The sequence below is a fragment of the Motacilla alba genome, chromosome 1 (assembly GCF_015832195.1).
Source record: "Motacilla alba alba isolate MOTALB_02 chromosome 1, Motacilla_alba_V1.0_pri, whole genome shotgun sequence".
In the NCBI taxonomy this organism is placed as follows: Eukaryota; Metazoa; Chordata; class Aves; order Passeriformes; family Motacillidae; genus Motacilla; species Motacilla alba.
The window spans coordinates 56,532,191-56,664,244 of record NC_052016.1 but is presented as its reverse complement, the minus strand read 5'-3'; the positions used below and the strand labels follow the sequence as shown (position 1 = coordinate 56,664,244).

Sequence of the window (132,054 nt, the reverse complement as noted above, 5' to 3'; positions counted from 1 at the left end):
TTTCTTGCAAGTAATGCAGCAAGTTCCTGTAAAAACAGCTGGTGGGAATACTGTTAGGAAAGATTTGTTCAACCCATTCACTGAAATTCATAAAAATCAAAATACTTGCAAAAGTATTCACCGGCATTTTGTTGCAAAATAAAAATGAATCCCCTGATTTTAGTACTGTTTTGTTTGGGTTTTTTTTAATAAGGATCAGTTTTCAACATTTCATAGCTGTAGAGAAATGGTGGGAATGGGACAAAACAGTCTTGATACATAGAATCACCTTAAGTCTGTATCTAAACTCAACACTTTGTATCGTAAAACCATGGCCTGAAACTGCTGCCTGTCATATCAGATAATATTATCACTGATTTATTATGTTACTTCATCTTACCTGCTTTTTGTAACCTTTTGGCAGGGATTTTTTTCTGTGTTTTGGGTGTCTTCTTTTGGTTTGGGGTTGGGTTTTTTTGCCAGCACCTAACAGAGCCTGATCCATGATTTGGCTTCCAGGTACTAGGAAAATACAAGTACTAATCATGCCTGCTGCTAAAAATTTTCTACATTACTTCAGTTGCATTTGTTTGCCTTCAGCTTCTAGTCATTGATTCTTGTTATGCCTTCTCTGATGTATTAAAGAGCTCTTTAGGAGTCACTATTTTCTCCCCAGGAAGGTGCTTTTACCCTGTGATCAAGTTACTTCTCAATATTATTTTTGTGTTTGTTTGTTTGTTTTAAGAAAAAGCTAAACAGATTGTGCTTTTTAGGGTTCTCATTTTTTCACATTCCTGGATGATTTTTGTGGCTCTTTTCTATCCATAAAACTGTGTGTTACTAGTCACATGCACAGGAGTAAAATTACTTCTCTAGTTCCTCTTGTGTTAGTATGGTTAGAAATTGATGTTATTGCAAGATGAGATAAAAAAAACCCTACCTAATATGACTTCTACACACCTGAGTGTAGTTATTAGAGGACAGAAAATGATGAATGACTTTAAAAACATTTAAATATTTTTAAGTGATCCACAAATCAGCAAGAGTGGGTGTGCAGGAGGGATGGCAAAAGTATTTATGTTGAGGTTTTTGAGGAGCTAGAAGAGAAAATAAAAAAAATAATTGTAATTGTAAAGCAATAATAATACATCAAAACTTAAATGCTGTGTTTAGCATAGTAATACATGGTTGCAGAAATTTTGTAAGACTGAATGAAAAATGTTTGTTATTAACACACTGTTGTGGGTCACTGGAAATAGAGACTGTAAGTGGATGTGAATATACATATCCCTTACATCCATTTAATCCTATAAGCAGCCACTTGCTTATATTTGGAAACCCAAGAACAGTTATGTGATCTGTTATGCTGCAATAGAAGAAATAACATAGTATTAAGGATTCTGTTTTTTATAAAGATTGTTTGAACTTCTATATGACTTAATAATGACAATCAAAATCCAGAGCTTCAAAGAGGCTCTTTAAAGTTTCACTGCTTCAGTATTTCTTTCCAAAGGGCTGGCTATTTATTTTGATTTGCATCCATACTTTAGGACAAGGTTAAGTTAAATTTACACAAATGAGACTAATCAGATACCTGTCTAGTCAAAACATCTCAGCCTACCCAATGACTTTCATACATATCATGCATATAACCATTTCAATTGGATCTGCACTCCCAGCCCTATACTTATCCCTCCTGGAAACCATCAGATTTTCATTAAATTCAACTTCAGACTGTTTAAATTCTCAGTGCTGCACATTAGTATGATGCAAGTTTGTCTAATGTTGTGTCAACAAAACTTTGAGGTCCCCACATTGACTTTCTGTCCAAACTGACTTGAGTTTGACTTTCCAAAGAATGCATCTTTCCCTTGTGGCAGCATTCCCTCCGAAATTCGGAGCATATTCCACAAGGGCCTTTATTTGTTTCAGCAAAATGAAAGTTCATGGAAACATGATAAATTAGGAAAGAATGAGATTTAAAGTAATGCAAAAGACTTAGAATCCTCTAAAACTCATGGAAAAGAAGTAAAGGCGAACAAGAACTGAATAGCAAAATGGCCTCTAGTTAAGAAAGTACTAAGCTAAACAGATTTAGACTAAAATTCGTGTGTGTTAATGGAAAAGTTATTACTAAGATTTTGGTAACACTGGATGACTTGGGGTAGAAGTTGTCCCCCTGCAATGATGAGCTCACAGAGCCCTTTTCAAAACAACCTTCTGCTGTTGGAAAAGGCAAGAGAAGTGGTCATTCCCTTCAATGCTTTTTGGTATCACAGGCTTAGTCAGTGTAAAGTATGTGATTTCTTACATCCAAGGTTGCCTCAGTTTCTTCTCCTGGGTCTCAGAAATCTTGGAATAGAACCATTAAATAGAAGGAGATGACATCCCTGGGAAAGAAGATGGTAGAAGAAACAAGATGATTATGATAGATGCTGGAGACAGTCTCCATGAGAATACTAGCATTACTTCTTGCTCTGAACAGCCAGTTAAAAGGTGACCCTCCTGTCTGAACCAGTAATAAATTGCTATGGCTGCATGTAATGGTGGGTGTTTGACCAATGCAGCACCCAGTGCAGTGAGGTACATACTGGAAAACCATTTTGGAATTTGGGGGGGGGGGGGGGTGTCTGGCTAGAAAATTGCTTTCCCATTAAATAATGCTATTGGTGACTATTTGGTGAGCAGATACAGCTGTCAGAATGCATTTTTCAGTTTATCTTTGCACAGGAGTGTGGACAAAAGAAGAGAAGAAAAAGGAGACAGAAAGGAGAGAGATGGAGAAAGGATGAGAGTTTTTTGAGGCTGCTTCCGCTCTTCCAGGATATGTTCTTTGCCCTCCCTAGTGAGCGGTATATGCTGATAACTTGTAGTACTTGTCATCTTCCCTGAGCACCAAATCTCCATGGGAAGTTAGCAGTTTTATGAAGTTCCTGAGGATATGGACAACTCCTTGAATGAATGAGAAACATTCCATTGCATTGTAAGGGATGAGACGGACACTACGCAGTGACATCCATGTATACTTGGCTATATTCAGCAAAAGGGTGAGACTGTCCTGTCAAACGATGCAAGTTCCCCTTTTGAAGCTGTGAGCAAATGGTTGTTTCCTCCAGCAGTTCCTGTAACTGCTTGTATGCAGTCAACATTCACAGTAGGTCCTGAGTAGTTACTAGATATAGTGATGTGTGCTGCATCCTGGTTTTTTGGATATCAGCATCCCATAAATTTGCATGAGACTGTGCTAGGATTTCTAATATCAGGGACCGTGTTGGCATTAAGGTGGTACCTTCATATCCAGAAGCAGATGGTTTAGTCTGTGTTGCAATCCTGTATAAAGGACCAGAGTATGGTCAGTTGATGTTTATATATTGTGTATTTTCAGAAAACATGTAGATAAGGAAACAGTAGCTCTGTCCCAGTACTATACCTAGCTCTAGGAATCCTTCCAGTTTGACATGGAGCATGGAGATCTGTCTAAAGGAGTCCTGGCTGTGAGACAGCATGTCCTGTTGAATCTTCTGGGCTAGATAAAATAGGAAGTATTTTAAAGTACCTTTTTGAAGGTATTTTTCATCACCTTAGGCCTGGTTGGATTCTGCCTGTTCAGATTTAGAATTCTAACAGTGGTGTCAGCATCAGAAGATTACCTGCCTCTAGACTGGAGTGAGGGAGATGGAGTACTAACACCTTTAGAGCAGTGTCTATGACGATGGACAGCAGCATTTTGGGTTTATTAGAAGCAGCTGATAACTCTTATCTCAGTGGTAGGCTTGTGTGTACAATACATAAATGATTTGGAGATTTTGGAGGGGTCTGAATATTTGATGCCATGTTTCCAGAAAGTTGGAAAGATAAGTGGATATTGCACTGCATGTTGTGTTCTCAGCAAAGCAAGCATCTCAGCAGGTCAGCGATTTCAGAAATAGTGCAGTCCTGAAAGAACGTTTTTTGAACTCTTTTTTGCTGTTGAAGCTGAACACAGTTCCATCTGTCTGAAACTGTACATTGAGAGCTTCACAGAAGCACTTAAAGAAGTTATGTACTTATGCATAAGGAATAAGATGCTGAAGGAATCATATTTCATAAATCTATTAATCTTACCATAAAATGGTTACTTTCTATATACATATTCACTTTAAAAAATGTTCATGGTATACTGATCATCTGAGGAAAAGTTCATAGTGATGTATCTTCACCATCTTTCTGAGCTGAACAGTGTGAGTATATGCTTTTGCTATGAAAATCTGTTTACTTGGATACTTTGCCATGCATCTGCTAATTCCACAAAAAGTGTACAAATTTTCATGTTACCCATTTTATGGAAAAAAGCACTATGTAAGTACTGACCCTGATTTAAGAGTGTATCAGCTCTAGAAATGATGGAATTTTCTTCAGGGCTCACATGTCAACAAAGATCAGCCGGTTCACACGTGAAGCTTGGCGAGGAAAACCCTGCAGCGGCACCGGTGCCATCCCTGCTCCCTTCCTGCCTCTCCCAGACCACTGCCTTGCCTGTCTGCCACTGCTCCACTGTTACCACTACACACCTGGGTCAGCCAGCCGCTCATCCATGGGGAGTGGACAAAAAGCCACTTGAAACCCTGCTCACTGATAGAAGAGGGGCAGCAGCCTACACAGATGACTTGACACAATGTGAACAAATCCAGAGAGAAAGGTAAAGCAAATCAGGTTCCATGCATTGGTAGTGTTTGCAGACATGCTGATTCTTATTCCTTTGAACCGAGTCTTTCTCTTCCAGAAATGATTTTAAGGAAATATATTAAGTGTATCCCCTGAAGATTTCAAATAATACACCAGAGGAAAATACTGACTGCAAGTGTGCATCTAGTAAGCAACTGAGAATTGTGTTCATCTGGGCTGTGCACAGGCTGGCACTGCAGCCTCAGGAAAAAGGCAAATATGGCCAGGGCTTTTTTTCAAATACACAGCGAAAACCCTGCCTGCTGTAGGGATGGAAGTATTCAAAAGCAAGAGTGAAAAATCTACATTACCAGCAGCTCCATCAGAAGTACATGTGCCCAGGTGCCCTGTCTCCACAGATCTTTTGTTCTCATTTTGAGCTTTTTTGTTGAAAAAGGCTTTCACATCTTGTTAAAAATAGCCTAATAGTAGCTTTGGATTTGACTGACAAGCTAGTTGTTACTGTGCCATTTTCACTGTAACAGTCTATAGTAATTTTGACCCAAAGAAACAATGATCTCATTCCTTGGGAGGGAGGACAGAGTGACAAAATCTGGAGGTCCCGTGACGACACTGAATCTCTTTGTTGTCAAAGCAAGCTATGAAATCATCTGCTTTCCTGCCAAACCCCACTGGGGAGTGAGCAGTGTCCTTCACAGAACACGCATTTTGCAGGAGAACATGAGGGCACGGAAGAACCAAGTGTGCTACCCCACACCCTGTGACTTCTGGAATTGATGCAAGTGTGTTTTCCCACCTCTGTCAACAACCACAGCCCTAAAGTGGGCAGAAGCTTTCTTAAGGTTCTTTATATACTGTGACTTCATCAAAAATTCTGCTGGCATAGTGTCACCAATGTGTTTCGTAGTTATTTTGGGAATGGGGGAGAATGAGATCTCTGCATCTCTTTCTCAGTCAGGCTCCACTGCCAACCAGGTAGTCTTTACTTGTTGGAATTCTCCATCCTTGTTCGTGTTTGCTAGCAGTCTTTGGTTGTGAGCTACATGGGGGATGATAGGAAGTGAGAGGAAAATTTTAATAGAACTTTTTTCGTCATTCATTTGGAACTTTTCTGTTCCTACTCAATACTACATTGCGAAGAAAAACAGTTCTATCTTTGGAGAGGCCTCTAAAGAAAACTGGAGAACAAAAGGATGCTTTAAAAAAAAGGTTGATAATGTATAGCTGGTGTTTCCATTCAAGTTCAGCTTGCCTTACGTGGAAAAGGAGTTGAACCAAAAGACTTCTGACAACCATTTCTGCAGGTTTCCAAATAAGTAGCTACAATAGGTATCCTAAAAACTGAAGTATTCTATTTTCTGATTGAAATCCTAGTTTTAGTCTTGCTTTGCAATATAATGACCAATCTGTCTGTTCCCAAAGTATACCCTAGTTTGCAAAACATCAAAATTACTAAACAGGGGTTTTGAAACTTCCTCTGCAGCTACATACTTTTTTGTCCTGGAGCAGTCATACTGGGCTGTCGTGACCCGAATGTTCTGTGGGTAAAGCTTATGTGCAAGAAGTCAAAGGTGTTTCATGTTATCCAAGTGATCTCAGTGACTGACTGCACCTGTCTGGTGGAGTGTAATTTAAAACAGATTTGAACTTCAATGAGGTTTGCAGAAGAAGGCATGTGTGTGAAGTATCAGAAGGGATGTGGCACAGCATGAACAAGAGAAAAAACATATATTGCTTCCGTAAAAAATGCTACTGTCTGCAACTGATGAGTAAATTCTTGTGTATTTCTGTCATCAAGGATTGCAGAAGAAACCCATTGGAATATGAAAACCTGTACAGGCCTGAGCATATAACTGAGAGAGATGAAGGAAAAACCTTACAGGAGTATGTCACGTAATCAAATTCTCCTCACTTGCCTTTTACTGAAGGTTCAGCGATGGACAAGAGCAAGAGAGAAAAGCATTACTTTGCTTCCCTTTCAGGTCTGGTTTTCATAGAATAAACCTTCAAGTCCTGTACGTGTAAAGCTATCAGCTTCTGCACAGTACACCGCATAAATAGTAGTGATTTTTACAGTTTTCTTCTGTTCCATATAAGGGTTTTAACTTTAAATGCAAATCAGGAAAAAAAAAACCCTCAAACCACCAACAAAATCTTTCCTTGAGACAGAAACACTAGTGTTCTGTAATTCACATATTTTTGCATGATTTCAGGTAGCAGAATCAACTGTCTTTGTACATCAACTAGCACTTCTTCACAAATGAGGCAATTTTAGAATTAGGGTCGTTGTTCAGAAGGATCTTTGCCTTCCATGAAGCACCATGCCTTCCCAAACAATTGCTATCCCTTGTGTGTCAGACCACAAACCCTTCCAACACTCCATGGATAGATTTTGAGAGAGCATGATAATGAAGCAATTATTGAAATCAGCTATTTACGCTCGAGTATTTTTGAGCAATGTACACCTCTCTTCACTCAAGTTTGTGTTACTACAGCAAGTGCGCTGACCCTGCCTTTCGGGGCAGAGCAGTGGTTTTGGATTTTTCTCAGCAGCGCTCCTCCCAGCGTTGTTTGCACTAATAAAGTAAATAGCGAAGCTGCTGTTAAGGGGTATTTCTCCCGTTCGCTAGTCCTGTACAGCAGCCTCGTGCGGTGCAAATGTCAGTAAAAAATCAGAGGGAGGAGCAGCAGCGAAGGACAGGTGAGGTGTGGCTCAGCGCGCCCCTGCAGCGGGATGCCCGGGACGGCGCCGCCCCACTGCTGAGAATTTGGGGGAAGCTGCCCGACCACTGCGGACTGCTCCTTGTCACCCGGGAGGTTATGAAGAAAGCCAGTATCTTCCGCCTGTTGCTCATACAGGTGATAAAGCCCTTTCTGGAAAAAGAAAGGAAAAAAAACCCAAAAAACCACGAACAACAAACCAAAACAAACGTCCCCCAACCTCAGGGAGGGGGCAAAGCCGCGCACACCGCCGCGGCAGCGGAGGGAGCCCCGCGCTCCGGCTGGAGAGGGGCAGGAGGAGGCGAAACACGCGGGCTCGGCTCGGCTCCCCGCTGAGCTCCGGCTTCCGCGCCTGGGCGGCGGGGCGGCGCGGCCGCAGGGGCGGGGGGCCGCAGCGCCCTGCTCCTCACTGCGGGGCGGCCGCGGCGGTCCCCCCAGGGCGGCGGGGGCGGCGGCGGGGGCGGCGGGGCCCGCGCCCCTGGCAGGCGGCGGCGCGGCGGCGGGCGGGCACGGCCGCTCTCCGGGCCCCGCCGCCGCCCGGCTCCCTGCGCTCACTTTTATATTTGCGCGCCCTTTCCCTGCTCGGTGACGTGTCCCGCCGCGCGCCCAACCCGCGGCGCGCTCTGGTCAGGACAATGGGAGCGCCTGGGCCAATCGGCGCGGCGCTCGGCTTGGCGGCGGCCAATGGGCGCGGGGCTGTGCAGAGAGTAATGTTACCAGCGCCGCGAGTGTGAGGAGGCTGCGTATCGATCCCGCGCTCAGCCATTGCGGTGCACCGGGCTGCACAGCGACCCAGCCAGCGCTGGGGCCGGGCGGGCGGCCGTGGGAGCGTCTCTGGGGCTCGGGGCCGAGCGAGGGCTGCGTGCCGACTCTGTCTGACACGGGTGAGTACGCGCCGGGGGCCGCTGGGCCGGCCGGGCGCGCTCGCCCGCCCGCTCGCAGCCGGGCGGTGAGCCTGTGGTGGCCGTCGTGCCGCCGCCGCTGCATGACCGCGGAGCGCGGGGCAGCGCCGGCTCGGACGTCCGTACACAAAGGCGAGCGGGGCTGTGCCCGGGAGACCCTTTCCCGGGCGGCGAGCCCCTCGGCCGGGGCGGGGCGGGGGCGGCGGGCGACTTCGGGAGAGCGGGGCGGCGGGAGGCAAGGAGCCGAGCTGGGGAGACAGAGGCGGGCGATGGGAGCCGGGCGAGCGGCCGGGGGTCGCTCGCCGCGGGGGGCGAGGGCCGCGCCGTGCCCCGCCGTAAGCTGCTTACACGCTGCCTCCGTCGTAGCCATCGCCGCGGCGGCGGGGCAGGCGGCGGGGCGGCAGGAGCTCCGGGCGGGCCGCGCCGCGCCGCCGGGGCGGTGGGGAGCGCGGGGAAGCGGGGCGCGGGCCGGGGCGCCGCTGGCCCCGCGGCCGCCCGGCTGTAACATGGCTGACGGCAGCCGCGAGCGAGAAAACAAGGCGAGCGGCGCGGAGCAGCAGAGGAGGCGCTCGGGCGGGCGGGGGCGCAGTTCGGGGGAACTTTTTTCTCCAGCAGCCGCCGCTCGCCCGGGCGCGGGGCCGGCAGCCCCGGGGCCGCACAGCTCGGCGGGGCGATGGAGCGAGCGGGGCGTCCCCGCCGGGGCTTCTACCGCGCCGCCGGGGCTCGGGCAGGCACTGAAAGCGCGCTGGTCTCCCCCATCTTCTTCCCCCCCGCTCCCACCCACCTCCCCCCGTCTCCCGCCCGCCCTCCCTCGGCTGCAATGGCTGAGCGTGTGCGCCAGGGTAGCGGCGCGCTCACACAAAGGGAAGGGAAGGGAGGAAGGAGCCATGTTCTCTGCGCGGCGGCGGCAGCGGGCGACGCCACAGCGGCCATTCCGCGCCGCCCGGGCTGCGCTGCCACCGCCGCCCCCGCGGGCGGGGGTCGCCGCCCGGCCCCGCCGCGGCCCCTCTCGGCGGGGGTCCCGCCGCCCGGGCTCGCCGCCCCGCCCGGCCGCGGGGGGTGTGGTGGCGGCGGGGGGGTGGGGAGCGGCCGGCTCTGCTCCTCGGCGCACAAAATGGAAGGAGGCTCGGCGGCGGGTGACCTCCTCCGCCAGGAGCCTGCGCCATGGCGGCCGCTCCCGCCGACACCGCCGCTGCGGCGGCGCGGCCGGCAGGGAGGGAGCGAGCGCAGGCCGGGGCTGCCTCGCCTCATGGCGGCCGGAGCGGGCAGGGCTGGGCGCGGGGACGCTCCCCCCGCCGCGGGGGGACGGGGGCGGCGGCGGGAGAACGCTTTGTCCCGCCGGGGCCGGGGGTCGCCGCCGGCGGGCAGCTGCACCCCGGTGGGTGTCCGGCTGCTGGGCATGTGCTCGCCGCTGCGAGCCCTCGCCTGAACGCGGAATAAAACTTACACATGTTCTCCCTAATAACGGGACTAGTTTTTTCTTTTTTTTTTTTTTCTTTTCTTTATTTTCTTTTTTTTTTTCCCCTTCCACCCCCTAGCAGGTCTCTTGAGGGACTTCAGAAGTTTCCCTCTGCCCCCCTCATAGGGGAAGCGTCCAAAATGGCGGGAAGGAGGAGGCTTTTAAACGGCAGCCCGGGGTCGCGGTGCCGAGCCCTGGCCGCGGCCGCCCCGGGTCCCCGCTGCCGCCTGCCCCCGCGGCTGCCTCGGCCCGGCCGAGCCCCGCGCCCGCCTGCGCTCGCAGCGTCTCCATGGCAGGCAGGAGCGGCTCCTGCTTCTTCAGCCCTCTTGTTTACTTGGTAGAAACTTCAAACCGGACGTGTTTAGTCACAGAGCAGAAATCTGTTTCTGTCTATCCGCCAAACCGATAGGAAATACAGCTTCTGTGGCAATACGGACAGGCGCCGCCTGCCCTTTTTTTTTTTTCCACGCTTTTTTTTTTTTCCTATCCTTCTTTTAATTCGTGCTGAAAAGCTGAGCTTGTCAGGGTGCAAGTGACTTTTTCAGGGAGCTATGAAGAAATACTCCAAATGTCTGACTTGGGTGTGAAAGTCCCAGGAAGGTATTTTTCAGTCCCTGAAAGTGTGAGATAGTGCTCCTGCTGAGCATTGCTCTGCTGGCTGTATATAAATGTTGTGTTTTTCCCTGTGTAGTATATAACATATTTGAGCAAGTGAGCTGTTTCATTCCCATATTTCAAGGCATACCTGCAAATAGTAGGCTTTTGCAGTACACATAAAGATTGGTCGTAACATATGTTATAGAAAATAATAAAAAACATATTTTGTAAATAAACACCCAGGGCCTACAGGGAAGAGGTAGAAACATGGGCTGTGTAAAGAAAGAAATCAGTAATCCAGAAGGCCACTGAGACAGGATACTTGGGTACTTGTTCCCTCCTTTCAATAGCGTTTATTCTTCCCAAGCATATGATTAATATACCCGTAATAATTGTGGTATGCAGTCTCCACTGCAGTACTTGCCTTCAGATTGTTTGGAAGGACAGTTCTTGTTTGCAGGAGACCGTAACTGCACGTTCTGAAGGCCCTTTGAGATTTCAGGTTGCTTACATCCAGGTTACCTCAGACAGGGATGACAGAAATCTTCAGTAAATTTTCCAGAAGGGAATCTTTTTCTCATTGTATGATTTCAGAATACTGCTCCAGCAGGTCCTGTTTGGCATGACCCTTGGTTGTGACGGTTGTGACTTACTTCCTGCCTTGGTTTGTTGAAAATACAAGTTTTAAAGCTGTCTCATTTGCTTCTTTACAGAAAATCAGCAAAAATGGGTAAAGGTGATCCTAAGAAGCCGAGAGGTAAAATGTCTTCATACGCCTTCTTTGTGCAAACCTGTCGGGAGGAGCACAAGAAGAAACATCCAGATGCATCAGTGAACTTCTCAGAGTTCTCAAAAAAATGCTCAGAACGATGGAAGGTAGGAATAGCTGCTTAAAAAATAAAAAAGCCACAAGACCTTAAATGACTGGTTTTTTCAAATACCATTCAAGATTGTAAGTTATTTCTTTGGAAGCTCAGGTTTTGGGTAAGTATGAAGTGTAGTTGTAAAGGGATTGGTAACTATCCATTGTCCTCGTCTTACCTTTAGCTCCCCCAGCTGAAATTTTGGAATGGGCTTTGGTATGTTTTTGAATCTTAAAATACTGTTTTGATCCTTACGTGCCCCTTCTAAGGTATTCTGTGATTCTAATTGCCTTCCAGACTATGTCTTCTAAGGAGAAAGGGAAGTTTGAAGATATGGCAAAGGCTGACAAGCTTCGTTATGAAAAAGAAATGAAAAACTATGTACCACCTAAAGGGGAAACAAAAAAGAAGTTCAAGGATCCAAATGCACCGAAGAGGCCTCCGTAAGTAGATTCCTAGCTTCAGGTTGTCTTGTTTGGGAGCATCACACTGGTGTGTATCTATAAAATGGTAATTTTATCCAGGAGGTTCAGAAATACAAGAGTATATGATCTTCCTCACCAGTGGTGTAAAGATAGGTTGAAATTTTAGTTATGAATGCTAAGCTTTTATTTTTAGGTAGGCGGTCCCACTATCCAAGTTGAAGTAATGGCAGCCTTTAAAAGTAGATGGAAAAATAGACTATGTGTGATTCTGACTGATTTTTTAATTTCTGTTAAGAGAGCAATTCCAGTGTGATATGGCAGTAAAGTACTGCTGGCCCTGCTCTCATCAGCTGTTGGCTTGAGCAGAATTTTTGATTGGCAGTCAGTTTAAAATTTGAGGCTTTTGCACAGAACAGGTTTGAGGGGTGATCTTCCTCAAAACCAACTTGGAGAATTAAAACTTCAGCCACAACATAATGACAACTGGCTTCAAATTGATCTACTAGACACCAGTACTTTATCGTGTGCGTATATCTGTATTTTAAACTGAGTTAATGCTGAAAGGAGCAGGGAAGTTCCTTTACAAGCTAATGTTCTTACTTGGGCTGGTTCTGTGGTCTGGAAATTCTACTTTTCTAACAAATATTGCAGCCTCCCACCTCTGACAGTTTTGACATAGCATTTGCTGCCCTAGTATCATTGACTTAGTTTAATTTCTAAAGCTTTTTTCTGGGTCTGGTGTATAAAATCTGCCTATCTGTGGATCCTGCCAAAAATGGGACCAGATGTGCAGCATTACTTAAGAGAAAAGGGTGCATTGAATTTGCAAAGTGGCTCGTTCAGTTGTGATACCTTCCGTTGTAATCAATGTCTGTCTCACTTTTAGGTGCTTTTTCAAAAATGCTCTTAAGGAACAGTAGCAAAGGTCCCAAAAAGTTGCTGCTGTAGCGAAGTCTAAAATTTAAATAACCTTCTCTCATTTTTCCTCTGTAGTTCGGCTTTTTTCTTGTTTTGCTCTGAGTTTCGTCCAAAAATCAAAGGAGAACATCCCGGTCTGTCCATTGGAGATGTGGCAAAGAAACTGGGAGAGATGTGGAACAACACCGCTGCAGACGATAAACAGCCTTATGAAAAGAAGGCTGCTAAGCTGAAGGAGAAATACGAAAAGGTAACACTGACATTTAGGGACATGCTTTGGGCAGGTCAAGCCTCAGTTTAGACACTTTTTTTTCCTTATTGTGTGCCCTGATACCTGATGTTGCAAATTATATTATGCTGGTGACATAATTCATTAGATTTGTTGCAAAGGGTTGTACGCAGGGGCAAATGATTCATTGGCATAACCCTTAAATTGGAGTTCTTTACCTTGAACTATTTGCATTTGTCTGTAACTTTGAGCTGTCACTGGTGCTTGAATAAATACCATGGGTTCTGTATTGTTACTAAATCCATAGGTCACAGCAGAATGTGAGTTGGGTTGGTAGCAGTAGAAATGCTGGTAAGGAATGAATTGGTTCTCCCTAATTTTGGAGATACTGGTGAGCATCCTTGAATGTTAGGGTAATTGATGCACATAGCTGATTTTTAAAGGATACTCCTGGGAAAATGACAAAACATGGAGATGCTAGTTTTAGGCATGTGTTTTTCCTGGACCTACTTTGTGTCCATGTCCTTTCTAGTAATGAATTTAGTTAATTATACATATGAAGCACCTTGTCATACAATTTTTTAAATTATTAAGGTTAAACACTGCCATCATAATTGGAGTTGTAGAATTGTGTTGTGCACACGGGACTGTGCTACGCATGGTTTTATTTCTGGAAGCAGATTCCCACCCCAATGTGTGGAAGCCAAGGGAAGAGGAGGGATGCTCTTTGGCATCCCCTGATGATGCTTCACAAGGGGTCAGCGACCACTGTGCTGGCACACAGCACCTGTGTCCACTGTGTGCTGTCATCTTCCTCTGGGTATTTCTCCTGCTGGCAGACAAATCCCAAGTTCCAAATTTTTGCACTATAGTGTGCACGGTGGAACCTTGGAGCCCTGTTGATGTGCCAGAGAGGAGTTGCAGATCTAGGAGCTTTCCCACGTGATGCTTTCTGTACAGCTTCATAGTAATTGCTTGTACACACAGCCAAGGCAACTCAGACATTTTCTAAATGATAGAATTATTAGTCTTTATTTGCAGATATTATTTTAATTTTCAGTAGTAATTTCTTTATTTCTTAGACTTACATGTGGGGTTTTAAGGGGTAGTAGTCTTCACTATTTCACTGCTTGGCCTTTGACTTAGTGGGTATCAGATCTTCTCAAAATTTCCTGCTAAGTTTAAGAGAGTCCAAGAGAACAGTAAGATTAGTGGTGTAGTGTTTATTAGGTGGGGAATATTTGAAGATTTGAACCATCTGTGTGAATGTGTTGATGTTTCTCTGTAGCTGGTGTGTGTGAGCTTTGTGGGTCAATTCTCCTACCTAATGGTTTTACTATTTTGGCATAAAGTTGGGATCTGCTTTTAGGACTGTGCTTCCAGGTAGGGTTTTAACTTCCCTGTAGCAGGAACTGAATTTTGTGTGTTTCAAATGACTGGAATAAATTTATTGCATGCAGAAGGTGGCAGTGTCTACCCTTTAATCAAGTTCTTGTACCTTTTATTTTGTAAACTTCTGTTAGGCAGAGTTCAGTCTAGCTGCTCTTTGCTGAGGCATAACATTGCAGCTGTTAGGCTGGGTCATTCTGGTGTCGTCTGGGTGGCTAATCCCAGGTTTGTGCCTCAAACGAGGGTTTCCTGTGTGTTTCTTTAGGCATTGTAGACGGTAGGGCTAGAAAGGGAAGTTAAGAGGTCTCCCTACTTCATTTCCTTGTGGGATAGTGGGCTCAGCTGTGCCTTTACCATCAGAGGTAGCAGCTTTTCCAGCCGTTCCCAGAAGCCCAGCAATGGAGATTCCTTAGCAGCCATACACAGTGTGCAGCAGCATGCCAGTGTCATTTCTGTGTTAGAGGGTTCCTGTGTCTTTGGCTTCAGTTCACCTCGGAGCTGAAGCCACTGCTCCCTCCTGGTCCTGCCCCAGGGGATGTGCACAAGGGGCAGGTACCTGGGTGGCTGCTTTCACAAGTGCTCTGTGGAAGTTGCTCAGACCTCTTGGCCGGTTAAATCTTTGAGAGATTGTTCCTGCTTTTCTTTTCCAAGGATATCGCTGCATACCGGGCCAAAGGGAAGGTTGATGGAGGCAAAAAAGTAGTTGCCAAGGCTGAGAAGAGCAAGAAGAAGAAGGAAGAGGAGGAGGATGAGGATGAAGATGAAGAGGATGAAGATGATGAAGAGGAGGAAGAAGAGGAGGATGAAGATGATGATGATGATGAATAAGTCTCTTTTAGAGCAATTTCTTTCTTGTCTATAAAGCATTTAACCCCCCTGTACACAACTCACTCCTTTTAAAGAAAAAAAAAATTGAAATGTAAGGCTGTGTAAGATTTGTTTTTAAACTGTACAGTGTCTCTTTTTTTGTATAGTTAACACACTACCGAATGTGTCTTTAGATAGCCCTGTCCTTAGTGGTATTTCAATGGCCACTAACCTTGCCTGGTACAGTGTGGGGGTTGTAAATTGGCATGGGAGTTATAAAGCAGGTTCTTGTTGGTGCACAGCACAAATTTAGTTATATTTGGGGATGTAGTTCATTTCTCATCTTCAGTTGTCTCTGATGCATCATAAAAAATAATTGTTGTTCTGTTAACTGAATACCACTCTGTAATTGCAAAAAGGAAGAAAAAAAATTGCAGCTGTTTTGTTGACATTCTGAATGCTTCTAAGTAAATACAATTTTTTTTATTAGTATTGTTGTCCTTTTAATAGGTGCCCTTGAGAATCATACTTTTTATTTTCTCTCTTTTTTTTTTTTTTTTTTTTTTTTTTTTCTTTTGAGGGGAACTCATCTTTTGCTTTATTGAATGCCCGTATGGGATCACGGGAATATTACAGTTTTCATCTTTCATATAACCAGCTGATAAACAAAGCTTTGATCTGCATACCCTGCATTATCATGATAGGGTAAGAAAAGAGATATATAGGCATATGATGAAAATCTTCCATAACTGGAAACAACAAAAATTCAATCTCGGCAAACGGATACTTGTTCAGATTTTTGTGAAATGTAATATTCTATTGCGTTGCATGAGTTTACCAGTCTTGGAGAGTTGAGAAGTACAGAGTTCAATTTTACAGAAACTAAATACTTTGGGGGGTGGGGAGGGAGGGAATGTTAAATTTTGTCCTAGAAGGACCCATAGGAAGAGTGTATGTCCATGCGGTGTAGAGAAATTTACACGTGTGACTCTGTTACCATGTAATGGAAGTTATATTTGTAAATCTCTGAACACCTGGGAGCGATGAGCGTACCTAAAATGTGTAAAGTTAAAAGCATGAAATGACCATATTATTTTTTGGTGACAGGTCTGGTGATGGCCACGGGCTTTATACCATGAGACTCCTGGTAGCAAAGGGCCCACAAGAAATGATTTTTCTTTCTAAGATTTCTATAAATGGTACCATTATTATTTGTTAAATCTATGTAAATTCATATTTGTATTCTTGAAATTCTAGTTTTAGCCCTTTAAACAAAGTTGTATATTGTCTCAAATTGAAAATGAGATAAGATGTATTTTTCCTGTTAGGTTTTATACCGCACTCTTGATGTTTGCCCATTTTTAAGTTAAATATAGTTGTATGGAAAAGTACATTTTATTAAATTTTGCATTAAAAAGTTAAATGTTTATGGTATACCAACAATGTCTAATTTGGTCAAATACAGTTCTCTTCCAAAACCAAAGCTAAGGGGTTTTTTGCATATTTAGTAAAACTTCAAGTGCTGGCAGCTGTAACTATTTTCACATATACCTGCTTACCAGTTTGGGGGACAATTCGGCAATTTTGTGGTTACAAAATTATGGTTCTCTTAAGTGCCAGTGTTTAAAAACAAACAAACAAAAAAAGCATTCTTGTAATTTTACACGCTTTTGTGATGGAGTATTGTTTTGTTATACAATTTTGACTTTCAGATTCTTATTTCAATTTGCATTTATGTATAACTTCAGGAGAAATATTGAACATCTGAAATCCTGGATGATACTAATAAACTAATAATTGCAGAGGTTTTAAATACTTAGTTAAATGGCTCACTTAATACCTTAAGGATTTGGGGCTTTTTGTGTGTGTTGGTGTTCTCAGATATGTACATCCCTGCTTTCTGTTTCGAGCAGAAGAATGATGCTGTTTGCAAGGTCTCGATATAGAAAGGGTAGGACAGACAGACCTTTTTGTCTCCTTAAACTGGATATTACACATTCAAATGCTCATAACTGATGACAAATAAATTTTCTGTGCTGAAGGGTTTTTTTGTTTCCCCAGGTCATCAGAGGAAAGTAGACACATTTCTTGTTCTTGGAACAAGCATACTTAATGAGATCCCCATAATCTTGTGCCTTTGTTCTCGGTGCTTGATGTTGACAGAAGTAACCTAGAGGATTCAGCTGAACTTAAAAGATGAGTAGCGAGCGCTTCTCCGGCAGCCAGGCGCGGCCTTTGCCTTGCCTTTGACTTTAGCACATTGGTAACAAACAGAGCGTGCTGGAGGCTGAAGAGGGTAGGTAATGTAATTATCAGTGCTGCTTACTGAGGAAAAGATCCCCCTGTATCTCACTGCAGAGGCCAGTGTTGGGTGGGAGATGCTCCAAAGCTTCCCCGGCTCTCCAGAGTGGCTGTGGTTTTCTCAGGAGCACTCGGTAGGGTGCCTGTAATCCAGCTGAGCCAGCACATGGATATTGGGACTGAAGCCTTTGCTTGTGTCCGCTATAAAACTCTTCTGAAACAGTGGAAGTGTTCTTCGATGAAGAGGAATGCCATAGGGAGAATAATTGCCCTTTTTCAGGAAGAGCTGCTGCGGGTTGTTGCTGGAAAGGACTTCCCTGATCTGCAGCTGTGCTTCCCTGCAAGCTCCAGTGGTTAAATAATCCTCTTGGTCAAAACTGTCCGAGCCTCTTCGCTGATAGGTCAGACTTGGCCACTCCAAGATTGCTTGGTCGGAGGTCAGCTACTGCTGACACTTCACCTGCCTCCCGTTGATCTTTAGAAGTGGGTGCTTGCTGTAGGAGAGGGATAATGAGTGGTGAAATTGTGACTGTTTAGGTGGTGGTTCCCTACAGGGGAACTGACAGCCTTGACATCACTATCAAAAAGCATCTCCTAGGGCTTTAACCTTCACATAAATGCATGTTGCAGAGGTCAAGAAAAGGCTTTTCCTATTCTAAACAACAACAAAAAATTGGTCTGGAGAGAACTCGAATGTTAATATGTGGGAGTTATGATACCTTGAATGCCAAATGAAGCTAGCCTGATGTTTATGGTTGTTTTTATCTCGAGTTGGTCCTGAAAGGATCTGCAGTTGCAGCTATCTAGATATGCTAGATATGCTCTGTAATTTTAAGCTGGTTTAACTAAATCTATGGACACAGTGTTCATCCCTTCTGCCGAGCTTTCGGTGTTCACACCAGCTCCAGCAAAAAGCTGAGCTTATTTAACAAAATGTTTCTGTCCAGGCAAATGTGGCCCCGGAAACTCGAACTAAGGGGTGTGAAGTGGCTGATTTCTGCAGCTTAATTAGGGCACTGCTGACACAGCCTCTTTACAGCTGCTTTTATCGGTGTAACCAGCCCATCCTGGAAAGAAAAGGCTGAGTAACAGCTGGATCTAGGCTTGCTGGAAAGTGGGAAGATGGATTTGAGTGACTCCTCCAGAAGAGGAGCCAGGTGGACTGCAGCCACAGCATTAGGTTCTCTGGATGGGGCACAAGCCGAGCTTGGAAAAAACCTCTCCTAATTCTTGCTAGCCTAAGGGTTAGACCTGCTAGTTAGAATAAACATTCCCATTCTGCCTTCCCAGCTATGCCTGACAGGAGATTAAAGGAATAAAGGCAATGTGCTGCGTTGGGTTATAATGAGTTATTCAATACAGAGTCTGTAATGGAGACATGGCAAAATACAAAGATAGTGTTTAATACAGGAGACGATTAATTTTCACCATTTCCAGGCTGTGCCAGAGGCAGCTGACCAGCTACAGGCTTTCAGGTCTCAAATGTACCAATCATTTTATTAATAACAGTAAAATGCCAAATATTTTCAAGCATTCCTCCATTATATTTTTTAGTTTGCGAGTCTGTATTCGTCTGCAGATCACATCTTTTTGGGGCACTTTAGCAGAAAATAACTGTGTGACATTTTCTTTTGGCAGGCTGCAGTAGACATTATTTTAGCACCTGAAATACATTCGGAGACATTTTACAAACATGCTAAGTCCAATGGAGTGCCTAAATGTGGGTGTGTATCAATAAACTTTTCCCCAGACTTAGCTGCTGGATTGCATGCTACATCTGAAAACCACTTTGAGGTGGTCTTAATTTAGCCTAGTATAGATCCACTTTATATTAGCACCAGCCTTTATTTCAAAACAATGTACTTGCAGGCAAGCTGTCAGACTCTATTCCAGTGTTTGAGTAAGAAAAAGCAGGAAAAGCATATCCCTGAGTTTTTTATCATTTTGCTGAAGTTGTCTTGTATTTTTATTTTGTAAATGTTGTGTATGCCCTGGCTTTTCTTTTGACAGTACTTCAAGCTGAAAAACAAAGATGGATTTTTTTTTTCCCCAGTGAATTTATTATGAAGAATGAAGGTCAGATTCCTCTTACGGCTGCTTTGTGCTGTTGAAAAATACAGTGTGGCTTCTGCTTCAAGAGCACCTAATTTTGAAATCCATCTTGCTGAAGCAATTGCTATTAGAGGTGACCCACGAGAGAGACGAGCCTTCCCTTTTGCCACTCTGTGATGGAATAAAGGACTTGAGTGATAAATTAGCTTAGTCTACCTGTTTGCCACATCAGAAGCTCCTTCCCTGCAGCAGGAGTGCTCGAGATCAAGCTAGGCAGCAAGAGGCAGAGCAGCACGGAGCAAGGAGGACAGGCAAATGTGGGGGCTTTTTTTAACGACACCTTTTAAAATTTTGCCTCTATTGTTAAAAAGTGTTTGACTTAAATGACGGTCATTTGGCACAGAGGAAGTTTATCCACGTGCTTCCAGCGGCCTTTCACCTATTAAGGCAGCAAAAGCTCAATTCATGTATTTCTGACCTCCCAAAAGTTCCTCAGTAAAAACAGGAAGGACCAAGCACTACAGCTTGAATGCCTGGAAAGGACCCATCTCCCTGCACATCTTACAGCAGCAAGAGGTCACCATGTAAATGCTTTTTCCAAGAAGCCATTCAAAAAATCAGGCTTATGGAGGGGAAACCGAGGACGTGTGCTGCTGTGTTTGGCAGGGGCATTCGTTACCAAGGATAAAAACAGTTTTGAAGAAATGTCTGGGATGACATTCCTGACCCCTCCTGCTCCTTCCCAAACTGAAATGTAGGAAAACAATGAAAATAATATCTTTATGGGAAAAAGTCTCCCTTGCCAAAATGCTGAGGTTGACCACACTCTTCCTTCATCCCATCCCAGGGGAAAAATGTGCATCCCTGGAACACTGTGCAGCAGATGGCATGGGGGGCATTGATGGCAACTGGGGGGGGAATCAGTCCCAGCAGCCCTCTCCTTGCTGCCAGTTCACTCTAGTGTTGGGGAGACACTGAGTGTGAAAACTCCTGGGAAGAGCATCAGGAGGTCATGCCAGAGCTGGGTGCCTCACGCCTGGCTTTGAAACGCAGATGCAGAGGGGGCACGGGGCAATGGGCTGCAAGTAGGGATAGCAGGAACCAGCCCTCTGAAAACTCAGCCACGCAGTTAAAATTAAAATCAGGGTGCTCTTCAAAACAATTCTCAAATTTGTGTGGTGGTGATTCCTAGCAGAGAGAACTTTCTTGCAAGACGTGCGCTGGTAAATGATTGAATAACAGTGACTCATGTTTTATTATCAGACTTAACTGGAGCGGCGCTTACGCTCGCTTCAGATTTGTTGACACACATTTCTCCTGACGCCTGCCAATAAGGAAGATGCTGTGAAGCAGCACTGTAATGTAAAACTGCTACGGGAAAACGCAGGTGAGGGCTGATCACAGCCTGAGCACCTCGGCACCCGGAGCAGCTTTTGGGAAGAGAGGGATAGGTTTTGCAATACCAGCCACCGATGGAAAGTGCGGGTGGGTTTCTGCTCCAGGGCGCTGAGAGGCTCGGCACCCACGTGGGTTGTCGGGGCGTTTCGCAGGACTAATCCCTTAGAACCTGCCTGAGACTGATGTCTGGTCCCAGAGTCACACCCCGGAATGTATAAGTGGCTCCCAGTGGGAGGCTGATGGTGAACAAGACCCCACCTTGCGCCAGCCCTCCTGTATCTGAGTCTCCTTCCAACACTGTTTCCTTTGAGGTGGAAGAAGGAAGTGATCTATTTTTGGGGAGCATTCGCACCAGATGTTCGGTGATGGCAACACTGTCTCTATCACTGCATGCTCTGCTTCCGCACAGGAGCCCCCGGGCTCTGCCTGCCTGCCTCTGCCACCGGTGACCCTGTCCCTTCCTCCTGCCCTGCCTGACCTCCGCTGCTGGCAGCCCTGCTCCAGGAGGAAGGAGTGAGTTCACCTCCTCCCCCAGCTGCTGGGAGCTGCACCTGCGTCCTCCAGGTAGGACAGGAGGGTTTTCCTGCTACCCCCAGGCAATCGATGCCAGTCCCGTGGGGCCAGGGCTGCTCAGGGACACCCCCAATACAGGGAGCAGCACTTTTCTTCCACAGACCCTCGGCGCAGAGGGGTAAACCATAATGTTGCTGCTGTCACAGGGTGCAACATTCTCAGGATGTGCTGCCGCCTGGGATCCGTGTCCCTGGTCTGCTGGCCTCGACACTCGTCTTTGAATCCCCTGTTCCTTCTGACGTGGGTTTTTCTTTCCATCTGAATCATTCAGTATAACTTTGGAGCACAATGGAGCTGTGATTTTTTTCGAAGCCGCCAGCCTGCAGGAAACAGAAGGTCTCTGAATAAAAGGGAGGCTCTTGTTACAACTTCCCTCTTATTTACTGTTCCCAGTAGCAGAGAAGTAAAAAGACAATGAATGAAATGGAGGATTAATCACGCGTAGCACTGAAATATAAACAAGGAGAAGAGCATGTTCCAGAGCGCTGCTCCGAGCAGTGGCTCGTGCCCACAGCGTGCAGAAATCTCTCATCACTGAGACCTCCTGGATTTCATGAAAAAGGCCAAAAGGCCAGAGGAGTCTCCACAGGTGGTTTTTCAAAGGTAAACTTGCAAACTGGGTATTTTCCATGGACTTTTCTCTATTCAAAGCTCTCAAAACTTGACTTCAACTTGATATCCCCTGTGCTTAATCACCGATCCATGACTTTTGCAGAGGCAACTCCCTATTTTCCTATTTTTCTGCATTAATTTTAAAACAATAAAAGTTCAGGACAACTCCTTTGTCCTGCAGAAGACTTTCAAAAATGTTTCAGAGAGAACCTACTGTGCTGCACAGTGTGTAGCTCTGCTCCTAAAAGGGGTGTGTGGTCATTAGCCTTGCTCCCTTTTCCGCTTGCTTTGGTTGCCCAACACCAAAGGATTACTAATCATATTCCTTATTTTTTTTTTTTAATCAGAGATTTACCTGTATTTGATTTCCAGCTATAGATTTTGAGCAGCCTTTGCAAAGGTGTTGAGCTCCTCAAGTTAATTGGTTATAAATTAACCTTGGGAGGTTGTTTGCGTGAAGCAGATTACGTGCATGCAGCTTTGTGGAGGTTTTTAGTGAAGCAAAACGTAGGAAAGAAAGGTGGAAATGGGGATGCATGACACAATGAAGATTGCCTGAAATGCCTGTAATAAACAGTTGTTCTGTGCATCTGAATATCTGCATCTGTCAGGTAAGTACCGTTGATTTCTTTGGCATTGGGACGATGCATTTAATGTCAGGGTTGAGGCAGAGTGCATAATTGTAAAACTGATGGGGAAGCTGCTACCCATCCTTATTAAAAAGCTCCAACAAACCTCTTAACTGTTCATTTTACAGTTCTCTTTAGAAAACATACAAGAAAAATCTCGGTAAAGTTTATTTGGGCCACCTGCAATAATAAAATTGAAGTGACCCAAGCCTGAAAATAACGCCATGTGTCTCCAAGTGAGTATAAAAAGCTGTTATGGGATATATTTAAGCTAAAAACCAAAAACAACCCATGCTGCTTAACTAATCCTTGCTGTAACCTTCTGTCCAGGCTTTGCCTGGGACGGGGAGCCTGGGCCACTGGGCAGGCAGGAGCCCTGCCAAAGGCTCCTCCTGGCCTTGTCTCCCTGCCCTCCTGGGGGCTTTCCAGCTTGCACTTGTTTCACTTTCTCTTTCTTCTGTGCAGGGCTGTGCTGGAAGGGTTGCAACATCCTCTATCAATTATTTACACTATTTGCATGGAAATCATAACAAAATATATATTCTTTTTAATATTAGGGTTAATTTTTTTAAATACTACTGAAGCCACGCTGGTGCTGCATTAAACTAGTTGGTGATACTCTTTTAAATGCCCTTTCTAAATACTTTTTAAGAGGGGAATTGCATTAACCTCTCAGCAGCAGCTTCCCTGCTTACACACAGCAAAAGCCACTGCCAGCCTGAACCTGCCGGGTCAGGAGCAGAAGGGTGACCCCTGCAGCTCCCATCACCCTGATCCCCTGGCACCTGCAGCCTCCAGCTGACTTGATTTGCCAATGGTTCCCTGGTGGGGAAGATGAGTTGGGGAAGAGCTGCCTGGAGTGTTTGGTCATGGTATGAGTGCTTCCCAGACAGGTGCTTCTTTGCTTGCCTTTGGTTGTACCTATTTTAGGGTAATTAATAACAGAGAGCTCCTGAGCAACCCAAATTTAGACACTCTTTGGAAATCCAGATTAAAAAATTCTGGGAAGAGTTTGTGTTTTTGTGTTTTTTTTTTTTCCTTCTACCCACTACAGCAGAGGTTGCAGGATCTCAAGTCAGGATGGGGGTTTGCCACTGTGCCCTGCTTGGTCCCTGCTCTGGTTGCAACCTCCAGGTTTGGCAGCTTTACCACTTCCCTGGGAAGCCTGTCCCAATGCTTGATAAAATGTTAATTAATGTTTTACTGCATTTTTTTTCTCTTTCCCCATAACTTTAAGGTTTCAGCACACTACCAGCAGAAACTTGATGAATCTTCATGATAAGAAGATTCCCAAAATTTATAGGGCTCTGCTGGCTTTTGGTCTTAGTGTTGACTACTCCAGCAAGTCACTTGGAATTTTATAAAATAGTCATTCTACAACAGATTGAAAGAAATAGATTATATATTGTTACATGGTCTGAGGGTCTGTCCCTGCCAGGGTTCTCCCAGGCTTTAGTCTCTCTGCCAAGGCTTCTGGGTGCAGGACCCGTGGCCAGGAGCCTAAAACCTCAACCCTCAAAGTTAAGGGGAATTTCTAAAAGGGAAGGTGTGGGGTCCGTGTCTCACCCAGCCAGGGTGAGAGGGAGCACAGGGACAGGGATGTAGGTTCTGCCCTCTGACCCAGAACCCTCTGCCTCGCTCCTTCTGTGTCCCCTGGGGTGCTGCAAGTAATAGGAGCTGCACGAGGTGGTGACAAGTCCCCAGGATTCCGGATATTTGATCCAAGGAAATCACCAGTCGGCCAGGAAATGTCAAGATTACGTCACATGCATAATCTTTTAAAGCCCTGAAAAGGAACTTGTTAAAATCTGTGTCTCTGCAGTGTGATCCCAGTTCCTTTCATTTTTGCTTTGCTCTTCCACTTTACGGGAACAGGCAGGCAAATCCTCCTCCCAGATATCATTTTACTTTTCCCTCCCCTTGACTTACAGCACTGTTGTTTGCTACAGCCTTGCCACTCACTGAGCTGGAGGAGGAAGTCCTCACTTTGCTGGGCCACCAAAGGGAAGATTTGTGATGCCCAGGGCCTGTGGGGATACAGCTACAGCCCAGCCTGTCTGCTCTGGGAAAGAAGGGAGAGGAGGTGGGAGTGGAGTTGCCATCCCTTCCCCTTGTGCTTGCTCGTGTTCTGGGTGGGCAGCCCAACAGCACTGCAGGGAGGTGCCAAAACTTCACAGAGCAAAACTGCACCTCGTTATTCCACCGATCCTGCAAAACTATTAAGAAGAATCCAGCAGAGTATGTGACACACACATGTTTAATTTCTTTTACAGTTTCTGTTTTGATATATGCTCAATGTGTTTTCATAAAACAAAGATTTATTGGAACCTGGGATTTTATGACTTTAAGGTTTGCTTGAGTCCAGATTGTGAGTTTCTCCTTTTAAAAGAGGAGGGGAAGGTTTAAAAGAGCCCATCTGCCTATGGCACTTATGAAACCCTAGGCCAAGGATGACACCTTTTCCCTTAACTTCTACTATAATGTCAAACCAAAATTTACCATCAAATATTATGCCTTCCATATGCAATGCCCTGCTGTACATTTAGATCACAGCAATTGTGTTGGGCTTCTCTCTTTCAAGTTTTTATCTGTGCCATAAGGAAGTCAGGACTCAGTGTAGGGTCCAAGGAGGAGCAGCAAGGCAGGAAAAACCCAAACCATACATAATTAATGACAATGTGCCTTCACTTGTGCTCTTGATTTTTCTTGTAAAAGCACAGCGATGCCCTTGCTGCCTGCAAGGCTGAGGAAAGCAGTGTATTTTTAAAACACAGTGCCAGTGTCAGACAGCTCCAAGTGCTCTGGTAGGAAACAACCAGCATCCAAGGAAGCAGAGCCTGAGTCCAGCTCTCCAGTTACCACAACATAAGTAAACAAACAAGTTTATCACAAGTAATGAGGGCATTGTGCCAGCTTCAGTTAAAATAATGAAATAAATAAAAAAGAAATCAATCCCAAACCAACAAATCATTACAGCATGAGGAAAGTCCTGAATGAAATTGATTGTTCGTGCCAACACCAGAAATATATCTTGTCATAAACTCGGGCCTCCACATCTGCTTCAGCACCAGCGGATTCTTTATAAACAGCCTCTTTAATTTTATCTAACAGCCTGTTAGCAGACATGGAGTCCAAAAATACATCTCCTTTTCTTCCTCGCACTATCCTGAGCTTGGCAGGGCACCAAACATGAGGTTCAGCTCGTAATTCAAAAAAGCCCTTCTTTAAGCATTGACTGAGCTTGATTTAATAAAAATCCTGTCCAGCTTCCTCCGGGCAGCCCTAATGGGATGCAGAGCCTGGTGCTTCTCAGGGGCTGCTCCAGACCTGCTGTGTGTTGGCCAGTGAGATTTTTTTGTGGTGAAACAATATTGCTCTGTGGTGGAGTTGGAGAACCGGCTGGTGTTCTCCAGAATGTCTCCCCCGAGGGGTGCACAGCTTCACTTTCAGCTATGCCACCCTCTGAAAATGGAAGTGAGCAGGCAGCACCATAAAACAGAGCTGGGCCACAGCACGGGATGTCCTGGTGTCCCTGGTAGCCCCGGGGATGCTCCAGTGCCGCTGATACCCAGCCCCCCTCCCACTGGCCCTGCCTTCCCCAGGGGAAGGAGAGAAAAGCATCAAAGACCCTAAAGCGACTTCCAACCCCTGAGTTCTCCTGGGGGGAGATCTATCCATTGTGTCTCCAGAGTGGCACTGCCAAGCACTTGTAGGTGCTGCTGAAGGAAAGATTGGGCATTCACTGAAATAGAGGGGGTGTTGCACTGGGGCTGGTTCCCAGATGGAAGCCCTGACACCAGAAGCAGGACAACCACCTTCACACTTCCTGATGCTGGTGTCCCCAAGCACAACACTGATTTTCTGGCTGCTGATTGCCTGGGAAAGCTGGAAGGGACACTGGCTGACTTTTAATGCCAGGACAAGAGTGGCTGACGTCACCTTAGAAGATTAAACACATTCCTGCTGCGAGGACTGCACCAAATTACAGACCCAGATTTCCCAAGAAATTGGTGTGAGAAACACTGTACAGCCCCACATACACTGCAACACAGGAGCTCATTAGCTGGATAGTTAAAAATGTTAATAATTATCCCACTTGACAAACCAAGGTATGTATTTCAAGCCTCAAAGTTTGTTGTGCTAAAGAAATATTAATGGCCTGCCATGTCATGATGTCCAGGGGAAAAGGATGTTTTGTAGTTTCTCCTCATGGCTCAGTTGTTTATTTAAATTACTTGGAAACTAAACCAGCAACAAACATAACCACTGCTGCTGTGAGGTGTGGTTAAACAATAAGTAGATTTTATTTAGCATTACATCAAAGGATGAAGTGGAGTGAAATAAAAGAAAGGGAAATTTCTTGAGTGGTCAACAAGCCAGATCCTAATGCCAAGACATGGAGGAGGATCAACAGAAATCCTGCAGAGCCCATCACGTCACTTGGTCATGCTGACAGAGGCAAATAAATGAGCAGCACAGGTGTCAACAAAAGGGAACTACTACATTTGGCAAAGGATGCTGCAGGTCTGTAGTGATGGAGGGGCTCTGTTGGCCGGTGTGGGGGATGTTGGTGGCACCCTGGGGTTTTTCATCACCTCCTGGGAGGGATTTTCTGACCAGTCCTTGTGGTTGTGCCAGGGAGGCTTGAGAGCCTTGTGCTGCTCAGCTGCCAATTCTCAGCAGCACCTGACCCAACAATAGGGAGGAATCCACTTTTTGCTGGGGGGCTTGTGATCCCTCAGGTGCCAAATTTCACTCTACAAAGAGCACAAGCATTCATCCAGTGGTACTTTACTGATCTGAGCATGGCTGATGCCTTTCAGCTGAATTTCAGCTGAATATTCAAGAGAAACAGATCGAAGGCAGACGATTGAACAGGAAAAGCGGGTTTAGCTGCCCAGCTGTGAGCTGCAGTGCCCTAATCCTTCCCCTTATGTGCTACAACAGGGTGTAATTCAATCCTAAATTACTGAAAATCTTGATGTTTTGTAAATACATATCAGAAGGTATTTTATTTATACAACCATCTACTCGTTAGCAGTATCAAAATACTTGCAATACTGTGCACGCTTTGCAGGAGTTCTTGTCGGAGCTACATTTCACAGCTCACATAGCCCCAGCTGAGAGGTACATATAGGTCTTCCTGGCATCTCTTTTTTTGTCCAGTCCTATGACTGGTGGGGTCAAATAGAAAAGCCACATCTGAGTGAAGAGGCCTAGAGGGATATGGTGGGCAGAGGAGCAGGACGTGGGCAAGCGCAGGCACCTCTACTCAAATGGTGGCTCTGCCATCTTTAGAGACTTCCCAAAGCTGGCTTGATGGATCTCTGGGAAACCCAATCCCTCTCCAAAGTCCCTTCAGCCTTGCTTACTCTCCCTGGAGCTTGCAGGTAGTGACAGTCATGATCCAAGCATTCTGTGCAGGTTGCTCCTAAAAGCTTCTAAAATCTTTCTCCCAGTGAAGGCTGGAGGAGCTGATGCTGAAGTAGGAAGGAGGAGAAGTAGGAGGCTTGAAAAGGTAACACCAGGGCTGAAATTTCCAAAGAAGTGTGAAGGAACTGGATGCCTTAATTTAAACAATCAGTCTTGGCTGTTAATGGAGCGTGCCGTAAAACTGCATTTTCTTTACCTATTCAAGAAGAATTAGAAGGAGAGACCTCTTAATGTTAAACAGGAGAAAACTTTTTGGCTGTGAAGGCTGTTCTTCCACACAGGAAGGTTGCTGGCAGAAAATGACAGCTTGTGGACAAACAGAGTCAGTGGCTGCAACAGCAAAAGAGTGGAGGAAGGGAAACGCAGCCTCAGATGAAAATGAGGCTGTAAATAGAGAAAAAACCAGTCTGAGGGGTCCATATGTTTCATGGACTCACTTCCCTCCTTTTCTAGCATTTTGCTGAGCACTATAGCAATATTCAAGCCATTATTACATTAAGAAGTCTTTCAGCTTTTCTGCCTGAAAAAATACTCGTCACTTGTAAATTGAAGGCATCACTCTCTTATCTGGTCTGCAGCCAGAAGGGCTGGAAGCAATAGAAGAAGTGTGAACTTTCTCCTTCATCTCAGAGAACATTAACTTCAAAGCCAAGCCATAAACTTTCAGATGTAATGACTATTTGTCCAAAAGAGAAACACATCAGCTTGATCAATGAGTGAAAGGTATAAAACACAGAGATTACATTTGCTAAACACTTGGGAAAAATGTGTGGTTATGCTTGGGTGTGGGGAGAGGGGAGTTATTGCTGAGTTGTTAGGGCAGGCAGGCCCAAGGGGCAGTGTGAGGATTGTTGTGGGTGGTTGTAGGTCCAGCAGTGGGTGGTTTCTGTCCCAGGGGAGGCTGGGCTGCCATGTCAGAGTATGCTCCAGTGCGCCCTTGAGTGCAGACCTTCATCGCTGAGTGGGGACCTTGTCGCTGTGTTGGCAGCCACTCTACTCTGCTTTTCCAATAAACCGTGGGAGAAAACATTTCTCCTTTCAGCTGCTCAAACAAAGCATTCAGGACCACCAGCACTTCTTCCTGTGTCCTTGCTCCAGCTGTGTGAATGCTGACTGGAGAAAAACCCCCCGTGGGTGGACTGCCTTGTCCCCTGAGCATCACTGAGCTCCAGGATACAGGGTCCAGCAGTGCTAACACTGCCAGGCAGGTGTGCTCAGAGACTTCAGACACCTTTGGTAAGGCTCCCCACATCCTTCTTCCTATTTTTTAAACATGCTTTCCATTTTTCTGATGAAAGCTCCATGGAAATAGAGAGTAACAATATATTTTTGTTTCCATGGTTTAGAGGGACAAAAAATTTATATTATGTGACTTTTTTTCTGAGGATAACCATTGCCCTTCATGAAAACATCCCTTCTCCCCTCACCCATCCCTTCACCCCAACCCTCATTAGGGCTTCCAGGAGGAGTCTGGACCCCATCCCTCTCCCTGGGCAGTGGGTGTGTGATCCTTGTGCATGGTACAGGTGCTCAGAGAGGACGTTTTGTAGTGTTAATCAACTCTTTGGTGAAAGTATTTTTAGAAGGAGTAATTGGGAGAACTTGCTGCTGGGCACTGGCTTTTTCTTGCTGGGGCTCCAGGGCTGGGGAATGAGGTCCAGACCTGTGTGATTCCTGTCTGAGGATGGAGAGGAAGAAGTGCTAGAATATGAAGAGGGATTTTGAAAGGTCTGTAACATCTTCTGCCAACATCTTTTTTGGATCAGCCCTGCGCGAACAAGTGAGAGCCCGGAAGAGCCATGTCATCCTTGAGGACAGCTGGGCTTGCTGGGGGGCAGCTCCATTTGGGATGGGAGGCAGAAGGTTGCTGCCTCTGCTGGGGGGAAAAAGAGGTGTTGGTGGGGGTGCTGTCTCCAAAGGCTTCCACAGCATTCTGCTTTCCCCCTGTGCTGTGCTTGCCTGTCCCCTAACTCCTCTGTGAGGTGCCAAAATGCCTCTATAGGGAACCAGAGAGCAAACCTGAGCCCTTCTTGCTCACCACACATTTTTGTGTCCCCAGATTCCTGTTGGAGTGAATGAAGTTGGAGGGGTCTACTCAGGTTCCCGACCATACAGGTGGTGTTGGAAGGAGATGGTGGCTCTGCTCTTGAAATTTCTACCTGCCCCTAGATGTGCCCTCGCCTCCAGAAGGTGAGTTTTCCTCTCCAGGCTGTCCCCTCTACCCTCTTGAATTCTAAACTGAGCTCCTCCCAGCATCCTAGGCAACAAGCCAAGAGGATGGCCATGAAATGCTGGAGCTGGGGGTGTGGGTGGCGGTTGAAATGACATTCTGGTAATGTAAAGAACAACTGCATGCTGAATCCAGCTGGTCACCCTCCTCCTCATGGCATATCACCTGCCCCACCTTCTTCCCAGTGGAGACTCCACAAACAAGGGCAGGTAATAGTGGGTAGAGGTGGGGCAAGAGGAGCAACAGGAGGGCAGTTAAGTCATTAGTTTTAAGGGGCAGCTGGCTTTACCCAGGTAAAACCAGTGCAATGCCAGCAGGCTCCACACTCAGCAGATCCCCAAAGGTATTGGTGAAGCAGTGCTTAGCCTCCTTTGCAACACCTCTGCTTGAGGGAGGCAGCTGGATGCTGGGCTCCTTTTCCACTGTGGAGCTGTACCTGTGCTTTATAGGCGTGTTGTGTATTTAGGTCTGATCTCTGCCAAGGAAACCGCTGTAGCAATCCCTTTTATGTGCCTGGAGTCCCATTTCCTACCCCCACTGGATCATGTCCTGGGCTTCAAAGCACATGGGGAGCAGTGACCTGTTTTATTGCATGGTCGTAAAGCAATGGCCCTTCTCTGCTCCTGAATATGAATAATAAATAGCATGTATGAATAATAAGTAGTAGTGATATTGTTATATTTTTATATGGAGGCCTGCCAGAGGCTCTTTTGGAGTATGAGACTAGAGATTTAGTCCGAGAAAAAGGAAGCAGAAAACAAGAATCCTGACAGTTTTCTACCTGGCTGTGCAGCTGCGCTGAGAGAGGTGCCCTGCAGATCAAAGGGAACCCGCTTCCGTTCTCCCCAGGTGCTGCAATGCTTCCCCTATTAGAGCAGATATTGGTTAGCAGGCAGCAGTGCTATGAACAGCACAAATGTGCACTTTGCTCTCCAGAGGTTATGGCAGCCAGAAGGATGCCAGATTAGATTTAGGAAAGCACATATGGATGTATTGCCTTCTTCAGCCTTGCACCATTCCTTAAAATCCTCCATTGCTCTGGAGGAAGACAGAAAGCACGGCTGTGGACAATCACAGCTGTTGAAGCATTATTGCAATTGCTGTCCCAGAGCTGCTTAGTGCTTCTGATAATCCTTGAGACCTGCAGTGAGTCACTACAGGATGAAGGGAGAGCATTTTGGGGCAGGGATACAGCACAGGAAAAACTCCATAGAAATATTAAAAAAAAAACCAAAAACCACCTCCAGTTTACATTTCACTGAGGGGAAAGATGCTCTGAGGCAGCACCAGCACAAGTTCAGACTGAAGCCCAGACTTCCTGCTTTGGGATTCCAGGTGTTTGGAGAGTGTCGCTGACACCATGTCTTCCCCTGAAGGCTGAGATGCCACTGTAGCTCATCTCTTAACCCAGCCACTGGCCAGAACTACAGCTCCAGTCCACTGACAGTGAATCCCACCAGTTCACCTCACATGTTCACAGGGAGGTAAACAGGAAGGCGACAGGAGTGAAGTCTCATTTCAGTGTTGGGATCTCTTCCTTTCTCTCAGTGCTTCAGCAAAACCTCCCTCTGAGCCCCATACACTGCGTAACAGATGGCACATCTGTTTCTATTTCCAGGGTGATCTCACTAATCACTTTTTAAGAATCCAGCATCCAGGGTTAATCAACACTTGCTGAATTACAGCAAAGGTTCCTACAGCAGTGGAAAAATCCTGTGCAACTCCCTTTCCTCAAGTTATCCTCTTGGATAGTGGGGTTTATCCTCTGCCTGAATTCTACCCAAATCCTCATGATCCCTGCAAAGCCAAGGCCTCTTTCCAAAGAGCTTCTGCCTGTCGGGGCCTTTGTCTATTTGACAAGGCAGATCTTCCAATAGTTGATTTTCTGTGTGGCAATCAAGCTAAAGGCTAAAAAAGCATGATACAGGTCAACCTCAAAAACCCTCATGGGAATGGAAAGGGAGATTCCTAAGGAAATTTTGTCCTCAGCCACAAGGCCTATGAAGAGAAGCAATCACCTACTGCAATCCACTGCCTACAACACAGCCTCGGAGCACACAGGATGCAAGTTCAAACCCCTTCTGTTTCTCATATGGAAAATATTTTTAAAAAGCTTTCCTGGAAGCAATATCACACCCAGTGTGCCAGGCAGCACCAGAGGAACATGAGATGGAGCACAAAGAGGCAGGAGACTGGCTGTGCCTTGCTGTGCCTACCCTGCTCAGCACAAAGGCCAGGACAGGGCTCACAGGCAATGTGCCTAGAGCTTGCTTCCCAAGGAGAACATTTACCTTGGCAACTGCTTCTTGGAGTGATCCACACCAAAGGCTCAGAGTTAGCAGAGAGCCCAGCAGACAATGAGCACAAATCCAGGGCTGGAGTCCATCTCTTCTTTGCTGGCAATGTAGCTAGGGCTGTCAGATGTGCATACAATGTCAGACACAGCTCCCCAGCTGACTCTGGGTCCTCATCCTTGATTGTTCCCGTGGTGTTGGTCAGCAGATGCCTATGCTGTCCTCTGGACCGGGACAAGCAGCTCCCTCCAGCCACCAGGCAGTGCTGCTCTGGCCATGGATTATCCTGGGACAATTTTCAAGAGCCACATAAACAAGCTCTTTCTCATTTCCTTCAGGATGTTCCTCCAGCATGGTCCCACCAGCCTTTCCATCCTCCAGCTCTCCAGAACGTTCTCATGCCTCAGTTCAGGCCACACTACACACCCTATGGAATTGAGCACTGGTGAGCTATAGCATCATATTCCTGGGCATTTTAAGCTGGGATTAAAAAAAAACCACCAAACTTAAAAAATACTGGTTTGCTCCTAGGTCCATAGGCCCAACACACAGGGCCAAGCTAAGCTGGAGTCAAGCGCCATGCTATGCTGTCAAATTCAGCCTCTTTTTTGTTGGCTGGCCTGAGCAGCCAATGCTGCTCTGAAACAACTGCTCTTGTCCACTGCCTACCAGATCCCAGGCCTGCTCTTTGGGGCAGGCAGTTTAGTCCTGCTGATATTCCTGCTCTATCTGGTCCAATAAACAGTGTAAATAATTCTACCCTGAGCAAGAGGATTAGGAGAGCCCCGTTGCAGGCTGTCCTGTGGTTTGGCCACGCTCTGAAGACACAGCATGTCGGGTAAATCCTCACTCCAGCTGAGGTTTCCTTTTGAGATCAGCTTAAAAAAAAAAAAAAAAAAAAAAAAAAAAAAAGTAAAAAGAACCTCAAACCAACAAAGCAAGCCATTTTTATGTTTCTAATTTTTGGGGCTAATTCTGATGAATGGTTGCACACCAATTGGCAGATAGCTTTGGTCAATCAGAAACTGTGCTTTTCAGTGAGTAAGCTGTTCTTCAGACATCATTGGCTCTACTTGTACCCCCTTCCCACTGCCACAGGAGAGGGAAGGGATACAGCCGGTACTGCTTCATGTGTGATCCTTGATGCCCTGGCTCTAACATAGCCACCAGATGGTCTTGCCCTCTGCCTGCTCTTCTGCTTGGAGACATTAAGGACCTTCAGCAGTTACCATCTCTCACCCTGGGCAGCTTCTTCCTCAGCTGCACCTCTCCCACTGCTGTCAGAATGGCCATGGTGAGCCTGTCAAGACTTGCTCACCTAATTTCCGTATTGAGCATTTTTAGCTACTATCATTGGTATTTTTATGTCCTCCTTTCAGGACACACATCTTTATGAGCCCATCAGGTTATGCCATCTGCTGACAGTTAGAATGTAAATACCTTCAGACAGGTACATGCACAACAATGGTAATGTTTGTTACCAGAACATGGCAGTGGGCTCTACAGATGGCATAGCTGACAATGGCCACAAGCCATTGTCATAGCATCATAGAATGGCTTGAGTTGGAAGGGACCTTAAAGATCATTTAGTTCCAATCCCCCCATCGTGGGCATGGATGCCAGCCACTAGATCAGGCTGCTCATAGAGCTGGGGTGTCCTCTGAGGACAAACCACTTGGCCCTGATTTTTTGCCACCTCCATCACCATATGCACCAGCATCTCCCAGAGCCCACTGGAGCCATGACAGGCTGGTTAAAGGGTGGCTGGGGTGCTTTTAGGGTGAGCACAGCCAGTGGGGGTGACAGCCACATGTTTGTCAGGGTGCTTCTTTTAAAGCTGATTTATTTTAGCAGGACTTTTACAGAGTGTAGCTGGCAGTGGCAGCCAGCAGACATGGCAGTGTCCAGGCTCTGGTTAGAGACTGACAAGGAAACTCTGGGGCTGGCAACAGGCTCCTGGAAGCCTTTGGGGACCACCTGGTTAACCCTGCTTTAACTGACCTTGCTCAAGTAGAGGGCTTGGCCTAGGTGATCTCCAGTGGTGCCTTTCAACCTCAGCCTTTCAGTGAGACTTATTTAAACCTCTGACATAAAGCACAGATTGGATATTCAGGTGTATATATTCAAGTATTCCATAATTCTCAACTCAGTACAGGAAATTTGGCTTTCAAATCCAACAGCACATTGAACCTTTACCAGGCTGTAAGGCCAGAGTTTCATGAGAGTTTTAACAACCTAACAAACCAAGGAAGTACAAAACATGCCATGCAAGTCAGATGTTTCGATGCAACAACCATATGATCCAAAGTTTCTCAAACAAAACCATTTGCTGTCAAGACAGAGTGGAGCCAAATCAGTGTGATTCAAGGTTTTAGAGTCAATTTTGTAAAATGTCAGAAGGAGTTACTTAGTGCCACCCAGTGTTGGCAGCTAGAAAAAGGAAGGTTAAATATGGTTACAACTGGGTGTAGCCCAGTGAAACAGGAAAAAAAAAAACCCAGCTCTTGCTTTCTGTATCAGGAGTGAGTAATGTCACAGAAGCTGGGTAGCACTAGCATTCAGGGCTATGTGTCCCAGAGCTGAAATGAAGTTTAGCCATCTTGTTTAAAAAAAAAACCCAAAAACCTCTACTTTTTATATTTACTTTTCAAAGCAGGTAATCAGTTTGAGATGCAGATGGTCTCTTGTCACGAGACTCACTACCATAGTCTGACATCTGCCTAGTGAGAAAGTTGCACTGACTTTTCTGGTCAGATGTTCAGGAATTTAGATGAGACACAACTATATAAAATGTGACTCTTTCCTAGAATAAATAGAGTACAGTTAAACATGACTCTTTTCCCCCTTCTTGCCTTTGTCTCAGGTGCTGCATATGAATTGTCTTTTTCTTGAAGCCTTTAAAATTACACAGGATCTCATGTATATCAGGCATAGAAATACTGTCCCAGTTATCATTTCTGGATGGCTGAAGAATTGCATGTCTGCTTTTGCCCCTCCATGGACTGTAGAAAATCACAGAATGGTTTGGGTCGGAAGGAGCTTTAAAGACCCTCCAGTTCCAACTCTCCTGCCATGAGCAGAGTCACCTTCCACTAGACCAGATTGCTCAAAGCCCCATCCAACCTGGCCTGGAACACTTCCATGTAAAGTTAGAACGTCACGGTCCCATTTAACAGATGTGGAAAGTGAGATGCGAGCTGGCATTCCCATCCTCATCACAGCCCCATCCCAGGAGAGCTGGGGCCTGGCCAAGATGGGATGAAGGAGATCTGGAGCCAAGAACCCAAGTGGGAAAGAGAGGATGGGGAAAGCAAGGCCCGAAGATGCCCCAAAACCACCAGTTGCTGGCAGGGTGAGGCCATCCCAGGGTTGTGGCTTCAGCTGTAGTGGCACAGAGACCCTCCTTCTACCATTTTGGGCTCATTCACTCTCCTCTGAAGTAGTCTCGCTGTCCAGAGGGAAAATTAAGACAACAGAGGTTTGAGTGGTTCTCTGCTGGTTCTTTATTTCATCCCGAGAAGATGAGGGTTAAGGGGAGACTGACACAGGAGTTTATCTCAGATTGATACAACAAAAAAGCAACAGTGAAATGAAGAGTGGCTGCCCTCTGAAACAACCTCACTTCCATGAGTTGCCATGCTGGTGATCCATGCTTCTGGGTGTGAGGACAGGCATTTTTACCTTTTTCTCCTACTCATGGAGCCATCTATCTCCCAGTCACACAGCCTATCCCTAGGATTTGTGCTTTTTCACTTTCTCACTTACCTTTCACTGACCGCTGGGAAACAGGCCAGGCAGTATGGCCACAGGTCATGAGCCAAAAACTCCTCTTCTGGGGCCAACACACTTGGGGTGGTCTTTTCTCACCAGTCCCATGAGGCTCCTGGAGGACCTGGGTGCTGGGCTAGCTCTGCTGGCTTTTGTTGGAAGACCTCCACAATCCCTAATTGCATCTGCATTTCTCGCTAGGGCCCTACATGTCCTAAGTGCTCTCCAGGCTCTCCACAGCTAGGAGAATCTCAGTCTTCCTCCCACAGGGCTCACAGTTTAAATCCCAAGCTGGGAAATCATTAATTCCTGTGATGGCTGCTCAGCCTTTGCCTCAAGAATTCATCAAAAAGAGAATTTTCTCCAAGAGGGCCACAAGACACAGTGTGCACACAAAAAGTTGGAAGAGGAAGGAGACCAGACAAATACAGCATTCTTGAAAAAAAAAAAAAAGAAAGAAAGAAAGAAAGAAAGAAAGAAAGAAAGAAAGAAAGAAAGAAAGAAAGAAAGAAAGAAAGAAAGAAAGAAAGAAAGAAAGAAAGAAAGAAAGAAAGAAAGAAAGAAAGAAAGAAAGAAAGAAAGAAAGAAAGAAAGAAAGAAAGAAAGAAAGAAAGAAAGAAAGAAAGAAAGAAAGAAAGAAAGAAAGAAAGAAAGAGAGTATCTGTGTGCGTCCCTTCAGTTAGGAAGGTTTACAAAGTAGCTTCACAATGAGAAACAGTGCTTGCTCCAGAGGTTTTACAGTCCCAGCAATCAGAACGAAATAGCAGGAAGGGGAAAGGCAGAAGCAGGAGACCTGTGATTCCCTGCCTTACACGGAGCAACTGTGCTCGGTTTGCAGGTCCAAGGCATTTTTAAGCCTATAAATAAACTGGGGACGTTAATGAAGCCATTAATCTCCGCTGGCCGCCGTCCCAGCTATTTTCAGTGGCGAGGTTACCTTGCCTCTCCCAGCAGAAGTAGGTCTCGAGGGGAGGGTCGGGCGAGCAGCAGGGACGGATGCCGTGTGCCCGGGGCCACCGCCCTGGGCGGGAGGACACTGCCACCGTCCTTGGCAGCCCACCAGGAGGAGGTGTCCCAAGCGCCAGCCCTCCTGGCTCCCAGCCTGCAGGGAAACACACGAAAACAGACGTCAGATAATAAACAACGAGAAAAGGCAGAGTGCTGCCGGCTGCAGAGGGAGGCTGGTGACTGCGCCTGCCTGCAGCCCTTAGGGCAGAGATGCCTTCTTCGTCTCCTACAAGGAGATACCCCCGATGGAGACCCTCTGCTCCTCTGGAGCTGCCGGGAGCCTGCTCCCCCACCTCTGCCTTTCCGAGGACAGAAAGTGGCAGAGCTCGGAGTTACAGAGTAGAGGGGGAGCGTGGAAGGGGCAGGCCAGGGCATCCCAGCACACTGGAATAGGGCAGGGAATGGCCGGGGTGCAGAGGCCTGTGGAGAACAAGGCCCGCCCCGAGACAGCTTCCTCACAGCAATAGTCAGTGCTTCCCTCGCAGGCAGAGGGGGAGAAGAGCTCCCTTTCTTTTCCACCCAGGAGGAGCAGGAATGTCATGCACTTGGATGGTAAAAGCTGCTTTTTCTTCTTCCTACTGTGAGGAGAGAAGCCCCAGGACAGGATCTGCTTGGGAAAAGAGCAGCCCAGCATTTGCCCTCAGCGCTCACATGGCACCCAGAGCTGGTTTGCCTGTGGACAGTGTAGCCCTGAGGAACATCTTACAAAGGCACCTCTTACAAATGCTTGCCTCATCTTACAAAGCATACCATGCTTTTGTTTATTTTACTATTTCTTTCACAATATGCCAGGAAGAAATTTATTCCTAGCAGTAAATGAGGTTCACACTCACTGAAAACTGGTGCCTTTGAAAACCACATCTACACATTGTTTTCCTTTGACCTGCCTCCTCAGATATCCAAGGTGGTCAGATACCACCACACAGGGTTAGAGAAATTAATGTTCCTGTACCACCAGAAAGCACTGTCCAGCATTTTCTTTTATATTCTGCATCTCAAGATGTTGAGACATTTGCCAATAATATTACAAAAGAATTGTTCACATGCTGGTCCCAGGTGACATTTGGCTACTGCAGCTATTAAGACTTATTCTCCCAAAGCATTCAGTGGCACAGGACTTTCCCCCCAGTTTTCACAGAAAATACACACTGTTTTCTGTTCTTTGTGTTGCTTAGTAATGTTTCCTTAATTCTTAATATCTATAGTAGCCTGACTTCCAGTTGCTCATAATGTACCATCTAGAATGAATTAAGAGAAATTTGGATGTTTTTCTTATCTTCTTACAATGATATTTTGGGGCCAGAGGCAGAAATTTCTCTGTGGAAGACCCACCCCACTTGACATGGCTTGCAGCTCACAAACAATACAACCTGTTCACTCTCAGGAACTGCTAAGAAATGCATTTCATTTACTTGAGTTTTGCTATTGTGTCTCAACTATATCCAATGGACAATCTGAAGGTGCTACTTATGCTACAGCTTCCCTGCTGCAGTTCTGTCTGGCCTCTTTTAGGGATCATGCAGGATATGACCATTTGGAGGTCTCTGGAGGCCTGGGTGGCTTGTGCATGGCAAAGTTTGGTCCTGCCTACAGCCACTTTGGCAAGCAGAAACACACCTGGATCCTGCACTGTGCACTGGCTCTGTGAAGCGGGGCTATGGTCTCCCATATCAGTGGCAATCTGAGACACCAACCCCAGTGACAATTGACAGGACATTTCTTTCCTACTTTAACGAGTCTACGCAGTGTTAAGCCATGTTTTGCAAAGCTGTCATAAAGGCTCCTGACTGATCCCTACTGCCTGTAACTGGTACTTTTGGGAGCCCATCAGCCCCATGGCCCTCTTGAGATTGTGCTCTTCCAAACCTGCTGATGAAGGGCAGCAGGGAGCAGGCACTGCAGTGATTCTTTGGCTCCACAGAAGTGTCTGTTGGTCACACCCCGAGCAGCTTTGTCAGACTTGGTGCAGTTGTTATTAACTCCTAATCTCTACTTGTGGACTTTTCTGGGTAGTTGCTAGGATGAGAATTTTCTTTATCAGTGGAATTTCATCAGTTGGGTTTGCTTGCCATCCACTAGCTTGTCAAATTCAGAGATACAGCCATCTAAATCTTATTGGCATAAACTGCAGCAACATCACTCTCAGGAGGAAAGGTGGGGGGGGGGAATATCCCCTCAAAGGTATTCTGTGTCTGGAGAAACTACATGCCCAATAAGAAACCACCTTGCAACTGCAATCTTGCAAAAGACACACAGAGATACTCCAGATAGACTTAACATTCACCTTGACAAAATAATCAGCTTGTCAAGCAAAGGAAGTCATTGTGGCCAGAGTGGTCATGGAAGGTAACTAATACTCTCCCCCTTCAGCATCAGTCAAATAAGGATTTAAAACATTACAGGAGAGGAGATCTGAAATGTTGGAGAAGAAAACATATACATAGGAGTGAAAACAGCAGCATGTGATGGCCAAAAATGGAAAATAAATTCTAGAAATGTTTCATATTGACCCAAATAAATAACAACCTCAAATGAAGTGGTTTCGGCTTGTTTCATACGGTAAAGATATAGGCTAACCTGGCCTCAGGCTAGTAATTTGCTTTCCCTAGAACAAAACAAAAGGCATCTGTTTATCTGTTCATCTGGCTATGAAAATGTCCTTGTCAGATGTCAGCTGAGCTCTCTCTGGCCAGGTCACCTATCTTCTCCCAGCTTCAGAGGAGACCCATAAAGCGTGGGTCTCAAACATGACAGCAAACATGACACATCTGTGCATCCTGAGCAGTTATCCCTTCTCTTTCCTGAGCTGTCCGAGTTGTCTCAGAAAGCACAGACCTTCCCTATGCCTGGAAAATCCTGCTATAGAAAAATGTCATTGCTAGTAGTAGTGATAATGGCAGACATCCCTGTAGCCCCCTGAACCCTCCCAGGGTTACATTAAAGTGCCTTTCATGACAATACCAGGCACAAGAATTCCTTCTTGTTGACCTTGCTGCTCACCCACCCCAGAGCATGGCTCCTGCAGGCACAGTCCTTCCTGGCACCAGGAGGGAAGTGCCGAGGACCAGCACCCAGAATGACCCAGTCATAAATAAAATCCAGTGAAAACTTGTTGCTGCTTAGAAATAATCACCAGACAAAGAAAAGACCCAACTCAGAGAATTCCCTGCTTAGCATACCAATGATTAGGTGATGCACCACAACTCAGAGGTAGGAGGGAGCAGCTAGGGCAGGAGTGGGCATTGCTGCCAAAGATTAGCTTCAAACTAAAGCCAGTGTTCCCACATTTCCACAAAGATGGAGGGAAGGGTGACAGCATCTCAGAAGGGCAATAGCTGAGTGAGGTGGAGCTGAGCCCTGCACCAAGGCTTGAGTGAACCACACATGCAACCTCTGACTGACAGCACTGGTGTCTCCAGGGAGGCCTGAGGACTCACATCGATCTGCACATTTGGGAGAGCAAGAAAACTTGTGATTTATCAGGTCAGTCACAGAAATATGAAAATCTGTATTGTTAATGACTCTTATGTTATGGGGAAAAGAGTCCTGGTGTCTTTCCTCTGGGATGCTCAGGTATGTGGCAGTGGAAGCCCATTGTTGCCTTCTGTAGGACCAGGACAATGCTGTGCTGGCAGGCAGGAGAATGATGTGGCTCCTCTGGACCCAAGTGATCACTGAGCAGGACACAAGAACACTGGAAATGCCCCCAGCTACACAAACGTGATATTCCATCGTGCTGCTGAGGCAGCAGAGCCTCCTCCTGCTGCTGCTCTGAGCAGGCTGCGTTCGCTGGTTTGGGTTTCTCAGAGTGCTGTGATGGTTGTGAGATTCAGTCTCTAATTAGGTCCCTGTAGTGGTGAGATTGCTTCCTTTATAATCACTCAGTGGGAACTGGTACTTTATCCTCTGCACTCAAATTTTTATGTCTTTCACCCTCATTTTCTCTCCAATGCCCAGAGTCTCCAGTCCACTGGATGACAGCTGCAAAAGCCTCTGACATTCACTTTAAGGACGATTCTTTTCAGCTGCTTCACATTTCCTTTTGACAAGCTCTTCCAGTGATATTTACTGCAACTAATGAATTAACTCACAGCTGGACCACTTGCTAGTCTTTTCAGACCAGAGCTGTTTTAAATCTTGATTAGCTGTTATGATTTGTAAATCTCACAGGACTGCTAAGTCCAAGCTTTCCTGTCTCACACTGTGATCAGGAGACTGTTCTCAGTCATGCAGAGCAGCAATACACAGGCATTAAGCATTCAGAGGGACTCTACCTCTGCAGCAGGTAGCAAAAAGTGCATTATCCACAGGAAACAGTTCAATTCACAAGGAAAGTTATTTGGATAACTCGTAGTGTGCCGGTTTTGCATGGCCTGGTTTTTGGTAGCAGGGGGGCCACAGAGATGGCTTCTGTGAGAAGCTGCTGAAAGCTTCCACCGTGTCCAGCAGAGCCAATGGCTGATGGCTCTGGGGATGGACATGCTGCTGGCCAAGCCTGGGCCAATTAGGAAGGCTGGTAATGCCTCTGTAATAACAGATTTAAGGAGAAAATCAAAACAAAGTGAGGTCTGTGTGCAGTGTTAATTCCAGCTAGAGAAGAGAAGGAGGTGAGAATGTGTGAGGGAAACAACATGGAGACACCATGGTCAGTGGAGAAGGAAGGGAGGAGGTACTCCAGGCACCAGAGCCAAGATTCCTCTGCAAGCTGTAGGGAAGGCATGGTGAGGCAGTTGCTCCTCTGTAGCCCATGGGAATCCAGGGGAGATGCAGAGATCCACCCACAGCCCGTGGGGGAGGTGCCCATGCTGGAGTGGGTGGATGCCTGGAGGAGGCTGTGGTCCAGTGGGAGACGCAGTGGAGAGAGCAGGCCCCTGCTTCCAGGCTGGACCGGCCTGTCCTTGGAGGACTGCACCCTGTGGAAGGGTGACCCACACTGCAGCAGTTTTGGGAGGACTGTGTGCCCATGGGAGGGACTCACAGTGCAGCAGTTTTGGGAGAACTGCTGCTCGTGAGATTGGAAACACACTGGAGAAATTCATGGAGAACTGTCTCCCACAGGAAGGGACCCCATGGCATAGCAGGGAATGGACTCCTCTCCCTGAGCAGTGGAAGAAAATCTTGGGTGGTGAACTGATCAAACCCCCATGCCCTGTCTCCCTGCACTGTCAGTGGAAAGGAGGGAGGGGGTTGGGGAAGAAAAGGTGTTTTAAGGGATTATTTTACTTCTCATTATCCTCCTCTGACTATGTTAGTAATAAATTCACTTTGCACTTCCAAGTTGTCTGTTTTGCCCTTGGAGTGTTTTCTCCTGGTCCTTATCTCAACTTATGAACCCTTCATTTAACTTTTCTCTCTTCTGCCCAGCTGTGGCAGGGGAGGATGAGTGAACCCAGCTTTTGTGGGTGCCTGGTGTCTGGCACTGTCAAACCACAACAGTTTTTGATGGAGAATGCAGGCACTGACAAGGACTTTGAGATAAGGATATTAATTGGGAGAAATATTGGGCAAAACAATTATTAAACCATGTTATGAAGTAGAGTGACAGTGGGGAGTTTGCATTGTAGTGAAGGAATTGTAGTGAAGGCTCTAGGATGGGTTTTGTGTAGTTTGTCCGTTTTTGTTCTGTATTGTGATGATGTTATTTTTGGATCTGGTGGGGGCAACTTTTTTTTCCCTTTTTTTTTCTGTTTAGTTTAGTTGTTTTTGTTGTTCTAAGTAAAGATTGTATGTTGAATGTGGATGATTTTTTTACTGCAGGCTTCCACAGTTGTCACCAATCCTTATAAAAGTTGCCTGATACTGTTAATATTATTAGCCAATACCACTGTTATTCTATGGAATTCATGGAATTTGTCATCATCCTAGTGCAAGAGAAAAAACCTTCAAGTAAGGAGCTATTAAAATGTGCCCTGAGGCATCCAGTTCCAAAGGAAGGGTGTAAGGAGGGATTTGGGCAAGTTCCTAGGGGGGTTATCATCTCCCATTGCCTGGGACTTTTCTCCTGACCAGGCAAACCCCCCTAACAAACTGGCCCCTGAACTGATAGAAGGGAACCATTATGTCTGCTGAAGCCCTGCTGCCCAGAGGTGTCCGACATCGCTTGCTGATGGGAATTAGAGTCTGACTTTTCCCTTTGCTTATGCATGCACAGGTTCTTGCTTATTTCTTTTCTTTCACTGTAATAAAACTGCCTTATCTCACCTGCTGGTTGCTCTCCATCTTATTGTCTCCCCTGTCCCATTGGCTTAGTGGACACCTGGCTCCCAGCCAGGGTCAACCCACTACAGATAGTTGGAAAAGAGAAGGCCTTATTATTTTAAGCATGTGTGAAAAAATATGCAATGCGGCGTATACTGCATTTCACAAGCATCTTGCACAAGTGATATTACACAAATGCACCTTTCTCCACATTATTTTGCAGATCCTCTTTTCTGTTTCTAGCTTTTGAGCACAACCTGAGCAACGAAAAACAGGCAAACATTTCAGATTAGGATCCTTCCTTGAGTTCCTAAATAAAATTAGTCTGATTTGTATAGATTCTGCTCTCTCAAGTCCAACGACACTTACAGGGTCAGCAAGTCAGGTCATTTGTATTTTGGCAACTAACTGCGCATTTAGGCATCTAAATTTTCACTGATTTGAATTTCAACTCTAAAATTCTGGCCTGGAGGTAAGCATCAAACTGGAATTTGTAGCCCAGGCGCTGGGAATACACCAGTCATGAAGTTGCCTAAGTTCAGGATGAAAAATCAACGTGCATGGAGGATTTTCACTTATCAGAAGACTTACAGCAAAACAGGAAGTTATTAATATCAGAGCCTGAACTGACTTGAGAGTCAGACAATATCAAACAGAAGGTGTCTCCCCTTTTTCCTGTTTATCTCTTGCTAGCTCAGAAGACAGGGGAGATGAAGAGGCAAAGAGTTTCATAATTTGGTGCTACAAGGCAGTGAAATTGAACTGGCAGGCTGTACATCATTACACAAAGTATATGGCATCACTTTCCTCAAGTCTTTAAAGCTTTTGCTGTACTTTTAAACAAACAGGGAAGCTATTTTGAAATTATGGGGTGGAACATGACAAAATAATGCAGTGCAATGGCATGCAGGAGTTTAGACAAAGTGAGCAATAAATGAAACTAGAGGGGAGGGTAATATGCTGCCTTGGTATAGTTATCTTAGGAAAACACTAGAACTAAAGAACTTTCTCTTGAGAAAGTGTCATTTGATTTTTAAATAACACAGGTCATTAGGACTACAGTTTCACATCATGTCTTCATGATGGTTTATCAAAGCAAGATCAAGTTACTGGCAGGGTCCTGGGAGGAAGCTCCAGGGTAAAGGAAAAATAATGTACAGAGCAGCTTACCACCACACAGTGCAGAAATGAGCCAAAATTCCTCGACTCAAGGCCCAGCCTCATCACATCAGCACAGCACACACTGGACTGCATTCAGCTCTCTGTTTTCACTGCTGCCCACCGAAGTGTTTTCTTTCAAACAAGGACAATTTAAAAAATGCCCTTTCTAAAAGGGAACTGGACACAGTCCCTCCTTGAAAGACAAGATTGAGCAGGAAGCCCTGCACTGAGAACTAGCAAGGTCAAAAATGGAGTGCCAGCCTGTTGGGATGTGGGGTCATTGGCTGTCTGAGCTCTCCTGTGTTTTGTCAGCCACTGTGGAGGTGACAGGGCCAGGGAGCTGCCTCCCTGGCCTCCATGTTTGTGGAGAATTTATTAAAAGACTCATGCTGGGCACAGAAAAACTGAGCAGGCAAAAGGCAAACCCCAAGAATATTTATTTGTTTTGACTTATGATTGGGCAGATCATACTTCCTAGTGTAACTTGGCTGTTCTCTAGAACACAAAACACTGTAAGTAGGTGTAAGATCCCTGGGAAAGGTTTCCTTTCTTTTTGAGAAATAGGAGATTTCATGTGAGGATTCGTTCACTGGGCGCTTTCACTTTTTCAGTTATCTAGAGATTTGGGCCTCTTTCTTTTTTTTTCCCATTCTGTCTTGCTGAGCCCCTCACAGCCACATGAAATAAATTCCTGGAAGGAGATCGCTCCCAGAGAGCCTTACACCCCTCAATTTACACTGAAAAAACCTTGTTTGTACATGCAGACAATTAAAAAAAATAGAGGTGCATCTTCTTTTCTGTCCTTAAAAAGTTTTCAGCTGCAAACACAAGGCAAGAGTCACACTTTTTTCCCCCCTGAGGTTGCAGAAGTCAAACAAAACCATCACAAATTTCATTGTTGCTGTACATGACTTGCAGGAACAACTACCTCTGACGAGATTTGTTAACTACAGTACTGATGTACACTGTGTAATCCTCAGGGGAAGGCCCTGCAGTCAGCTGTCCCCCCAGAATGGCCTCTTTTCTCCATTCAGGCCACTTTAGGGGTGCTGGGTTAGGAGGGGTACAGCGAGCAGCTTCCAGGCTCCCAGATAGATTCTTTTGAGATCCCATAAGCTCATGGATGAGGAGGAGGAGGAGGAAGGGAGGAAGAACTGTATCACATGTTATGGAACTAGGCAAGACAAAAGAGTAGTTACTAGGAAATGAAAAAAAAATTCAATAAATAAAGATGCAAATAGTTTTCATGTTTAAGCAAGAAATGTGAGAGGTATGAAATGAAGCAGAATTAAGAAAAAGCATTCTGCAGAGTGAATTAGAGAGATTTACAGCTCAATATCAGCTCCCTGTGCAGCTTTGCATTTGAAAGTCAGCTACACAGAGTGCTCTGAAGGATCTCCTTTGCTGTCCGTTGCCAATGCTAGAAAGGTAATGCAGACCAAACCTCTTCAGGGCCTGATATGACTCTCTCTCATACTGTAGCTGAATTCCTCACAGGTATTGATCTCACACGCCTCAGGGGTATGGAAACACATCTTTCCTTGGAGAATGAGGGGCAAAAGGCAGAAGGATGGGACCACTTTACACAAGGGAGTTACTGGCAAGGCAGAAACCTGAATGTAGATCACCCAAGTTCCAAGCTAGCATCTGAACTTCCAGACACCCCTCTTCTGCCTCAAAATGTGAGAAAAGAAGAAATAGAACCAAAACCATGCCACAGTGGTTTGAGTCATTTGAGAGTCCTGGCTGCAACCTCCCACACAGCAATCACCGCACAATCTTGGCTGCTTTCACCACTGCCATCTTACCTTTCCCTCTCAGGCTTTCTGTTGTGTTCTGACATAAACTGGGAGCTGCCTGAGGCAGAAGCTGTTTAAGCTTCCCCATTATTTTGCATGCAACATGAAGTATCATGGGGTATCTCACAGGTTTTGACTCTAAATTGAGTTTTTGAGAGAGAGTCAAATTACTTAATGCCACTTGAGTCCGCCTCCTGAAGCTTTTCCACACCTATGTCACTCGAGTCCGCCTCCTGGAGCTTTTCCACACCTAGGAGCAGCTGGCAGAAGCAGTGGAAGTGAGCAAGAGCCATCTGTGCACATTGCTCAGGTTTTACTACTTCTGCTCACCCTGAGATTTTTGGTATCAGGGAAATTATTTAGGCTGCAGGAAATAGCTCTTGAGGGTAACAAGGATCTGGATAGTGAGTCTGTCCTTAGGCTAGGCAAGCCTAAAAGATGTGCATACAGCAGCAGCTGCTTTGTAGGAATGAGGCCCTGCAAAATTTTTAATGCACACTGATGTCTGAAGTGTTGCTGTGAAGGATTTGTGCAATAGAAATGTGACTGTGTTCCTGTTCCACTGCTAACTATTCCTGTGTGTCTCCTCTCTCAATGTCCTTCAAGGCTTTCCTCTGAATACAGTGATGCATACTGTTCCTGAGGAGTCTTGGGAGAAAATGTAGAGGGCATAGATTTGCTTCAAAGCAGATCCTCAAACATCTGTTTGTACTTACAGCATGAAAATTCAGCACGCTACAGCACATAGCTGCCTGTAGCTTCAAGGCAAACGCAAATGCTACGAGGTATTAAAGACTCATAAACATAAACAAGATAGCCTGGAGCAGCTTATCAGTTAGGTGGTAATGGGTGGGGAAAGGCTCATTGTATATTTAAGGCCCAGGCATTTTCCCACTGACTTTGCCATGTTAGTAATGGGCCAGGGAGAGGAAAACTCTCATGTAATTTAGCCAGGAAATACTGCTCAGGTCATTCAGTCCTGACTCTCTTCTGCTGTGGTTCTTGCTTGCTGCAGCATGGGAGTGCAAGGGCAGTCTCTGGCCAGACACCCTCTGAGTCAGGAGGGGAAAGACACAACTGCTCATGCCAACTCCATTCCTGACAGCCAGGTCACCACCACAGCAGGTTACCCCTGTAGCAGAACAGAGGTTACACTGAAGGAGAAGGGACTTCTCTGGCAGCAGAGCCTTGCTTGCTGGCCATGCAGGAGCATCAGGTCAAGGCTCTGGCCCCAGATTATTGTTTGGGTGGAAAACAAATGAGCAGATGAAGACACTGTCACTTGCTGTTGCTTGACATCACTCTGCGATCACAGGGAAGAGTGGTACTGAGACCCAGAGACACTTTTACTGCTACCTGAGAGACAGGTATCGTGATTAATCTGATAGAAGTTGGTAGTGTTTCAGTCCCCTCCACACCTTCTGGGTGAATGAGAAGAAAAATTGGCTGGCTTGAAGCCTCTGTATAATTTTGTATTAACATCAGATGACTGCCAGTTCTGGTGTAAAGGAGGGGACAGAAACATAAGGCAGGATCTGTTAGGACTTGAGGCACAGAAGCAGAGCTGTTCTAGGGGGGCATAAGCCATTATGGACAACATCTCAGTATCTCTAGTTCACAGTCTTCCATTTAGTCTAATCCTACCTCCTTGGAGATTTCAACTCAAATGCCATTTGCAGCAGCTTTGCCCTGGACAAATGTTGTCTTCTGCCAGCTCCACTGCAGGGACTGTAATCTTTGCCAGCAGAGCAGTAAAAGCAGCTGGGTGGGTCCTCTTCAGTCACCTCACCATCACTTGTTAGAGCTTATTTGTCAGAGCCCTAAATCACAACACAAACACTAGAAATCAACCCAAAATGAATATGGCTAGACCACAAGACCTGAAAATTCTCTAAAAATGTGCATTCTAGTTCAATAAATAGTGCCTTTCCTGGGACAGATAACTTGGGTTCTCCAAGCAAAACAGTGTCAAGAAAAAAAAGCATTTTACACCAATATTTTTTGCAGTATAGAAACATCCCTGTATATTACACGGTACTTACTACAAGGGCAGAAGATTCCAGTGCAGATCCACATTCATTTTTGCATTTTTAGAGGTGAAGGGGGGTTTTCAGTCATGTTGAGCTAATGTGACTGAGCCAACAGGAATTAAAGCTATGCTCTTTTCTGCCTGTTGAGACATGGTGAAAGAAAGCAGCTACCTTAAATCAAAGGGTCCAGATTCAGGGAGGTACTCCAGCTAGAAATCAGAAGCCAGTTTACAGATACTTTGATAACTTGGGCTTTTATTGTTCCACAGGCCCCCAAGATCAGTTGGTGAGGGCTGGGTAAGTTTCCTCATATGGTATTTGAAGGCAAAGACAATCTACATTTGCTTCCCACAGGCAAGCCCAGGCAGCTACAGCATGTTACAAAAAGAGGAGATTAAAAGCAAGTTTTGTAGCACTACTGTATGAAAAGATACAATCGGTTCTACCATTAGGAGCTTAGGAGTTAGGATGGGAAATCTGATGTAGGCACCTTTGAAGCCCCAGTTTTGTCAAGAATATCCCATGCTTTGTCCTGTCTTGAAAACGGAATTGTTTAGCTATTAAAAGAGATTAATGTAATCTCTGTGTCTATGAAATTGGATTTTAAAACTGTTTGCTTACTGTACTATCTCCATGCAGTGAATGAGACCTCTGCTGCTTTTCATGTTGCTATAATTACAGGCCCCACCTTGTTTGAGCCCAGCGTGTGCTGGCATTGCCAGCAGGACAAAGTGCCTGGCAGACTGCAGGAGGAGGCACGTAGCTGGCAGGGAGAGGGAAGCCTCTGTTCCACAGAGGCCACCGGTGATGTTCCGTGTTGCTTTGGACCCCTTAGTGTGAGTAGACCCAGTCACAGAGGGCTACAGAGACAGCTAGGGCAGAGTCTGAGTGAGATGGGCAGAGTCTGAGTGAGATGGGTGGGTTTAGTCCAGAGACAGGGAGATGGAGGGGTGATCCTACAGGACCCTATTGCAAATCATGCCCCCCTCAGGAGGAGACTGACAGACCCCAATCCATCCTGCAAGCAACAGATGGACAAATGGGGGGCAACAAACCCCGGCTGGAGCTTTGGAGAAGAGAATGGACATTAGCAGAAAACATGTCCCAGAGAGGGAGACTGTATTCTCCATCACTGGAGGCTTTAAAGACTTGGCTAGACAATGCCAAAGCTGATTTGATGTAATGTGATAGTCCTGTGCAAAGCAGGAGCGTGGATGACCTTGGGCCTTCACAGGACTCTTCCAACCAACACTTTTGTGTTTCTGTTCTTTTCCTAGTGAAGGAAATGAACACCCTTCAGCTCCATGGATACATGTCTTTTTATGCCAACTAAGGAGCTGGTCCTGCAGTCTTCTTTCCAAAAAGCTAGCAGTAAATGTTAAGAAATCCTAGCCCCTCTCCACCCCTCCTTCTCCCATAGGCAGCAGTGTGTTGTGTCCACCTCCAGTCTCCACTTTGCTGCAGAAACATGGTTTGTGGTCCTGTGAGCATGGTCTAGCCATGAGTGTTGACAGTCCAATTGCTTCACTCAGAACTAAATGGTAGAAGAAGAGATATCCCAGGGCAGGAGGCAATTGTTGCTGGGAATTCTGCTTGTCATTAACTAACCCAGACCATGTCTCCTTGCAGCAGGTTCTGTTCACTTGAGGATCCTGGCACAGTTTCTTTACTGCTGCTTCTACTCATGCACACCACAGACACTTCAGCAGGCTCCTTTTCTGCTAACAGAGGGATCATGAAGCATCGTCTGGCTGCCTGAAACAATGTCTCTCTCTAGCCAGAGATCTGCAACTCCATGCAACTCCAGTCTTTGCAATGTTTGCTAGCCCATTGCATCCTCTGGATGTCCTCTGCCAACTTCCCCCTCTCTGGGGAAAATGGGATCTATTTGCTGAGTTTTTATTTACTCATCATGGCAGACAAGCTTCTGACAAGCCATCTCTCCGCAGTGCTGCAGCCTTACCCTGCTGTCCTGCATGGGTATGAGGTTAAAAAAACCCCAAAACTACAGAGTTTTAAAATGGTCTTTTTTTCCTTTTTGCAGCAGATGAAAATCTAAGTAGTTTTCTCTTTCTCAGAAGTAATCTTGACTGCAGTGGCTTGAGAAGAGCCCTGGCAGTAGCAAGGTCCCTGTTAATGACAGATTGCTCCAGGGCAGGGGATTATTTGGTGCTCTGATACAGGGAGAAGGGCAGAAGAGAAAGAAATCAAATGAGCGGGTGCCTGTAGTTGTTATGCTGCTCCTGATGTATCTGGCAGAGACTGCAGAAATGCCTGGGTGACCAATGGAAGCGCTTGTGTAACATGGGGAGCCCCACACCCCAAACACCACAGGCACAGACTGTGTCATCACCAGCAACAAGCTGTCCAACATTGGTGGAAGGGACAAAGAACCAGCATGTGTCCTCTGCTCTCAGACAGAAAAATAATCTTTTGTATTCCTCTTTCTTTTGGACTTTGTAAACAGTTTGAGACTGTTTATATACAACTTGTTTTGTCCAGTTGGATACATCTGGGTTACTTGTTCCATCTGTTCTCTTCAGTTTTAGGCACCTCTGGACTAATTGCTGTTTCTTTGTCCTAGCTTTTGCCCTCTGAATTCCATAATGCATCAACAGCACACCCATACACAGACCCAATACCACCCTCAAAGCCTCCCAGGGCTCTGAGATGCCCTCAAGGCCAGATCCAAACCCCAAAGTGAAGACATGGCACAAAAGTGCTGCCTCAGGGCTCCTCTCCACCCATGAGTGTTCTGGCAACCGAGTGCCTGTGCTAGCCTTTTCACCCCAAACTGTATTCAGCCCATGATGACTTGGTCTCAGCAGCTCTGTTAGTTCTCCTCACGTGGCAGACAGCAGCCCTACAACCTCTGCTCACTGTGCCAGGTACTGACAGGGCCAGACATTCTGGGGAGCTCTGCAGCAGCAGTATTGTGGTGGCTATGATGAACCTAATTAAAAGAGATTGAATGGAGACAGAAGCAAAGGCAAAGATGGCATCAGTGAAAGATGACACAGAGCAGCTACGGTTCCCTCAGAGCTGCACTAGCACCAAACACTGCACCTTGCTGAAATGTGCTGCTGAATGTACCACATTTTCAAGTTTCAGGGAGACTGGCACAAGGTCTCGGGGAGATGCTACATACATGGGGCTGTATGCATGCTCTGGAGCTGGAGGAGTACCTGGTAAGTGCCGGGAACTGACAACATTTTATATATACACACAGATTTACATGGTCTTTTTGGTATCTGAACATTTGCTACTGCTTAAAAGACAACCCTGTTCTGATCTACCAACTGACAGGATCTTGAGTATTGATTTTAAAGGCACGTGGATAGGCCGGAATGCAGTAGAACCATAGAATCATTTCTGTTGGAAAAGAGTTAGAACAGCATTGGGTCCAGCTGTTCACCCAGCAGTTCCAAGTGTACCACTAAACCATGTCCCTCAGTGCCACAGCTACATGTCTTTTAAATACCTCCCGGAACAGTGACTCCACCACTTCCCTAGGCAGCCTGTTCCAATGCTTGACAATCCCTTTGGTGAACAAATTTTTCCAAGTATTCAGGGCAAAGAAAATTTTCCCCCTCTGAGACAGGTGTGCCCCGTCTGTCACCAGTGGCTCTGCTGTCATGTAAACTGACCCATGATCAAAATTGTGGGTCACACCAGGCTCAGAGATAGGTATTGATCTGTTGTCTCTTTCTGTTTCTTTCCTTATCATCCCCTGCAATTGGTAGGATAAGGGAGAACACTGCCTGTGGTCCAGATCTCTTAATCAATTGTCCCAAAGCTCTGAAGTACCTCCTGATTGCCTTTGCAATCTTAATTGCTGCCTACCTGAAAATTAATAGTGGAGAACAATCTGAGGGTAAGTAACTTTCTCTTCACATCTTTAACCCATGTCCCAGACAGGCAGCAGACCTCCCACAGAAGTGGTTCCAGCCACCATATGGGGTCTTCTTCTCCCTTCAGAAGGGAGTCTTCCATGGCAATGACCTGTCTCTGTTTCTTCATGGACACAGTTTTGACACAGGTTGACTTGACCTTGGTGACAGCTCCATGCAAGGTGAGACACTGTCCCCATTGCTCAGTTCTGCTAGCAGAGCCTTGTACCCATACCTGATCCCGGCCCCACATGATCCTACCTATATCCAGCTAATTTTTTCTTGCAGTCAACCACTTTGGAGCATGTATGTCCTGTTCCTTGCTGAAAGTCCAGTGCAGCATGATCCTGGTTATGAGCATTTGCTCTCAGGGACTGTAACATTAACAAAATACCTGGTTATATTATTAATAAAAGCCATCCACATATCTATAGAATGATTAGTTAATGCTGCTTTCTCTTTGGCTAGTGTAGCATAGCTAAGGTATAAAGACAGATTTGTATTGGTAAGGCTTCCAGACCAAAGGGTCAAATCATATTTGCCATCAGCAATGTGTTGTTGAGAGTATAAACTGAAAACTCAGTAGTCACCAACCAACAACATTGCCTGAGCACCAGAAAACATGGAAAAGTTCTTGACTCTGGCCCAGTAGGGCTGCCACTTAGATATTTTTGAAATTTAATTAAGCAAATGTCATCATTCCTAACACAAACCATCTTGCGGTGAGCATGCTTTTGAGTGCTCAAAGCAAAGCAGAAAGGAGCACTGGAACCCTGAGGAGTTAGGAATCATTCCCATATTAGGTACTATTTCCACAATGAAATGCACTCCCAATTTATCCATTTTCATTATGCCAATTTATTGTATTTATGGACTAGGGATGTGTGTTTAGATTAAAACCTCATTTTTGTAGGTGCTACATGAACAAGTCATGTAACAATCCCTGTTCCTGCAGACTCCAGTGCAGTGCCACGGTGACCTGGAAGCAGGAGATGAAGGACAGTGCCAATGGGGAGAATGTGCAAACTGATGTGCCCAGCAAAAAACCACATTCTTCAAAGCAGGAAAAAATTTGCTTTTCAGGAGAAAACTGTACAGTGTGAAAATGCTCACGGTCTATGCAGACATCTCATTTTTATTTAAGGATGGGTGAAGTGCTTATGAAACAAGACAAATAAAAAGCCTGAGAAATTTCAGTTCTCCATCCAGAGAACAAATATATCAGGTTGTTCCACAGTGACCTGTCAAGCCTAAATTTAAAAGGGAAGAAGAGGACAGTTCAGGCTCTGTACCCATTGCAGCTTGCTCTCTGTGTTCCCACTTCCATCAACAGCAGGACCTTCACCACTGCCATCTCCCCATCCTTGGAAAAAGGGACCGAGAGAAATATTACTCACAGACTTCAGATGTGACAATTAATCCACCCACTGTCTGCAGTGACTTATAACAGCAACTTGCATTTTCCAAAGAAATTTTGGCATGGAGGAGCTTGAATGTAACTGTTAATGTGTGTAAATGTCACGTAAATGAGCCTGTTTGAAAACAGGGCTCAATTGTGTAGCTAAAAAGCCATGAAGGACTTCAGGATACACCTCCACTGCACCAAGTGAAGGTGGTCTGCAGAGCCCGAGGTGCCCCCAGGGCTAGAATCAGCATAGCCAGGTTGACCAAAGCCTGGCTGAAGAAGCTTTGCTCTTTTGCTGCAGTGTAACCCAGTGCCAATGCAGACATACACCCCTTCCTACCCTCACAGCACCCCTGCATGGTACTGCACAGCAGCACATGGTGGTTCCAGCTGGAAACAGCTGCTGTGGGTGTGGTGTGGATACATCTGCAAGTGCTCACATCCCCCATCTATGCTCGGTCACTCCTCACTTCTCTGAGATGACCCCAGAATCTGTTTCACAGGAGGTGGTAGGACCCAAGGGAGCAGGTGGGACACTCAAAGCAGCTTTAATTCAGTGGTGGGGGTGGAAAGGCAGCTGAGAGAACAAGCAGTGGTGAGACGAGACACTGGAATCTGAAGGTCTGGGCAGCAGATTATTAATGAAGAGGCTTGTTTAAGTGTCTTGGTAATGTGGCAGTGAGAAACCTTGTTATTACTGCTTTCAGCACAGAGTGCATATACAACATGGTATTGTGAAATCTTGAAATCTTTGTACACAAATACAGTTAGGAGAAGAAAAAAAGAAAAACTTGGCCATATTTCTGAATATACTCACTTCTTCTGAAAATAATATCACAGCCAGAACAGGCCTGCTATATTCAACTCTCATGCACAAGCCCTCATACCTGGCTTAATAATCATAATGAACTATGAGGGAAAGGTAAATAGTCTTCATTCCACATCTCTAAGGATAATAGTAAGAAGGAAGAGATTTCAAACATTGGTAATGACTTGTAGAGCAGCACATTGCTTAAAACATTGACTATGAGCCAAGAAATACCCCTCAAGGCTGCAATCAAAAACAGTTTTTGGCTCTGTACTGTGAACAGAAACTTTATTTGATCAACAGAGTTATTGCAACAGACTTGCTGTTGAGAGTCTGGAAGCTCATCTCTAATGTGGCACCCCTCACTAAAGTTAAAGATCCTGCATGGGAAAGCTCTGGGCTCATGAAATGCAGCACTGGCTCACAGCTTCAAGTTAATTGTGATGACCACTGAGGAGAGTTGATGCTCCTCACCCGGCTGGCACAGAAGTCTGTGTAACTTTTCATGGGGAAATAAGAGAGATCTGAGACTGCCAAAAATACTCCTCTCTGTTTTTGCAAGTAGCTGTTGATCTGGGAGAATGAAATCAGCTGAACCGTTTTTTTGTGAAGAGCTTCAGCCTATTGTCCTCAACAACAGCACAAGTACAGGGGCAATCTCTGACCTATAGGCCTTGCCAGGCTAAGAAGAAAACAGATGGGGATTAGCCCCCCTCCTGGCCAGAAAAAACACCCACCTGCCAGAGAATATTGGCAGGGAGAAAAGGAAGGAACTGAAAATTAATTTTTAATAGAGTTTCTCAGAAAATGGCAGACCTTCTCAAAGCATTTCAGTCTGGTTTTGTTGGTTTGTTTTTTTTTTTTTAATGCAAAGTAGACATTTCAGTAGAGATCTGGAAAACTGAAGGTCTATTACTCCTATAAATATCTGCAATCAGAAATGGGTTTCCTGCTGGCATCACTAAGGAAAAAAAAGAGAGGGGGTTGTTAATATCAGAAAGTAATTTTCAACAAGAAACAACAAGCTATACTGATCTGAAAAAACAAAAAATTATACTGACTGCTCCTGAATACCACACACTGAACTGTATCCAACTGATTGCTCAGGGACCTATGGATAATTGGCATTTCCATGCTGACGGTTTGGTGATCTGGCAAAAGAGAATCTTCCCCAACCATGGAAATAAAATTATAAAAAAATTTAGAGGCTCCTGTTCAGCAAAAAGAAACCAGTAATGCACAGAGACCTCAGCCTGTATCAGAGACACAAGAGCTCTGATGCAAACCAGACATGAGCTGCCTGAGTTCCTCAGGAGAGAAGAAGGAATTTCAGACTAGTGCCATAGTCCTACAGCCCAGAGAAGCAACTAGGTGCTCACACAAGCCATGATAAAGAAGACCAGAATACAAAAAAAAACCCTAAAAAAGCTAGAGATAAACATATTTTTGGGATATGATGTATGCTGACTGACATCCAAACACTGGCATAGCTTGCCCAGAAAAGTGATGTCCATCACTGGAAATGTTAAAAGAGAGGTAGGATGATCCAGTGAAACAATGACCCTGCCCACAGCAGTGGGGGTGGACCAGATGATCTTTGAATGTCTCTTCCAACCCAAACAAAATTATCAATTTCATGATTTCTTACTTCAGCACAGAAAGCCTAAATTTTTTTGGTTGTGACAGTCTGAACTGCCATTAAAAGCAATGTGCCTTTTCCAAATATCATTTTTTTCAAACAGAAGAGCACTAACATAATGATTTTTTTTCCCCAAAGAATGGGGCAACTCAAAGAGTTTTCAATGAGCTTTAGAGATTGTGACTTTTTTATTCAAATCCAGGCATTATGAAAAGAGGCGAAGATAAATTGTTATGTTCAAAAATTTACCTTTCCAACAAGAGGGAAAATATAGTGTCAAGGTACAGAAGAGGGAAAACACTGGGAAAGGGGAAAAGCAAGAATGTGTCCAGTGCTGCCTTCAGGCTTTATGTTTGACAGAAACAAAACAAGACACCTATAGAAAAATAGAATGTCTTTCTGTATGGGGGAGATGATATGACTGTTACACCTGATTCCTGCTTCAAAAAACATGCAGTGTCTCCATTGCTTGGTGATGGCTGCAGGTAGAAGCATCTACAGCAACTTAACACCAGTGAGCCCTGCAGAAAGAGTGGAGGGGAGACCACTGCTGCAGGAACAACTTTGCAAGCAGTGAAAGCCCATAAGGAAAGGTAGTACCTACTACTGTGAACAAAAAGCTCATTTGTAATTAAAAGCAAATCCTAAGAAGACTGTGTTGCATCAGTTGGAAGCACACACGGATTTGGGGCAAACTGGGGAAATCTCTAAGGTTGACATTTGTGTTCTTCTGCCTCATACACCCAGAGAGGTGTGTAAACACATTCCTGTGCCATGTGCTCTAGGATGGCCCTGCTTGAGCAGGGAGCTGGACCAAATGCCCCACTGTGGTCCCTTCCAGCCTTACACTTCCTGTGATTCTGTGGTACTCAGGAATAAACGCTGAGGTAAGACACGGGCATTTCACACCCCCAGTGCTCCCTTGTCAGGGTGCTGAGGAGCAACAGTGCAGCACTGATTCCTACTCGTGCCTCTGTGGAACCACGGACCTGTGGCTGGACTCCAGGTTCATAAATACGACACCTCAGATCAGGTACTGGCCTGGTCCCCGGCCAACTCCAGCAGCAAAGCCCTGTGGAGGTATCTCAGAGGCTTGCTCAAAGGCAGTCACTGATGCAGAGGCTCCTCCTATTACTTACAGGAACTACTGAGACCTGAGAAGTGGCTGCTGGGCTGATGCAGCCCAGTGCATTGCCCACTGGTCACAGGGAGACACCATGAGCAGAGCCATGGTTATTTCTACCCCCTCAGGAAAAGGGTGTCCCCATGCTTTCCCTGCACAGGCTCTGCCTGCCCCCCTTAATCCCCCGGAGTTCCTGCCTGCCAAGGAGGGAAAGGGGCCTGATGGCAACACTGTGGCTCCCTAGCATGGGTAACATTTGATGGTTCAGGAGAGCTGGGAACAAAAAGCAGGCTTGAAGCAAACAGCCCCATCCCATCCAGCCATGCAACATGACTCAACAGATCCGCACAGGCAGGGCTGTGCAGGCTGTGAGCAGAAACCAAACACAGAGTGTGCAGCGGGCTGGCAAGCTGGGCCTTTTTTTTTTTTTTTTTTTTTTTTGTGGTGGAGTCTTATCCTTCTCTTGTATTTAAGCAACACGTCCAAGAGGAAGAAAGGCTGGAAGAAAATACTGACTTACCATGAGGTGGGGGGCCTCTCACCAAGATCTGCAGTGCAGCTAAGAGGGATTTTGCTTGTTTTCCTACAAATGGTGGCTTTGCAAGGGGATGGAGAGAGATGGAACGCGCAGGGAGAGGGCTGAGATAGGCAGGATACCCTGTGGCAGACAGAAGCTCCTCAGCTTGTGTAACTTGCCAGAGTAGAGAATTGCTCTGACAAGTTACACAGGCTTCTACAGCAGCTATGAATTTGATCCTATAAAAAACAAGGATCAACAACTTAATCACATGCCTGGGTCACATGGAAGCAAGGACAACATGCAGTAGGAAATGTTGACTTTTTTTTTTTTTGAGTGTGTTTGTTTTTTAACATAAAATGGGAGTGAGGAGTGAAATTTGGGTGGGGCTTTCTACTATTCACTGTGAGGAAATAGAAAGTGTTTGCAACAGCTCCTGCTTTGTTTTGCTCTCTCTCAAGAGCACGGGGCCCTCTCCAGGCTCTGCCAGGCTGGTAATGCCGCAGTTTTTCCTGGACTCCCAGGTTGTTCTGCAGCCCAGAGAAACCCTCACGCTGTCTCATTAGGACTCATCGACAGAGCCGAGCTGGCGTGGGCTAAGGGCAGGAGCTTTGGCTGAGTGCCTGGCACAGCCGTGAGCCGCTGGCAGCAGTGCTTGGCAGCGCTGTCTTTGGAAAAAGATGACGGTATCCAGAACGGGCGATGTCAGGATGGCGGCCCGGGGAGGCCGCGGGGAGGAAGGCCGTGCGGGGCAGCTGCGCGCCAGGGAACCTGAGTCACGGCGGTGCCGCGGGCCTGCAGCCGGAGCTCCGGACCTGCCTGCAGCCCGGAGCACAGGCCTGGCGAGGCGGCACGCAGCTGACAGGGCTCCCATCGAGACCTGCCTCTTGCCAGCGGCCTTGAGAAAGAAATGCTGGCTGGCACCGCGTGCCGCAGGCAGCCCTCCCTGGGGACAGGCCTCTCAGCCGCAGCTCGGTCAGACCCGGCGCTCGCTGCCTGGGCAGATTTTGCTGGTTACTGCGGGGTATTTTTTTCCTAAAGACACGTGTCCAGATCATCTTGTCTGCAAGCATCTCAAAGTGAAACAGTTTGTTTTAACTCACAGAAGCCTCTGGGTTTCATACTGTTCTGTCTCCACCTCCCTTCAGAGACTCATATCAACCAACAAACCACCTTCTTTTCTTTTTTTCTTTACAGTTTTCAAATGAAAGCCTTGTCTTTACCTACTTCTATCATGCAGTATCCAGTTACAGATCTACAGGTCTCACACTTGTGGGTGGTTTCCAACAATCCTGTTCGCACTGGGCATAGATTTTTGCAATGGGCCAAAGTCACAGCAGGTCAATCAATGCCTGCTCCGTCCACCACAGGGAGTGCAGCAAACCAGCCCTCCCAAAGCTTTGCTCTCTTCCACCATGAGGCCTTTATATAGGTGCAGCTATTTCAGCAAAGCTTTACTGATGAATCTCACGTGCACACATGTAAAAACAGCCCAAGTGTGCCTACCTGAAGCTGGGAGAGCTGCGTGGAGCCAGGCTTCTGCCTCCTCACACAGCTCAGCCAGCAACCAGCTGTGGGGCATGCTTGGCTCAGTTCTTTCCTTTTAACTCCTCTGGTATAATTAAAGCAGTATAGACTCAAATGTGGCTGCAGTGATGCTGCTATAAAAACACAGGAAGGGAAACTAGATTTAACAGAGCATGACCCTTCATACTTGCATAACTGTTCACACTGGTACTTCTACCAGCATCAATCTCCTTGTGAAAATGTAAATTATATCCCCAGTCAAAAGTCCTGCACAGGCACAGACACTGTGGGCAGATAAGACCCATGTGCTACTCAGTGGGAACAGTTTGTGTCTTGCAAAGTATCCTTCTGGTTTAGAGGAGCCAGAAATATAAAGGAGAATATTTGCTTTTCTTTTAAAAATAGCTTGTTCTAAGGAATGTATTTTTCAACCATGAGAGAATACAACATGGAAGGGATACAGGACCTAATAACCCACCTGGAAATACTTTGTATGGAAAAGCAGTTTAGCCAGTTTGGGGATTGAGCCAAAGAATTATCAGACAGGCCTTGCTTGATATGATTTGGGTTTGTGGCAGCTTTTACAGCCCAGCAGGATTTCCCAAAGCTGAGGTGCTTTTAAGCTGCCCGTGTATGTGCCTGGCCCTTTTTGCAGTCCTGGCTTTTGGCCAAAGTGATTTCTGTTTGTGAGGGAGTGAACAAGTGAGGATCATTACAACTTGGAAGGAGCTCAGTTCTTGCTGGATGAGAGCTATGGAGACACAGAACGGGACAAAACAAGTATAGAAATGTACCACAAAGTGGGAGCTGGTAAGGAGATGGCACGCTCCTGCAAATTTCAGCTATTTAGGGCATGGTTTGCAGGCTGTGGGACAACTCTTATGCAGAAGTAGGGGAACCTGGATGCAGGAGAACAAGAGTTATTCAGTAGAATCTGTGTGTATCTCCCACTCTGAGGCAATCGCATGTCAGCAGGTCTATATTCTGACCATGGAGGGGTGGCTTCTTCACAGGCGTGATTCTGCTCCTCATCCTTCATGGTCATGAGTGACCATACACTTATACACACCATAGGAGCAGCAGTGTTAAAAATTGTGAATTTTCAGAAGTCAACAGCAGATCCTCTACTGCACTCTCTTCAAGAGGAAGGAAAAGCAGTTCAATGAAAAGGTAAAGATGGGGACACTCTGTAACCTTCCTTGCCCCACCAAGTATTTTTTTAAGGTAAAAAGAACTTCTAATGAAACTATCCCACTGCCTGAAGGACAGAACAAATGAACTCTGACATCCATGAGGCACCCCAGGTAGCATTTCCAAATGAAAATTTATGGGTCTTTTAGGAATCTTGGGGTGAGGGGAAAGAGAGGAGGAAAGAAGAAAGCTAAGTTCCATGGAAAGCTGCTATTCTTCATTGAATCTAAAATAGAACTTCTTGGAAGTTTACCAACCAGGCATTTTTGTGTGGAAAGCACTAACTGTGCAGATTGGGCACTGTCCAAGTTAAAATACACACCAGTTCTGGATGGGAATAGTGTTAGGGGTCAAGATGTGTTGACTCTGAAATACCTGCCAAAGAGTCCCTGCTATGGCAAGACTTGGGACCTCACAGCAGCTGTTAATTTTTATACAGCACATTATAGGTCTGGCTCTGGGTCTCCAACTGTGCATCCTCAGGATTTCAGGGAGGTGTCAGTGAGTTCTGGAGTGTAGCTTGTGCTATACACTCAGTCCAGATTCAGTCAGTTCACTAAGTGGAGTCCCGGAAGTTTGCTTGGTTTTCCTTTTCTGAGTTTGACACCTGCATTTGGAGAGATGACTTATGCCCAGCACTGCACTTGCAGCAAGGGATTGGAAGGGAAGGGATGTTGGAGTGTGGTTTTTCAGGACTGTGTTTTTTCAGGACAGGTTTTTCAGTAAAAGGACTGTTTTGTTCAATCCAAGTGTCTTTTTTTAAAGACTAAATCCATGTCTAGCATGAATCAAGGCACAGAAGGAGCAGAAAACAAGCTGGGAAACTAGACACTTCGTGGAGTGTGATGGAATTTGCTAGAATTTAAGGATTTTTACATTGATGCGTACTAGGGTTCGTGTTTCACACAATATTGATGCTTGACATGAGTCTTCGGGCATTGGATGAGGACAGGGAATGGGAGCACAGTTTTCAGCTTGGGAGGTTTCCTCCTCCCACTGAAAAGACCCAGACTTAACCTTGCTGTACCAATTGATCTCATGCATGGTAAGAAGAATTTTGAGTTTTTTTCCTAGCCCTCTTCAAACTCTTTCTTCCACACTTGCCATGATAGTATTGGAGCACCCACCTTTTCCATCTGCTTCTCTGCAAACACTGGCCCATGCAATTCCTCTGTGCTTCACCTTGTGCTGAACCTGATGCTGTTCTTGGTGAGTCAAATCCAATGAGGCATCGAGATGATTTGACTCGTGCCTAGGAAAAGCATGGTGCTGAAACTCTTCTTTGGTTCTGCGCCATGGGGAAACCCTTTGTCGAAATGGGTTTGTGTTTCCCTGCCCCAGCTGTCCCCAGTCTCGCACTGTCACCCTTAGATGTACACACTACATGTATCTCAGCAAGCAAGGCTTTGCCACCCGGCGCTGCTCTGAGAATACCTGATTTTTTTCACTGTAATTTGGAGGGAGAAGCCTGTGTTCGTATTCTTGCCTGAGGCACAGCATAGCTCTTGAGCAGGACTTGTATTTCTGGTTTCTTCACAATACCAACTTTATCAGTCAGATGAAAGCTGAACTCCAGTTTTTCCAAAGAGGGTCACAACAAGCTTGGCTAGAGCCTTGTGCCAGTTAGCTGGGACTACACAGAACACAGCCACTTGGTTCAAGCAGTGTCTCTCTCATAAACACATAGAGCACCTCAGTATCCTCTTGCTTCTCTGCTTTCATGGTCCAGTTGCTCAGAAATGGGACAGGATGCAGCAAAGTCAATGTATGTATGTCTGAGTATCTACCTGTGTATGAAAGGTGTGATCAGCATGGTTCTTGCTTTTGGGTAGTGTAAAGCTAGCATCCTTGCTGGTGGGAACTTCCAAAGGGGAGAGAGAAGGGACAGCAGAGCTGATCCCACATGGTGTCATCTCTGATGGGCCAGGAGAACTGCTAGGAGTTATATTCTTATCAGATCAAAGCTGCATTCCCTGGTGGAAGCCAAGTGAAAACTTACGTGCCTGTTTGGCAGCCTGTCATTTAGAAAGGGATAAGCTCGAGACTAACCCAGAAGCTAATGAGAGGGAGGAGACTGGGACTGTATTGAAAAATTCCCTGAGAAGAGAGGCAGATGACAGAGGAGCCAAGCCTGTCTCTCTGTCCAAGTACTGAAGTACTCGAGCTTGCAAGGACAAGGGAGTCATGTGATCTGTGCTGGAGCACAGGCACCTCTCCTGCAGAGAGGGCAGATGCTGCACTAAGTCAGGATGTCTCCCGGAGAGAAGCTGAGTGCTGGGAGAAGGATAGGAGGTTTTCAAGGAGCAGTACAACCCGTAGCTCTGAGAGGCAGGGTCTGGTGTGAAAGTGTGAGCAGACTGGGGTTTTAGTTGCTCTGGAAGAGCTAGAACATAGCAGCTGAGCAGAAAATTTAAACTAAATGTTTTTTATCCTCAGAGAAAGTACTGGAAGGTAGTGGCTGACCCTTGGGAATAGGTTAAGTGAGCCAGAGAGCAGCAGTGATAAGAGCGTGGAGGTGTTATTGATGCACTCCCTCAAGGCTTGGCATGTGCTCCATTGTGTCTGTGTGTCTAAACTTGAGGAGCTGAGTCTCTCATATTTTTTTTTTTTTTTAGGCTGGCAACTTATGGTAGCATAAGCAGATCTGTCTCAGTGTTGTGGTGATGGCAAAGGAGAATTTAGAGAAATGGGGAGTAGGATAGTTTTGTGAAGTGGCCTGTGCATTTCTGAGGTGTGAGGATAAGAGGCAGCTGGGAACAGGTGTTATGGTTTTGGGATCCCTGAGTGGGTAAAAGGCTGGGAAGACATCAGTAGGGTCTTGAAAGATTCTTGGCAGGTAGCTCTGGGTGAAGGAGGCATCTGTACAAGGTGGTCTTGCAACACCTCTGCAGGGGCAGAGATGACCAAGCAACCTGAGCTTGGTGTGAGGCGAGACATATAACAGGATAGTGGGCACATGGTCTGGCACGTGCCTAAACAACCCCCAAACCAGCCAACTCTGTACTCTTCAAGGGACTTTACTGTAACTCGAAGGAGGATTATTTACTAAGACCACTTGCTTTTTTCCTTTTTAAAAGAAAAATCAGTGCTTCATCAAAAGACAGTGTAAAGCAAATGAAAAAAATAAAGTCACAGTGCCAGGAAGTACAGACCAAACCCACATCCCATGAGAACTAACCTGCTTGTAGCTTTGCATCAAAAAATATTAATCCATTGATTGCCCATTAAAAATTCCCTTTGTCTCTTCTCAGTTGTGGTGCATGCTTGAGATCTTAAAGATGGCACTGTCAGTCCTTAAAGCAATATTTGACATCAATTTACTCATTAACTTTCAAATGCAGGACACTGAAAACCTTTTCCTAAGGGCATCTTTGTGTTCTGTTTGAGAGAGTTACTGTTGTTTTCCCACCTCCCCTGAAGGGTTGTTTACAATACCATCTCTCCCTTTTAATCCTCTTTTCCTTTCATGTCCAACAAACAGTGTTAAACAGAACATGGGGGAAAAAGCAGATCTCACACATTATAATTATCTATAGTTAACTGAAGAAATGCTTCACATTTAGAGGTCTCATTTTGTAGATTATTGCTCAAGAAGCTTTTTCCTATGTTTTTCCATACAAAACCTCTGTTCTTTCAAGCTCGAGGTTTGCATATATAGTAAGTCTGATAAAGGGTTTCTGAGTTAATGTGCACTCTGTGCAGAGACTGAGCTGCCACAAACAGGATTTTCCTTATGAGATCCTGTGCAAGGGATGTCTTGAGATGTACACACAAGAATGTGGACAGTACCAAGATGTTAAGCCATGACAGAAAACATTACATTTCGAAACTGGCTGCTGTTTCTGCTGGTTATTTTTAGAGTTTCCCTTAATTTCTCTACTCTTTTTGCCCTATATCTGAGCACTTCAAGACTGTGAATATATTTAGAGTAACAATTTTTCTGTGGGGAGGTGTGGGACTCCACATTACACAGCTCTGAGAGGCTATTGTTTGATGAGCACTTCATTCAGCAGCAGCACCAACATAAGCATCCCCTGATTTCCCCTTCCCCTCTCCCATCACTCACTCACCCCTCAGCTGTGCCAGTTTCTGTGCTGTGTGGGAAACATATCACAGAACACATCCAGGTTAAAAATAGCTGGATAAGAGAGAGAGAAAAGGAGAGAGAGAAATGAATTTCAGAACCTGGACTAATATCCCAAATACACCTCCAAAGCCGATACAACAGATCTTTTTAGCTCAGATTCCATCTGTCTGTCCAGCTCCATCAATAATTTGTACCTGATTTCATGTAGGACTGAAAGGTAGAAATTTCAACAGCTACTGATTTCCTCTCTAAATTTTGTGCAAACCGATTGCTGTGTGAGGGGCAGGGACCTCAGCTAAAGAAATGCAGCCAGCAGTCCCGTGGCTAGTGAGTATGTGCATGCTGGCTGGCCATGTATGGATTAGCTGATCAGCCAGCATATATGGACCTAACTACAGCCCAGGAAAGGGTCTTGGAGCATATAATGAGGGAAGAGTGGGGCTCATTGCAGCCATTTTATTTTAGGAGGAGAGGAGAGAAGGGAGGTGAGTATGAAGCAGTGGTCAGAGACACACAGGAAACCAAGAGCCATTAGTTCCACTGCTCACAAAGCAATTTGTTTCAAAAAGGCCTGAAATTCTATAAAATAAGACCTCTTCTGCACGTGAACCTGTAAATCAAGTGAGCCTGTAAATCATACAATTTGGGAGGAAGCTGAGAGCTCAGCCTCGCATTCTTGTTTAGACTTCAGCAACCACTTCTGCTTTTAGCATTCTGAACACCAGAGGAAACCACGGATACTGATTTCTTTCCCGTACTCAAATGTCATTTAAAGCCCTTGTTTCTCCTGAATAACTCTTTTAAGCACTTGCTTCATTTCTGTTCCTACCTGCCTCCTTTCCAATCTACTACAGCTTGTCAAGAGCTGTGCTCCATTCTCTTCTTTCGTATCCTTCATGCTTCCCCTCCAATGGATGGCCTCAAATGTGGTACAGGGCATTACACAAAATATTCAGTGAATTGTATCTGAAAATAATGTGTAAACAAAAGTTGGCCCTTCCTGCCCACCCCTTCTGAGGGAAAAGAGACCTTGGGTCTCCTCACTGCTTTTGCTGATCTGCAGAGGGGACTGGGTGGGATGGGAGCCACAGGGTGGAACAGTAGCCATGAGACACCCTATGAGCCATGGCCGTAGTCCATGGTCAGAAAAGGCTCTTTATGATCCTGTTCTGAGGTGTTTTTTCAGCGTCTGGTTGCACGTGCAGGATGCAAGCGGAGCTGTGTGGCTGTGTGTGGGGGACTGCGTCTGTGTCGGAAGCACACACTGTCTTTGGCAGAGGAGTTTTCATTGGATAGAAACCAGCTCTATTCCTACCATTTGTGGTCTTCCCCAGTAAGAGAAGTTATCATTGCCGTGGGCAGGTCTTGGGTTTCTCCAGGTGGGAAACCAGAGGTTTTGGGCAGTTGGGGATTTTCCTGGTGTGGGAAATCCCTGGGTGGCAATAATCCAGTGTATTGGGCTGTGTGCCATCCCTGCTGCAGACACCCAGGAACATTACTGGGAGTTGCACCCAGTGTGATCTGTTTGCAGATACTCCAGTCTCACCACATGTCTGGAACAAGGTGTGATGGGAAAGGCCTGAGAAGCCTCCCAGGGAATCTGCCCGCGTTAATTCCCTTGTCATTGCATACCTCTGGGTCTGCTCCAGTCTGCACACTGGGGGAGCTGCTACAGCTCAGCTCAGCTCCTGCAAGAGAAGTGTCTTCATAGGCTTTCCTAGCACTGATTCCACTTCTGGAACTAGTTCCTGTAGGGAATTGTCTTTCCCCAAATGGAAAAATGTAGCGATTTTGCATGGTACTACGGGGGACCTGTAAAGGAGATCTAAAGCAGAAGCCAGGGCTGCCTTGCTGGAAGGGAGTGCTAGAAGGTCCCATCTTCTCATCAGACACAGGAGCAGGGGAGGTGCTGGTGAATCTTTACCAACATGGAGCAGCCTTATGCAGAGTGGAGGGGCGCTTACATTGACGTGAGTGATGTTAGGATCTTGCTTTATTCTTGGGTAACTACAGAATTTGGGGAAGTGGTGGCAGGGGAGAATGATCAGAAAGCTGGCAGAAATTGTGTAATTGGTGTATCAAAGGTCTTTTTACTTTCCTCCAGTCACATTTTAACAGTACCCATTTTATTCTACGTGTCAGTAAACAACAAAATTGTTACTGATAAAACTTGCCTTGAGCAACAAGACACATGTGAACAATAAAGCACTAAGAGCCACATTTTCAGAAGTGTGTGTGCAGAAATGTCTATTGTACAATGTATAAGCAGCATGTGGTCTGGATGTGGCAAGCAGCAACGGGAGAGGAAAAGGGGAACAGATGGAACCTGTACTTGAGTGACAAGAGCGGACGTAGGCTCAGATCAAATTTTGTACTGTGCAGAGGCTGAGCTTTTGAAAAGCCTTAAATAACAACCACATTTTAAGGAGGACTGCACTAATGGGGCATGCAGATAAGCACACTAAATGGTGCAACTGCAGAGCACACAGCACTGCAGACAGTGATATATACAGAGTGTATGAAAAGTTTGCTCTGACACGCCAGCCATGCGTACAATCAAAGGTGTGCGCATTTTAGAAACATCAGCCTCCCTGAAACCTCAATGACTTAGCAATAAAACATCAGGAAATGATAAGTCAGGGTCAAAAAGGTCTGAGAATTCCACACAGCTGAAATAAAGATTGAGCAAGAGGAATTAGCATCAAGAAATCAGATTCAGATGTTTAAAGCTGGTTGTCTGAACCAAGTTAATATAATGCACCATGTGTCACTTCAAAACCCTTGGATCGTGCAGCTGGGAAGCCCTTCCCATGATTGTGAAATGCAGCAGTTCACTGTATCTGAGAAGGCCGGGATGGACATGTCTGCCTGGACATGAGCAGGCTATAAATGATGAATTGGGATTACAGCCTTTAATATCCCATCCAGTTTTACCAGTTCCCCAAACCACTAGCACAGAAAACAAGCCCTGCAGCAAGGCCTTATGAAGATTCTACCTTCACATATTCTGGACTTGCTTTCTGTCTCCATTCATCTCCCCATTGACTGAAAATGCTCACGCTCTTTTTTCCAACTGTGAAGCACTGATGATCTGCACCCCTTGCTCTCTTACTTTCATCCTATATAAAAGAATCCCGATCCAGCTACCCAGTCTTTTCCAGGAAAATTATCCTCTCTCTGTCCATTCTACTAAGTCTAGAGTTCACAGCTCTAGCAAATCATGGTTTTAATCTGTCAGTGCTATGGGACAATCACATTTTCACTCATCCTCACATTTGCATAGAAGGAAGCCCTTATCCATATGAATGCAGACCAGCACAATAACCACCTATGTGGGACACTGTAAGTTTGCAAAACTTGCACAATTTCACTGCTAATTTTTTTAGTCTCAGTTGGATTTATGCAACTTACAGATACAAGTGTATTGTGTATGCTCCTTCAGCCTAGCAAAGTAATCCAAGAATCCAGCACTGCTCGCCTGAAATCCACACCTCGCAGGAAATGAGAATTCCATAGGTATGAGGGTTTTGCAGAATGGCAACTTGTTTGTTTTGTGGATTTGTGAAATTATATAGCTGGTGGGAGTGGCTGTTTCCTAGATAAAGGTCAGACACTCATCAGTCCTTGGGTGAGATGGAGATCAGAATAAATTCTGTACTCTTCCATGCACTATTTGGGGACACCAGTTCTGGAGTGGGGTGATGGTGTACACACAGAAATATTTGACAATACAGGTATTAGGCTCTCATATCATAGATATTATCTCCTGTTCTATTCACATGCATTTTCATGGCAGCTGGAAATACATTATACAGCTATGGGCTAAAACTCTCTGGTACATTTCTAGTGAAGCCAAAGACAAATGTGACACTGTGATTTATGTTGTGAGCAAAACAGACCAGGGAGTGTTCTCTCCTCCATCTGCAAGTGGCACAGCAGAGCTTTTATACAAGGCAAGTTCCTCTCCCACAGCCACCTCCAAACAAAATAGGGTGGCCAGCCCAAGGAACAGCATCTCAAAGAGGCCTCACAGGCAACAGGCAGAGCTGTGCCAAGGGATGCTGGAACCTGGGCCCTCTCCTGAGGCAGATACAACCAAGACAAAGCCATTTCTTTCATCTCCAGCACTTGCTGATCTCAGAAGACTCTGTGAAAAATTCAGCCTCTTTTGTCACTTGAAGCTGAAGTGCACAGCCTGAGTTCTACACCCAGGCAATGGGAGGTTGGTTGGGGTTTGCTCTGTTGCTGACAGCTTGAAATTTCCATTTGCAGCTCCTTCCTGTTTCCTTTTCAGACATGCATCATACAAACCCAGAGAGGCTGCACAAATGTACCAAAACGGTGAGAAGAGAGGACATTCCTTACCACAATGAAGTTTTTAGTATGCCTAGTCAACACTGAAGCAGCAGAAGCAGATCTGGGCAGGCACTTCCCTTACCCACATCCTGCAAATACATACCTTGGTGCTGATGGCTACCTGAAGTACATATCCACAGCTCCCATCCCACCTGGGATGCCACATGGCATATTCAGACATCAGAACTTAGGGACTGGGAAGTATGCTGGGGCTTTTTATAATTTATTTTTTTAAATTTAAAACTTGCAGCACTGCTGCTGCCTCATAGATAGTTGGGTCATTCACTGCTGGTTGTGAAAGGGACAGTGTGCATGCTGGGGAGGCATACATCCCATGTGTCCCCAGCATGGGATGGGACCTCTAGGAGGGATCACTTGGATATATATATATACACCAGACACATCCCTGATTTCATATGTAGGCTACATGGGAAGGCAGGACTTGCTGCCTGGAGCCCATTCCTGCCCACAAGCCCTCTACTCCTGAGATCCTACTCCCTGGCCACATGGCACCTCACTGTGTCTGGGGATCTCCTAGCCATACAGCACCTCACCATGCCCTGGCAGGGAGAGCTGACAGAGTCCATGGCACTGCCCCACCTTGCTGCAGCTATGCACAAGAGCTTTGGCTGTCTCCAGTGTTACTTTGCTTCACCCCATCAGCACAGAGAGTGAGTGGTGCCAGCCACATTGTGAGGAGCAGATGACGTATCTAAAACAAGGGAGGAATTTTAGCCCCCTTTTCTTTTCCTTTGCCCCACCCATATTGCACCTGCTATTAGAATGACCAAAATTATCCAGTGACATCATTCATCACCACAGAAAAGTGCAAACCCCGCAAATTCCCAATAGAAATTTCCTGAGGAAACAGGCTTTCTAGGTTCTCAATGCCTAGAAAAAGTCCTTGACCAGTTAACTTTTCTCCCAGACATTTTATCAGGAACTGAAGCTCATTGAATCAGTGATTCACTCCCCACTCAACTGGCTGACTGTATTTTGCATGCCTTGGGATAAGAATAATGTTATTCTTTGCTTGGGTCCAGGACATCTCTGATGTGTGCTAGAATATCTCTGGCTTGTTACAATTAGGATTATTCCAAATTTCACGGGAGAGGCATTTTCATGCATTGCCTTTTTTATAGGGGATTTCAGCACGGTACACCCAAACCACCAGATCAACAACACAGAGAAATCAGAAAACACCTTAGTATGGTGCTTTCCTTGCCTATGTATAAAGCTTGTTTACAGCAGGCCAGGATAAAAAGGTCATTTATAGTATGTGCTGTGGCACTGCTCGCCTGAATTTTAGGAGTCAGCAACTTCGATAAACTCTTGACGCAGCTTGCAGACACAGTTAAGAATGTCTTTTCCGCCTACTGCAGGAAGCTGGTCAGTGTATCAAAGATCAAAAGTTGCTCACACCAAAGCAAGAAGGTTACATACAAGCAAAAAAGTAACTACAAATGCTCAGGTTTGGATGTAGGATTTGCATGGATTGGTCTCTAAATTTGACCATAAACCACTTGAAGCAATTAAAAAACCCCAAACACTTGCTGCAGCACCACCCAGATTACTCACAGGCTAATCCTCCTGTTGCAGGGATAACAAGATGTTATCAAGATGTTTGATATGACTTTGAGGAGATAAGTCTATCACAGACTTATTGGAGAATGTAATAACCTTAAGTGGCCGTGCTTTAAAAAGGCTAACAAAAGAGTATGTGACCTGAAATGGGCATATATTGCAGGGAAGTCACTTCCCTCTGCTACACGTACAGCATCTGCAGAACAGGCAAATATTTATCAGGAACTGAAGCTCATTGAATCAGTTAATTGTTAAAAAAACAAAAACAAACAAACAACAAACAAACCAACAAATCCTTAGAGATGTTTTTTTAATATATCTCAAAAAATCAGAAAGGTAGTCAGGACCTTTTCAGAAGTTGTTCCTGAAATAAGTGTCCCTGGCAGAAAAAACAGTTAAGAATGACTGTTGAGAAACTTTTGTCAGCTTTAGCAGTTTTAAAACAAACCTGACTGCTGCTGCAGTCACTGCTGCAGGACTGCACTGGGAGGAAAGATCGGCAGGGGAATTCAAGATAGCATGTCTGCCCTCGCTCCTTCTCTCTTCTCTGCTCCACTACAGAATAATAAATCAGAGAAAAGACAAGCCTGGTTCTTAAATTTTATCTTAAGTTTGTAGTGGGCTCTTGCACATAAACAGGATTCAGGATCATTTTGGGTTGATTTCCTTTCAATTCTGCATCCCTGCTCTGTTCTGGTTTACTATTCTGCAGCTCCCTGTACAAACAGGATCTTTCCTCAACAATGTTCTGCCACATCATCTTCCTTCCTTTGTATACAGGCTGCTCCTGCCTGTTACATACCATGCAGCTTCCTAAGGCACCTCATTTCTCAATGCTAGCAAAAACAGGAACCAAAAGCAAAGCAGCAATAAACGCTAAATTCTCACCGCAGTTAAAAACGAAATCTTGAAAGTTTCCGATTCAAGATGACTTTTCTGTTAACGGATTATTTTCCTAGTTTAGTGCTCTGCAGTCTTCGTGCAAATGAGGTGCTTGTAGTATATATCAGATTCAAATGCCTCTCCAGCAAGGTTTGCAACACTGACCCACGCTTTTCCACCTTTTTTATTGGTGTTGAAAAGTGAACCCAGCTGAGCAGAGCACACATTGCTTCACTGTTCACCTCTTTTCTGCCATCTTGTAAGGCTTTGCTGTCTGATTTTTGCTCCGGGGAGGTTCAATAGCGTGTGTACAGGGACAAGAGAAAACCACAGGCCGCACTACATGTTGCACAAATGCTGTTATTATTCTGAGGCCTGAAGAAACAAGGAAGGAAGCTTGAGGCTGGTGGTTTGGCAGGTGTGAGGCCTTTTTCACACAGACATCTGTTTCAAGTGGTAGCTCTGGGCTCGGGGATGAGCAGGGAACGTCTGTCACTCCCATCCCTTCTCTGTGTCACAGTGCAAGGGGCTTTGGGCTCCCGATGAAGCGATGTCAGCTCTTTGCTCAATCTGTGCTTTCAGACTCTGCTCTCTTGTATTTGTAGGGCAGGGCTGCAGAGTGAGGTGATTCCTCCCTGCAAACTGCCTGAGACAGAGATGCTGCTGCTGCCATGCCAGCACGCACAAAATGGATGGGGTGAGAGTACAAAATGGGAGAACAGCAACATATGCACAAGCTCAACAAGCCCAACAAGCTCCATGTGAGGACCTGATGAAAACCGTTTGGATGCTACCACCTACCCCTAACCAAAGTGAACTTTTGTAATCCCACTAGATTATTTCTAGTGTTTTGGGCAACCTACTAGTGATCCCATTACAGTTTTGAATGGACTGCTTCATTTGGCAGCATGTTACAGCACACTCTCTGTGGTGCCTTGCACCATATTTGAAGGAATTCATTAGTGTTTGATGGTTAATTATCTATGCAATAATATCTGGGATTACATCTTAGAAATAATTTATAAAGAAACTGCAGTTTTTAGGGCTGGATTCTGCTCTACTAAACACAGGTATAGGGAGCAGAAAAAGGGTTTGCATAATATCCTCCTCAGCAGGCATTCTTTGGGACAAGTTAGTTTTGAGCCACATTGTTATTTTAAATGACAATAGGTTCTTTGTCCTGTAGTTCATGGCCAGCTTTAATGAACATTTAGCAACTTAATTATCTTTAAGACTGCTACTCCTCTGTTACCGATTGCTGACATTGGTCAGAGAATTCAGAAGTTGCTGGGGGAAGGGCAGATATGCAGAAAAGCAGAGACTGAGATATATGTATACAGCTGTCCTCATTTCCATAAGAAATCAGGCTGAAGCAATTTCAAGGTGAGGAACTGTGGTCAATCCCTCCCAACACACTCATTAATACATCTCATAACAAATCTCCTTGTCCACGGACAAGGAGAGTCAATCAAGCACCACTTTAGTCTGGACAGGAGAAAGGCCACAGTTTCATAGGGGCTGCTGGCTTTTATGGCTTCTTCAGAGGTTTTAAGCTATGCTGTGCTGTGCTGTGCTGATGTGCCTTCAGTCAGAACTGAGCAAGGGGTAGGTGAAGTGATGGGAGAACTCAGCTGCTGTCTTTGCTTCATGTTGCAAATGACAGAGTAGAATCTGCTGATGTCACCACCAGAATGGGCAAAATCCTGGCAAAATGAAAGGCTAGGTAGCGTTTTGACATTCTAGAAAAGGGAGGCAGAATTCCTGACGTGAAGCATCCCTCTGCCATGCTTAACATGATCTCTATGGCCACCATGTGATCTGTGGTGGTCACGTGTGAGGAGCACCACTGAAGCACTCATAGAAATCTAATAAACTTCAGAGTTGGACTGCAAGAAAAAAATATTTTGTCCTGAGGATTAAAGGAAAAATAATGAAAGCAAGCCACACACAAGGAAGCCTGATGTTCCAGCTTTGGTATTATAATTTTTTTTTTCCTATCTGACAAATATCATTCTGACAGCAAACAGAACTCTTCTAGTTCGCATGGCGGCACAGCTTAACTGTGCTGGTAAGTGGTGAATTGGCTCTTTGCTCTAGCATGCCCCTAAATAGTACCATTAACATGTGGTAATAGTCAGAGAGCACATTTGGTAGGAAATGACACCTTGTTACTTCCCAGATTATCTGCTCTCTATGGGGTAAATATTTTAAACATCGTGCCGGGTTTTAGCAGCAACATCCCTATTAAAGTAAATGGGATCTGAGTGAGGGTAAATCCAAGCACGCCGTGCTGGGACAGTACACCTATAAATCTTCTGTGTCTTACGCTCTGTGCTTTAGTCGCTGACAAAGGACAAGTGTTTGCTGCCTTTGGAAGGTTCCTAAAGCACAAAGGGAGGGTGTGTGCTCGGCATTACTTCCTGTAGCTCTGGCTGCTGCTACATACAGCACGACAGCCCGAAGCAGGAAGGACACAGGGATTCCGCAGCTCCGCAGCGCAGGCAGCAGCCACGCCAGCGGGAGGAATGTGGCTTTCAAGGGCCAAGGAGCTCAGTTCACTCTGGGCTGCAGTTACACGGTGATAAAGTTAGTTTTGAAACAGCATCTACCTTTAAGCCAGGAAGTATTTAGGCAACAGATACCTTACAGGCCTCTTCAAGCTTACTGAGTATGTATTAAGCAATTTTCGTGTAAATTTTGTCTTCTGCTCGTATCAATCCCATCGCAGTAGTGATGATAAGTGCCCCAGTTTATGTAACAGCAAAGGCTGGGAAAGGCCCTTTCCTTAGGGTAGCTACCTTAAAACAAATAACTGGAGTTGGAAAAAAAGAGCCTGCTCTCCCCAGTAGGCATTGTTTCACGCTTTAATACGATAAATGTAGCCTACATGTGCGCAGTATGTCTGGCAGCATTCTTTGTTACTTCACTAGATGGCGTGTGGTGGTGCCTGGCAGGGGGGAGAGAAGGGAGAAGAATTAATTCAGTGTGTAACTGGGTGCACCGCACTCCTGCCTCTGATGTGCCTTAAACAATGTAGATCTATGAGTTAACGTTTCAAGACTGAGAATTGAATTTCCAGCTGAAACTTTTGCGAGAAGAGTTCCCTTAAATCAGCAGTGGTGCAGGACCAGTGGAAAAGATGTTTGTTAGACAAACCTATTTCCTAGGCAAACATGCTTTCAGAGACATAAGTTCTTCAAATCTAAAACAGGCCTGAAGAAGAGCTTATGTGTCTGCTTACTACAACATGGTCAGCTGGTAAACCTAATCTCTTTCTATAAATTCTGTCATGCTTATAGCCTCACACCATCACGGCTGCTACACTACTGTAAAAACATCCAAAACTTTGTGTGGTTCTTCAAAAGGCAAGCCATAAGGTTAATTTGTGCTCTCACTTTCCCTGGTGTATACCCTGGCATAGCTGTCCTCTTTTGTTCTTCTATTAACTATTTATGCCTCCCACTTTGCAAAAGAACAAGACCCAGCTCTGCCCTGAGGCACTTCCTCTAGTAGGATGACACAAAATCACCCTCGAAGGGCACTCTCAGTGCACGTGCAGTGAGAATCTGCTCTTTTCTTGCTTGGGAAAATAGCCATTAAATCTTCAAGGCCTCAGACATGAATCACGGAAGTGGCTGGATCCATTAGGGACGTTCCAGGCTCCCTAACACAAACACTGACAGTGAAGCTCTCCACAGAGAGGTTTCTTGGTGAGCACGCCCGCTCTCTCGGCAGCACAGGGGCCGTGCGGTTTCACAACTGGCCTAAGCTGACCTACAGCTGGGCTCCAGCCAAAAGGCAGCTCTCCCCCGCTGCTGACTCTTGTTCTCCTTTGGCTGTAGGGTCTGTGGTGCCAGGGGCTGATTGGTCTCAGTGCAATCCTCCCCTCCCAGTTTTTTTCTCTTTTGGTAGGGTTAATTTTCAGTTGGCTCAGTTTGCTGAATTGGCCAACTGCTTGGGTGGACACTGGAGCTGGCACAAGGAGATGGCCAGGGATGCCGAGCTGGAAAGTTCAAGTCTGGCCTTCCTGCCACCTCGGGGCTGAGCTCCCAGGAGTCAGAGGGCTGTGCACCAAACCACACAGCTTCTGCAGTGCCCACAAACCACCCCAAATGCCCATGGGAGGAGGGCAGGGCAGGCCACTGTGTTACGATGGGATGGATACAAACATTCCACTGCTCCTTTGAACACAGAGAAAAGGGGTTTAAAAACCATCTGTTAAAGAATGGTGCCATGAGGAAAACACATCTGATATGTGTGCAAGTATGGGGTTTTCCTGTGGTATTTAGGCCTGAGGTGTTTACAGTTTAACCATCCAGCTATGCACCCAAGCTGCAAATGTGTTCAGTGCAACCCATGCACTAGATTTAACACCTGCTGCACCATGGCTATAGCTACAACAGCAGCCTATACCCTGGCTGAATCAGCCACATCATGGTCAACACTCTCCCCAAAGAACAAAATAATGTCCAAAATCAAGTGTTCTTCTTTGTGTTTATGGCTTGTTGCTGATGGGATAGTGTATTTGGTAGGTGCCTGGCCTGGAGGAGAGTGTCTGGTGAAGGGCCAGTGCTGCAGCTGTGTGGGGAACTGTGCAGAAAAGGACTTCGTGCTCACACTGACTAGGCAAAACGGGGGCAAACACTGGCAACCAGCTGAACTAGAGGCCCCTCAGCATTCCCTGAAGAGAGAACTCATTCTTCCCTTGTCTGCCAGGTTTGTGTGGCCCCTGTAAGATGAAGCTACAGAGTAAGACAAGTTCTGCCAGGATTAAGCCACTGCAGCCTCTCCATTAACCTTCCCCTGGAGCTAAAGAAGTTTAAGATGTTAATGGGAGAGGAAAACCAGGGTCATTGGATGGCTTATAATCTGTTCTGTAGGAGAGGCAAGTCGCTATCCAGCTTTCTTCTGTATTTCCATACAATGCTCCTCCTGTTTTAGATCAGCTCATTCAGCTACCTCAACCTCAAAGTGCAGTTGTCTTAGCTAACTCATTTGGTTCACATTTCCCCATGCCACCACTCCAGTCTAGTAAGTTGAAACATCTGGATGAACCCAGGGAAGAAACCTGCAAGAGATGTCCTTACTTTATTCCAAATAGTCTATGCTTTGAAAATCACTGTACGTGCAACATTTCTCTGTACATAGCCACCAGTATCCTCTCAGCTCAGGCTCTTGATTCAGGGTCCCACTCTGCTATTCCTTCACTCCATCCCAATAGTCTCCCAGGGTTTAAACCTGTCTTACTGTCAGTATACTGTGTTTGAATTACAGAATTGTTCATATATGTCTCTCCCTCTAGTAAACTTACAGCAAAGAGTAAAGAAAGAACTGTTTGGGCTATAGAGAAATGCTGCCAACTACTGTAACAGTAAAACATTACAGCTCCCTTTTGCCCCAGAAATAACATTTTCTTGCTGTGGGTAAATAGCTATTTCAGTTCTTCTGGGAGCAGTAATCCTGGTCCTCCTTTTCTCCAAAGGCAGCATGCAGTTCTCTATCCCATAGAGAAGCTCATTTCCACAAGGCATGTCCAGACAGCATCGGCATCTGCCTAGGTGTGGGGATAGTAGAGGATCAGAACAACGGCAGAGAGATGCTCCAAGGGAAGTGGCTCATGCACATGACAGAAGCTAAAAAAGCATTCCTCACCAGAATGGCACTCAAAGCGCCTCATCTGCCTGAGTAGGGCTCTCCCTTGGTTTCTTCTCCCTCCACTCCATACCCTGGAACCTATAATTCTGAAAGTGAGTCAATGTCTACAGAGACACCGATGGCCATGTTTCATGCAGTGCCATCTCAATTCTGCACCTTGAGGCAAGTCCCCTTGCCTCTGCCATGCTCTTGCCCAGGTTCAATGCATCTGCTGCTCAGGAAGGTCACAGGGCCATGAACTGTGTGTTCAGAGCATCTAGTGAGCAACAGTTCACTGTGATTAGCAGGGATTTCCAGGTACAAAATAACATAACTGTAAACCAAGGAAAGTAATGATATTTGTCAAACTCAGCTATACCACAAAGAGCAGATGAACAGATACTAAAATCCACCTGTTAGTCTGGTTTTAGTTTGTAGGAGTTTTTCCCCGAGGACCTCTTTCCTCACCAAAATGCACAGGTCTTTCTCTTCCTCATATTATCAAGTTGTCAACCCGTGGTAATTTCCAAGCAGCTACTCAGGTTCCATTAGTATTGATCTAATTCAAGATGAACACTGGCCTTATTTGGCTTTACTCTGCTTCCTGCCCCATTGTTCATCAGTGAAGGGTTGGCTGAGATAACACCTGAGAAACAATGCTGGTGCTTAGAGCAAAAAATCAGGACAAGTGAATCCGATCCAAGCTCTGCCACTGACAAGAGACAAATCCATCTCCCTTTTGTTTTAACTTTTCCTATCTGTAATGGGAGTAATACTGATACTCTCTTACAGCAGAGGCACAACTGCTTGTTTGTAGAACACTTTGAGATGGTGCAGCTTGGTGAGATCTCAACAAGGGTACAAAGTGTTACTGGTGTTTCTTAGGTATCTGAAGTGTGTCTTAAACTAGCCTTGATCTGACACTTCATACATCTGATCCCCTTTCCCATCTCTACTATAAAACAAGGTATGATTTGGGTGAGTTATTAAATATGTAACTTTCAAATTAAAAGACTTGTAAGACTCTGCTTGTTTTTTAATCACTGCATATTGCAGATTTGAGCTAACTTGAGAAAAGCAAATATATGGCCATGAGAAGAGTTCATTGAGGATGCTCTAACCCTTCTATAATATGCATCATGTTAATGCAATGCAGCCCAGATCTTTAGGGTTTCTGAAGGCCAAGAAGTTGTGTAAGGTCTTTTGATCCTGACAACAGCATGAACAAGTAGGTTACATAACTGACAAACCTAGTCACATCTTGGTAGGCATAAAAGCATTTATTTTCTTGTCACCTAACAATATGACAATGGATTATACCTGCTTCTTGCAAGCCTTACTGCAACATGTGCTTTGTTTGTAGATGCTCATCCAGCAACAAATGGTGTACTGCAGAAGGGCACATGGCTCTGGATTCCTACCATAAGGCCCTAACTCTGGGGCTGCAGACTGTCCTGTCAGCAACAAACTCATTTAAGATATACCCACCTCCCTTCATGGCCCAGGCTGTGCCTTCCCATGTTTAGCTGAACTCGAGCTCCATCATGGTCCTTCTCCTCTGCACCACTTCAGCGAAGTGACAGGATCTCCAGCACAAACCAGCTGAGGCCTGGGATGGGTGCATTTGCACAGATCCTCAGCACTGTCTCCTCTTCAGCATCATGGGGTGCCATGCAGTGTGCACCGATGCTTATCACTGATATGGCAGTGACCACGGAGCACTTCCATACAGGTCCTGAACATGGGGTCCTGGGTATAGGGTCCAATTCCCCTTCTCCTGCAGATGGGACTGCATTTATCCTAGGTCTTCTGGATATATAGAAAGTGTGTATCGTGCTCTGAGCAGACAATGGTGAGGCAGGAAATGCCTTAAGTATATATCTGGCCTTACACCACGCCATAGCAGAGCCACAGCTGTCTACAGCACACTGAGATCCACATGTCCTCTGCTCATCCAGGGCTGCCCACATTGTCTCTGCACATTACAGCTCAGCCTCTCCAGGGAACGCTGTGTTTGCTGTAACATTTGCACACCAGCCAGCACTTTGCTTCCTGGTTTATGAATGGTGTGTCCAGAAATTGGCTGCTATGCTGGTACATTTCAGAGAAGATAATGCTGTCCTTTTCCCTGCTGCTTATCGTAACCCTAATTTCTGACAAACCAAAGAGATGAATTCTGGGCAATTTACCAATAATCAAGTGCAGGGTGAGCAAGATGGCTTTACAATATATATAGCCCATGAGTAGGGCTCAACAAAGGCCCCTGATACTGAGTATCTCACTTGTACCAGCCTCTTAGACTGATGATTAGTGATAACAGCAGCAAACACTGTCTGTCCTGCAAATTGCAGCCACAGATAATAAAACGTCCAAACTAGCAACACAACAACAGCATAGGAAGCCTATGACATTAAATACATGAAAGGGATGCCTTGGGACTGTGAGAAGAAATTACCTTCAGCACTGAATGGGTAATCCTCAGGAGACTATTTAAAACTCATTGACTCGTTATGCCTACGCACAGCTTTGTCAGTCAACAGAGATGTCAAAAGTTTGTGCAGGTGAAGTTTACTCAGGTACAGAAGAGCAGAGCAAGACTTTCCTTTTTGATCAGTTGCCTGGCTTTGCCCTTGGGGCAGAAATCCTTCAGACATCTCTCGGGGTTTCTTCTGTCATTTGATGAGTTTGCCTCTGATATATGAAATCATGAGCTGAGCTGTATGGCTGAGGCAGGGTGGTAATACCAGATGCAGGTAGGATGTGTGTGGCAGGGATCATTTCATGTCAGAGACATAACACACAGCATGCTCCCTCTACCTGCAGTGCAGCCCAGGACCCAGGTGGAGAACTTGAGTGATCTGTTCCTCAGCTGCCTTACACATGCAGAGCTCAGGACTGTGAACTGCACTGCCCTGCGGATGCCCAGGAGACAGACTGGGCTGCTGTTACTTGCATATAAAGTATCCTGGCCCTTCCTCATACTGCATTGCTTCCTTCCCTCCACCAGCCTTCTTCATTTCCATTCTATGGTGACTCCCATGCCCCTCTCCTTACTGATAGCAATTCCTCAGCCCCCAAATCTGGCTAGAAGGGCGATATAAGACAGACCTGTCAGCATAATGCAGAGGAATGGTGGCAACTAAGAGAAGAGCCTACAACAAGGTAAACACTCTGCACCCTCTAGTTCCTGTTGGGACATAAATGAAACTGTTCCAGCTAATTCATCTTAGTCCTAGATACATGTTGCATGAAGAAAACAGCAGAGAAACCTCTAACACACAGTCTGCACGGGGGTGATGCCAGTTGCGTGGGTAGAGTTCATTGAACAAATGGAGATGTTCAAGCAGTAGGTGTCCATTTGGTACTCAGTCACCTTAGGATGCTGTTTTAAGTGAGAAAAATAGACACTTTAGGCATGAGATAGAAATTTACACTCAGCTGAACTCAATTGTTCCTCGTGAGCTCCTTCTGCTCCCCGCTGTTAATACATGGAGTCAGGCATAGCCAGCTCCCAGGTGAATGCCTGCACGACACACACCAAACGATGGGCGAGATAAATCCCATTCTGCACGGCTGCATTCTGACACAGGGACGCTTCACGTTCTGGGGCTGCAGAAAGCAGCTTTGTCGGGTGCCTGGTGCAGCACACTCTGGCACGTAACCCCAGAGGCCAGGGAGCCAGATTCAGAGGAACAGAGACACAGTGACAGACACAGCAAAACCCTTCGGGAACGTGGCTGCTGAAGCAACCATGACTTCATTAGACTTGCTCAAGATGCCCTCTACCCTAGACCTTTCACCTCATTTAATGGTTTCTTGGCCTCGATGCCTTATAATTCTGAAATGAAAAAAAAAATCTCTTTTGACTCCTGTTTTCAAGCCAGGACTGTTTGATTTGGAACGCTGCATTGAAGTCTGTGTTACTGATTGATTTCAGGTTTATTATATTTTCCCCTTTGAAAAATGCTACAGTAAAAAAATCCCCACTTTGTCGTTTTTCATGTAAACCCCCCCCCCCCCTTTTTTTTTTTTCAATCTTAGCAAATGCTCAGTCTTTTCCACTTCAATAGCTTGAAATTCTCCCCTGGGAGCCCTAAGCTCTTTAAATATTTTTAGGTTGCCAGATTTCTTATGTTCTCTCTCCAGGAAGCCAATTTTGTTTCTAAGCTCTTGAGAGTAGTCCAGCTTCATCTTTTGCGCACTCACTGCATCACAATAAAATGCTGCCTAATTGCTGCCTCAGCCGAGTCCCAAAGGTGCTGGAGTTTGTCTCTAGGCTACAGTTGTGGACAATAAACTCTTCTCAGACTGGAGTTAAGCCTTTTTATTATTTAAATCTGAGTCATGTAAAATTAGTTTACTAGCAAGTTACCCACAAAGATCTAGTATGGAAAGAAACTCCCACATATTGTTTTCCAACACAATGAGAGAATGATCAGATATAAAGATTTGCAAGTGACTTGTAATACAAGATGTGTATAGAAACACCAGCATTTAATTTTGCTAAAAAGACATTGAAAATGTTTCTGTGAGCCTAGAAGTTACTCTCAGACCTTGTCTGTATGGTGTTCTTTACCTTCAAATTGAAACTGGTGGTATGAAAAACTTTCTTTTTTCCTCTAGCTTATCCATGACCTGAAATACCTATGAAAGAGGAAAGGCAGCTGAAGATAACAAATGCCAGATGGTCAAGAGCTTTCTGTTCTCAGTCTAGCACCACAGCAAGAGGATTTAGTGATCATTTTGCTTAAAAATAAACAAGAATATACTTGTTTATAATAATAATGTAAGACTAATATTATACTTGTTAATAATGTAAGACCAGCCACCCAGGCTGCACCCCCATCAAGCTTGAGAAGTCCCCTGTAGCAAGGGACAAATGGACAGTACAGGGAGTGAGAATGAACACATGTTCTGTTTCTCATCAGGACCATATTCATCTGTCCTCAATAGCAGAAGACATCTGTATACGGCATTTTCTCTCTCTGTGCTCCTTTTTGTAATGTGTATTTTAAAGTGTTTGTACTTCTGTTGTACAATACGGCTTCTGATGAAAGTGCATATTTCACAGACAGTATGTAACAAGACTTAATGATCATTGTTTTGAGACTCTTAATTCCTTAAGACAACATTTTCTTTGGATGCATTTGGTGCTGTATGCCCAATTCCAGTCTTAATTAAGCAAAAATGAAGCTGAAAGAGATTGCTAGATTTTTCTCAGAATGGTTAGACTGTCCTTTAATTAAAAAGGTCAGACATGATAACAGAGACCTGACATGGTTTTTGTGGTGGTGTCAGCAGCATATTTACAACCTTGAACACTCATGAGCCAGGACAGCACACATCCAGTTCACGGCAAGCCTGTCCAAAGGGCTCTTCATAGGGATCCTTTTGTCAGCACAGAGAATGTGCAGGAAGATGCAGGGATCTGCAGTGACTGTGGGGAGACTGTTAACCACACACCACACACTCACCCCCTCCTGTTGCTGGGGTCTCTCATTCCTTATTTAGATTTGTCGTGTTCACTTATTTGGGGGGGAAATGCCAGGCACGGTGTGGCAGGCATGGTGTGACAGAACCTCCACTACTAACAGTGACAGAGAAGATGGGAAGGATGCACAGGTCTGAAGCTGACTTTGGCAGGCAGCAGCTAGAAAAGCTAGGATGTGATTTCAGCCTTATTCAGATCAGTGGGAACTTTGCCACTGATGTAAGTGGAATGAAGACTCCACTCTACATGTCTGCCTGTAATCTGAGAACATGTATTCTGCACATCCTGGAGACTCAGTGAAAACCAGACCCCACAGAGTTCACCTTAGATTCACTGTCTCAAATAAAACTCTGTGGATTCTTTGTGCCCCTTTTACTTATCGGTGAAACAAGTATGATAATGCTTTGAGTGCTAAACAATACAATGTGTGTAGGAAGACAGTATCTTTTATTAGGCCAACTGAAATAGTTGGGGGAAAACAGACAAGCTTTGAGGCTTGTCTGAAATGCTTTGAGATGCTCTGATGAAAGGTGTTTGAGCTGTGCAAGGGATCATTAAATTACATTCTTCCTCTCTCTGGAAATCATTTAGTGATATTTCAAAGGAAAGATGCTGTACAGAAATAACTGATTTCTATTGCAAGTGCTGTCTGGAGCTAAATATCTTCCTTCCTCTCTCTTTATGAACTAATCTAAAGAAAAATATGTTTTAAATTAGCATGGTAAGAACAATTTTGTGGTATAACGTATAGTTCTGTGAAATGTTCTCTGTGAAGCGTAACTCACAAAATCCTTAAGCATATTTCAGTACACTCAAACAAAATGGCTGGATTTGTGGAAATTATGAAGGTATCACTGTAAAGAAATTAGAAAGCATGGAAGGTCAGTGAAAATGGTACATGGAAATTAAAAAGGCAGATATGAGTCAAAAACTACATTATGCTTGTAAACACTGGCAAAGCTGTGAAGTAGCTAGCATTCGTAAAAAGTGTTAAACAACCAAACACTTAAACCCTCTCCTGTCCTCGATTTACAAGGAAGGAGCTGGGAGTGCTCACTTGAAATTAGCCAGGGCTGAGAGACCAATAGCATTAGGGTGTCACAACCATGGGTGCAGCAAGATAGAGCAGAGCCATCATGGAGTCTGTGCAACACTGAGGTTACTGGAGGCATGAAGGCATAGGGGAGGGAAGGTTTAACTCTACATAAGTCCTACTAATATCTAAATAATATCCTACTAATATCCTACTAATACTTTACTTTTACTTTAGCTCAGTGTCAAGACACAAACGATGACAAGAAGAGAGAAAACTGAGGGCAGGGGAATCTTTAAATATATGAAAAGTACTTGTGAAAAAGGATGAAATAAACTTGTTTATGTTTATGAGAACAAGAAGCAATAGGATAGCAGTAAAGGATATTTACATTAAACCACTAGACAACAGTCTAGGATTAAGGAAAATTAGGCATTGGTATATAGTGCCTAGGGAAATGGTGGAACTTTCATCACTAGAACATTAAAAAAAGGCTTAAATAAACACCATCAGAAGTTTCACTATGGATGATTGTTCACTGAAGCAGAGAGGACCTGGAGATTGATCTGAGAAAGGTTACAATGTGTGACCAGGTTTTTCTGGATGCTATTTTTTCCCCCAGAAAGATGTTGTTGAAGATTTTCTGTTTGTATGAGACTTTGAGATGCAGTCCTCTGAAAATATTTGTCTAAGAGAGAGGGACCATTTATCTTTTGAAGTCCCTGTTCCTCTCCACTGATCACAGATGCAGTCACAGATGACTGGCTTAGTATGGACACCTACTTATTGAATCTGCAAAGTGAGATGAGACAATTACCATCCTTAATGACAAATTGTGTCCTTTCTCATATATTCCTAAATATAACACTCAAATCTCCATTACTCATACCAACTATAATTACTTGTTGTGCACGTATGAGGTGGCACCCATAACACATAATCATAATGTTATTTATTGTCCTGCATTAGTAATTTAGCACATTATATTTAGATGCCATATGGCCTGATGAAAAATGTAATAAGGACTTCCTATGCAGTGGATAGAAAGCTTCTAGACAACAATTAATATAATCTATTTCACTTTTGCACTGCATTTCTACTAAAAATATCACTGAAGTGTAGGCTATCTCAGGAAAGAAAATGTTATGTTTACATCTAAGACCCAGCCAAAGCTCTGCCGAGTTGCAGGCAAGCTACTAACTAGGAATGTAAGTGGTTTTATTTCAGCAGTATGTATGAAAGAATAAGGTGCCTCCAATATATGGTATTAACCACTTGTGTTTCCAAAAATCTGCATACAATAACATAGATGCTCAGCTAATCTATAGGAATGTGTGTATTTATATAGAACTCATCCCACCATTGGACTAAAACTGGATACTTAGGAAACGTCACCACTATGTCCCACACTGACAGGGAGGAAGTCTGAGCACCCAACTGTCCCCTCTGCTGAATTGCAGCTTTCTCCCTGGGGACCTCTTCAGGTACATCCCCCTGCATTCACTCTCAAGATTCCCCCCAAATGGCAATAAGGCCAAGAACATCGTATTTGGTTCTCCCTGACCCATGCTGTCTTCCAACACTATTCCTGCATGTTCTGCACTGGGCAGAGATGGACATCACAAGGTACATCCATATGAGATCCAGGGTACAGTGCTGTGTGGCATGGACAAAGGAGTCTGGAGTAGCCCTAAGCATCCTGGGTGTTCATCAGCATGCACCACTGAGCCTTGGGATGGAAAACTGCTCTCTCTTGTGTGGATACAGACTTTGCAGACACTTGCAAATAGTGGCATAGGTTGTCTGCCCCTATCAGCCAGCACTGCACTGAACAGCGGCACTGGAGACTGCTTTCATCAGGCAGAAAGGTCCCAAGGACTATCTCAATACGAGGGGGATTTTTTGGTATCTGAGCAAAACAGAAACCCAGAATAAAAATGATAAAAGGTGACAAGGAGAAAGAGCACAGGATTACCTTCCCCATGCTGAGAAATCAATAGAATATTATTCTCCTGTGCGCTTGGAACAACTTCTTTTGATAACCTTTGTTCTTTTGTAACCTGTAATTATGAAGCCTCTTAATCTTCTATCTTCTCATGCACAAGTACTCTCATCATACATGTATTTCTACACTGTAAAAGGATGTGAAGACTTAAGGCTCTTGTATTGATTTTGGCTGGGATGAAGTTAATTTTCTTCACAGTAGCTGGTGTGGGGCTGTGCTTTGCATTTGTGCTGTGATAACATGGGGATGTTTTGGTTACTGCTGAGCAGGGCTTACACAGGGTCAAGGCCTTTTCTGCCTCTCACCCCACCCCACCAGCGAGGGGGCTGGGGGTGCACATGGAGCTGGGAGGGGACACAGCAGGGACAGCTGACCCCAGCTGACCAACAGGATATCCCAGACCTCGTGGTGTCATGCTCAGCACATAAAGCTCGAGGAAGAAGGAAGAAGGTGAGATGTTCAGAGTGATGATGTTGATCTCCCCAAATAATCATTAAGTGTGATGGAGCCTGGCTTTCCTGGGAGATGGCTGAACACCTGCCTGGCTCTGGGAAGTTGTGAATGAATTCCTTAATTTTCTTTGCTTGCTTGTAGGGCTTATGCATTACCTATTAAACTGTCTTTATCTAAGCCCATGGGTTTTCTCACTCTTACTCCTCTGATTCTCCCATCCCACTGGCCAGGGAGTGAGCGAGCAGCTGCATGGGACTGAGCTGCCTAATGGGGTTAAGACACAATAGACTCATTTTGTAACTTCATTACATTTATAAATGCATCAAGCATGAAAATTAAATGCAACACTTCCCCTCCTTTTTTTTTTTTTTTTTTTGTTTTAAGGTGACATGAAAAATTATTTGAATGAGGAAATGCATACAGGAAGACAACAGCATATATAGGTTTAACTCCAGCTTAGCATATTGAGATTTAGCTTCAGCTATGCTTCCTTGCGGATTTTTGCTTCTTCCTTATTTAAATCTTTAGGAATGTTTTTATCCTTACTTGCATGGAAAAGGACCAGAAAAAGGTTAGTACTTTAGCTAGAAGAAGCAATTAGGTAGGTGAAGCTATAGAAGGTCACAGATAAATAGAATTAAACAATCTCTTCACAGGTTATTAAGATGCCTACCCTGAATTTAAAAAGCAGCAAAAGATGCAATGCAAAACTATTAAAAACTGCTAATAATTCTCTCATCTCATTGGGTTTGTGGCTCACATTCCTAATACATGCTTGTTTTAAAAGAATACTGTTTTATAACAGGATGGTTAATTCTGTAACAACATGAAATACCTAAACTGCGAGAGACTGCAAAAGTGTCCTGGTGTTGGACACCAGTAGCATCAAATTTGCCTGAACTGGAATGAGTTTTAATAATCAGAAAATGAAGCTTTAGTGACATACTAGCAGCTGAGCCTGGGTGGTTTTAGAGATCAGCACACAGGGCAGTTGAACCTCGCTTGTTGTAGTCAGCAGTGCTCTGTGTACAAGCAGCTGCTCAGCCTGGAGGTGGGATTCAGCTGCCCAAATGTAGGTATTTCATATCTCAGCATCTCTTATGGGTCATATAAAGCATCATCTAAAAGGCCAGATTTTCCATTGATTTTGAAAAGAATTTTAGACAACTAGTTTACAAGCAGATGCCTGCACTGTAAACCATTAAAGGTAGGTACACTGCATCCAGCATGTCTGATGAAACATTAGCAGCCCTTGGCTGATGGGTGGGGAACTTCTTAAGCTACTCCAACTTGACTGCAGCTGCTCTATGCTAGTGGCAACACCACGCTTCTAGGCTTATTTATAAAGCATAAATAAGGCACACCTTTTCATGGTACATTTGTAAATAATATAAATAATTCTGTTTAAATTATGGCCACTTTTTACACAGACAGCAGAGATACATGGCTAGATTATCTCTTTCTTACAGTGATGCAAACCATAATAAACTTTCACGACATTTTTGAAACTGTAATGGTATAAAAATAATGGGCTTGAACAGAACGATGCTTAGATCCAAGACTCAGTCCCCTTAACTTACATCTTAAACATATCTTTTTCTTGGTGACACACTTGGCAAAGAGGTCAACGGTGCATTTCTGTCCCTTGCTAAAGATCCTCCCTTCCTCAGACCTGTTTACAAGGTCATGCAATTAAGAACATCAGAGACATGACCTAGGTTAAAAGTTACACCTTCTTTGTTAGGGTTCAATTCAGATGATTTCACCAACCTAGATGGCAGTACCACCACATCAACCCCTGTACTAGCCCAAGAGACAGACTGGTATGTAAAGCAGAAGGCAAGAACAAGTGCTGAGGGGTGGAAACCAGGTAAGTCAGTTTAGTTACCAAGGAAAAGATGCAAAGAATAGCACATTGAAAGGCATTCAAAGTTGAAGAGGCTCCTCTAGATAATTCAGAGCACAAGCCTAACTAACAGTCTGAACTGCTCTCTGGAGGAGCCTCTCTCACTCCTTCAACTATGCAAGGCATCTAGGGAGACAAGGCTCCTAATTTAGGCACCTAAGTTAGACGTGGAAACGTAGGCAGTGAATATTCCCCCCGAGAATGTGAATGGGATGTTATAATAGTTTATAACATGTTTCACTGAAGCTGTGATGCCAGTGTCTGTTCTTTTATGAGATACTGTTCTTTGTGCCACCGATCCTCTACTGACACAACCATGTTTCTCGTTTATTAGATAAATGAACAACATTACCAGAATGCACATTGTTCAGTGATGGTCTAAATTCTGAAGTTAAAAAAAGATTCCAAATTTTACTCTCAAAATATGAACCAGATTAAGTTGTTCACATGGAAACCACTGCAAATTCCCAGTAGTAATCATTTTAGGGGACCAGAAAGGGAAAAGAGATTCTTCACAATGATCACCAGTGTATGTTTAACTTTATTGCTCTCCTCAAACATTTAAAAAATTTTTTCAATTAGGAGCTTTGATCTGTAATTACATCTCGTCTACACTGCTCTTATCTACTCAGAACTTTTTACATATTCAGTGATGTGGGTTTCAGAATTTATCAATAAATGGCAGAAGTTGTGAAGTTGTTCTTTCAGTGCAGATGCATGGCTTACCTCCTGCCCTGCAAAATCTTGATACAAAGGCACACGCCAGAACACCAATTTTTAGAGTGCCTTTCTCCAGTGTAAACATGCTCATTGCCATTGATCACAGCGCTATTCAAAGGACTACTTGAGATAGTTGTGGAAGGAATGCTCTTTAAATGTAGCTATCTTCTCTCCTGGATGAATATGTTTACAGGAGTGGATTGTTAAAATCAATTCATTTTCTAGTGTCTCACACTGCGGAACTGCAACTAACACGCCTAAGAAATCAAACATGCTGGGCAAGCCATTAATATGTATTAGACTGTGATTTGTTTATTCTAGTGGTTTGGGCATCTACACAGTGTGTGCAAAAAGCTGCCCAACAGCTCCCTGATTTGAAACTGCCACTGCTAAGTCAGAAAAACATCTACAGGGGAATGAGAATAATATATACCAGCATGACTTCAAATGGCTGTGCCTGAGTTAATGGGCTCAACTGATGTAACTGGTTCAAACTATCAGAGCCTACTATCCTGTGGTGTTGTATCCATTTCAACTAAGCCCTCATCCCTTCAATAAACTTGCCAATGGATCATACGTGGTGTTGCAACTTGTGCACAGAAGCAGGTGCTGTATGTATTGTTAAGTGGGGAGCTGCCAGTCATTTTACATGGGCACACTGGGCAGCTTGCTGCCAGATGAAATCTAGAACAGCCGAGTCTGCCTGCCTTGTGCTCAGCAGAAGCAGCAGCTGAGTGTACCTTTTCTACTGTGCTACTTACTACAAAACTAAAAGGAACTCGGTTACACCACCATCCTTCTGCGAATGTGGCAGAAACTGAGCAGTGAGGCTCAAGCTTACTGGAGTGGGACAGACAGTGCAACTCCAGAATGTCACATCTTTAAGAAACAGCTTAAAGTTCACGCTTTATCATGAAAGAGGTGTACCACCAAACAAAAGCACATCATGAGAGATTTTCTCTCAGCTGCCAACCCCAGCCGACGGATTAAGGGAACTCCGGCACTTGATACTCTCTAGTGGTCTGCCACAAAGTCGAGATGGTGTGAATAAACTTTCTTTCCTGGTCCAGGTTTTCACTTAACAGTTTCTGACATCCAGCTCCTTGGGCATGACTCTATTTTCTCTGAGGTTTCTGTGCAAGTTTCCTCTCTCTTTGTTTTGACTGCTGTAAACTCCTTTCTTATTCCTCTCCAAAAAGTAATACTCCAACATACACAAAATGCTTCTGCATGATAAGTATACACATAAAAGAAACACAATATCCTAGTTCCTGTTTATTTTTCTAATTTCTGTCCACAGACTCAAAGCAGAACAGGTGGGGTTTTTCCCCAGTGTACTGTGGGCTTGTTTCAACTCATCTCAAAGATCTGTCTTCTCTTCTACCTGTGATTTCCATTAAAGTGACATTGGCCTGTTCTTCATCATTTCAATCAACCAACTTAAAATTGCCATGACAGCTTTCCCTCTCTAGGGCTCTAACAACACATTGGGTGGGACTCCTGTCACCTACCTTTAGACATCTACAGTACAAACACGTACATTTATATTGATCAGATGAGTCTGCTATAAGCACTGGAAAAAAATTAAGCACATTCAGGGCACAATCCACCTGGGTTGAAGCAGGAATTATATCCCCAAAGTCTTAACTCAGAGGCAAAAGTCTACATGACCGATGTCTACATTGACCAGATAAATAAAAAACATACTTGTCTACTCCACCTCTCACCTTCTGGCTTAATTGCAATCAATCCTGTTTGAAAACCAACTACTTTCTTTTACACTGTTCTCTATTAACAATTCACAGCACTTCGAGATGTGCCTTGTGGGAAGGATGTTGACTAAATCTTTCTCAGGGTTCAGACTCTGAAGTCCTTTCCTAGGAGAAAAACTGGTGGATGCGTCATGCTGGTAAATATAATTCCATAAAAATATCTATGCAGAAGAACAATTACTATGTGTGTATGAAAATTAACAGTCTACTGATGCCTTAACTGACTTGTGCATAACTTCCCTTGGAAGGGTAATGTCCATGAATATGTAACATGCACCTTCTTCTCCCTACTGCTTCCCAATTGTTTTTCCCTTTTCATTATTGCAGCATTTCTCCATACAGCCTGTAAGACTTTTGGTAAAGAGTTATGTTTGCATCTCAGCATTAAAGCTTATTATGAAGGCACAATAATTCCTGTAGTCTAGTTAAATATAATTGCCAGGGGAAGGGAAGACAGAAGCAGAGGGCAGTTCATAATTCATGTACTTCTCACAAGATTTCAACCTTCTTCTTGCAGAACTTTGTGGGTGGGAGGAGGTTACAAATGAAGCTCTCTGCTACTTTGTGCTAAAAGCCTGTGCCAGCCCTCTAGTCAGTGGAATTTATGTAATGATAACCAAATCAATTCAGAAACCAGTTTTGTTAATCTGTCAGAGACCCTAAGAGCACACAGCTTTAAACTTCTCTGACAGTGTCTGCAATTACTCTAGCTGAAGAGACACTTCTGAACCAAATCTAATGTTCATGGCAAAAGAGTTACATTAATTTCTATCAGCTTCTGATTGAACTGACTAGAATAAATCAGAGTGAGCGGGCACACAATCAGCTCTGCTGGCAGATTTGCAGATTGCTGGAAAGGGCCATGATAAGTCTCTGGAGTCTGGCTGTGAGTAATGCTCTCCTCCACCAACACAGCTGGATCCTGCCTAACCACACTTGCTGACACCCACCATCATCATGTCTTATCCAGAACTGCTAGGTTTATAGCCTCTATCAAAAAATAAAGAAGTTGTAAGCCACGAGAACAGGCTTAAAGTAGAGTGAGTAGAGCGAGTGAAGTTCAGTGGCTTAAGGTGTCACCTCCCCTCCCAGCAATTTCCTACCTCCTCTTTGCCCGAAATTACTGCCTCACAGCAGAATCGGTGGAATCAGAGACACACACTAGTCCCAGCTGCTTCAGCACAAGGTCCTGCAAATTAGCCTAAACTGCTCCTAAGATGACTTTAACATCATATTTTGCATTAAAATGGCTAAGAAACATTCGTGTTTTTCAATTCAGGGACTGCTGTGAAGGCAGGAACCTTCAATAAGGAGGTCAGGGAAGCAGTATCTTTGGCAAAAGTCCAGCCAGATTTGCTCAAATTTGACCCAGCAATAGGAAACACTAAGAAATTTCACACTTAAAGTTATCATTCTTATGGCTTACTAACAGGTTTATGAACTTATGATTGTCTGGCTGGACTAGATGACCCTCTGAGGTCCCCTCCAACATGAACTATCCTGTATACCTAGTGTGCATGGCCAGGAACCTGAAGACACAGTTCTTCCTGCTGACACAGTCACAGCATATCTTGGCAAACTGTGGAGACGTGTGCTTACCAAACTTTCCCTCAGAGTGGTCAAAATAGGTTGACACTGGTATTGTTCTGGTGTTGAACAACTGCTTTTCAAAAGGGAGGTCAGCTGTAGCATGGGGACCCTCTGCCACTAGGAAGCAGCCCCGCTTGACTCAGTCGTAACAAGAAAAAGGGATGGGGATAAAAAAACCCAACCAGACAAAATAACCAACCTTCTCTGGGTCACAATTTCCTAGCTGGGGGACACAATCCTCAGACAAAGCACTTAATGTCTTGCCTAATGTGGTAAGAGGTACATAGTCTCGTGGGAAGGGATATTATGGCAGTGCTGGGATGAGGCTGCTTATCATCTGCTGTCCCCTAGAAAGGCTGAACTCTAAGGTCTGCACAGCATCTATGCTTTTGTGTATGTGAAAAACCAGCAGGAATTGATGTCATGGGCAGGCAAGTTCGAAGAAATCTGGAAAAGGGGGAAGCCAGAGTTGCAGCTGTTATGAATTCATCACGATTTTGGCCCCGGTTCCAAAATTCTCACAAAGACATAAGAATCTCCACATGATTTTGGGGGAAGCAAGATCTGTAGATATATGAGTGACAGATTCATGCACGCTGTATTGTTTAAGAGGCATATTGAGCTTTTCGTTTCAATCCCTGCTCTTTCACTTGTGTCAGTTAGCATTTCTGAGAACCTTATTGTGAGATACAACCTCATGCTGCTGCCTTAAAGTAACAACAAGAGAAATTTTCTGGAGAAATCGTGTACTACTATCAGGTGTGATCACAAGATCATCACTGGGACACTCTCAGATTTGTCACAGGGCAGTTTCAGCAGTAAGGGCTCACTGCAGTGGGGCAGCTGCACACAGAAACACAGCTGAGATCCACTGGGCTGCAGATTCAATGGGCTGCTCCTGCCTCTACATCTCCTCTGCCTTTCTTGTGCCTGCAGCAGCTCTACAGACTCGGCTAATTCGGGAACTTTCAGCTCCAGCTGAACTCAGTTAATTTTTTGGAGGAGCAAAACTGGCTCTCTACCAGATCAGATCCCAGGCTTGCCTTGCCAGATGGCATCATCAGAGTTACTGCGGTGTAAATAACAAACAGGAAGACATATCCGTGATCAGAGAGGAATGCAGGACTGCCCCTTTCGGTGGCAATACAGACACAGGCTGTCTTGCATTAACTGTGAAATTACATCCTTAGAAAGGTTTATAACTGCATGGCTCCCCTTGCAGGGCACCGGGCTGCTCATATTAACAGTGAGCTGCGCGTTTCAGAAACGCTAGGTAACATTCACCCTCAGGAGATGACACAAACTGGGTGGTGCCACCTTGTGAGACTGCCTCTGATCGCCAAATACCACTTTGGTCCAGGAACAGGGCAAATGCCTAAATCTGTTCCTTTAGGGTACTATAAAAGTGTATTACACTGCTGCAGCAAAGATGGTCCAGTGCCCTTCTGCATGCCCATGCAGAACAAACGTATGCTCTGCATTTCCTAGACACTCCCACAGACGAGGTGGAGGCACACGAGGTTTGCATTCAGAGCGTGAATGAGCTCTGATGTGTATTCAGAGCTCTTCACGCCGGTTCCAGCTGCAAGGACACGGCACAAGGGCAGAAAGCGATGCACAGGAAGTTCCAGCTGAACATGAGGAAGGACTTCTTTGCTGTGCAATGACCGTGCAATGGAACAGATTGCCCAGAGTGGTTGTGGAGCCTCCCTCACTGGAGCTATTCAAGAAGGGTCTGGATGCAATCCTGCGCCATGTGCTGTGGCACGGCCCTGCTTGAGCAGGGAGTTTGGACCAGATGCCCCACGGCGGTCCCTTCCAGCCTGTCGCATCCTGCGACTCCGTGTTTCCAGCCTCCCCGCCCCGAGCCCTGGCGCAGCGCGGCGCAGAGCACGGCGGGCGCTTAGCAGCCAGCCCGGCCGCTTGGCTCCGGCGCTCCCTCCCTCCTGCCCGGCCGGGCCCGCGCCGCTCCAGCTCCCGCAGCGAGCGGGACGCTCTCCGCCCGCCTCCGCCTGGGATGCTCAGCGCGGAGCCGTGCCGAGGGCTGCTAAACGCGGGCTGGGCGGCGGCGCCCGCAGCCATCGCCAGCGGTGCCGCGGGGTTTTCCTTTAGGATAATCCCTTTCCCCCGCTGCCCGGACGAGGCGGAGGCGCTCCGGAGGCCGGAGCGGCGGTGCCGTCCCCTCCCCGCGCCCGCCGCCGCCGCCATGACAACCGCCCGTCGCCGCGCGCGCGCACCCCCTTCCCCGCCCGCCCCCCCGCGCCTCTCCCCCCCGGCCCCGCTCTGACAGAGCCGCAGCGCTGCGCCCCCTCCCCGCGCCGCTCCCGCCCGCGGACACGCACCCCCGGCTCTCCCAGGTAACGGCAGGGCCCGGGAACGGGGCAGCCCCTCACGGCGCTGCTGCCCGCGGCGGGCGGCGGCGGCTCAGACCCCGCCACGCCGAGAGAGGCGGCGGGGATGGGGGGGAGACCAGCGGTAGAGGCTGGAGGAGGGCGGGGGGCGCCCCCATCTCCCGCGGAGCGTGCCGGGAAGTGTAGTCCGCGCCCCCTCGCCGGGCGCTAGGGGCTGGCGGGAGAGAAGGCGGGAGAGAACTACAGCCCCCAGCGCTCTCGGCGGATGGGGGGGGGGGGGGGGGGGGGGGGGGAGATGGGTGCTGTGGAGGGGACCTCTATGGGGACGGGAGGCTCCCTCTGAGCGAGGGCGCTGAGGCGGCTCTTCCCGCGGAACAGTGCGGGAGAGAAGCCCCTGTGCCGCTGCCGGGGCGGGAGGGGCTGGAGCGAGGGGCGGTGCGGCAGGGCCGGCTGGGAGGGTGGGCGCAGGGGCGGTGCGGCTGCAGAGGGAGGCGCGGGGCAGGGCGGTGAAATGGGGGGGTGGGTGCGGGAGAAACACGGGTGGGTGCTGTGGTGAGGGGAGGATGGGCTGGGAGGCGTCTGGATGCCAGTGGGGGAGAGAAAGAATACAAGGAAAGGGGCACATGGGGCATAGGTGGATGAATGGAAAGGGAGAGATGTGCCGGAGGAGGAGTGGTGGAGCAGATGGACGGAGAGCTGTGCCGAAGGCAGAGCAGAGCGGAGGTTGGGAAAGGGTACGAAGGAGACAATGGTCAGAGAGCTCTGGAAAGTTTCCCCAACCAGTTTGCCGTTTCCAGTTTCACGTCTCCTACCACGCTTGGGCTCTGTTGAGCTTGTTGTACTAGGTGGTCTGGACGCAGTGTTACTTTTTAAAAATTATTCTGCTACATTTCTATTTTTTCCACAAAATATTCTGTCATGATGTCAGCATTTGTCCCTTTTGTCTCTCCATTTCCTCTCCTGACAGTTCTAGTGTTATTCTTTATCTTGTGTTCTCTAACAGTCATAAGGGGGAATAAAATTACAGTTTTTTTATACATCATACTTAAAATACACGTGTTTATGATTGGTGTATAAGGGGGCATCATTTTTTCTTCCAGAAAATCTGGATCTTAAAAGCATCAGTGCATTAGTACTCCCTTGTATATGAATTTTGAATGTCTATTCCTACTACAGTTTCCCATTTCACAGAGATGGGTTTCTTTCCCATGAATGCTTGATTGCAGTTGCAGATTGTTGAGCAGCTTCCTTCTTCTTCCTTTCTCCCTCCACTCCTATGTCAGCTATATCCTAGACAGGCTTCAGCTTCTTGCAGCTCCTGGTACCTGCCACACTGCAGAAGGGAACATTGCAGCTGCAGAGTGCTTCCAGGGTGCCTGGCTCTTGGAGATTTGGGCTTTTGAGCAGGTAATGGGGAGAAATAGTTCCTGCCCTGACCTAATCCACATCAAAAGACTGTGAAATCAATGGAATACAAGAAAAAACATTACAGGCCTTTATCTAGTTTTCTGTGTAATGAATTAAAAAAAAAGCTGATTCTTCTGGGGATAAACTGAAAAATCTGAAGACTTGATGTCTGTAGCACTAACAGCAATATGCACATAAATGTATATTTTAAAAAATATATGTTATTCTATTTAAGTAATACATATCCTTAGTCCTAAAGAGCCAATTCTTTGAAATTCAGAGTGGAGCTCAAGAGGTGGAAAAGTATTCAGCCCAAAATCCTGCCCTTATGAGTCAGGGTTATAAACACCTGTGTGAGTGTATTAAACCTCCAATTATTCATGGAAAGCTTATCTGGGATGCAGCTTGGCTGAGCTGGGAATGGAGCAGCAGCAGCACCGAGTCTTTGTGGAGCTGCCTGTGGTCTGTAAGAGGGGGAACACGGGAGTGCTGTATCCAGGGCCGGGTGCGGGAGAAGTTTCACTGCCTTTCCTGGCACACAGCCTGACCTAAGAAACCTGAGCTGGTTCTGTGCAGACCCATCTTGGGAGCCTTTGGTGGCATGTTTGCTCTACCAGAAGTGCTTACACACATGATATGCAGAGAAGCAAGTGGCTCCACAAAGGACCAGAAGGATTATTGACTCAGGCCGGGTTCCACTTTGTTGAGTTCCAGACAGGCCCTGCAGAAAGAACCCTTCAGGTATCTGGGCCCTGCATCCTGTCAGAGGAGGGGCTGACTGATCATGGGCCTGCGTTTGTTTGATACTAATGCCAGAAGCCCTGGAGGCTGTGCTGGAGAGGAGAGAGAGGTGAGCAGCCAGCTTGGGCTAAGATGGAACAGAAGCTGGCGAGCCTGTCACTGCCTGACCCCTGTGTGTATGGAGTTACGCTCCCCAGAGTGCCCCACAGCATTTGTTTTAGCTCTTCTCGCTATCCAGCCTTGCTAATGAACACCTCATTACCCCAAGAAATGTGATGGGGCCATATGGATGTGTCTGAAACTGGTGTATGAGGTGCTTGGAGAAGGATATGGTTCACACTCAGTTTTAGGAATAGCACAGCCGTCTCTGATTCTCCGTTCTGCTTCTTCAGAGAACTGTACTTCAAAGGCTCTGCAAATGGCTATTTCATTCTCCAGGATGCTTTCTGTTTGGTTCACCAAACTAATAAAATTTCTAATTTAAATCTCTAAATTAATCTTTAATTAAAAGACTGGCCACCTATTTAGTGTTTTCTTACGAGTTTACTTTTAACTTGTGGTGAATGTCTTTACTTCATTTGAAGATTTTTTTTCACTTGCACTCAAAGTAACTCTCTGTTTCAAGTTAAGAATGCACACAAAAAATAGTTTGAGGCCTGCATGCATGCTTCTTCTCCTTCCCACTTCCATACACATTTCCCCATTAACTCCATGTCTGCTATTGAAAAACATAGTTTCAATGCAAAGAGGCCAAAAAACAGTTAGCAGAAAGCAGTTGACTGAATTAAAAGATCCCTTGGTGCTGGGTTTCCTGGACCATGTGTGTGTGTATGTGTTTTATCTGGTGTCTGTACTGCTTTAAAAAAAGGCATAATCTGCTGCAACCCCAGTGCTGCTGCTGCCATTGTAGCCAGCCTTGTCACTGCTGATGCACACAGCAAAAAAAAAACCAAAAAAAACACAAACCAGCATAACACATTTCTCATCTTTGATTCATTTGCATGTAGTTTAAATTCAAATCTGCTGGAAGTGAGCCATGTCTTTACTTACTTTACTTATAGATATGTTTTTAACAGGAGTTGTGATCCTGTGAAGTCATGATTGTTAGTTTTCACACCAGTCCATGGGACCACAGCTGCATGTTCAAACAAAGCCATGTTAACAGGAAAAGATGGATTTAGCTATGGAACTTGGCAAGCCTTTTGTTTGTTTGTTTTTTATCTGACAATAATCAGTTAAAATGTTGTTTTTGTCATGCAAACGTAATGTCTGCAGCACCAGCAATTGCTTCTGAACAGAGACAGACAGATATTGGCAATGAAGATCAGTTGTTCTGCATCCAACACCAAAACGAGAGATGATCTTTATAATAAAGCAGGAAAGACTTATTTATTTTAATTACTGCATTTTTAATATCCTATTCTTAAAAATCAAATAAAATTTATCAAGCACGTAAAAAAATATAGTCTGTATTTCTGTCAGAAATAGAATTCTGTAGGCTTGTAGTAGGAGTCACATGTCATGCGGGGAAAAGCACTTCTTTTGTTCCTCTGACAATGTTCCAGTTAGTGTTGCTGTTTATGCTTTCTCAGGTAAAGCATTGTCATATTGTTACGTGTCTCTGTTTTAACAATTTTTAAGTTTGAAAAGAAGACTGAAAATCAGATCATTGTGCTATTTTAAGCAAAGACATAATTGAGGGAGGGTGCTGTTTGAAACTGGTCAAAGTTGGCTTACAAAACCGATATGGCTTTAACTTAAGAAGGGCAGGTTTCAGTTAATTGTAACAAAAAACTTCCAAGCAGTAAGAGGAATTAGAAGAAAAAACAACTTCAGTTTATGACTTAGACTCTGATAATGGAACTGGTTGCACATGAAAAGTGTATAAATTCAAAAATCGAAACCTCTTAACACTGGACTTCTCTTCCTTGCTTTGCTCTCCGTGGCAATTGACCTGTTCTGGGATTGTGCAGTGGCAGAGAGTCATCCTGGCTCTGCCTTGTAGAAGTGGAAAATGTACAGTCATACCTCAGTCATAAGCACTGAATTCAGAAGATGGTGCCTAACAGTGTGACTCTCTGTCTCGTGACATTAGTTGTAACTCTTACATTGCATTTCGGGATGCCCAGCATCACGCACGGCTGATTTACAGAAAATGAGAAACAGGGTTAGTAGCCAGTCTTCATCAGCGTATGTCCAGACCTTTCCAGATGTTCAGCTGTCCAGTCAGCAGTACTGCAGGGCTGCCATGATGTGAGAGCATATGTCCAGCAATCTCAGGAAGCTGTGGAATGTTTTTGTTCTGCCTGGATAAAATTTTGATCAGAGAAAGACACATGTCCAGGAAAATCCAAGTATGATATAGCCCTCTCAGTGGGGAATTAACATCTGATTTGGAGAACAGTCTGATTAGTAGGTATTAAATAAGGCTTGATGCGAGTATTGAAACAATGAGAACAAAGCAAAAGTGTCTAACAGCTGATTTAATGAGAGTCCTCCATCCTGTGCAAGAGTCAAGGGCTTGTGGAGAAAATGGGATGCAGTGGTGTCACTGGTTGTGTCAAAACACATGCATGAAAGAGACACATAGAGATAGCAGATGCCTTCCATTTTGTCACTTGCAGAGTGAATGTTTGGGATCAAGCAAGGGGAAAAGCCCTACTGCAGACCCCCTCTACAGGGGAGAGCGTTTTCTGCCTCTGGTAGCACTGTGGTGAGATAGCACTGGGAGAGAGAAGGGGGCCAGTCCTGGTGTTGCACACAAGTTTGGAATAGTGTGCTGAGCCGTCCCCCTTTACCTGTCATTCACACAGGCACTGTATCTGCCCATGGATATGTTTGGTGTGTATAATGCTTTAATGTTAAAGTAGAGACTGTCTTTTGGATCTTGCTCAACTGTGCATTGCTTTAGTTCTGGGAGAAAAATTATTTTCTGACCCCAGATAGGGATCAGCCCTGCTTATGCTCCAAAGAATAGAGAATAATATCCCCTGTGACCTTTTAGCCTGGCTGCTGCAGGGTTTTTAACAAGTGGGTTTGAGACCCCATGCGTGGCAGTTATGCCAACATGAATGTCTGTAATGTCTCTTCTTGTCAATGATCCGTGAACTGAGGAATCTCCGAGGATATCTTGACATGCAGTGGAGCTGTTACGGTCTAGTGCAGGAGAGAACCACACAGTGGTAGAATGAAAAGCTGGTGTCACAAAAAGTGTGTAAGTTGTTTTAAATGTACTTGACAACAGTTGTCCCTGGCTGTATATTTACTTAAAAGATGTGGCTGTGGTATGGTAGGAAAATTAAATACCTAAACAAAGCTCCAGATAACAAACAACAAAATGCTCTATTTATGATTTCTGTATTTCTGGTTCCTTGGATGTCTCTGATGTTGTATGAACTCTATAATACAATGTAGAACAGTTAATCAAGAGTGAGTATATAACATGAAAAATCCTCACCTAGTTGTAGTAACTTGTCTCTCCCTCCTCATCCCTGACATTGAAGAATGGGATGACCAGAAAACAAAAGAGGAAATAATTTCTTCCAAAATTTTTTTTTTTCTTTGATTTTGGACTTATTTGTTTTTATTTGCTTTGGATATTCTGAAGTAACATTACCTTCACTGGTGTGCATAGGAGGCTTGTAGTTTGCTTAAACCCTTTTTAGCATTAGTTTTAAATAGCAGTAGAATCTCAAAGAGCTGCCTGGGATTCCAGGAAAGCACTGGTGTAGGACTGAGGCCTACAGCTGCTGTTTCAAATACAGCTCAGGTAAATGGGTGGCATTATATTCACCTTTTCAAGCTATATGACACCTTTGGTGTCTAGGGTAGGCAATGAGTAAAAACTGAATCCTCAAGAAAGATCCAAGGGCTTTTGTCAGCCTAGCTCTGGAGGTATTGACTGCTCAGAAGGTACACAGGTGTACATCCACCAGCCTCCCTCCATGCTCCAAGTTTCAGTGCCTGTCAGTGTTTTATAAGCTCTTCAGTGTGACACACCAGGCATCAAGCTCATGCATAAGCTTTGGCATCACAAGCATGAGGCTAGAGGCCCCCAAACTCTTGGTAGCTGGAGGAAATGGGAGAGTCTTGTTTGGCTTGCTCCTGCATTTTTAAAACCATGTAACATTTTCTGCATCCTGCCTCTCATCTTCCTTGTCTAACCACTGTCCTAAAGTGAGCACATGTTTACATGGCTCCTATGGCTTGCCTCCTGCCTGTGGATTGACCCAGCTTCCTCCACAGACAGAGATGAGGACGTTGTCTACTCTGGTGAGCAGGGAACTCTTCTGGAATTAAGGGGAGCTGGTTGTGAGGATCAGTCCTCTTAAGGCAAAAGGGAGTTAAATATGCCCAGAGGGTGGGAACTAGCTGTAATAAGGAGGCATGAGAGATTGTAAAGCAAGTATGTGTTTGTTTAATGGATTTCTAGGAATTGAATTCAGCAGTTCCTTAAAAATGTTTAATTTACTCTCTTTCACTACAAATGCAGAAAACCTCCAGAGATTTGAGGAATGTTTTTCTTAATGGTGACAGGCTGGTTGTGAAGCAGATCCTAACCTGGATGTGTTTGGAGACAGATCAACGGTTTCTGCCCCACATGGTGTTCTGTTCATTTAGAAGCTGACTCATGAGATCTGAATGGGTTATAAACTATCTTCAGTTCCTGTCATTTTATGCATTTCCTGTGCAATGTGGGTGACATAATTTTTTTCCCCCATTAGTTACAATCTTCTGTATTTAAAAACTAAATGATCTTTGTTGCTGCTAATCCAGATCTTGGTAATGATGTATCCTTCCTATGTCAGGAAACAAAATTAGGGTTGTCACCCTTTCCACCTTAGGTTTTCTCCTGCCCAGTAGTTTACAACAGCCAGCGGGAATGCTGTGCAAGCTGATATGTGCAGCACAGCATGAGGACAAGTAACGCCCCAGTAAGTCCTGCTGTGCTTGGTGGAGTGTCAGCTGTGGGGTAGCAGCATGTTCTTGCTATCAGAGTCATCAGCCACATGCAAGCTGTGTGACCTGTGGGTTTAAGTGAGGGTGGCAGGTGTCCATGGCTTTGTTGTAGGGAGCAGGAGTGATGAGGTGGTAGAGCAGACCTGGTGTGCAGCTGTAGTCAGGACCATCAGTGTGGCACCCTTGGGAGGTGCAGCGTGTGTTTGCTCAGGGCAGAATGAATTTCATGTGGATGTCTGACTTGTCAGGGATTTGAATTTTGCTAAGCACAAGGGACTATAAAGGCATAAGACACATCTTCCTTAATGCCATCTTGCTCTTGTCTTGTCTGTTTATAAAACCTACTAACATTTTTATAACCCACTAGGATGTAAAAGGTTGCTTCTCCTGGTTCTGGCTTCTGTCTGCTACCACCTGTTCCTTCTGTGTGCATTCCTGTAGCATGGGCTGTTTTCAGGTGTGTAGCCTGAACTGTGTTTATATCCCTCCTTCACAGTTTCTTCTTCACCTCCTTGGTCTTGCCAAACCCTTGATACAACTAGTGGACCACGCTCCAGAGCCGACCTCCCTCTTCCTCAATGCAACTCTAGCTACGAATTGCAATTTTTTAGTTTTCATTTCCAGAGGTTTATATCTTGATGAATGCCAGGGACCCCACACATACCGAGAGTACAAGGGAAAGGAACTGATACTCTTTTTCTGTGGTGGGGACCTAAACTTTGGATCACATGAGATTCAGATAAAAGGCCACTGCTTCGATCCTGAACCTTAAATACAAACCTAGCTGTACGACACAGCTTAATTCTGAATGTCTAGGTTATTGCTTTCCTGAATGGTTACTGGGAAAAGCTGGGCTATGGGTTTGCCTTAAAGTCATGCTGCAATTTGAGGACTAGGGGAAGGTTGTACTTTGGGAATCACTGCTCTAAGGAATGTTAAATTTGGATTGCTAACTCTGCATAAATCCCAAAGTGACATGTTAAATTTAATGAAAAAATTCAAGTCAGCAAGTGGATGTTGGAGTACTTTGAAAGAATATTTAAACAGAATGAGGCTCTCAACTTCATCTATAGTAGAGCAGTCATTCAACCATATCATAATCTCATTAGGGTGAGGGCTCTTGAAAGTGTGAAGTGCAGACATCCCTGATGCCGGCTGGCACATTTAGGCACGTATGTAATATAACAGAATAAAAAGCAATTTAATGCCTCATGTGATTTGTGATTCACAGCTGATGGCTGTTAATACATTGTGGTGATCTACAAATTAAAGTTGAGTTTGTTAGTTTCAGTGTGGGAAGGGCATTTAATTTTGTTGCATTAATTTAACAGGATTGGGGCCAAAGGCAGCAAAGAAGTTGTGGTTTTAATCACTATAAAAGAGTTATGATTCATGATCTGAAACCTTAGGCTAGTAAAGAGATACTCCAGACATAAATGGTTGTAGAAGAGCAGGACTGGATGGGAGCAGTGTTGGAAGGACACAATTCAGCCAAGAGAGAAATAACAAAACTAAAGCATCACTGTCTGAATTATTCTACAGCATGTAAAATTCATTTTTTTTCTGGTGATTATGTTCTCTTTTAGATTTCTGAGTGAAGATGAATTTAGCAGAGATTTGTGATAATGCCAAAAAAGGAAGAGAATATGCACTCCTTGGGAATTATGACTCTTCTATGGTATATTACCAGGGTGTCATCCAGCAAATCCAGAGACATTGCCAGTCGATCAGAGATCCAGCAATTAAGGGCAAATGGCAACAGGTAGGGTGTAATAACATTGACCATATTCCATTACTTGATATTTGAAAACCACACTGTACCTCCCAAACCTTATAAGATGCAGAGGACTTACATTTCAGTGATGTTGGCAACAGTTGTACGATATTTTGTTGATATTCATGGGAAAATAATTTTCATGGTGTGTTCAGAAGGAATTCTATTGTTCTAACTGAATCAATTCTTTCGTTGTTGTCATTTAGGATGTCTGTCTAATTCCTGGTCTGTTTCTGTCTGCATACTCTCTGTGATTGCATACTTTTGAAAAAATTAAGGATTTTCTTTTCCCCTTGTATCTTTTGGCCATCTAATGTCCAGTAAACTAAAATGTAAGTGGGTGGGTTAGCTTCACTAGAATTGTTGTCTGAACAGCAGCTAACTAAATGACTATAGTGAACAAATTTGGACCAGATTTCTAAAACTGCAAGTCTTACTCTTAGCCTGAATCTTGCACACATCCATCTTCCTGCTAAACAGAGTACTGTTGAAGCCATGGAAGTAATCTGCAGGTGAAATATAAGAACCCCATCTATTTATTACTTTCAGTATTTAAGTCTTCCTCACATTTTTTGGTCCATTTTTCATGGCACAAACTGTGTTCTATAAACATAAAAAGGAGGAAAACCATATAAAGATGTTTCCTAGAATAAAGAATTCATGTTGCATAAAGGCTATGTTTTGAAAGAATAATGTATCTCCTATGAAAGATACAATTTTGCAGTAAGAAGCTAAAGAGATGATTTCAATAAGAGTTTTTCTAAATATCATATGTTTAAGTGATATCACCTAAAAACAGAATCAAATTTTCCTTTTTTATTGTAGCAGATGATTTGTTTATAGGTTTGTGTTTGAAACTTCTGACACTAACATAGAGTATTTTATGTACTGATAAGTACAACACTGTTAACAATCACTTTGTAGTAACAGTACTATTCATAGGTGTTTATCATGGAACTGTAGAAGTCTGTTTATGAAGAGCTTGTCTGCAAAGCATGTGCTTGTACATCCAGCAGAGGTAGTTTTCCTGGTAGTGTAGTAAGCTGGGTGTTGTATAGGAGATATTCACATTCAAGTACTTGTATTCAGGCTTTTTCCCACCTTGCTGATACAAGGTGTTTGTGCCCAGTACATGTCCTTAGTTCCTGCCAAACTTGTAGCTGATGTGAAGGAAGAGCATGAGGATTTCCTCATTCTGCAGCTGAACCACTGCATTGCCTTCGCATCTAGTATTTAGTGTTTCCTCTGATGACACTGATTCTTCCAATAAACTTTCAACAGCTCTTGTGTTGTGAAGGTCACTCAAGTCTCATGTTATTGTGTGTTGTTTGAACTGCTTCAGAGAAGCCTGTGCACCATGGAATGTGTGCTGCACATTGGAGACAAACCTCAAGTACAAAAGGACCATTAACTCAGTTTCCAGTATTTATTCCCTAGGGAAGGGAGCTATCTCTCCAGCAGAGGATCTGAAGTTGGCACCTTCTCAGAAATTATCCCCTTTAGGCAAAAGAAGATTGCTCCTGACCATGTCACATAAATGCTTTAGAGATCTGTCCCAAATGAGATCTGCAGCAGGTGGGGTAGTGTCTGTCACGCTGTGCACTCATGTTAATTCTGAAACTTACCAACACAGTAGTGGCAGATGAGCTTTGTCAGATTATTGCTTTGCTATTACTGGTGCCAGGCTCAGAGACAAACAGCAAAAAGTAAGAAGTGTGACTGAAAAAAAAATAAAAAATGAAGGGCTTCATCCCTAGGGTATTTGCCTTCTCATTCATTTATGGGAACAAAATTATACAGCCTGAGAGCAAATGATGCAGCCCTGGAACTACTAGCTTTTCCATACCAGAGCCTGCACGTTTTGGTGAGACCTATAGAGATAGACCTGCTTTCTTTACCCACTCTTTATAAATAATTGTTGTGCTTTCTCAGTCCTTGAGACAGACTAAGAGGGAGTCTGATGATGTGGATGTTAGCACTACTTTCCTGCTCTAACAGCAGCTACATTCAAACTGTCAGTCACAGTCAAGGAGCTGTCTTGAATGACAACCTGTTCTGAAGAAAAATTAACTGAGAAGTTGGATCACAAGTAACATTCATTCACAATATTAAAGCAATATCTAGATATTAATTTTAGATCTTTCTCATTAAAGGGTTATGCCATACACATTATGTTAATTTCAGGTCCAACCCAAATTGGTACCAGTAATGAGCAGAAGCAAAAGATTCCCATACCAGTGTGGTTCTTGGAAGTGGCTTGAGAAGCAAAGCAACCCTTAGGTCATGGTTAAGGGGGTTAATGCGGTTGTTTTTTACCTGAAATTCTGTCTCCTCAAGCATGTGGAACTAGCCTGTTCTTCAGGTTCTTCACTTCTCCATCATCTGAGGAATCTGGAGAGGATAATACCACTGGTGCCTTTTGGAGATGAAGTTTAGCAATCACTAACACTGTGTGGGTAGAGCTTTTAGTTCTGAATGTCCATGTAGGTAAGTGCTCAAAGGAGAAGAATGTTACTTAAACTAGTTCTTCTCTGGGATGTACTGTCTGCATACACATTTGTGGTCTTCTCAGGGCAGCCACGACAAGGAATGAGGAGATGGAGAAATCTTGACTCCATGTTTCAGAAGGTTGGTTTATTATATTAGGATATATATTATATTAAAAAACCACACTAAGACTATACTAAAAGAACAGAGAGAAAGATGCATCAGAAGGCTGGACAGGAATAGAAAGGAATGAATAACAAAGGCTTGTGACCCCTGGAGAGTCTCACCCAGCTGCCCCCTTGATTGGTCACTAAGTAGAAACACTTCACATTGACCAATCAAGGAAGCACCTGTTGCATTCCACACTAGCAGATAGTAATTTGTTTACATTTGTTCCTGAGGCCCTCTCAGCTTCTCAGGAGAAGAAAATCCTGACAAAAGGATTTTCATACAATATCATAACTACACACATTCACAATCTTGAACCTCCTGAAGGATTCCTGGGATGCTGAGTGTCAGTATGAAGCATCCCCTTCCTTTCTGTATGGTTTGTGTGCAGCTCACTAACGGGGTTTTTGTCCTTCTGATACTTCTGAGGCAGTGAACTAAGTTTCGTGTGTTTGTGGACACGTTCCATTGTAAAACAAAAACGTTCATTTGAGGAACATCTCAAAGAATAGTTCCAGCTGTGGCTGTGCAGCTGACCAACTTATATCTCTTACATGCACCATTGTTCTTCCTGTTTGGTCTCTTCTCAACTCCATCCTGAATAGGTACCTCATGCCTGATGCATCTGCTTTGTTGCCTCCTACAACAGAGGATTTTCTCAGTAGTTTACTGAGCAATGTCAAAGCCCAGGTGGACCAGAAGTAGTTGGGATTTTGGGTCAGATTCCCAAATGCTCTTGATCTACCTCTCTTTGCATAGGTGTCATTGTTTTGAAATTGCTACGGGTTGGTCTGGACAGAATGATGTTCCGAGTAAGTATTTGTTGGGCTGTATTTCATGTCACACCGAGAGACAGCTTCAGCCTCGCAACTGGACATCTTGATTATGAGGATTCCTCCTGCTTGGAGCTGATGGTTAGGATGAGGAGGAATATGAACATGTTAATGTCTTCTCCAGAGAACAATTGACTTGTTCAGTTACAATTGATGCAATACTGCTTCTGGGAATTCCAAATCAGTGCTAACCAGGGAAGAGGGATTTTCTTACTGTCTGGCACACCCTGCAGATCTTAAACAGGGCAAAAGATGCATGCTGAGGATCCACCAAAGCAGAGACATGACATAAGAATTCCTCTGACTTAATGGAAAAGTCACAGCCATTGATCATCATCTCTTGACTGGTTTGTCTTGGGGATATCAGAGTGACCTGCTCTCGAGACCAGTCCTTGTTTTGCATCCAGGGAGTTCCCAGCTTGCACTTGGGTTGGCCGAGTGTAGCCCCATTTGCATCTTCACTCCTAGGCCTCCTGAGCTCATTTAAAAAAGAAAAAGTTACTTTGTTGTGCTTTGATGTTAGGCTGACAGGTAGGCATATTAATTCATGTAAATGCAGGCTGGGACTGGAAAGATACAGAATCAGAAGCAACTCATCCTTACCAAAACTAAAAGGTAGGTTTAGTCTCATGGCCACTACTGTGAACTTGTGTTGACGTTCTCCCTGTTTATTCTGAGAGAGTTTCTTGGCTGTTGCAGTGTTTTTACTAGACAGCTGGCTTGTAGGAACGAGCAGCTTCAGTGACAGTTCAGCAGCTGCAGAATGACAGCAGAGCGTGCCCCTGGGAGATAGTACTGGCTTACGACAAGGCCAGCGGCTGTCAAGCAAAACCTGCTGCGTGTTAGAACCATGTGCTCTGTGTTGCACAAGAGCTGAGAGCACAGGGGTCTCCACTGGAGCTCAGGCAGGAGTTCAATGATTCCTTGAGTGCTTGGAGTGGCCAGCAAGGCACCCTGACTGACTGTGGTCACTGATGCAGGTGCACTGATTAGGTGCACTGTATTACTGCTTAAAGACTAAAGGGTAAATTCTTCTTATTATTTCAAACACATTTTGGTCAATCTGTGCTTTTGTTGTTTTTTGCTTCATGCCTGTTTCATTAACATTTAACAGGGTACCTCGTGATTAATTAAGAAACATTCTGTGGGTAACTCATGAATAGGTGCCATTATAGGATCTGTACCTTCACTCCTTGGGATCAGACAGGGTTGCAGGATATCTGTTTTGGATATGGTTTAGGGATCTTTTATTTTCACTTTTAAAAGCTCAAGCTTGTTGAATAACAAACACTAATTGCAGGTTGTAATTTCAGGTTTGGAAAACACTTGGAGATAAACTTGATCAGTTTTTCTTCAGCAAAATAAAAATCCCACACATTATTTGTATTTACCAAGGTACAAATACCCACGCTTATTGCAATGGGTATAGAAGTACAAGCTCTAGCATAGCAAATAAAAGCTGGTGATGGAAAAGGTATAACAGTTGCCAGATTATGAAATACAGAGGTACTCCCTGAAATGCATTTTGTAACTGCCGCTAAGAACGAGTGAACTCAATTCTTGTTCACTGTGTTTTATCCCCATATGATAGCATGTGTTTTCTGCTTGGTTACTGGAAATTCTCAGGGTTGGCATGTCAAAACAAAGTTGTGGGGCCATCCCGTGGGCTGAAAGACTTTTTATTGGGCCTTCCAACATCACCCAGTGCCCAGAGGAGGTGATGTGGCTGGTAGGGGCAACTGTAAGGGCTGTACCAGAGCCTGGCTCTGGGGACCAGGCAGCTTCACATGGTAGCTGAATCCTGCTAACATCCTGCTAAGCCTAGAGAGGCCAAGCTCTTCCCTACCTTTTCTTCCTTTTATCTGCACCAGCTTCTCTCCCTCCTCTGCCCCCTGTCCCTTTTTGTTCCTGGGATTTCCTGATCACAGGATGGTGTGTATGTGCCACTTGCTAACCCAGTAGAAGTGTCCTTTATTTATTTATTTTTACCCTCCTAGGCCAATTTTTTTGCCATTTAACCAACCTGTCTTAATGTATTGAGATACCAGAACTGAATCCAGAAGAGCAGGGGCAGAGTGTGGTTGGGGAGAAGTGAAGGGAGTTTTTTCTGTTTGGCAGTGGTGAGCTGCTAACTGATGCACTATCTCTTGAAACTGCTTAAATATGGATAACTTAAAAGCTTTCTTCAGGCTTTCTAAAACCTGAGCTGGTGTCTCCTAAGGGTTCTGGCACATAATGGTGTGTATGATGGGGGACAAGGAGACTGAGTCTAAACCAGTGTTTTTTCCATTTGTGTCCTTCTTAGGTTGCTTCAGAGTGGCAGTGATCACTGAAAGACACTGCTCAAGTCAACTTCATAATTGTGGCACAGCCTTTTTTGGCCCATGTCTGGGTTGTTTCTCAACTGCAAGGAAATCTTTCTGCACGTGTTTTATTTGAGTCAGTTTCTTTAAGGCTTCTAGGAGTTTATGGCTGGTTTTCCTTCGTGGTCCACACGTTGAGGAATCCTTGTGGGTTGATTTGCCAGGTATTGACTAAGAAATAGGGTGTGTATTTCAGAGTTTGGTCTGCTCAGGTCAGGCTAAGAGATGGCTAGCAGACATGAATCTCTTTTCATCTTCCAAAGCATCAAATGGTCACTTTCCCTCAGTTTTCAGATACCGTCCTCTTGCTGGTCCAGTGAGGTGAACGACAGCACTCTGGCTGTTAGTGCTAGAAAGTTGTTTTCCACCAATTTCTCTGCATGTGTTGGAAGGCTGATAGAAGGAATCCTGTCAGTACTCTTGGAGCACTGGAGTAGGAAGTTGCTGTCTCTTGTGGAGTAGTGCCCTGGAGGATTTATGCTGTATCATTCTTTTGTACCTCACAGCAGCTGTTTGGCTGGATTTATTTTTGGATAGGAAGGATGTGTGTGAAGACAGTTTGAAGGAACCAAGTTAGTAATCAATCACATTTGTAACTCAGCTGGAAGCTCTCACACTGGGGAATGTGTCCACTGATTGTGTGATGAGAAAGCAAAGAGAGCAAAGCAGGCAGGAATAATCCTGCCTGAGCTGGATGTCTTGTGTCTTTGGAAAGATACAGTTACTCCATCTGGAATGAGCAAGAAGGCTGCTTTGCCCTGTGAAATGATCAAGATCTTCCGGTACTTAAGACTCTTTTTGTACAGGTGTTCATAAACCTTCTGGTAAAGTAAATGCAGTGTTTTAAGATCTGTTCAGGGCCTTGGGGGTTCACCCTTCTCTTTCCCTCTGCCCATGCCAGTATCTTGCTGGTGACAGTCACATATATTAATAAAATCATGGGGGAAATTCTCAAGCTGGAAGGAAGTCATAAGGATCATTGAGTCCAACTCCCTGCTCCTACCTAAAACTAAACCACATGACTAAGAGCATTGTCTAGACACTCCTTGAACTCTGGCAGACTTGGTTCCATGACTACTTTACTGGGGAGCTTGTTCCAGTGACTGACCACCCTCTCAGAGAAGAACATAATGTCCAATCTGAACTTGCCCTGATGCAGCTTTATTCCATCTCTGGTCTCCAGGGAGAGGAGATCAGCAGCTCCCTCTCTGCTACCCGCCTTCAGGAAGTTGTAGACCACTGAGAGGTCACTCCTCAGCCTTCTTTTCTCCAAGCTGAACAACCCAAGTGACCTCAGCTGCTCCTCATAAGTCTTGCCATTTCACCATCTTAGTTGCTCTCCCTTGGACACACTCTAATGTTGTGCTCCTCACAGAGTTCATTTTGTAATATTATATTTTAATGATTTGGCCAGTTTTCTAACTAGGACATCAGAGACTGTAATCAGAGATCTTTTATGCCAAAATAGCAGCACATTACTGCAGATCTGCCAACAGCACCCTTACTAGTATGAGAGTATGTGTGCATACATGTCAACGTGCACACATAAATCCAAGCATCAGCACACATTATGGATGAGTGATCACTGTGTTAGCAATCGTGTCTGCTTGGGACATTAACAAGCAGGAAAATGAGCCCAACAGAGATTCAATTGTTTATGCTGCTGTTAAAGGTCCATTATTGCCCTGATAGGTCTGGGGTTTGTGAATAGGAAGACTCGGAGTCCCTGCCTTTGAGGCTAGCGTATGTTCTTGAGGTACTTTCTGTCTTTGTTTGGTTCTTTTTAAAGTGTGAATTGTAACAATTTTTAAATAACATATGTATTTCTCAAGGTCCGACAAGAATTAGTTGAAGAATATGAACAAGTTAAGAGCATTGTCAACACTTTAGAGAGTTTTAAAATGGACAGGCCTCCAGATATCTCTGTATCCTGTCAAGATGAGCCGTTCAGAGATCCAGCTGTTTGGCCTCCTCCTGTTCCAGCAGAACACAGGTAAGGAGAGGCTCAAGCAGAGTGGGTGGAATAAAAGATGGGTCGCCATAATTTAATATTTGTTTTTGAATGCTTCTGTAACATGAAAATCACATTTAATTTACACATTTATTACATTTAATTTAGTCATTTGTAATAAAGAATAAATATAATTCCTTGAGAAAAAAGTATTTAAAGTGTAGTCAGACTTATTTCTGACATTCTAAAGAGAGTCACTCCTTTATTCTGGTAGGAGTAACTAAGTGCCTGGACCTAGAGTCTGCTGCAGAGGTAAGTGGGCTTTTGGTGACATGTTCTCATGTGCAAGGAGAAAGCTTTCCCATTTCAGTTTATTTGAGCAAAAGAATTAATTGATGACTGCGAAATCTCTAAGGAGCTGGAACTGAAGGATCTAGAAGGACATGGTGGTTAGAAATCACTTCCTAGCTACAGATAATTCAATCTGTGTTTAATCCATTGGTTAGTTTAATTGCTAAACATGTTCTGTTACACATGGTATATCTCTTCTGTAACCATATTTAAGGTAACTTCAGTTAGCTTAAAATAGATGCTTGTGCATTTTCTGAAACCCCTGTTTTCAACCTAACAGAGCTGGTTGGAAATAGATTCAGTTTACAGACAAAAAATAGCATTTATCATGCCAATAGGTTTTTAACGTAAGAGCACAGAATTTTAACGTGTGTATACTCACATAAGCAAAGGAGCTAAGTAAAATGAGAGAACTCGATTAACAGAAAGAAATGCCAAGTTTATTTATAACTTTCTGTGCTTTATGATTATCAAAAAGATCTTTGCTTTTCAAAAAAAAAAACAAACCCCAAAACACATAAGAATATAAGTGTAAAATTATATTAATGCTGATTGCTTTTGTGAGTGATAGAAATAACTCAGATTTTCTGTGGTAATGTTATGTAAAGTTCAACATGTATTTATTCTTGTATTTTCCTTAATGGCAAAGCCCCAGTAGTTCATCTGCTTCTTTTAAGCTGAAATTTAAATCTTGTGCAAACAAGTAAGGAAACTTAGGCACTGTTCTCTGCTGTTAAGTTTAAGGATTATGCATGAAAAGCAAAACATTGCCATTGTATCCAGCAATGTGTTTAAGAATGTGCTTAATTTAAATCATATTCCAGGAAAATGTTTTTGGGGTTAACAAATTTTGAGTTACTCAAAACAAGAATCAGTACAAGATTCAATTGTGGACACTTAAATTTGGGTGACATTCCTGGCTGTTTATTTTAGTTCTGTATTTCAAATTCAATCCCTAGAGAAAAATGATAGTGACTTCTTGTCTTAAAACCAAATTCTTTCTCCTCCATTCTACTGCTGAGTACTCTTTGGCATTGTGGGTGATGTACACAAATGTAGGTGATTGCAGTTCAGCTCTGTTTGCTTTTGCTTTCAAGGCAATTTTTATGTTTTGACATTTTCACACAGGGGAATGAAGTCAGTGGTAGGCGGATTGTTTAAAATCCTCCCTGTTTTGTTTTGGGGCCTGTCAAAGATTTTAGCCACCTTTTTTTTTATGTCTCTATTTTTTAAATCTTTATTATACCAGGAATGTCATCTGTTTGTGTAGAATTTGTGCATGTGAATGTAGCCTAATATAATCTCCTGGTTTGGAGTCAGAGGAATATTCGATTTGAAGATTTTTACTAAATTGTTTCCTCTTTTGTTACATTGGTGTTGGTTTGTTGTAAGATTGATTGGATTACTGATCTAATAATGTTGTTAATTTTTTCTTTTGTGTTTTTTCTTCTTACTTTGGGTATCAGACAGAACCAGGAATGTGGTTTTGGATTTGCAGATATAGGGAAATAAGGCTTAGGGTCTTGGCAGCTTTAGTAATAATGTGCTAAGGCAAATTAGAATCCTTCCTGCTTAATGTTGCTCTTTTTTTCGCTGTTTTTAGCATGTTTTTGTTGTGGTTGCTGTTGTTAGGGCTCCACCTCAGATAAAACGTCCCAACCGAGATGGAAAATCTTTGAAGAAAGACTCCCCAGGACTGCAGCCCCGCGGGCCTGCGGGCAGAGCACACGTGGTGTCCAAGGGGGAGAAATCTTCCTGCAGCCGAGAAAGGGAATCCAGAGCCAGAGGAAGGGATGACAAGGTGAGAAGTGGGAAAGAACTTGGCAGGGAGGTGTGATGCAGCAGGTGGCAAAGGGAACCATTCTTAGTCATTTAATACTGATAATAAAATTCACAACAATAATTTTGTGGGAAAACTTAGTGCTTTCTTTCTCCCCATGGTCAAAGCATGTATAGTGGTCATATTTATTAATAATTACACCAAATTAAGAAAAGTTCTGTCATGTTTGCTCTGTCTTGGTGTAACATTTTTTTGAGGAAGGGAAGCATAGTGTCCTGTTGCTGGGGGTTTCTTATTCTTTGAGTAAAGACCATAGGCTTTTCTCTAATCTCTAAGTGTCATTCAGGCATAAAGTTCCTTCTCCTCCTTTTCCCCCAGGTTTGGTGTTTTTTTCTTTCCTTAAAGGAATCCAATATAGGGCTTTTGCAAAGATATTAATGTAAAAAGTGCAAAAATGAGACCAGTGCACTTCCCTAGACTTGAAGCATTATGAATGGAGTTCCACAGTACCATTGCCTCTGCCATACTATAGTATAATTTAGACATGCCTAGGAGTTCAGAACAGTTCCATAAATGCATTAATGATAGATAAATCTGTGCCAAATTATTTGAAGTTACATATTTGAAAATTATATGAGGGAGAAGTAATAAAACCAAACTCTAAGCAACTTTCATTTTCTCTGGTTTATGAAAGGGGTTTTGTATTTATTATAGTGTTTAGAAAGAAACTTATTGGAACTGTTTTGTTTTAAAAGTAAAAGCAATTAATTAAATGAAACTAATTTGGAGCTATTTCTTCTGAAGATCCATGAAAAAGAAGCAGTGCTGAAGTGAAAGAAAAGAGAGAGAAACAGTGATGCCCTATAAAGTGGTGATGTCAAAAACAGGACTGTTTCGTGGCTGGAAAAAATGTCAGTGTGCAAATCGCTGTTTCTGAAACCCTTGTGTTTTTTAATTTAACTGTGGTTAGTTCCTTTGTGACCTTTCTATTGCGCTTCTTGACAGCTTAGGAACAACTCAAAGATATGCTTTTTCTATCATAAATTATTTTCTGATACACAGGAAAACGATTAAGTAATCCTAGCCCTTATGACCATTAGAAGGTAGGGCCAGGCACATTTTCAGCAATGCCACTGAGTGACTGTACAGATCAAGCATTTTAGAAATCTCTCTACTCTGGATCAGGAAGATTTAAAATAACAAGTGTGCCTCCTGCAAGCTATAAAAATCTCTTGAAGATCTGTGAAATTATTGAAAGATTTGCCAGCTATATGGGGAATTGGAGTCATGGTGTGTGACAGGTTCACCAGATGTGCTTGTGTAAGGCAGCCTTCAAAGTCTTAGCTCTAATGAGGGTGAACTCTGCTCTCCAAGCTTTCCGGTGATGAGCATTATAGGGCTTTACTATAAGGAGCCTACAACAACATGACTTGTATAATACTTGTCTCTGGGAATAATGTGATTAGCAGTACTACTGCTGTGAGGTGCAGGAAAAGTCATAAAGGTGTTCCATTTAATATGGTACATTTTAAACACTGCTCTTACCCGAATAAATTGGTCACTAGGTGGCAGAAAGAAAATATGTCTACTCCTCAAAAAATTCCAGTACATGTGCTCTTGTATTCCCCTTTGTCTAGCTCCTGGGTGGTTATTCTAGTTCCTTTGTCTGGGGTATGTGACTGAAAATCCCCCCAGGTTACAAAACCACATGTGCTATACAATGGCTCTTGTAAGGGATCCATGATTTGCCTTTGAGAAAGATTTTGAATGGAAGAAAAAATAGCCAGGAAGAAGTTAATGCAACTTCCTATATTTTGCACACAGGCGTGAAAATAGGTTTACCTTTCAGTTTTATCCCTTCTTAGTTTACAAGTGTTTGTTCTTCAGTTTCTGAGTTCGAACCATCAAGCAGCTTTCCTCTGTAGACTGCTATATCGAATCAAAGAGATTTGGTAACTCATCATGTTCAATTAAAAATAATAGGGCAAACCTGAAGCTTTAAATTAGGAAACCAGGTATCTTTTCTCCTACTCAATGTTTCAGCTCTGTAGTTTTTGGGTTTGGGTACTAGGATAGGACTACTTAGAACATGTAATGAACTATCCCTTTCCTAAGATGTTTCCTAAGATGTTTCCATTCCTAAGACTACAGTGTAATAGATTGCATGCTGCATGCTGTCCTGGCTATAATACCACAATGTAACACTTTTTTTTTTTTTTTCCAAGGTAAATGTAAGTATAGTACATATATTTTAGAAATGCTCTGCCTCACTTGAAACAAATGCCTTCTTTCACTGTTTCTTCTCTCTAGACCATAACATCTTTTCATTCTGACAGTTACCTTCTTGGGATAGGTAATTTTAACCTAACTATGCCAATAAAATTACATTTTTTAGTGCTATATAAAATAATTTTGAACTAAACCCACCAGATTGTGTCTATCCACTAAATCCTTATGTGTCTTTTTTTTTTTTTCCTAAAATACTGCTTTCAAGTTTTTTTTTCCTTCTTAGTTCCACTGGAAATTATGAGGCTTGTTCTCAGGGTACCTTCTGCTGAAGCATTACCAAGACTTTTAGCTTCTGTTTAATAGTTCAGTTTAAAGAGGCAGCATGAATGCTACCAGTATGTCTTTTAGAAATTGCATAATACCATGTCTAAGTAGTGGAACACTTTTTTAGTACTCTTTAGAATATTTTAGACTGTCGTTAGATAAGGACAGTAAATATGATGAAGGATATGAAACAGCCGAGGGCTGCACAGCCATATCAGTGAAGTGAATATTAACATCAATGAAGGTATGACTTAAAAAATTAAATTCTTTTTGATTGATTATCCTCCTGTGCATCACCAACTGTGACATGAGATGGGATAGTGGCATTTGGGTGAAAGCACAGACCTCCATGTACTGGGACTAGAAGGCTGCATAATCTCCATCTGAAAACACTGAAAGAACTGTTGGGTGAAATTGCAGGTTGGGAGCACATTTTTACAGTAAAATTTACTTAGTCTGATGCTGTCTCATGTGAATGGTGAGTTGTGTTGACAATGCCTCTATTGACAAGGGCAAAGGAAAAGCAATCCAGGCAACCAGAGTTGTTAATTGTTATATGTTTTAAAACAAAGTCAGAGTGGATAAAAAGTAAAAAGCTAAAGACTTGGAACTAATTGAAAAGTGGAATAGAGTGAAATATGGTTTCTTAAGCAAAGGTGTTGCCTCTGCCAGGATTTCTTTAGAGTTCTAGTTAATGTCTTATAGAAAGAAATCAATGTACCCGGATACCACATGGGAAGCAATTTGTTAATCTAGTGCGTGGTGTAGAGGAATTTTAAAGCGGGTTTAGGCAGCAAGGGGAAAGTAAACAAGCAGTATTGAAAGGAGAGGTGGCAGTCAACTGGCAAATAATTTTTGACTCTTGTTTTGTATTTAAATTAATATTTTTGTGCCAATTTAACTTGCCACAAAAAGGAGGCATGCGCTGACTGAATTTGCTCATGACACCAAGTTGGGAAGCACCATCACGACAAAAGGCAAATGAGGCTGTTGCACAGGAAGAATTGGATGACTCTGTGTTGGAGTAATGGAAATGGGATAATGTTCAGAGGTGCAGAGCAGCAGGCTGTGTTTTTGGAAACTGTAACAAGAATTTCTGCTACAAGCTGGGAGCTCAGCAGAGGAGAAGATGGATTTGGATGTATCAGCAGAAATTGGATCAGGCTGAACTTCCATTGGGCACATTACCTTTTCCTGGTGGTGATGGGAAGGGCTGGCTGCAGGGTGAGGCACAGTCAGGTGCCACCTTTGGCTTTGGCAGTGGGTGGTGGAGACTGCATGTGACAGTGGGTATTTGGCATTTGTATGCAGTGGGAAGAACCTGCAGGAAGGCAAGGCGTCATCAGAGTCCAGTTCTGGCCATTACAGCCCCCAAGGTTATTCTATGTGAATAATCTGCTGAGATTGCCTTAAAGGAGGGTACAGTATGGTAATGCTATGGATGCAAATGTAAACAAAATCCCAGTAAAAGAAATCCCAGATTGTTGAGGGGTTAGCAGCAGAGAGAAGAGATACCTGTGCCATTATAGGGGGATCTGCTGAGAAAACAGCTGGAGTATTTTGTGTACAACCACACTCAAGAAAGATATGTTAACATTAGGAGGGAGAGAAAAAAAAGTGTTGCCAAAGTGAATGGGTAATTATGTTCAGCTTATATTCCAAAAGGAGACTTAGTTTGGTAAATGAAGGGAGAGCACAAGCCTGATGCAAGTGGATTAGTGTGGTGGACACACCCAGGAGTGAACTGCTGAAACTATTGCAGAAACTTAGTACAAGAATAGAAATAACATCAATTTTGGAAACAAGGTTTTTGTCCCAGTGTGTTAGTGCAGGTCTAATCGCTCTTCCTGATGGAAAGAACAGCTGATTTCTAAATGTTAAGATCAGTCTTCTAAAAGACAGATACTGGTTGCCTGAAATTATGAGATGGGATTGCCAAGGGTGGCAGTAGATTTTTGCAGCCCTGTATACCTATCTGTTGGCATACCTTCTTAGAGAGAAGCCATCACAGCAAACTTTATTTAAAGCTATTTTGTGGAAGTAATACCCAAAGAGATGACTGGAAAAATTATGCTTACTCCTGCTGCCTAGTTTCAGGTGACATTTTTTAAAAATCATTATTTCTAGTCTGTGCTCACTTATCTGCTGACTGAGAATTGCAGGTTGGACCAATTTGGGACCAGCGTTAATAATCTTATTACTTGTGAAAACTACAACTTCTTTAAATCTTGGTTTGGTTACGGAATGGGGGCAAAAAAAGAACAAAAAATAATTTAATGTCACTACAATGACAGCCGAGGTGATGCTGAGAGCACCTCGCTGGCCAGACGTTCCGCAGGGGCAGGAGAACCAGCGCTCCCAGGCACAGCACGTCCCGCGGGATCGGGGCCGGGATCGGGGCCGTGCTGCCTCCCCGCGGCCGCCCCGGGGCTGCCGGCACCCTCCCGGCCCCGGGCCTTCCTTTCCCCTTTGATTTTGGGATTTCTGTTCCGCCCCGCTGGGCTGAGCTGTGCCTTCTGCCCGCCGGGCTGGGGGGTTTTTGGGGCCGCCCTTGTCCCAGCGTGCTGCAGCCCGCCGCCCCTCCTGCTCCTGCTCTTCAGCCTCTGCCTTAACTCGGTTTCCCTCAGGGAAACACAAAACCCAACCGCAACAAGATAAACCAATTGTTCTGTGATGGGAAGAAAAAGTTTTCTACTAGGAATGCCAGTCCATTGCAGAACAAGAGGAGTATGTAGCAGACAGCGAATACCTTTCATTTCATTGTCCTGTTTTCTTCTTCTTACCATTTTTTTTTAATGGTTATATTTGGATTCCATTTTATCTCTCCTGAAATCTTGAAAACTCCACAGGGTGTCTTTTTGCCGTTTCCTTTTTACACCAGACCCACTACATTTTTTTACACCAGCTTTCTGCTTAAACACAGCTCCGAGCTTCGTTTCCATTGCAAAAAGCTGAGTTAGGAGTACTAAACAACACAAGAATTCGCTTGGAAGCAAGAAATAAAAGTAGTGGGAAGATAAACTACTCCCTCACAAGTCGTCGTGGGCAAACGGCAACTGGGAGGGGTGTAATCGCTGCCTTTTTGTTTTTCCACTGCGAAGTTATTTGTGTGTCTCCAGCTGCCTCTCAACCCGCCTTCGTCTAGGATGCTTTTGTCCAGCCAGCTGGGATTCTTTAACTTGCTGCTGATAGTGTTTAGAAGCTGAGTTAAGAGTCCTAAAGTAGCTCCCTACTCAGCCCCCTCCGTTAAACCAGCGCAGCTGCTTTTCAGGCGCCCTGAATGGTGGGAGGGGAAGCGATTTCCTTCAGAACTGCGAGAGGAGGAGCGTGAGCCCTGATGCTTCAAAGGGAAAATGCTGTTTCACCTCCATCAGCTGGACGGCACTGTGGAAGTGTTAACCAGAAGCTCTGGGCCATTCGGCTTAGACCGTGGCTTGATCACTGATGTAGCATTGGTGTGCTGCAAAATTTATTGAAACCTGGGTGTCTTTGGAGCTTCTTTAGGGCTTTTGGTCAAGCCGTTAAATAAATATAACCTTTGAAAAGCATTTTAATTTATGAAGCTGGCGTGTGAATGAGAGGCGAGACGTGGATAGTTTGTAGTTGAGGAAAGCAGATATTGCAGGGCAGGAAGGCTTTAATGAAACAAGGGGAGAGAACCTTGGTTTTCCTCTATCAAAGACGATACATGTGACAGCTTCCCTGTTCCTTTTCGGTGATTATAGTATCAGATGTTACTTCTGACAGGTAGGGTGGCTAGTGTAGCATCTTCTATATGTGCTCTGGTGTTCAGCTAGTCATGACACAGCCACCTTTGTGAGGCTGTTCCTGCATTCATGCCTTTGGTTGGCCAGGAAGTGTGTCAGTTGTGTAATATTCTGTATGATTTTCATTTCTAGGGAAAGAAAATACCCCAGGAATTTGGCGATGGGGAAATTCCAAAATTTGATGGAGCAGGTTATGACAAAGACCTGATCGAAGCTCTTGAAAGAGACATTGTGTCAAGGAATCCAAGCATTCATTGGTATGAGAATTTTCTCAGTTCAAATGTTTTTGCTAGTGTGAGAAAGGAGAGAAATTACCCATCTTCAAACTCCTAAAATAGGGAGACAAGATAATCTTCTACAGACAGGCAAAAATGAGATACTTAGCTTTAACAGTTTATTAATTTGATTAAAGTTAAGCTTTTGTTGCTAATTGATATTAAGTGCAGTACATTCATTACAGGTACTGCTGAAATGAACATATGCTCCAGAGATCTTTAAAGGTACTGCTTTGGTGTTCACATTGTCCAAAACAATTTTTAATTAAGAAGCTCTGGGTAACTCGAGTTGAAAATAATTTTTTCCCTGTCTTCCAAAAGTGGATTCGGTTTTAGGTCACGGTATTATAGGAGTGCTCTCATGAGGCATATGCTTGCATACTAAAAGAAATGGTACTAAGTGAAAAGCTTTTCTATTTCTCTTGTATAAAAATAGAAGAAATATAGTTGTCTGAGAATCTTTTACAAGTTTCTTCATCTTACACAGGGATGACATAGCAGATTTGGAAGAAGCCAAGAAATTATTAAGAGAAGCTGTTGTTCTTCCAATGTGGATGCCTGATTTTTTCAAAGGGATCAGAAGACCTTGGAAGGTGAGAATTTATGTGATGTTTTAGTAAATGGCAAGCTGTAGCTATGTGGGTCTCCTGCTGTAATGTGTGGGTGCCTGTAGCAAAGGCTAAAAAGAAAGATCATGACTGTATTATTGAATGAGTTTATTAAGTCTTCTCATAATAATTCATGTAAAAGACACTGAAAGAAACAACTGGAAGTGTATCTGGCCCTTAAAGTAAACAACATTTTCTGTTTATTTACTCTCTTATAGCTTGTTGATATTATACTTTCTATATGCCAACCTGTAGATGTAAGCAAACAGATTATATTGACCGAAGCAGAATGCTTAACAGACAGCTCTACATAGGCTTATGGTGTCCAGTTGTCATCACTTCCCAGAAGAAAGCAATCCTTGGACTGTTTTTCTCCAAATGTTTCAACTATCTCTCACTCAGACTGCAAACTGCAGCCTGCATGGTACAAGGAAGCAAGGAAGGAGGGGGCCAGTCTGGTGACTTAGTTTCGCACTTACATTTGCAGCTGGGCATAGTTGCAGCTGGAGTGAGAAATTCGGAGTAGGAGAAGGAGTTGCAAGCAGGGCAGCAGGTGGGATAAAGGACTGAACTAGGCTGATTGACCAGAAGTGAGCCCAATCTAGGCCTTGCTTAGAGCTAAGAAGGAAGAGGAAGGAGGAGTTTGGTGAGCATTTCTGTAAACAGCAAACAGCATTATTTTGCTTCTGATGTGGAATGGATTGATGCTTGTTTGGGGAATACCTAGTCACAACACAAGGCGTTTTTGGTTACTGAGAAGCATTACTGGGGAAAAGAGACTGTTGCAAATTGTCTGTTGCTCTGAGTGTGGAAGGAAGTGGCGTGTGTAGAGAATGCTGTGTACGTGAGTAGTTTCCTGTTTACTATGCTGGTTCAGCATCGTGTGTCGGATCTTGCTCTACTAACACTTGTTCTGTCCTTTCCTGATTGGTCCTTGTGCTTCCCTGGCTTATGCTTAGGTCAGACTCAGCAGGAGCTGGGAGATTGCTGCTTGAGAGCTGCTCACAGATGTTTTAGTGAGTTGCCACGGAGGGAGCACAAACATATAGTCAGTGTAAACCTAGCCCCAGCCTTTGGAGTTAGAGTGCTTGTGGTCAGTACCAGTGGCCTTGTGGTTAACCTTAGGGTTAATTGAGCTATCATCTTGGACAGAGCCTAGATGTTGTGGGTTACATGTGCAGGGTGAGATTTTAGTGTATTTTGAACAGCTGAATCTCTTTCTTCTCTTCTTGGCTTAGAGGAAGTTGATCCATACTCTTGTTATAGACTATGGGGGCCCCATCTGTCTAGTGTTCAAAATCTTCTAAGGGAATAAAGATCTGCTCTGCTTTCTTTTTGCCTGTTAGCATGCATAGAGGATGTAGTGGCCATCTGTCTTTAGGGCAGGTATCTCAGCAGACTGCAGGAAATGTGAAAAATGCCACTGACCTTGTCTCCAAGTGCTGTGGCAGTGGATAAAGGAGCAACAGCTTGGTCCTTTAAAGAGTTACAATCTCCATCTCTTTGCACGAGACTACCTTTTCCTACTGAGCAGTGTCACCTCTGAAAACCAGGTGGTTGTAGACATGGAAAAGATTCTAAGATTATTTCCTCTCTTCAGTCTGAAATGCAAATTGATTTCTGACAAGGCTATGAAGAGTCTTCATTGTTAGCCTTTTCCCTGGTGACTTGTGAAGCTGTAACTCTCATGAATTTATTTTTCACACAGAACAGCATGTATTTTCCCTACTGTTGACCTCTGACTGTGCTATAAGGATGAAAAGTATTGAAGGGAAGGCTGTTTCTTGCAGTAATCAGTGTAGCAGCAGGCATTTGTTGAGCCTAGGAATTCAGGACAATAATTCAGGGAAAAAGGCAGCCGAAGCTGGTTTTGGATGCTCAGACTCCCCTGAGAACAATTCCCAAGACAGCCCTCACAGTTTGTGCTTGTATTCAGAGAACTGTGCCTTGTCTGAAGGAGCCAGCTGTCTTTCCTGATTCAACACAGGTGCTGTGTAGTTGCAGCCACGGGTTTCTGAGTGTCCATGGGTTTGCTCTTTCTGTTTCTCTGAAATGTTTTGTGCCAAGAAAGCCTGGTTGCTCACTGTGCTTCCCACTGCTCTGCTAGTGATTGTTACAACAACAAGAAGTAACCCTGCAGTGATTTCATCAAAACACTTACTCCCTGTGGTGCATTTCAGCTTCTTATTGGAATACTTTGGATTAACAGAGCCTTAGAGGAAGAATAAAGAAGTCTTTGTGTTTGTCAAGGATTTTAAATAGTAAGTGGCAGCCTCCTAGTTTGCAGAAAGAGCAACTTGATCCTATGTGTTTCTGTTTGCAGCCATGCACGTCTTGTTTTGCTGTGAACTCAAGTCTTTTGGGTTTGGTTTTTTTTTGTTGCTGTTGTTGTTCTTTTTTTTTTTTTTTTTTTAACTGATATTTCTATTGTCTCTATCCTCAGAGACCTTACTTTCCCCCTGGCTTTACACCTGGTGTGGCTGCTTTGCACCTGTGTTATGCACATGTATAATGCCACCAGTATCATATGCAAGGTGACGCTTCCTGTAATACTTAGCAGAAGGTGCAAAGCAACGGATGGGCTTCAGTTTTTGCATGTGTGCAGGATTTGACCTCCGAGAATAATGGAGATTTGAACCAATATCCCAAAAATGTCATTACTTCCCTATATCACCAGGTCCTGCGCTAAACACAGTTTATCAAACACACGCTTTGAATGTGATTTGAATTGAGGTGAAGTTTTTAAAAAAATATTAAATGAACACATTTGAAGCTCAGAGAGAGCAGTAAGTCATCTCTGACCTGCATATTATAGGCTGAGTAATTTTCACCCAGTCACTCCAGGGCTGTATTTGCAATATTGTTGTAATATCAGTATAACCGTGCAGCATCTCAAATCAGAATGTCTGAGTGTTCACGGGGAGAAAAGAGAGTCCATTTGCTTTTTATGCTTGCTGCTCTGGAGCCTAGGAAACCTTGGACAGCCTGAGGAGTGACTTTGGACTGTTAGCTGTAGAGATGGCGTGTGAACATTTCTGATTTAATTTACCGATGAATGTATGTTGAGCTTGCATTAGCTAAGTATTAAATGGCAATAAAGGTATTAAGAGTTAATGGAAAATGGAATACAGAGGGGCTATTGCTTTTGAATGGGACATTTTTGAATAATTGCATTCCCGGTTGATTTGTTTTTATAGATCTCTTCCATGTCATTCTTTGTGCTTTCTGAAGTAAATTTTTGTGAGGAACAGATGAAATCTAATTTGCTATATGGCTTGCATTTAACAGATATTTTATTGCTGTGGCATTTTATGTAAGTTATTAATTGCAAAGCACATTATGATGTGCAATTTTAACACTAGCTAATTTGATTACCCTTGCAATACAGTACAATTTTAGGAAACTCTTGTTAGCATGTAATAAGATCTTGCAATTGAGAGGGGGGAAAAAGAACCCCAAGCTGCTTGAGCACTACATTTTCACTGATTTACTTAAAATCACAGGGCCCTATACTAGCACTGTGCAGAACATGGAACAGTGTTTTGTCTTTCTCCAGTGCTGCTGCTGAAAGGGCTGGAAAGACTCCCCATAAAGATGCCTGTATTTAGTGGTATTATCAAGAGTGATTAACCCATCTCAGTGATACAATCTTAACATGGGTTCTGAGAGCACTGTGCGTAAAGCCAAAAAACTGCTTGTGTGATGATGGGTAAATGTGCTGAGCTGCAGACATGTGTGCTTTCTTTCACAGACCACAGATGGAAAGATAGTCTGATGATGTGGATATAAGAATTGTTTCTAGTTTAAAGCTTTCTGAATAATCACTGAAGTTCAGATAAGGCTTTTGTGGGACTAAGCAGTAGTCTACATGAGCCACAGTTGCTTATCTGTGAAATAGGAATAGCAGCACAGTCCAGTCATCCAGCATGATGAAGATGGTGTTTCATACAGAAATTGATATGATGCACTAGTGTGGTCATAGGAACATTGAGATCAGGAGATTAAGCAAAAAACAAACTGATTTATTCAGTGAATGCTCTCATGCAAATGTAAACAGCAACCAGATTCATACATATTGTCAGGATATTTTGGGAATGTGTTTTCCTGTAGAAAATTTCTCTACTGAGGAGACACAACTTACTGTGAAAGTATTTTGGTTTCCGTGAAACTTTCTTGTGAAGGGGCCTTTGTTCCAAGAAAAGAATTTACCATCTTCATCTGCCTGTGCAACCCCTTGTGAGCTGGGAAAGGCCTAAGTTCAAGTCTAGACTCTGTTCACTTCTGAGCAAGTCTGTAAATCTCTTGTCCATTTCCTAGCTGTTAGGTACAAGCAACAGGTACTGGCTTTTGTGGTTTTGACTCCAGTAGAGTGGAAAGAAGAAATGGCAGAACACTTCCACACTGTCCTCGAAAGCAGGATACTTGTCTTCTGTTATCCACTGATGAGGATTATGTTATTAATTTAAATCCAGATCTTGGCTCATGTAGAGATGTTGTGTAAAGTACCAATGACAAAGTTTTCTCAATTTGTTGTTCATTACCTTTGTTCTCACCTTTCAGGGTGTGCTGATGGTTGGTCCTCCTGGCACTGGCAAAACAATGCTAGCAAAAGCTGTTGCTACAGAATGTGGGACAACATTCTTCAACGTGTCTTCCTCTACATTGACGTCTAAATACAGAGGCGAGTCTGAGAAGCTGGTCCGCCTCTTGTTTGAAATGGTAAGTCCTCGGTGATGTGATCTGGGGCTCATTAAGATGAGAAAGGACAGCACTCTTGGTTTCCTGCCTTTCCAGTAGCATGCTGGAAGATGGAGTTCACTGAACTGGTACTCCCTTAACCAATTAGAAAAACTTAATTTCTGGGTTTCCACATATGGTATGTTATTGAGGATTAAGAAGGAAATGCTTCATCACCCATGTTTAGGATAGCATTTTCCAAACTAAATTGAGAGTCATGACCTCAACAGAAATTCAGTGCTTGTTTGGTTATGGGGTAACAATCCCACGTGAAGTAGATTTGAAATTGGAAAGGTTTTGGAACAGTTATTCTAGAAGCCATACTCATTTTAGTTCTGTTTTTGTTCTGAATGATGGTCACAAGACTCTCAGTGAAGCTGTGGGTGCAGTCCATCATGCAGGGTGTGTGAACGATGTGTCCATGTAGGCTACACCTCTGGGACCCTCCCTGCACTCCTGTAATATTCACAGCTAAAACCTGAGTCTCTTGGGATTGCTGAGCTCCCTTCTGTCCCTTATGCCTAACCCTCACCAGCCCAAAACCTGGATATGAAAACTGCCTGGATTATGTCAAGAAGACTATCCTATTGTGGTAGTGTTTCTTTTCCCCTTTTCAATTTCATTTGCTGGGGCAAGCCAACCAACACTGACCCAAGGAGTACAATTTAAAGTGTATAAACCTCAGCATGTGACAGTTTGTAAATCAAGGTCTTGAATTCCTCCCTTGTGACAGTCAGGGAAGATATGTACGCAGTATGTCTAGCAGGGCTGGGTTGTGGTCTGATGAGGGCCTGTGCTTGCTGAGCAGCCTTAATAGTGAATGTTTTTGTTTGAATAAAGGCACGGTTTTATGCGCCAACAACAATCTTCATTGACGAGATAGATTCCATCTGCAGCCGCAGAGGCACGTCTGACGAACACGAGGCCAGTCGCAGAGTCAAGTCAGAGCTGCTTGTGCAAATGGATGGTAACAAGGGCTTAGATCTGGCTTTGGGGCTGGGATGCTGTTTCTTTACAGGTGGGAATGTAAGAACTCAAGCCATCTGGAAAGCCTGGCTTTATGCATAAGAGAAAAATGAAGCACAACTTGAGATGAGTGTATTTTTGGAGTGTTCAACAACAGATAACTGAAAAGGGTGTTCTGCTTTATTTTTTCTAAAAAGGCTATTTTTAGGGTGACTTGAAAGCTCATATTAAAGAGATACAGACTTCACGAGAAGCAGATAATGGAGATTTGTGCAGTATAATGCAGGTATTTAATTTGTATTCAGTTTAAACAAAATTCTGCCCTTTGCTAGACTCTCCAACTGTGGAACCCCATTGTGAGATCTGCTTTTGCTGTATTCTATGATGGCAGCTAGTATTACCCTTTTAAGTCAGATGTAGTACCTGTTTTGTGCAGCTGCACACAACAAGCATGACCATCTGAGGAATATTGCATGGTGTAGAGGTTTGATAGCCACCTTAATATCGCAGCTATCATAAACTGCTGTATAAACTACTGTATATAAACTACTATTTTAAATGTTCTCAAATTTGCAGGTTCATTGTGGTAAGCTCAGGATAGGAAAGCTTTTGATCTCTTTGCAGTCCTCACTTGGTAAGCTGAGTGACTCCTGTTTCTTCTATGACCAGACTCGACAGTGGGACTAGTAGGGCTACACTCACATATTGCTGTGTTATTGGCACTGTCCAAGAAAGCCTCCCCTTTACTCAGTAAAATAATGAACTCTCTCTCTCTCTGTGATAGTGACGGTCTTGTGACACCTAGCTATGGGAAGTTTGGAAAGGGACACAAGGCTATAGGGAGCTGCTGCTTAGCTTTGTCCAGGCTATGTTTGTCTGTGCAGTGTTTCTCAGCAAGCATTTCCATCAATAAGAGCTCTGGAGTAAAATTGCTCTGAACTGTTGTGCTTGCAGGGGTAGGTGGTGCTCTGGAGAATGATGATCCTTCCAAGATGGTTATGGTATTATCTGCTACAAATTTTCCCTGGGACATTGACGAAGCTCTCCGACGGAGACTGGAGAAGAGGATTTATATACCTTTGCCCACAGGTGTGTTTGATAAGACCATTTTCTTTTCCTCTCTTTACAAGATGAGTTTAGGATAACTGCAGGACTGTTGCGCTTCTAAGGAATCCTGATGGTTTTGTGATGAGCAGTGTAATTCAGGGGTTAATCATTTGTCTGGATCGCTTTATTTTTAAAGAGAATAAAAAAAGAGAAATGCTGCTTGCTTGGGGGCTGAAAAACAAAGAGCTGTGGCATTTCATTGCAAGCCATTGATGGGTTCTTATATTTTGAAAGAGAGTTAGTTTTAATGAGCCTGGAATTATTTTAAATGTTTAACAGTCAGCCCTTGAGTGATCATCAAAGGGAGCCTTTGGACATGTTCACAAATATTGCAAATGCACTCCATGCCCTTGCAGACAAATGGAAAGAAGTAGATCCATGAATTTTCACTTACAGGCTTAGTTCATTGCAAATCACTGCTCGCTTGCCTTTATTACTGTGCTTCCAGTCACTCAGAATGCAGCAGGCTGATTGCTTTCCTGCCCTAAGACATCTCAGCTTGTATTGTCTTTCCTAGCTGTCATTCACCTGTCCTATTAATTTTGAGATTCCTATCACTTGAAGTTTGCATAGCTCTGTTTCTTCTTGGTACAGTGGATGCCTCATCTCCCTGCATGAGCACTCAAGATAACAAGATGCATGTCCATGGTGACAGTGGTTGTGATTGAGTTTAGCAGGTCTAAGGACACTTAATAGTTCTACATCTTGTCTTTGCAGCTCACAGGCAATAACAGCCCCTAACAGGATGCCTGTCTTTATGACCAATTAGTTTAAAATCCTATCAGCTCTTCCTCTTGTTTCTAATTAAACCAGATTGTTTTTTAACACAGTGTATTACACCCTGGACAACATAGGAGATGTGATCTGGTTTTATTTCCAGTCTTTCTGTTGTATGTATTCTGAAAGTAAGAATGTGCTACTCTGAGCAAGTCTGAGTGATGCATTTACAACTCTGCTGTGTGATATGATGTAGTCAGGCATTTTAACTGAAAAATGGTATGGTAGCATATATGCACCTGTATATTGTGGAATTTGATGCAAGCATATATTCTGTAGTGTTTAATTTTCAAAATGCTGCACAGACTTGCTTAGCCCCACAGCAACAATTAGAAGAATGTTCTCTGATGCAAGGTACTCTCTGCAGGTATGCTGTGTGTACATTGTGCCCTCTAAATAATAAATCCCCATTTTATAGCTAGTGCCAGTTGTGTGTGATGGATAACTCTGTGCTCTTGACAGTTCTGCAAAGCACACAAAACCAGCAGCTCTAGAGAAGCTTTCTATTTTCTTTTGTATTTCTCCTTCCCCAAAAGTTAAAAAAATAAATATTAGGGACACCAATGAATAAAATGTAATGTATTTTATTGGACATTTCTTTAAGATGTTTAGCTTTTCCTACTGCTACTTCTTCTGTTGCAGTTGTCCTTTTTTATAGGTCATAAAAATTGATCACTTGGGGAATAAAGATGCTGAGCTGGTGTAATTTTCCTGTACAGTGAAAGCCAGGAAACCAGTCATCCTCTTCTTTCCCACCCTTGTGCACAGTAACACGGAGGCCTAAGCTGTCAAAATGTGAATTCCCTCTTACAAGCTTAGGCTGCTTAACATGTGTACCCAGATGCACATATGCACGTGCCCTCTGCAAGAGAAATGGTTAATTGACTGCATAAGTGCTCATTTACACAGCTGGTTATCACTGTGTGCACACTGCATCTGGGTAGGAAAGTGGGACACCAGGACATTGCTATCGAAAATATATTAATATAGTTTTATTGTCTTAATGTATTTGTTTTCTGTCAGGCTTCAACTGATTTCTTGGGTCCCAACTGAATAAACTGAATAAACAAAAGCTTAAAGTTCAGCCTGTTGTTAAGGGGTTTGTGCTGTCTGAAGCTTTTCTAATAGAATCCTTATTGTAGTTCTCATGAAACTCATGAATAATAGGCAGTCAAACCCTCAAATAGGGAGTGGATCCTAAGGGATGTGAGAAGAAACAGAAATTTGTAGGATTGTGCTTTTGTGCTGTTGGGTAATAGGTGAGCAAATGCTTTATCACCTGAGACATAACAGACATTTTTAGTGACAGATCACTTTGACAAGTATCTCTCGACCATGCTGTTTTGATATACTGCATTTAACCAAATGCTTCAGTGTATTTGATTGCACACTTCACTATGACTTCTTCTTTCTCTTTTCTTGTATTGAACTCTTTTGTTCATACTTTTCACTCAAAAATCTAAGTTGTGTTTATATCTTTTTTTTTAATATAACTCTTGACAATCTTCAAACAAATATTTTTTTGTTCTAGCAAAAGGCAGAGCAGAACTACTGAAGATTAATCTTCGGGAAGTAGAACTAGATCCTGATATCAGCCTTGAAGAAATTGCTGAGAAGATTGAAGGTTATTCTGGTGCTGACATCACTAATGTTTGCAGGTATCTCATTGCCCTTAATTTGCAAATAGAACTGCATGGGAAGTCATCATTTGCATTATATGATGAAAGGCAATACCCACTACAGCTGAAGCCATGCTCACAGTGTCTGTGTTTGGGGCCCAAATCTATTTACTGTATTCATGTATTACTGTCAGGTGGAGTGGTCCAAATACCATGGAGTCTTTCTGTCAGATGTGGTTTTCTTGCATCTGAAGTGAAAAAAAAACCTGAGCAAATCTCATGTTACAATTGGCTGCATTTACTGTAGTTATCTGCATTTGTTAATGTAGCGCAAAGCAGATTGTTGTGGGGTTTTTTTAATCCCATTAGTTTAAGAGCTAGAAATCCAAAAAATTCCTTTCACAGAATACTTCTTTGGGACTTCTATATGCTGCATGATTGGACAGCCCCCAGTGCAGCTGAATCTTGGTGTCTACCTGAATCTTCTAGGTGCAAGGGGGATATAGATTATAATATTAATATTTAATTTATTTCTGTCCTGTTCCCACAATTTGTTTCATTTTTGACAAATCAGTCTTTTCTGGTGAAGGATAGGTATTTGAAGAAACTTATCTGAAGCAAGTCTGTGTCCCTTAAGAATCCTGTCAAGAGAAACTGATCCTGTAAGAGTATGGCTTGGGAATCTTTTTTCTTCTCCCCCTGCTGCCTTTCTGAAAATGAAATCACTCCATGGATTTGAAAATTCGGTGTGTGTCACACAGAAGTGAAATTACCTTTCTCCCTAAGGCTTGTGTTATCCCTTGCTGGGAAAAACCTGGGGGAAAAGAAAATGTAATTTCAGACTGCCTGTGGGCCACAGTGTGAGAAAATTAGCAGTGTTCCTCAAGCTGATGGGCCAGGCTGGCAGGATCTGAGCTGGGAAGGAGTCACAGAGCAGGCAGAGCATGAGGAATCACAGGAATCCATGGCCTCAGCACTGCAAGGCCATGTGATGCTGTGTCTGATGCCTCCTGCTCTGCCCTTCACACATCCAGGTGCTGTGGACAAGCAGGCAGCCAAGCTGGGCTGCACTCTTAACCCTTGCTGGCTATCCTTTGGGGCTATACTGCAGGGAGAAAGTTGAAGTCTAAAAGGAATGCAGTGTAAAAATCCAGATTACTTAAAAAAAAAAGTCATTGAGTTTGTCTCCCACCCTGCCCTTTTCTGCTCTAAAGCTGTAAAATTTCATCTCCATGAATCATTGTAAAAGGTTTTCAGTTTTATAGTTTTAATTATCTCTGCACATTTACCATATGCTTAAATGGGTTTTGGTGCCAGTGCATTCTTTATGTTGAATTAATGTAGTGATCTGGGAACATGGAAGCTACGAAAGATGTGAACTGCATCTTCTATGGTAAATAAATGCTGTCTTAAGTGTTCCTGCCAGTGATTTCTAGCAAGAGTATACAATCAAAATTCATAGGCTTACAGCACATTCTGCTAGCAATTAGCTCCCATGCATTGTCCTGTATTTCCAGGGATGCATCTTTAATGGCAATGAGAAGACGTATTAATGGCTTAACTCCAGAAGAGATTCGTGCACTTTCTAAAGAAGAGCTTCAGATGCCGGTTACCAAGGGGGACTTTGAGCTGGCTCTGAAGAAAATCTCCAAATCTGTTTCTGCTGCAGACCTGGAGAAGTATGAAAAATGGATGGCGGAGTTTGGATCTGCTTAATCTCAGTGACAGCTTTCCTTCGGTGGAGTTTTATGGTTTTTGTTGTTCTCACTTTCAAAATGAGTTAGAAACCTTTTTAAAGGTTTAATAAAAGGTCTGCCTCTACCCTCATCTCACCCCTTTCTGCTGACAGGATCTTTTAAGTTGTTTGCCTTTAAAGGGAATGAGCACAATAATGAGCTGATATTGTAAAAGATATTTTATCTCTGAAGTAGAAAAATAAGACAAACAGGAAGAGAAAAATCATACTTCTGAGGGTAGTCTTTTTATTTTTCAAATGAAGAGCAGTGTTACTTAACTTCCTCCTAGTCATTTTTTATGGTCGGAGTCAATAAATCAGCTGGGGGATGTGACTCCAGAGGAACAGACAAGGGCTTGCTGTACCCCCCCTGCTCTTAAGTGCTGCTTCTGCCTCCCTTGAATGTGGCATCCAAGTTATTATTCTTTCTCTCTGTGCTCAGATATTCAGAGCAAAGCCTGTGGATTAATTGGCATTACACAGAGGAAATGAGGATCAGTTTTCCATCAAGACATGAGCCTGACTCTCCTCTCATGTACTCCCATTTGGAATTGATGTCACTTCAGGCTGTTATCAGTGCTACCTGCAATGACTTCTGATGGGAATGAGAGGAAAAGAAAAAGGCATGGATTGTTCTTAGTCTGGTTTATGCTTGTTCTCTGAACATAGTTTGAACCTGTTTGACCAGTAGG

The 132,054-nt window shown here is 44.2% G+C and overlaps 2 protein-coding genes and 1 long non-coding RNA gene across 5 annotated transcripts; 2 read left to right on the top strand and 1 right to left on the bottom strand.

The window, feature by feature from the left end:
• Nucleotides 1–8,053: 8,053 nt before the first annotated feature.
• HMGB1 (high mobility group box 1) lies at nucleotides 8,054–16,767 on the top strand. Its single transcript, XM_038128320.1, has 5 exons — nucleotides 8,054–8,249; nucleotides 11,037–11,199; nucleotides 11,484–11,629; nucleotides 12,605–12,779; nucleotides 14,799–16,767. Exons 2-5 carry the CDS (start codon nucleotides 11,050–11,052, stop codon nucleotides 14,973–14,975), a joined length of 648 nt encoding a protein of 215 aa, XP_037984248.1. The 5' UTR covers nucleotides 8,054–8,249; nucleotides 11,037–11,049; the 3' UTR covers nucleotides 14,976–16,767.
• A 6,810-nt stretch (nucleotides 16,768–23,577) lies between these two features.
• Nucleotides 23,578–94,648, bottom strand: LOC119697498. Of its 2 annotated transcripts, XR_005255855.1 has the most exons (5): nucleotides 94,396–94,648; nucleotides 64,611–64,678; nucleotides 37,182–37,346; nucleotides 32,474–32,903; nucleotides 23,578–28,148 (listed from the first exon to the last, which is right to left on the bottom strand). It is a non-coding gene; the product is annotated as an uncharacterized LOC119697498 (long non-coding RNA). The 2 variants fall into 2 exon arrangements; XR_005255857.1 differs by lacking the exon at nucleotides 64,611–64,678.
• Nucleotides 94,335–131,537, top strand: KATNAL1 (katanin catalytic subunit A1 like 1). Of its 2 annotated transcripts, none has more exons than XM_038128297.1 (11): nucleotides 94,335–94,410; nucleotides 103,098–103,273; nucleotides 110,969–111,129; nucleotides 113,071–113,239; nucleotides 119,671–119,795; nucleotides 120,301–120,406; nucleotides 124,982–125,140; nucleotides 125,999–126,125; nucleotides 127,079–127,213; nucleotides 129,540–129,666; nucleotides 131,145–131,537. In XM_038128297.1, the coding sequence occupies exons 2-11, from the start codon at nucleotides 103,112–103,114 to the stop codon at nucleotides 131,341–131,343; spliced, it is 1,470 nt and encodes a 489-aa protein (XP_037984225.1). In that variant the 5' UTR covers nucleotides 94,335–94,410; nucleotides 103,098–103,111; the 3' UTR covers nucleotides 131,344–131,537. The 2 variants fall into 2 exon arrangements, with proteins under 2 accessions (XP_037984225.1, XP_037984234.1); XM_038128306.1 differs by lacking the exon at nucleotides 94,335–94,410 and adding an exon at nucleotides 95,698–95,811 and having other exon boundaries at nucleotides 131,145–131,343.
• Nucleotides 131,538–132,054: the final 517 nt, after the last annotated feature.

Bases quoted from the DNA above. Each gene is read 5' to 3' on its own strand.
- HMGB1 (XM_038128320.1), top strand. From the start codon at position 11,050: ATGGGTAAAGGTGATCCTAAGAAGCCGAGAGGTAAAATGTCTTCATAC. The intron at 11,630-12,604 runs GTAAGTAGATTC...TTTCCTCTGTAG, and splicing joins AATGCACCGAAGAGGCCTCC to TTCGGCTTTTTTCTTGTTTT. The intron at 12,780-14,798 runs GTAACACTGACA...TTCTTTTCCAAG, and splicing joins TGAAGGAGAAATACGAAAAG to GATATCGCTGCATACCGGGC.
- KATNAL1 (XM_038128297.1), top strand. From the start codon at position 103,112: ATGAATTTAGCAGAGATTTGTGATAATGCCAAAAAAGGAAGAGAATAT. The intron at 120,407-124,981 runs GTGAGAATTTAT...CTCACCTTTCAG, and splicing joins GGATCAGAAGACCTTGGAAG to GGTGTGCTGATGGTTGGTCC. The intron at 125,141-125,998 runs GTAAGTCCTCGG...GTTTGAATAAAG, and splicing joins TCCGCCTCTTGTTTGAAATG to GCACGGTTTTATGCGCCAAC.